The sequence below is a fragment of the Hyperoodon ampullatus genome, assembly GCF_949752795.1.
Source record: "Hyperoodon ampullatus genome assembly, chromosome: 18".
Lineage (NCBI taxonomy): Eukaryota > Metazoa > Chordata > Mammalia > Artiodactyla > Ziphiidae > Hyperoodon > Hyperoodon ampullatus.
The window spans coordinates 59583232-59721872 of NC_136931.1; the positions used below are offsets into that span (position 1 = coordinate 59583232).

General features: G+C 55.4%; 9 protein-coding genes across 14 annotated transcripts; 3 read left to right on the forward strand and 6 right to left on the reverse strand.

The window, feature by feature from the left end:
• Positions 1–7244: 7244 nt before the first annotated feature.
• On the reverse strand, positions 7245–12079 carry UBE2S (ubiquitin conjugating enzyme E2 S). Its single transcript, XM_079723225.1, has 4 exons — positions 11890–12079; positions 11133–11280; positions 9588–9778; positions 7245–7711 (listed from the first exon to the last, which is right to left on the reverse strand). The coding sequence occupies exons 1-4, from the start codon at positions 11890–11892 to the stop codon at positions 7382–7384; spliced, it is 672 nt and encodes a 223-aa protein (XP_079579351.1). The 5' UTR covers positions 11893–12079; the 3' UTR covers positions 7245–7381.
• Positions 12080–25994: 13915 nt separating this feature from the next.
• Positions 25995–39328, reverse strand: SHISA7 (shisa family member 7; the record flags this gene model as incomplete). 2 transcript variants are annotated; one of them, XM_079723473.1, is made up of 6 exons in its annotated part: positions 25995–26641; positions 28544–28693; positions 29133–29198; positions 30676–30830; positions 32364–33072; positions 38993–39328. In XM_079723473.1, 5 exons carry the CDS (start codon positions 33041–33043, stop codon positions 25995–25997), a joined length of 1698 nt encoding a protein of 565 aa, XP_079579599.1. The 2 variants fall into 2 exon arrangements, with proteins under 2 accessions (XP_079579599.1, XP_079579598.1); XM_079723472.1 differs by lacking the exons at positions 29133–29198; positions 38993–39328 and having other exon boundaries at positions 32364–33043.
• A 5-nt stretch (positions 39329–39333) lies between these two features.
• ISOC2 (isochorismatase domain containing 2) lies at positions 39334–46111 on the reverse strand. Of its 5 annotated transcripts, none has more exons than XM_079723474.1 (7): positions 46069–46111; positions 42772–42815; positions 42322–42459; positions 42029–42238; positions 41643–41713; positions 41368–41481; positions 39334–39738 (listed from the first exon to the last, which is right to left on the reverse strand). In XM_079723474.1, the coding sequence occupies exons 3-7, from the start codon at positions 42454–42456 to the stop codon at positions 39639–39641; spliced, it is 630 nt and encodes a 209-aa protein (XP_079579600.1). In that variant the 5' UTR covers positions 42457–42459; positions 42772–42815; positions 46069–46111; the 3' UTR covers positions 39334–39638. The 5 variants fall into 5 exon arrangements, with proteins under 5 accessions (XP_079579600.1, XP_079579603.1, XP_079579601.1 ...); XM_079723477.1 differs by having other exon boundaries at positions 41368–41485; XM_079723475.1 differs by having other exon boundaries at positions 42322–42477; positions 46069–46086.
• Positions 46112–47627: 1516 nt separating this feature from the next.
• On the reverse strand, positions 47628–53667 carry LOC307066407 (uncharacterized protein C19orf85; the record flags this gene model as incomplete). Its single annotated transcript, XM_079723557.1, has 2 exons — positions 47628–48012; positions 53495–53667. 2 exons carry the CDS (start codon positions 53665–53667, stop codon positions 47628–47630), a joined length of 558 nt encoding a protein of 185 aa, XP_079579683.1.
• Positions 53668–54247: 580 nt separating this feature from the next.
• ZNF628 (zinc finger protein 628) lies at positions 54248–71440 on the forward strand (the record flags this gene model as incomplete). Its single annotated transcript, XM_079724152.1, has 7 exons — positions 54248–54265; positions 55651–55795; positions 56672–56727; positions 57575–57695; positions 64060–64195; positions 64368–64441; positions 68301–71440. The coding sequence occupies 7 exons, from the start codon at positions 54248–54250 to the stop codon at positions 71438–71440; spliced, it is 3690 nt and encodes a 1229-aa protein (XP_079580278.1).
• Positions 71441–72322: 882 nt separating this feature from the next.
• Positions 72323–74236, forward strand: NAT14 (N-acetyltransferase 14 (putative); the record flags this gene model as incomplete). Its single annotated transcript, XM_079723863.1, has 3 exons — positions 72323–72392; positions 72793–72908; positions 73688–74236. The coding sequence occupies exons 2-3, from the start codon at positions 72837–72839 to the stop codon at positions 74234–74236; spliced, it is 621 nt and encodes a 206-aa protein (XP_079579989.1). The 5' UTR covers positions 72323–72392; positions 72793–72836.
• Positions 74237–75841: 1605 nt separating this feature from the next.
• Positions 75842–99862, forward strand: SSC5D (scavenger receptor cysteine rich family member with 5 domains; the record flags this gene model as incomplete). The annotated part of the gene is made up of 14 exons (XM_079724260.1): positions 75842–75866; positions 76307–76333; positions 76656–76964; positions 77684–77803; positions 77992–78105; positions 78441–78749; positions 80415–80732; positions 80966–81142; positions 83963–84280; positions 86275–86847; positions 86930–87244; positions 87403–87570; positions 94727–94891; positions 97982–99862. The coding sequence occupies 14 exons, from the start codon at positions 75842–75844 to the stop codon at positions 99778–99780; spliced, it is 4737 nt and encodes a 1578-aa protein (XP_079580386.1). The 3' UTR covers positions 99781–99862.
• Positions 99863–108779: 8917 nt separating this feature from the next.
• On the reverse strand, positions 108780–112311 carry SBK2 (SH3 domain binding kinase family member 2; the record flags this gene model as incomplete). Its single annotated transcript, XM_079724153.1, has 3 exons — positions 108780–109370; positions 109791–109993; positions 112059–112311. The coding sequence occupies 3 exons, from the start codon at positions 112309–112311 to the stop codon at positions 108780–108782; spliced, it is 1047 nt and encodes a 348-aa protein (XP_079580279.1).
• Positions 112312–115563: 3252 nt separating this feature from the next.
• On the reverse strand, positions 115564–118969 carry SBK3 (SH3 domain binding kinase family member 3; the record flags this gene model as incomplete). Its single annotated transcript, XM_079724458.1, has 4 exons — positions 115564–116253; positions 117511–117713; positions 118245–118395; positions 118925–118969. The coding sequence occupies 4 exons, from the start codon at positions 118967–118969 to the stop codon at positions 115564–115566; spliced, it is 1089 nt and encodes a 362-aa protein (XP_079580584.1).
• Positions 118970–138641: the final 19672 nt, after the last annotated feature.

Consider the following 138641-nt stretch of genomic DNA (forward strand, 5'->3'; position numbering starts at 1 on the left):
GTCTGGGCCCAGAACTGCACTCACGGGCACCAGTGCAGCTCCTGAGTCCAGAAGCCTGTGGGACTCCCCACACCTCGGAGACGGGGACAGAAGCTGCACCCGCCTCCCAGGAGGAAGTTGGCAGCCTCAGGCTTCCTGCCGGCAGGCATGTCCTTAAACTGCCTTTTCTTGGCGAGGAGCCCACCTGGCCAAGTGTTTCTGCCTCCTGCTGCACTGGGGGTGAGCCCAGCGTCCCTGCAGCACCGCCCCTCACCTGCCTCCTGCTCTGAGCAGGTGGCGGCCCTCCCCACCGCCTTCAGCTGCTCCTGACTGCCCTCCAGTCAGCCTTCTCTTCAGCCCTCCCCCAGGCTGCACAGCTCTGTCTCCTCAGAGGTCTTTGCTGACCCCTGGGTCTAACGTAGGTTCTCCTAGTTGCTTCCTTGTGTTTATTACAACCATGACGTGCTCGTAGGCACTGCCACTGGGCACCTGCCTGGGTCCTGCCAGCTCAGCTGCTAGCTGTGTGGCCTTGGGCAAGTAACTGGAACTCTGTCTCTAGTCAAAATTAAGTGGGCTAAAGCAGCGGTCCCAAACCTTTTTGGCACCAGGGACTGGTTTTGTGGAAGTCCATTTTTCCAGGGACTGGGGGAGGGGGCTATGGTTCAGGCAGCGATGCGAGCGATGGGGAGCCGCACATGAAGCTTTGCTTGCCTGCCGCTCATCTGTGCAGCCCAGTTCTAACAGGCTGGGGGTCAGTATTAGTCCACAGCCCGGGGTTTGAGGACCCCTGGGTTAAAGAATGCAGGTAAGTGTGGTAATTAGTTGTTGGTGTAGTGTTTCAAGCCTATGGCAAGCTGGATGGCGTCTCTATTCAGATGGGCCTGTGGCATGCGTGTGTACACATATATGTACATACACATACACTTGAGCAGTGGCTGTTTTCTCTACCCCAGATGTCTCATGAAGCAGGTGTCATCCCCGCCTTACAGATGTAGAAACCGAGGCTCAGATGGGTAAAGGTCACCCACATCATTGCTCCTGGTGTGTTTCCTGTGCACCTATTATGTGCCAGCCACTATGCCATGGGCCAAGGATTCAGGTCTCTGCCATCCTGAGGACCCTGTGCAGAGACAACCCTGCCCCCACTTCACAGCTCTGCTGGGGCCCGGGAGCTCCACACACCCAGACAGTTCCTGACCCCCCTCCCACCCTGCTGCCCCCTCCAGCCTTCCTCAGTGGGCGTGAACCTGATCCCTTCCTGCCAAGCCCTCTTCCTCCCCTGGACCATCCACCCTCAGCCCACTGCGCTCTGTTCTCAACCCAGGTGGAGTGGCATCCCTAGTTCCAGGTGGAACTTAGGCGACTTAACACATGCTCAAAACCCTCCCACGATTCCCATCCCACTTCGAGTGAAAGGCAGCCCCCTAGCCTTGGCTGGTCGGGCCCATCTCCACTCGGATGCCCAGCCCCTTGCTGTCCACCCACAGCACGCGGTTCTGCCTGGGAGCATCTGCACTAGCTGTTCCTCTGTCTGGAAGGTGCTTCCCCACAGGGAGCCAGGGCCTCTTACTCTTACAAGTTGCCGAGTAGTGAGGTCTCTCTTGACCACTTTTCTTCCTCTTTGGCCAGCATCAGGGTTCTTAGTTCCCTGACCAGGGAGCGACGCCGCGCCCCCTGCAGTGGAAGCGCCAAGTCTTAAACTTTGGATTGCCAGGGAACCCTCTTCTGGCCACTCTTAAACATCAAAACCCACCCCCACCCCGGCTTCCTTTTTCTCCACTGCCCTGAAGTCCACCTAGCGTGTGTGTCCTGTGAGCCAGTATGTAGCCCGGCACCCCAGCATGCCGGATGCACGCAGCACTGAGCGTCTGCTCGCCCACGTGGTGGCCGGCCGTCAGGTGGGGTCCGTCTCCTTGTCTGCCCCAGAGACCTGCTCCTCTAGGCCCTTAGCCCACGTGGAGTCCGGCTGGTCACCTGACCCCCCAAGATACCTCCCTCCCTCTGTGGCCTCAGTTTCCTCCTCATAACACAGCCTCCCTCAGTGTGGACTTCTAGCCCTGCGGGTGGCCAGGCCATCAGGGGTGGCTGGGCTGGGGATGCCACGCCAGGTGTCTGGATGGCACTTCGGTGAGGGGGAACCAGGAGACGGCTGGTGGGAGGGAACAGGTCTCAGTCTCGAGGCTCTGCTGCTGGATCCCCAGTGGTGCAGGCACTCCAGGCCTCAGCTTCCCATCTCCCTCCTGGGGAAGGAGAGAGTTTGGCGGCAGGTGTGGTTTGTATGGGGGGCCATCTATGCAAACTTTGTTTTCTCACAAGTGATGTATGTTGGCATGGAAATTGGAAAAGCAAATAAAGAATACAAGATTTAAAAAATCATAAATACCCAGACACATCATAGTAGAAACGCTGAATGCCAAAGACAGGGAAAATCTGGAAAGCATCATGAGAAGAGCAACTCACATGCAAGAAAACTGCAGTAAGACTAACTGCTGGCTTCTCAGCAGGAACAGTGGGGCCAGGAGGCAGTGAGATTACAGGCAAGTGCCCAGAGAGATGCCCGCACCCTTCCCGTCCCCCACCACCCACAGCATCCCCCTCCAGTTCCACATTTGCCAGTTGCTACGCTTGGGTGAGTCACTAGTCTTTCTGCGCCTCAGTTTCCCTACAGATGAAACAATAAGGTTGTTTCAAGCGTCTGATTCCTCAGGGCTCCGCAATGCAGAGATCTTGGTTTTGTTTGCTGCTGCTGTCTCCAGTGCTAATCCGGGGAATGTGTGCAGAGTGAGTGTAGGGCGCATCTTTGGCAGCTGCCCCGCACAAGGTCACTCAGAGCAGTGGAAACTCAGGGCTGAGACACGCTCTGTTCATGGGAGGGACTGGCCTTGATTATAGTTCCATCTTCACGGATACCTCAGATACATCAGGGCTCCATCACTCCTCAACCTCTGTGCCTGTGACACGTGCATATGAATGGACCTTACTTCCTAAGGCTCTTGAAGTTAAATGTGCAGAAAGCTTGTAACATGGCCGGCTAGGACAAGCCCACAAATCTTCTTTGCATGAATGAACAATTATCTTGAGCAGATGGACTCAAAACAATCACAAATGTCTTCCCATGTCTGTAACTATTTGCACACAAAACGATGCTCGTGTTTTTCCGAGCACTTTGAGGACAAATCCACACGCGCTAGTGCCTGTGGCTCCCAGTCTGCATGAGTTCTGTGAATACACCGCTGTGTCCTCTGCTGCATTCCCTCCAGGCTGTTTCTTCCCAGTCCAGGAATTTAAAAAATCTCTTTGTTTCTCTTGTAGTCATTTGCTGTAATAAAATCTATTCTTTAAAGTCTCTCATTATGAAAATGACATGAGCACGTGGTTTGGAGACATGCAAGGAGCCCAGGATCCCAGCCCCGGCTCCGACCATGCCGCCTGGCATGTGGGATCTTAGTTCCCTGCCCAGATATTGAACCCGTGCCCCCTGCAGTGGAAGTGCAGAGTCCTCACCACTGGACCGCCAGGGAAGTCCCTTGTGTTTCATCTTGAAAACTGTTCACAATCATCCACCTGTGGGCCTTGAGCACCCCAGGCCTGCTGGGTTCGCCCTGACTGTGTGTTACCCCCATGGCCCTTGGCCAGGTTCTCACAGCAAAACCAGCACATTTGTTTCAGTACCTTCGCTTAGCATATTATTTATGGAGGAGATGCACCCAAGGGCGGGGACACTATTGTCTTCACGATTTCTGTGTAACTCCAAAACTGTTGTAAAAAAAAGTCTTTTAAAGATAGACTAAGATAGTGTTCACCTCTCAGGTTGAGAAACACCCAAAAGTTGGGTAAAAATCGAAGTGCACTTAGGCCATTGTGGGGGGGATGCGCACACTTAGGTCACTGACAGCATCAATTGGTACAAACCCACGGGGAACAGTTTGGCCATGTCTGTACAGAATTATAAATGAATGTGCCCTCTGACACAGGGATGTCACTTGAAAAGGTTGACTCTGTTCCTTTTGTGCCACGGGATCCATGCACAAAGGTCATTCCTTCCAGCTCAGTGTGACATACATTAGGGCACAGCTGAGGGCAGGGAAGGGCTGTGAGTGCTGCAGGACAGATGGCCAAGATGTGCTAAGTCAAAAAGCCCAGGTGCGACGTGCTGTGTTATACACAGATGAAACGCTGGATGTAAAAGAATATATGTTTATGGTTTATGGGAATTCCCTGCCGGTCCAGCAGTTAGGACTCCACGCTTTCACTGCCGAGGGAGCGGGTTCTATCCCTGGTCGTGGAACTAAGATCCCACAAGCAGCATGGTGTGGCCAAAAAATTAAAATAAAAAGAACATATGTTTAAATTTGCTTACGTTTGCATAGCATTTCCCCAGAAAAATACACAAGAACCTGCTGACACTGGTTGTCCCTGATTAAGGGAATTGGGTGTGGGGAGATGGGAATGAGAGAGAGCCGTTTCATTGAAGAAGCTCTTGCTATCTTTAAAAAGAAGTCAAGTCTTTGCTTGCTTTTTTTTTTCCTTAAGTCTTTTTGAATGGGTAACATGCACATGGTATTCCAAGCTCTCCTTTCTTGGGACAGTATTTGCAGGTGCTAATGTAACCTTCTGGAGGCATTCGATGAATATGCAAGCAAATACACATCCTATTTATTTATTTATTTTTGGCTGCGTTGGGGCTTCGTTGTGGTGCACAGGCTTCTCATTGTGGTGGCTTCTCTTGTGGAGCACAGGCTCTAGGCGGGAGGGCTTCAGTAGTTGTGGCATGTGGGCTCAGTAGTGTAGTTGTGGCTTGCGGGCTCTAGAGCACAGGCTCAGTAGTTGTGGCACACGGGCTTAGTTGCTCCGCGGCATGTGGGATCTTCCCGGACCAGGGCTCGAACACATGTCCCCTGCATTGGCAGGCAGATTCTTAACCACTGCGCCACCAGGGAAGTCCCACATCCTATTTAAAACAAAATTAAAACAAACAAAAAAGAACAGAAATGGTAGCATATCTTGTACAGCATTTGCATGTTGCTCTTTCTCACATATTTTGGAGACTGGTCCATATCTCAATGAGCTTCTTCATGTTGTTAAAATTCTGAACTATAGCAGACACAGAGAAAAGCACACAAAACATATTTATACACTTCCCTCCTGGGCTCCCTACTGGCTAGAGGTAACCAGTATCCTGAGCTTTAGGGAAACAATCTTCTTGCTTTTACAGCTTTACCACCAAGGTATGTGTGTTTAGCAGCACAGCTTGGTTTTGACGGTTTTGGAATTGTGTGCGAAGGCATTCAGACTGTGGGTCTCCTGTGACTTGCTTGTTTGGCTGATGTTGAGTTTTCCATGCTGCTGGAAGTAGTGATGGTCCACTACTTCTGTGTTGTATAGTATTGCTCCTTGAATATACAAGCATGTTTATACTGCTTGCAATTAGGACAAATGTGGTTTTGCAGCCCATGGTACATGTGCAAGAAGGCTGAGTAATGATACTACTGCGTCCCCACGTGACTTTTACCATTTCACGCTCCTGCCAGGGTCGCCCTGTAGACCAGGAGAGTATCCGTGGCTCTGCACGTGGCGTTGTCAGATCTTATCACTGTGGCAAGTTCCACGGGAGCATAGTGGTCGCAACTTGGGTTTACACTGCACTTTCCCCATCACTAGTGATGACAGGAATCTTTGCATGTGCTTGGTAGTCGTTGGGATTTCCCCTTCTGTGAAGCATTTGTGCAAATGCTTTTGCCAACTTTTGTGTTGTTTCTTACTGATTTGTAGGAGCTCTTTATACATTTGTTTGGATTTGTCCTTTTCGATTGTATGTCTTGCATACAACCCCACTGACTTGTCCCATTGACTTGTCTTTCATTCTACTTTAGGTAAACAGAAGTCCTTGATTTAAAAAGTTAAATCAACTTCTCTTAGATGTACTTTACACAAAGTAAAATACACCTATTTTAAGTATATACTTTATATAAGTTTTGACATAATTATGCACCCATGTGACCCCCACCATAATGGGGACCTGGAATGTGCTCATCACACCCAAGGCCTTCCCAACCCCTGTACACTTTATCCTCCCTGATCTCAGCCAGCCAGTGATCTGCTTTTGGCCATTAGTGACTAACTTTGCCTGTTCTAGAATTTTATATAAATGGAATCAAGCTATTTTGTACTCTTCCATATACGGCTTCACTCAGCGTGGTATTTTGTGTATCAGTGTTTAGCTAAGTAGTATTCCACTGTGTGAATTCACAATTCCTTTACTCATTCATCCACTGGTGAACACGTGGGTTATATTTCCAGGCTTTGCTGATTACAAAGGAAGCAACTGTGAAAGCTAGCGTACCAGGCTTTCCTTTCTCTTTGTATTTTATGATCATTTTTGACACTGTGTCCTAAGGCCCGGCGCAGAGCCTGACAGAGGGCAACAAAATCTTTGGCCTCCCCATCTGTGCCTTCGTTGGTTTCTGCCAAGACCGACCACTCCCTACTCTCCCACCAGCCGAGAACCCCGACACTTGTCCGGGTCTGCGGCCCTTACCTGACCCTCCGTAACAGTCCAAGAGGTACAGTGACCAGCAGTCTGCCGCCCTGCAGATGAAGGGACAGGGCAGGCGGAAGGGCCGCGCCGCGGGGCCCCCGCTGCGTGCAGGAAGCCGACGTGCGCCGGAGCGAGGGCAGAACCTGTGACCACGCGGGGACGTGCTCCCGCAGTCAGGTTACCAGCTGGGGCGCATCAGCTTCATCTCATCAACTGGGTCCCACAAAAGGGGGCTGTGGGGTGAGAACCCTGGCAGCTTCTAGGAGCTGGGGAGCCCCCGGCCCTACAACCCCGAGAAACGAACGTGCCCAGTGGATCCTCAACTTCACTTCTGAAACCCGAGCAGTGACCAGCCCATCACACCAACTTCCGACCAACACAAATCGTAAGACAGGTGTCTCCTTAGGCCTGGGATTTGTGACATGTGATACAGAAATCCACAGGAACATGTTCTGTTGGCTAGAGCGGGATCAAGTGCCCCAGCGCACGGCAGACAGACGGGACTCCCACACCCACTGCCCGGCCACTATGCCCATTTCAGGAGAACAAGGGCAGGAGAGCTCGGCAGCAGGCCCGTGCCTGGCACTGCACCCCTCAGACAGAGGGCGCCTCTGACCCCAACAGGAGGCCCGCTGAGCTGAGAGACCTGTGCTCAGGCCGCGTGAAGACTCGGGCTGGGGCGCCCACTGCTCAAAGCCAGGGTGGTGGAGGCAACAGCAGCTGCTTTTCCAACTTTATTTAGAAAAACAAATCCAGGTCCGAGTGCCCCCGTGCCCTCCCCCACCCCAGCCATAACTTAAATAACTTAGAGACAGAGTCGGGGGCAGGTGGGTGGCGGGTGGGAGAGGGAGGGAGGAGAGCCCACTACAGCCGCCGCAGTGCCCGCTTCTTGTCCGTCTTTTTCTTGGCTGCCAGCTTCTTATCACGCTCACCCGCGTGCTTCTTGGCCATGGGCCCCTCGGCCCCTCCTGGGCCCCCAGGGGCCATGGGGTCAGCGGTGGAAGCCACAGCCCCGCTGGCTAGGGACCGGCTGGCCTCGGCCCTGCCGCCGCTGGGCCCGCCTGCGCCCCCGTGGATCTCTGTAAGCAGGCGAGCGCGGGCGGCGTACTCCTCGTAGTTCTCCAAGAGCAGGCGGCCCGCCTCCTCGTTGAGGGCAGACTCGGGGTTAGGGTGGATCAGCAGGCACTTGATGGTCTGTGGGGAGAGCGCCAGGGTCAGGGGGGGCCGGCCCCCCAAGCCTCACACGTCCGGCCTTGTGGCCTCCACTCCCAACACCGCTCCCCAAGATGGCACACGCGTGCAGGCACTGCGACCAGTGACTCGCCCCAGGTCATTCAGGAAGTGAGGGGGGACTTCCCTGGTGGCATAGTCATTAAGAATACACCTGCCCATGCAGGGGACATGGGTTCGAGCCCTGGTCCGGGAAGATCCCACATGCCGCGGAGCAACTAAGCCCGTGCACCACAACTACTGAGCCTGCGCTGCGCCACAACTACTGAGCCTGTGCTCTAGGGCCCGCGAGCCGTAACTACGGAGCCTGCGCTCTAGAGCCCATGCTCCGCAACAAGAGAAGCCACTGCAATGAGAAGCCTGCGCACCGCAACGAAGAGTAGCCCCTGCTGGCTGCAACTAGACAAAAGCCCGTGCGCAGCCACGAAGACGCAATGCTCTACGTTACACTACAGGAAGATGCTTAAAGCTAGAGCTATCGCTGGCTTTAACAGGAATCTCGAGGGCAGAGGCACAAATCCTGGCTGGGCAAGCTGTTAATATCCAAGAGAAAGGCACCAGGGCATAAACAGACACTGATGCCCGAGGACAGTCGAGAGTGGTCCAGGAAGGAAGTGAGTCTTCAATATTCCTTAATCCGCCCATTTTAACTGCAGAGTAAATCGAGGCTGAAAGGTGTGACCAGCCAGCCCCCAATGGACCCTTCTAAGAGGAGTCTACACAGACAGCTGTGGCCCCTAAGCTATGTTTGTTTTACCTCCACTTTCATTCTAAAAGGGAACACAGAGCCCCCCAGGAACCCAGAACTTGTCTGGCCTTGAGCAGGTGAAATGCTCTCACCTGTAAATGGGGGCACTACCAAGTACTCCCCAAAGCACCTGGCCCAACACACATCACTGATAATCATGAGGGACCAGGATCAGACCCTAATTCTGACAACTGCACCCCACAACCAGAGGCCTGACTGCCCGCCTTTCCCACAGCTGCCCTCCCATGGCTGAGCCTGGCCTGTGCCCCACACTGCAGGCCCTAGGGATCGTTGGGGACACTTGGGAGTTATTCTGAGAGCTCATCTCTGGTGTTGCTGGCAGCCACCACTGACACTCCAGGGAGAGGAGGGAAAGGTCTGGGGTCTGTTTACCTTGGTGCTCAATCCTCCCCCGTGCCCTGCAGGAAACCCCAATTCCCCATCCTCCCTACCAACTGCCCCAGGGGCTCATTAGAAATTCAGTGTTTGTTTTTTTAAATTTCACCTTGTGAGAGGGGTGGAGAGGCATCAGGTGACCTACATGCTTCAAGTGGCCTATGGGGACCCTGGAGCACCAGAGTAGTTTGGCTGTCTCCACCTCAGCTTGGCTGAGGTGGGCCTGGATGGTTCTCCGCGGGGTGGTCCCTGCTGCACGATGTGCAGCAGCTTCCCTGTCTCCACCCACTAGGTGCTGGTAGCACCCCCAGCTGTGACAATTAAAAATGTCCCCAATGGAGCAAAACCACCCCTGGTTGAGAAACAATGGAATGACTATGGAGATGGTTGTACAAGCTGTGACTAATGAAACACCAATGAACTGTATGCTGTAGGATATTGGAAAGTCTATCTTCGCCCTAACCAGACGCTTGACTTGTACCTGTCAGAACACCGTCCTGCTACACAAACCCATCACTTGTTCCACAGCAAAGGTAGCTGGGCACTGCCAACCCTTCCAGAAAAGCTGGAAATCTGGATTCTTATGTAGAAGCCCCAACCACTTCAGCGTTGACTTTAGAAGAGAAACAAGGCTCCGAGGCTTGGACATCACTGGGATGCGTCCAGGAGGGAGGCCCAGGCCCAGGCAGAACTCACCAGCAGCACGTGCCGGATGCCCAGCTCAGCTGTCCAGTCCCTCTTGAGCACGTTGACGCAGATCTCACCGTTGGCGCCCACATTTGGGTGGAAGATCTTGGTCAGGAAGTAGCCCTTGGGTGGGGAGGCAGGAAAGTCCTTCCCCAGCAGGAGTTTCATGCGGAAGAGGCCTCCGGCGTATGGGGTCCCCTCTGGAATGCAGGGAGGGGGACAGTGTCAGGAGGCGCAGGCCTTCCAGGCACCCCCAAAACCCAGTCTCCATAGTCTGGCTGCGAGGCAAGTGCCCCACCGCCGCCTCCACCAGACCAGGGGGTTCTCGAGAGGAAGACAGGCCCAGGTTCCCAGGGGGCCACAGGCACCGCCCCCATCTCAGAGTTAACCCCCTGACTGGTGGTCCCCATGCACGGATCCCTCTTCACTCCCAAGTGAAGGCACAGCACCCCCTTCCCAAGAGGCACAGACACGCATGCCCACTCGGCTCCTCGGAAAAACATCTATTTGGAGCCTCTCAGGCAGATGTCAGGACAGATCTGACCACTCCGTGGTCCTCCCGCCGCAGCAAACACTGGGCGCTGTTCCAGACCCATGGCTGTTCCTCATGCCCCAGCCCCCACGCCCAACCCATCATAGCCTGGGCAGCTGACCTCCAGGTCCACTCCCGAATCTGAGCCCCCCTCCAAGTCCAGCGGAACCTCTTCTCTCACCTGATGGATGCCCGTGGTCAGTGGCTTCCTGACCAGCCTCCAGATTCTATCCCCACCCTCACTGAAGTCAAAGTGAAGTCTGAAGCGACCCACTGGCCCGGCTTTAAACCCTCCAAAGGCTTCCTTTCCAAACTCCTTTGAAAAGATGCCTACAAGCCCTAAAAGATCTGTTCCCTATAAGCTTCACAAGGTCTTTTTCCTTCTGTTCCTCAGGAAGTCTTCCCTGACCCCCTCCCCACAAGTTCAACTCCAGACTAGGTCCTTCACCACATACTCTTCACTTATAAAAATTCAACTAATAACTTAAATGTAGTGCACGTGAAGCGACCTGCTAAACCACTCTGCAAGATCAAACGATCGCCTGTAGTCATTTGGTTATTACTGTTATCTCCCTGAAAGCCTGCATTTGGCTTGTTCTCTGCTTGGTCCCCAGAGAACCTAACACTGGCGGCAGGAAGCAGTTTGAGATGATCCAGCCTCCCCTCCAGGCCTTTGCTGACACTTCTCCTCACCTGGCATCCTCTTCCCAAATCCCACTTAATTCCTACCCATACTTCAGGATGGAGGAAACACCCAAATCCAGGTAAGGCCCCATTATATGCTCTCCTGGCCCCCAGAATTTTTCTCACAACACTTATGGGGAAAGTATACACAATTACTTGTCATTTCTAGTGTCCTGCCCTGCATACTGCGAGCACCATGTGTAACAGGTGTGCCTGTCATATCCACCCTTGCGTCCTCAGGGCCTGGCAGTCCACCTTACAGTGGGAGCCTCCTATCCTTGCTGTAAGATTGACGAAGATCTAGGAAGTGCACCCCTCCCTCTCCTTCCCACACTCACCAGGGCCCTCGATGGTGACCTGCAGGTCAGTGAGGTCCTCCTCATTGGGAAAGACCTTGATACCATCAGGTGGGTCAGCTGTCAGTGTCGTCACCTCCTTGTACACCAGGCGGATGATATGGGGGGGCAGGTTCTCCACGTTGGAGTTCTAGGTATGGAGACAAGGGGGTGAGCCACGGGCAGAGCCAGGGCCTGGTGCCTCCTGCAGGATCTAGGATGCAGTGGCACCCTAGTCTTACTCCTGCAGTCCCAGGCTGTCGATCACCCCGAGCTCCCAGAACCCCCAACCCAGGGTGCTTCAGACGACCGCCCCAAGCTGATCTCCCACTAGAAATAGGGCGGATTGCCGAGGGCTTGCGGATGACTCCACCTTCCCCAGAAGACCCCAAAGCCCGCTGTAGCTCCGCAAGGCCCCCGAATGATTCCGGGCAGGCCCGAGGCCTATGCCGGTCCCCCTTCCCCACCTAACCTTGGTAAGACCACCCTGGAAACCCCAACTCGGGCCTGGAGACGGCGGCGGAGCGTCGTTGTTCCCGAAACACCCACGGGCGGGCCAAAAAGCCCGGAGCTCGGCCGGGCCCTCCCATCCCATCCCGCCCCGCCCCGCCTACAGGAAGGCCCCTCGGCCCATCTCAGGCCCGGGATACCCAGGTGGGCCCTCCAATCCCCCAAGCCGCCCGCGAGAGGCTCCTGAGACCCCGCCTCCTCCTCTGGTGGGGGCCCAACCACCCCTCCCGGGCCTGGACGCCTCGCTCACCATGACTGCTGCCGGCCGGGGGCGGGTCCCCCCGGCCCCCTTCCTGCGCTCTCCGGCCGCCGGCCGGGGCGGGGGGCCCAACTGCTGCCGCTGCGGCCCTAGCGAGGCCCCGGCGGCCCCGCTCTGCTCCCCGCTGCCTCCGACGCCCGCCGCGAACCGCGCCCGCAGCTCCGCCCACTCCCGGTGCCCGGCCGCACTAAGCCGGCCGCGCGCGCGCACCAACGCCCTTTTATATACGCCCACAGGCCGCGCCCCCTCGCGGCCCCCTCTCGCCGTGCCTCGACCCGTGACGTCAGCGCGCACGGCCCTCGGCGTTCGACGAGCTCGCTCCCTTCCAGCAAGCTGCAGGCCAAAGTTGGGGAGGGGGCGCTCGGCGGGCCGGCCAATGGGGGTGCGCGGTGGTCGGGGAGGGAATCCGGGACGATGGAGTGGCGGAGAAGGGGAAGTAGAGTGGGAGAGGACGTGAAGGGCGACGCGACCGCTGATTGGCCCGTTTGAATGAGACGCTGGCGCACGCGCGCGCCCCGACGCCCAGGAGATCACTCACGCGACTAACGGTCGGCCGTGGAGCCTGGGCAGGGCGAAGGGAGGTGGGACTCTGGCGGTTTAAAAGGATGATAGAAGGCGCGCCGGCCAATAGGGACGCGCAGTCGTGGAGTGGCGTCACGAGACGCGCGCGGGCCAATCCTTGACGGAGAAGGCAGTACGGGGGTGGGGGGGGCGAGAGAAGTGGAGAGCGACCAATGGGAGCCTTGCCTAGCGCGGACCCAGGCGCTCGCAGCCAATGAAGTTCGTTGGTTTTTGTGTATGCAAATGTGTGTGCGCGTATGCCCGCGCCCCTTCCTCAGCCGGGAGTGGGGTGGGCGCGGAGAATCGTTGTACGTTTTTCTCCGAGGCGCCATTTTGTGCTGAGAATGACCTGTGACCTGCGTGGTGTGTCGCGGAGGTTCCAAGACCAGTCAGCCCGGCCCTGAAGGCTTAGACGCCTGGCCGTCCAGTGTGTGACCTCTGGCCCCAGCCAGGCCTCAGTCTCCTCCTGTGAGGACTGTGCCCGAGAAAGAAGGAAGAGCCCTCAGGCCTTGTTGAGGGCCTGGCCCTGCCTGTGACTGATAGCGGCCTCCCGCCAGCCAGGCCTCGCCGGGACTCCCTTTCCCTGTCTGGGGAACCGGCGCAGAGCGCCCCGGGCGACCCAGTGTCGGCGCCCTGAGAGCGGGAGGCCCGGGAGCTGACCCGCCTCCTCGGCTCCTGTGCGGCCGCGGCGCCCCCGTCAGGTCCTCTCTTCCCTGTAAGAGAGGGTCCCGAAAAGACCCCTCAGGAGGCCCCAGCCTCTGGAACAGGGGCCAGGAACGTGCAGAGACGCTCACCGCCGTAGCCATGACTAGTTTGTGGCAGATTGGCCGCACGCGGGCATCCCACGCGCCTCGCCTTGGGTCTTATCCCTCCGGGTGCAGTGCAGTCCGGCCCAGTTAACACCCAAGAACCCTGAAGGAAGAGAGGGGTCAAGTGACTTGCCCAGCCCCCCCCCCCCCACTTGGGACATGGCGGAGGTGGTGGTCAGACTGAGCTGTATCTCAGAAGTCCACCCAGCAGACGTAACTGATGATGGTCATGAGAATGGTGGTGATCGATCCGGTGCTTGCTGGGCAGGGCACTGTTCTAGTTTCTCTGCCTGCTTCATCTCATTGAATCCTTGCAACAGCCCTGTCGGGTGGATGTTATGATTCCCCTCTGGACACCCTCAGTCGTTCAGTACGCTTTTATTTTTGAGCACCTATCATGTGGCAGGCAGGATGCTCTGGGGATATGGCTGAGCGTAAAAGGGACAAAATCCCTGCGCACTCAGGGAGCTGACATCTTCGTGGGGAAGCCAGACAGTAAACAAGTAAGTATATCCTATCATGTCAGCGAGTGATAAAGACGTGGAGGAACAATCAGGGCCAAGGGCACAGAAAGGGAGGGGTGGGGGCTGCTCTTTGACCGGTCTGAGGAAGGATCACTTGGGCTCCATACGGGACGGTCTAGGGGAAAAGCATTCCAGGAAAGGAAACAGCCCGTGCAGAGACGAGGCGAGGCGAGGGGATCGCGCTTGGTGTGTTTGGGGCGCCACCAGGAAGCCAGTGCGGGTAGGTCGGACGGAGGTGCTTAAGTCCGAGAGGTGAGGGGGGGCAGCGGTTGCGTCTCTCGCCTCTGCCGAGGTGGGCGGTGTGTTGTCTTCAAGCCCTGGGGAGCCTTTGGAGGCTTTGACAGGGCGGTGGGCGGTAACAGAGAGGGAGGCGAGCGGGATGGTGGCAGTGGGGATGGGAGACGTGATGGGGATCGGTGACGTCGACAGGACCTGAGGGAGAAGGAAGGAATCGCTTGCATCTTAACATTGGGGTCAGCAAACCTCAGTGAAGGTTTTTGATTTTGCGGGCCATCAGTCCCTGTCCCAGCGTACCCAGTTCTGCTGCCATAGCCCCGGAGTAGCCAAGCCCATGTGCAGATGTAGGGGCTGGCTGTGTTCCCATCAGCCTTTGTTTACAGAAACAGGCAGTGGCAGGGGTTGGCCCTCAGGGAGGCTGCTTTTTATTGACCCCTGAAATCCCAACAGGCCCCACCCCTGCTAAGAACTTTTCAAGAGCCCCCAACACACTGCGTTTCGAATAAATCCCAAACTCCCGTGAGATCCATAAGTACACTCTCCCTGAGGCCCCCTTGGCCTCTTTCTGTCTGTCTCCCTGCTATAAGCCAAGCTCTGCCTGACCTGAAGACGTTTACACGGGAGTCCCCTGTGCCAGGAGAGCTTTCCTCCTCCTCCTCTGTCCTCCTCATGGCCTAGGCTCACCTTAAAATGTCACCTCTCATGGGACTTTCCTGGCGGTCCAGTGGTTAGGACTCCTCGCTCTCACTGCCAAGGAACTGAGTTCAGTCCCTGGTCGGGGAACTAAGATCCCACAACCTGTGCAGCGCGGCTGGAAAAAAAAAAAAAAAAAATTCACCTCTCAGAGCAGCTTCCTCACCTCCACTCCCTGCTCTGTGTACTTCACCCTCTTCCATCTTCCTGGTCCATAAGAATTTATTATTGTTTGCTTACGTGTTTGTCCCCCGATGAGTACAGCCCCAGGAGCACAGGGACCCTGTTCTTAGACTCTGGCAGAGTGCCTGACAGATCAAGGTGTTCGTTCAACAAGTATTTATTGAGCACCTACTGTGTGCCAGGCACCGTTCTGGGTGATTGGGATATGTAGACACACAAAGATCTTTGCCCTTGTGGGGCTTACTGTGGTGAGAGAAGACAGACACAAGTGAAATGTAATAAATACATGGTATGTTAGAAGGGAGCAAGTGCTGTGGAAAAAGAGAAACGTAGAGCCAGGGAGGGGCTCAGGGTGTGCCAGGTTGTGAATTTTAAGCCAGGAGGCCAGGGAGGCCTTACCAAGCAGGTGTCATGTGAACACACGTTGGAAGGAAGGGAGGAGGTGAGCTATGTGCTTACCAGGGAGGAGCGCTGCAGGCAGTGGGAACAGCGGGGACCTGCAAGGAGGCTGGTTGGGTTGGAACAGAGCGGGCAAGGGGGAGGGGGGGGAGCTGAGGTTAGAGATGTATGTGTGGGCGGAGCTGGGGAGCCGGTATCCTTCGGGGCCTTGAAGGCCGTGGCTAGGACTGTGGTCTTGTCTCTGGGGGAACAGGGAGCCACGGCAGGGTTTTGAGCAGCGGAATGCTGGGGTCTCCCTCTGACTGCTGGGTGGAGAAGAGAATGCAGGGGGATGAGGGCGGAAGCAGGGAGGCCAGGGAGGAGGCTCTTGCAATAACCCTGAGAAGAGATGGTGCTGGTGGTCCAGGAAGATATATAAATGGCCAATAAGCACATGACAAGATGCTCAGCATCATCAGCCATCAGGGAAATGCACATCAAAACCACAGTGAGCTACCACGTTACACCACCAGGGTGGCTCTAATCAAAAAGTGAGATAAGTGTTGGGGAGGATGTGGAAAATTGGAAGCCTCACACAGCTGGTGGGAATGAAAAATGGCGCAGCTGATTCGGAAAACAGTCTGGCAGTTCCTCAGATGATTAAATCTAGAGTTACCATACGACCCAGCAACTCCACTGCTAGGTATATACCAGAGAAATGGAAACATGTCCACGTGAAAAGTCATACGCAGATATTCATAGCAGCATTATTTATAATAGCCAAAAGTGGGAACAACCCACATGTTAAGCAACTGGTGAATGGATAAACTAACTGGTATTTACTTAGAGTGAAATATTATACAACCATAGAAAGGAGTGAAGTACTGTTATCTGCTACAAAATGGATGAACCTCCAAAGTGCTATGCTAAGGGAAAGAAGCCAGTCACAAAGGACTACATGTTGCATGATTCCATTTATATGAAATGTCAAGAACAGTCAAATGCATGCAGACAGAAAGTGGATTAGTGATTGCCTAGGGCTGAGGGATGGAGAGTTGATAGCTAATGGGTAGATTTTCTTCTTGGGGCGATGAAAATATTCTAAAATTGTGATGGTATAGATGCACAGCTCTATGAATATACCAGAACACTTTAAATTGGTGAGTTTTATGTATGGCATGTGAGTTATATGTCAGGAAAGATGTTATTTTTCTAAAAAGAATTAAAATACTGAGGTGGGAGGAACTGAAAGAAGGCCAGAGAGGGGTGGAGAAAGAGGGAGAGAGAGTTCTGAGGGAAGAATGTTCTGAGCCGGTAGAGGTAGGCATGGTAGAGCCCTAGGGAGCCAATGAGGAATTCTCACCGGGATGTGTGAGTGGATTTCGTACTGATGTTGAGATTCTGGCTCAGGGCTGCTGGGTAGAGACTAGATTGGAGGACCCAGAGTGGAAGCAGGAACTCCAGCAGGGAGTTGGTCGTGGGTTGGGCTAGTGTGGTGGCTATGGCTGGGAAGTGGGCGGATCTGAGAATGACTCAGGAGGTGGCCTAGTGATGGGCCTTTTGTGTTAGTGTGGGAGACTGGAATCTGCAGGGGATGGGCTGGGGGAGGGCTGTCCTTACTTTCCTAAATATTGGAGACCTGGAAACTTACTTTTGCTCAGTGAAACACAAATTGTCCCTTCGGCTTGAATTCTAGCTTCAGAAATTAGTCTTCATTTCTCTGTTCATCTGTATTAAATCACTAAAGAAATACATGCTTGGAGGGAAATTCACACAGTTACTGCAGTGCAAGAAGTAAAAGTAGGAGGTGCAGCTCTAGCTCTCTTTCCACTCCCACATTCGCAGTCCCACCCCCTCAGGTACCCGCTGTTAATATCTGGGTGTCTTCTTCCCCACACTGTTTGGACGTTGACATTCCCACACATCGTCCCTCGGCAGCATGCACCCCGGTCCTTGATAAGAACACGGAAGTTTCTAGCATTCTCCAACTAAGAGGTGTTTACGCTGGTCCAGTCTGTGGCTAGAAGCTGCAGTGAGCATCCTCGAACGTTTATCTTTGGGCAAAGGTGCGAGCTTTCCTGAAGGAGAAATTCCTAGAAGTGGAATCTCAGGATCAAAAGAGCATGAGTGTTTGCAGTTCTGCCAAGTAGCCCTTGGCAGGGTTCTACTTACTTAGATCCTCACCATTAGGCTCTGATCCATTCATTCAAGAATTCATTTAGAACCAACTGTTTACCAGGCCCTGTTTCTGTGTGCTTGGGATACATCAGTGACCAAGACAGGAAGCAAGACACCACCTTCCTGGGGCTTCCATTCTGGTGGGGAGACAGATAAACAGGAAGCACTAAACCCAGGGTGGCCAACTGTACGGGGTTGCCCAAGATGCTGGACTTTCAGTGAGTGCCAGCACTGGGAAAGTCCTGGGTTAGTGGGTAAGAAAAGTTGGTAGTATAAAAAGATATTACTATAAAAATTAGAGCAGTTAAGGTAAGGAGGTTTGGGAACACTGGGGGGAGGGGGGGAGAATTTTAGATGCGGGGAGTCAGGGTAGATCTTCATTGAGAAGGAAACAAATATTTAAAGGAAGCGAGGGAGCAAGGTTTGTGCTTATCCAGAGGAGAAAGACTGTTCCAGGCAGAGGAAGCAGCCGATGTCAATGTTTTGATGCAGAAATGAGCCCGAGTATTAGCAGTCTTCAAAATATGTGCCAGTCATGGGCAAAGGTGCCTCATCTTTCATCGGCATTTCCTTTCTTCCCAGTGAGGCTGAGCATCGTTTCATGAGTAAATGCCTCCATCTTTATTTCTGAGTTCACAGTCTGTGGTTGCTGATGTGTTCTCTGCGCCTTAGTGGCCTTAATATTTTTAAGCAAGTTGACTGTAAGGCTGTGGTAGGTAATTAGCAAGAACCACTTTCCTCTGTGCCGCGGAACAGAGGTTAGAGCTCTCCGCCAGTGGGAGGGGCCTGCATTAATTGCTAAATGTGCCTGCAGTGGATCCGGTGCTCCCTCTAGTGACAGACAACAGCAATGAAACGCGTTGCTCTTATCCCGCTCCAAAACCCTAGACCGCAGAGCAGAGACTTTCGTGTTGGACAAAAACGAACTTTAGGGGCTTCCCTGGTGGCGCAGTGGTTGGGAGTCCGCCTGCCGATGCAGGGCACACGGGTTCGTGCCCCGGTCCGGGAGGGTCCCACATGCCGCGGAGCGGCTGGGCCCGTGGGTCCGTGGGCCATGGCCGCTGAGCCTGCGCGTCCGGAGCCTGTGCTCCGCAACGGGAGAGGCCACAACAGTGAGAGGCCCGCCTACCGCAAAAACAACAACAACAACAAACTTTAGTAACTAGGGGCTTCCTATAACGGCCGTAAAACAGACACCTCTGATGCACATCAAGATTAAACAGAATAATGCCTGATGCCGGCGAGGGTGGGAGCAAATGGACGTTCTCACATACATGGACTTGGCAAGGCTCTCGGAACTGCATCTTGGCGTTGTGTAGCAAAAGTCTTAAAAACGCACCTCCCTCCAACCCAGAAGTTCACCCTCCTGGGAGGTCATCCCAGGGAAAAGTAAGTGAATGCTCCCCATGGTGTGCAAAAAGATATTCTTCAAAGTATTGTTCATAGTATTGAGAAGTGGGAAAACCCTAAACGTCTGGTGGTAGGGACTGGAATAAAAATTATGCTGCTGCCTGGACTCCAGAAACGTGTGTCATGAAAGAGACTGAGGAACTGTTCAAGTCCAAGGAGCCTCGAGAGACACAATAACCAGATGCGACACCTAATCCCAGAGTACCAGGGACTGAAAAGAGAATTGCTCCAAAGGACAATACTGGGACAGTTGGTGAAACTTGAACGTGGACTTCATCAGTGTTTAGTCCTTGATTTTGATAACTATACTGTGGCTGTGTAAGAGAATGTCCTGGTCTTTCAGAAATGTCCCTTAGGGGGCAACTTACTCTCAAGTGTCTCTGAAAAAAAAATATTTATATGGGAGGAAAACCATAAAGCAGTGTGATGAAATGTTAGCAATTAGTGAATTGATAAAAGCTGTACATGAGTTCTTGGACTTGTAACTTCTGCACGTTTGAAACTGTTTCAAAATATAAAGTTGAAAAATGAAAAGAAAAAAGGTACATGCACACAACATCTGGTATAGATTTCAGAAGTTTGCAAGCCCGCCCCCTCAAACGCCTGTTAAGAAGAGCTGCTCAGAGGCTGTATTTATCAACACAGTGGAGTTGTAAATTGAGCAAATGTTAGGTTACAAAGGCAAAAATGCTTATGCCAGATCTTATCCTTGACTTGCTCAACTAAAGCACGGTACGTGTGGATCAGATTGCTTTTTTCTTGGCTGAACAGAAATGAAGTAGTTGACAGGCACATAGAGGCCATGTTGAATGAAACATACGTTTAAGCCTTGGCATTACAACTCAGAGTGGAAGCTAATCACTTGCATGGGAGGGGAATGAGACTCTTGTCTCCTGTGTCAAGCTCGCCCCTGGGCATCTGCTCAGTGAGGGGAATGGCAGTCAAAGCCGGCATCATTGACGTTTACATTTAGACTTTATTTTGTTTAAAGTAGGTAACGCACGTACAAAAAATTCAGAAGTGCAAGAGTGTACAGCAGAAAAGCCACCTAGTTCCCCTCTCCACAGGCAAGGCACGTTGGCCAGAGTAGGCTGCACTGTCCTGCAGTAACAAGCAGCCCCAAAGCCCCAGTTGTTAAAGCAATAAGGGTTTGTATCTGGCACATCTAACATCTGGGAGGCAGGGAAGTACGGTCCTAGTCTGCGCCCAGGAGGAGACTCTCTGAGCGCTCAGTGATCCCGTACTTAGACACACTGCGTCACCACCCTCCCTCCCCACCCACCCCCAGTTTTCTATAGACAAATCGCCAGCACAAAGAGGCGATTTCTAAGAATGGGCGAACAACCCTTGCACGCACCATGTGGGGCATTTCACCAGTGATCCAACACCAGTACTTGAAGGCACCACCCCCCTCCCACCCCACTAACCTACGGTCAAACAGATGGACCTCAGCGGGTGAAATCTAGCCGGTGGTGAACACTTAACTGCACCGAAGGGGGGCAGGCTTTCTCAACCACAGATCACACTCCTTCCAGCAAGCACTTCCCTGCGAGGATGGTTAGGTTTCATGTGTCCACTTGGTCGGCTACAGTGCCCAGCTATTGGTTCAAACGCAGCCCAGGTGTTGCTGTGATGGTATTTTGTAGACAAGATGAACACCTACAGTCAGTTGACTTGGAGTAAAGGAGATTACCCTAGATCATATGGTGGGCTACGTTCAATCAGTCGAAGGCCTTAGAGCGGAAACTGAGGTTTCCTGGAAAAGAACGAATCCTGCCTCAAGACTGCAGCCTCGAAAGCCTGCCCGAGTTTCTGGGCTGCCTTACAGACTTTGGATTTGCCAACCCCCACAGTCACATGAGCCAGTTCCTTAACAGGAATACACACACACACACACATTGGTTCTGTTTCTCTGGAGAACCCTGACTGATACGGAATAAAGTCTAATATCTGAGAAGCAGACACTTTAATACACTAGAGAGGAAGGGGTTTTCTTAATGATAAAGTCAATGCTGAAATACCCTGCACACACAACCCAGAGGTACGAGCAAACTAATGCTTTGTTGTAATATGAGTCTGATATTCGTAAACAAACACTTAGATGCTCCTAGAGGTGAGCTGTCCTAAAGTTCGTAAAACCAAGCCTTAGAGGCACTTCCTGAGACAGAAGGAGGGGCCAATTCTAGTCATCACTGTGGAAATATTTTAATGCACTGGGTGGGAGGAGAGAGGTGTGGAAAGTGATTCCCAGTTATCATAAAAACTGACATTTAGACTATTCTGTCATAGCCCGTTATGGGTTGAAATTTGCTCCCCGCCCACAAAGATGTTGAAGTCCTAACCTCCAGGACTTGTGAATGTGACCTTGTTTGGAAACGGGGTCTTTGCAGATGAAATCATTGGGGTGGGCCCTAATCCATCATGACTGGTGTCCTTATAAAATGAGACATTTTGCCAAGGAGACACGCATACAGAGGGAAGATGATGTGTCGAGGAATGCCAGCATTGCCAGCAAGCCACCAGAAGCTAGGAGGGAGGCACAGACGGATTCTCCCACACAGCCTCAGCAGGACTCAGCCTTGCCGACACCTCCCTCTCAGACTCTCAGCCTCCAGCACTGGGAGAGAATACATTTCTGTTTAAGCTGCCAGTTGTATGGTACTTTGTTGCTGCAGCCCTAGGAAACTAATGCAGATGCACCCCCACCACACACACTTCAGTGATGTTCAGGCAAAGAATTCAAATATAAGGAGGCGCAAACAAATCGAATCTACAAACAAATCGAATCTACAAACAAATGCTTACCTGCTCAGAGAGAAGAAGCTTTCTTAGGAAGAAACTAAGGATTTGAAGACACCTTACAGTCTCTGACTCCTCCCTTGGTGACAGCTGGAGCAGCCCTGACCACCTACCTGTAAAGACACTTAGATGCCTGCCTTCCTTGGCCACAAAGGGGACTCCCCAGTGACCTGCAAATGCGGAGATGGAAACCCATCCTTTCCCGACAGTATACTTGAGACCGGGGGTCAGGAAAACATCTGTTTATTCAAAAAAATACCAAGTTGCAGCTCGGCTGGCTGTCCTCACCAAGGAACTGGGGCAAGAGTCCGGTGTTAGGGGGAGGAATAGGGTGGGTAGGGATAAGGAAGCAGGCAGAGCTTTGGAAGTTCTTTTGGTCCAGAATTGATCTTCTTTCTGTACTGCCCTCCACTGCCCCCTCACTGGAATGGGAGTGTGTGTGTGTGTGTGTGTGTGTGTGTGTATGCACAAGCCTGTGTATGCATTTATGAGGTGGTGGGGGCTGGTGGGGGAAGACTCAGATGGCGAGGTCCCAGCTCTGGAAGCATCAAGGGGATCTGGCAGGACATGCCCACTTCCTCACCCACCTCGAGACCTCTCCCTACTATGGCTTATTTGAGATAAGAGGTCAAGGCCCCAGGGTCAGGCAGCCTGTGTCAAGTGAGTGGGGGGAGGGGGCAAGATACCTGGAATCCAGGCCAGGAAAGAGCAAGTTGAGGGGGGCATACAAAAGCTGAAAGGCCCCGAATCCCCCAATTCTGGGGGCTGGAGAAAGCTGAGGGCTCCTTGAGGGTGGTGAGCAGAGGGGAGGGGTCTGGGAGGGGCAGGCGCCCAAGCTGGCTCCTTTTGGGGGAAGTCACAGTCTGCTATAGGGACACGGGGCATGGCGAGGCCCTCGGGGATTGGGGGCACCCACAGGAGCAGCTGTAAGCGTGAGAAACTGGCAAACTGGCACGGGGGCCCTGGTAGCTTGGGGGTAACCCCTCAGTTTCCTCAGTGTGGTGGGAGCTGAGGGTCAGTTATCTGCCCCAGGCTCCTGATGAGAAGGGATGAGCTGGGGTGCCAGGATTTGTGGGGAGAGAGGAAAGGGAGGGGGACGGCCCAGGGGAGGGAGAAGAGGCCCCCTCACCTCGCCCTGGGGGCTGGGAGAGGGGGCATGTAGCCCTTTAAGAGTGGGGGAGTGGCCGCCCCAGAACATGGCTATATACAGAGAGAATTGGGGGCAAATTGTGCGTTGGGTGTTGGGGAATCCCCGAAACCCCAGAGGCTCCCCAGGGTGTGAGGGGAGATGAAGGAGAGAATGCTGCTTCCCTGCCGTCTTGGGATGATGCGGAGCACCCCCCCACCCCCACAGGTGGCACTGGCCGTGGCCGTGGCTCTCCAGATGTGGCTGCCCCACGACCAGGGCAGCAGAGAAGACCATTGAAGGCCTCAGGGAGGTCGGCAGCTGTTGGCCCAGCCCAGGGGGGTCTCTAGGGAGAGTGTGGCCCAAGCCAATGGAGTGCAGCTCTGGGTGGGGATCCAGGTAGCAGGGGTTGGGCAAGGGGCAGTGACATCACCTGAGGGCTGGAAAGCCCCCCCGCCCGGTGATGATAAGAGGTCTCTTCGTTGACCCTGTCACCGATCAGATGGTTGGGTGAAGGGCGGTTATCAGGAGGGACCTGGATGCCCTCACCAGGGGGAGATGGAGGACTGGCCAAGGCCAAGTCTGGGGTGCGGCTGATGCAGGCAGGCGTCAGCCTAAGTCAGGAGCACGGCAGTGACATCATCAGGAAGGGCCAGAGTAGGATGATGTCATCAGAGGGGGCCCCATCCCACTCCATTTTTGAGGGAATGGGAAAATGATGTGTATTGTGCTGGTTCATCTTAAGGGAACAACTGTAGGTGACCCCAGAAGACAACTGAAATACAGCTGTCATAGTACTTGGCTCCCAAGATGATGGATCCTGGAAGGTGATGATACATGGTTGAAGTGGATCCTGCTAAATGACACCATTGGGTGTCCTGGATCCTGGGAGATGGTGATGCCATGGTTATGGTGGATTCCAGTAGATGGTGATACCATGGTTGAAATGGATCCTGGGACATAATGACACTAAGTGGGTGTCATGGGTTCTGGGACACCATTGACTCTCATGGATGCTGGGAGGTGGTGACATCACTGCTGAGTTGAATCCTGGGAGGTGATGACACCAAGTCTGTGCTGGATCCTGGGGCATGAAGACATCATGGTTGAAGTAGATCCTGGGAGGCTGATGATACCGTGATTAAAGTGGATCTTGGGAGGTGATGACACCATGGCTGTGGTGGACCCTGGCACATGCAGACATCATGGTTGAAGTGGGTCCTGTGAGATGATGACACCACAACTATGGGGGACTGTGGGAGGTTGTGGCATCATCAGTCTTAGTGGATCCTGGTAGAAGATGTTACCATCAGCTACAGTGGATTCTGGAAGGTAATGACACCATTGGTCATGGCGGATTCTGGGAGATGATGACATCATCAGCTATGGTGACTCCTGGGAGATGATGATACAATGGTTGTGATGAATCCTGGGAGATGATGACACCATGGTTGTGGAGAATCATGGAAGATGATGACACCATTGGCTAGAGGGAACCTTGGGAGAAGGTGACACTATAGTTATGGTAAATCCTGGAAGAGAATGATACCCTAGTTATGGTGGATCCTGGGAGGTGAATACACCTTAGGTCAAAGGGAATCCTGGGAAATGATGTCATCATCAGGCATGATTAACACTGGACCCCAGGTGCAACTTACCACCAGGAGTGGTGGAAGTCTTGTGGTGCTGATGATGTCATCAGCTAGATCAATAGCAGGCATACCCCCACCTCCCCCCACCCCCCAACAGGAGGCCAGGACTTTGTTTACAGAGGTGATGATGTCTGTAGTTACGGCAGAGAGAAGTAGCGCCACCTATGAGTCCCAGGACTCCAGGAGCCTGGTGGGCCAGAGTGGCCTCCGTGGTAGCAGAAGCCAGTCTGGGAGTGCTGTCCTCCAGGAGCCACACAGGACCCGTGGCCCAACCACCCTTTAGGTGAGGTTCTGGTGGAAATCCCACAGGGCATGTCTCTAGGGTCAGGGGAAGGAGTGACCAAGCCAAGTCATGGTGGGACAAGGCAGAAACTCTGGTGATACCATTACACGTAATGGCCTTCCAGAGCAGGCAGTGTCTCTGGTGATGACGTCACAGCACTGGGGCAGGGCCACTGCCAACAATCCACAGATGGACTGTCATCTGTGGCAGAGACCTCTCTGCCAGGGCAGCCTCCCCAGTGAGGACACCCCTAGATGACACCTCAGGACAGGGCACTTTCTCTGGTGACCCTCCCAGGATAGTCACGGACTCTGGGTGTGCCCTGCCGTTCCGGGACTTGGCAGCAGCAGTGGAGGTGTCTCACGCCGTATGTAATCTCGGAGCAGGCAGAGTCTGGTGGTGACATTGCAGAAGGGGCCTCGTCTTGGAGATGTCCCCAGAGTGGGCTGCCATCTCTGCTGATGACATCACGGAAAAGGCACAGTCCCTCTGATGACATCATAGGGCAAGGCACCTTCTCTGGCGATGGCATCACAGGAAAGAAGCAGAGTCCCTGTGATGATGTTGTAGAAAGGAGGCCTTATGTCTAGTGAGGACACAGTTGGTGAGGCTCTTTCCCCTGTGACGTGTCCCAGGAAGATGGCTTTGTCTGTAGTGGTGACTCCAAAGACAAAGGCATCTTCTTTGGAAGAAAATATTTTCCTGGTGACGATGATGTCAAAAGAGGCCTTTTGGTGCCAGAGATGACATCATAAGGATGAGATTTATCTATGCAGTGACATCATAGGAAGGACTCTTTGTCTCTAGGGATGGTGTCATAGGACAAGGCATTGTTCCTCTTATGACATCACAGGAGGGAAGTCTTTGTGATGACACCATGGAGCATAGACGCCTCTAGTGATGACCTTAAGGGTGGGCCTTTTCCTCTGTGATGACCTCATGGGAAGGAGGTTTTGTCCCTGTGATGAACAAAGACATTTTCGCTAGTGATGACCTCACATACAGGCCTCTTCCTCTGTGATGACGTCATGGGAAGGAGGTCCTGCCTCAAACTGTGACATAGGAGGAGGGGTCTCATCTGCCGTGACATCGCAGAAGGAAGCTTTGTGTCAGGTGATGATTTCATCCAAAACAGTGTCCTTGGAGGCAGCCCTCCCGGCCACCGCAGATCTGGTCCCAGGCCCCTGGAGTGTGTTGGGGGATGCAGCCTGGGATGGGGGCCCCAGGCTGCAGCCCCCAAGCCCCTGGCCCGACCTCAGACACTCAGACAGTCACCTCATTCTTGCTGGCAGTGCGGAGGTGTTGGGGCAGGTGATGGCCGGGGATGAACTGTAGCTGCTCCAGTGTGCCCTGGCGCTGGAAGGGCGGCCTGCGGGCCAGCGTGCCCCCACCTCCGCCGGTGTCTGACATCCAGGCGGGCTGCGGCGAGCCGTGCAGGCCGTGGTGGTGGTGGTGCGCGTGCAGGCCGGGCGGCGGGGGCAGCCCATGCAGCGGTGTGGGGGGCCCCCCGGGCCCCAGCAGCAGGTTGGAGTGGGAGGCAGCCAGGCTGGCGCGGGCGGCAGGCTCGGGGGGCAGCACGGGGCTGCGCGGGGGTGACAGCAAGTGCTCGCGGCTCTGGCGCAGGGCCTCGGGGGACGACAGGAGCAGGTGCTCCTGTGACACGAGGCGCGCGCGTGGCAGTGTGAACTCATAGCGTGCCCGGCCCCCGTCGTCCAGCAGGTGCTCCTGGGACATGACGCGCCGTGGGTTGGGCGCGGGCGCCAGGCCCAGCTCCTCGGGGCCACCCCAGCCTTCCATGCGATAGCCGCCCCCTGTGCCAGGTCGCCGCAGCGCATGCAGGGGCAGCGTCCCGCGGGGCATCTCCGCCAGGTGCCGGCGCTTCAGGTAGGCCTCGTCCAGATCCTTCTCGGCTGGGGGAGAAGGGAAGAAACCACAGAGGTGGGTCCTCAGCCAGCCCAGAATGTGCTCCCTTCCCTGGGGCACCCCCCACCCCGGGAAGACCCCAGACATTACCTGGAACTTCCTGGTCATTAGCCTGGGCAGGGGCACAATTTTAACCAGTCAGGACAGTCAAGCTAGCAGAATGCAGATTCCCAGGCCCAGCTTGCAATGCTGCGGTCGTAGATGAGGGGGGACCTTTCTTTTTTTTTGTAATTGCCTGGGTACATCCCTTCTTTGGGGAGTAGAACCCAACTCTTGCTTTTTCTTTCTTTTCTTTTTTCTTTTTTTTTTTTTTTTTTTGCGGTACGCGGGCCTCTCACTGTAGTGGCCTCTCCCGTTGCGGAGCACAGGCTCCGGACGCGCAGGCTCAGCGGCTATGGCTCACGGGCCCAGCCGCTCCGTGGCATGTGGGATCCTCCCAGACCGGGGCACGAACCCGTGCTCCCTGCATCGGCAGGCGGACTCTCAACCATTGCGCCACCAGGGAAGCCCCCCAACTCTTGCTTTTGAGGAACCACTTTCCCTTCCCTTTCATCCTGTAGCACGTATTTTTCAAACTTGGAGATTCGACCCATTCATGGGTTGTAAAGTCAATTTTGTGGGTAGGGACCAGCATTTGGCAAAATGAAATAGAATAGAAAATTATCAGAAAGTGTCCCATAATAAGAGTATAAGGGTGAAAACCATTCACAAAATTTTTATTTCAGTTGTGTGTGTGTTACTGATATATTAATGGATGAAGTGACATGATATCTGGGATTTGTTTTGAAATAATCCACCAAAGGATGGGGTGGAGGGAGGAGAGATTAACAAAACGTTGCCCATTGTTAAAGCTGGGTGACAGGAACATGGGGCTCGGTTTACAATTCCTCTGCTCTCTCGAGTGTGTTTGAAAATGTCCATAATAACAAGTTTCAAAACTTTACTGTAATTAGAAAATGTGCCAGTCGGGCTTCCCTGGTGGCGCAGTGGTTGCGAGTCCGCCTGCCGATGCGGGGGACACGGGTTCGTGCCCCGGTCCGGGAAGATCCCACATGCCGCGGAGCGGCTGGGCCCATGAGCCATGGCCGCTAAGCCTGCGCGTCTGGAGCCTGTGCTCCGCAACGGGAGAGGCCACAGCACTGAGAGGCCCGCGTACCGCAAAAAAAAAAAAAAAAAAAAGTGCCAGTGTATGTGGGTCTCATGGGACACAATATAAAAATCCTTTCTTACTGTGGATCTCCGTTTAAAATGTTTGAAGGCTACTCCATTACCAGGGATCGGCCACTGACCCAGAAATGTCCAATCAGAGTCACAGTGATTGGTTCTGGGACAAGTATGTGACCCTTTTTTGGCCAGTGAGATCCAGGCTTGGGATTTTTGCTGGAATCATTGGGAGAGACTCTTCTGGTAGAATTGTCCTGAAAATTCTCAGGACAATCTTTGCCATCACAAGGGGAGATCCTATCTGAAAATGAAGCCAGCCCACTATTCAGCAGAGCTGAGAGATGTAGAATCCTGGAGACAGCTTTTGAGCACCTGGGTTCAGCCACACCTGAAGCTTGTGGCACATAGACTTTCTGTTATCAAGCCAGCATAGTCACCTTTTTTTTTTTCTTTTTAAGTTGTATTTCTGTTCATTGCAAATACAAGTCCTGATGAATGCAGTAGATCTTGGGGGGAGGACCATGGGTTTGCATTTTTAAAAAGCACCCCAAGTAATTGTGATACAAAATTACCTCAGGTAATTCTGGAACAAACTTGGAGAAAAATCTAAGGTGGGGGGCGGGGAATCTAAAGCTTTAGAAGGCTATCGGGTCACTGTCCATTGTCCTGAACCCAGGCCCTGACCCCGCCCCATCGCCCAGGTAGCTCCCCTTCCCGAGACTCACCCAGCCTCTTGAGGGAGGAGTAGCGGTTGAGTTCAGATTTCACAGCGGCCTCGTAGGACGGGGGCAGGTGCGAGAGGTTGTGGAAGGACCGCGAGCAGGACAGCGTGGAGTAGTGCAGGGAGGGGCTGGGCGGCGGAATGGCCCGCCAGTCTGGGGCAGAGGGGCACGGCCGGGGTCAGTCCAGGCCCTCCTCCCTCAGACCCAGCAGTTCTGGCCCCCAGCCCGCTCAGAGCATTAGAAATCTGGAGTCCCAGCCCCTCAGAGCTGCAGCAGTCCAAGCTCCCTGTGCTCCCCCCAACCCTCGGGTGCTCTTTGCTGGGGAAGGAGGAGCTGGAGGGGCAGCTGGCGTTTGCTCAGCACTCGTGTGCCCCACCCCAGGCTAGAAGGGACGCACTCCATGCAGCTTCCCGCAGACCACTTCTGGCATAGACATGAGGCAACTGAGCCTCACTGGGTTACCTGGCTGGACTGTGAGGACAGGCTCCCAGGGTCTCACACCTGCCCTATGCTGGGCACCTGGCTCCGGCTCAGTACAAGGGTGGGAAGGGAAGGAGCCCTGCCCTCCCCGCAGCCCCGCCCTGGTCCATACCCAGAGTGGCAGCGTGGTGTTTGGGGCTGTTGACGTTGAGGTGCAGGTAGTTGTGGTGCAGATTATCTGTGGGGACCAAGAGGGGAGGTGGCATCACTGCCATTGCCTGCTCCCAGCTGGCACCGCTGTCCTGGTCTTGTGGAAGGATCCCCACTCATGTCCACTTGGTCCCCAGCTCTGGTCCCTCCTGCCTACTGAATCTTTGCCCTGACTTGCTTCTCCCTCCTGGATCATCAAACCAGCCTTCTGGCCAAATGGCCAGCCCATCTCCAAGATCAGCCCCACTGCAGTATTTCTGACATGTACACCTGCCCCTGGCCCTCTGCTGCTCGAAACTCTTCCCATGTCTCACCATCACCCATGGGACACAGTCTAAGCTGGGGATGGCATTTGAGGCCTGTGTGACTTGTCCCCAACAGACATCTGCAGCCTCATCTCCCATCCCTCCCCTCAAGCCGTACTTCTCTCTGATGCCCAAATGGTCCAGCTCAGTTCTGCCACAGGGCCTTTGCACATGCTGTCATGCTGTTCTCTCGGCCTTGAATCCCTTCCTCTCCTTCTTTGCCTGAAGACCGCCTACTCACCCCTCAAGATCCAGGTCAAAGCCTTGTCCCTTACTGCCTGGATCATCGTGCAGGCCTCCTCTGGAGTCTTCTTCCTCTCATCTGTCTTCCTTCATATGGGTTCCAGAGACATAGTTCTTCCACCCACTTCTGACTTGGCTGCTCCCTTGCTCTAAACTCCTCCATGGCTCCCCATTGCCCTCAGGACAAAGAGCCGCTCAGCTCAGCCTGGTGCTCAAGGCCCTTCCTGAGGTATCTGCCCGCCCTCTCCTCAGCCTCAGCTCTGGCCACCTCACAAGCTCTGCTCCGGCCACTCGGAGATCCCCTGCCCAAGAAGCTTCCCTCACCCTCCTGGCCACTGCTCAAACACCACGTCCTGAGGGAACCTCCTCCCCCTCACGCCAAAGGAGACCCTTTTCAAACTCTCTTCCAGCTACCTGGACTTCTCCACTGATGCACTCGTCATAAACTATAAGAATAACAATAATATGAAGTGAGTACTGTTATGATTCCCATTTTATGGATGAGGAGACTGAGGCCCAGAGAAGCGAAGGCACTTGCCCTCGGTCACAGTGGCAGAGCCAGGATTTGAATCCGCGCGTCTGGCTCCCGACAAATTCTAATTCAGGTACTAAGTGCGTCCTTGTGTGTCACTGGCTGTTGGGTGGTCTGACATGAGTTTCTCAAGTGCAGGGGCTGAGGGTGTCTAAATCTAAATCATCCGTCATAGCACCCAGGGTTCCCACCCAGGGTGCCCACAGGAGGTCAGGGAGGAGGTCTGGCTCACTGCAAAGTCCAGTGCATTGCCCAAAACAGGTCTCGGCCATAACGGTTCAGGGAAGGCAGAGACAGCAGGCTGTGGCTAGGGGCATGGCCTGGGCAATGGGAGGTGGAGCCATCCGTGGAGGGCGGAGCTACAGGGATGAGGGGTGGGGGCAGAGGCAGCAGAGGCGGCACCCGTAGCCCCACTTCTCACTCACCGAGATTGGAGGGCTTCACGGTGTTGTAGAGGTTCTTGGGCGTCCTCGGGGGCATGCTGTCGGGACCCCCGACCCCCGAGGTTAGGGAGCTGCTTCGTGCCCGGTCCGGGCGGGTCCCAGGCCCTGCCTGATGCCTCAGAATGTCCACCAGAGCCCTAGAAGTGGCAGAGAGATGGTCAGTGGCCTGGGGACTGGGGGTGGGGGTGGGGAGAGGGAGGGCGCAGGCCTCTTTCCCCTCCCCGTTCTCACCTTTGGGTGTATCCGTTAGCTCAGCTCGGCTTCTCGCCTTTGGCCACGCCCCTTGCTAATACCAATCTGAGCACCGCCTGCCCCAAGGTCCCTCGGACCCCACTTCCCGCTTGAAGCGCCCCCTCCCCTGTTTATGTGGACCCTACCCCTTCCACGGTCCCTCCCACATCGTCCTCTCTGTGGCCCTGGCCCACCCTGAACCTGGGACCTCACTCCTGTTCCTTTTGCTGCCTTCCCCATGGCAATAAAGGGTGCTATGTGGACCCCAAACCTTAGAATCACCCTTGACCCTTCTTTTTCTTTCCTGCACGGCCCTTAGCAATCCTGTGGATTCGCCCTCCAAAATGTATCCTGACTCAGAGCACTTGTCACCACCTGTGCTGCTGCGAGCCCCATCTCTCACCATTATTGCCACAGTCTCCAACTGGGCTCCGCATTTCTGCCCTTAACCCTTGCAGTCTAGTTTCACACGCACAGCCCAGGGGTCAGATGGTGACATACGGAGCTCAGGACACTCTAGTGTCTCCCCCGTCACACTTAGGGTAAAGCTGGCCTCTGCCTACTTCTGTCCACCTCCTCCTCCTCACCCACTGCACTCCAGCCGCATGGGCTGCTTCGCTGTCCTGCAAACACTCCACCTCAGGGCCATTGCACTTATGGCTTCCTCTCTGCCTGGAATGCCCTTCCCACGGATATCTGCTTGGTTCTCTCTTTTCCTTCAAGTCTCTGCTCAGAGAGGCCTTTCCTGACCACTTCGTGTCAAACAACACTGCCCCTCCCATTCACAACTCGTTACGCCTACTTTATTTTCTTCACAGCAGTTATCAGTATCTAAAAGTATATTGCACATGTGTTTCCTTGCTTACTGTCTTAATGATAACGGTAGCCAGCATTTACTGAGGCCTTACCATGTACCAGGACTCAACATGAATTAACCCAGGTAATCTTCATTACAGTCTGAATAGGTGGGGAACAATTATTAGGCTCATTGTACAGACAAGGAAACTGAGGCATAGAGAGGTTTAAGCAAATTTCCCAGGGTCACACAGCCCACAGGCAGCTGACCTGGGATTGGAAACCAGGTTTACTCATCAGTGCAGGGACTTTGTTTTGTTCACTGCTGTGTTCCCAGCTCCTGGCTCACAGAAAGCGCTCAAGAAATATTTGTTGAATGAATGAAGGCCTGAGCCTACCCGGTCACTCCATAGACTGCCACTTAAGTCACACATGTTCTCATGTCCCGCCCATCTCTCCAAGGCATTGGCTTCTGCGCTCCTGGTGGCTGCCTCAGTCTCTGGCCGTACTCCCTGCACCCTGACCGGCCCCGCCCCACCCACCCCCTCCGCCCCGCCACCGGCCCCACTCCCTGATGGCTCCACCTCCCGTGGCCCCGCCCCCGCCCCCAGGTTTCCCACCCTCCGGCCCCAGAGAACACACACCTGGGTACGTTGATCTCCCGGTGCGCCCTGGGCGCACGGGAGGCCTTGCTGAAGGCCACTTTGGCGCCGACGCCCACGGCCAGGGCGAAGCTGATGACCCCGCACACCACGTAGGCCGTGCTGCCCCCTGGGCCCTCGCCCCCACGCCCCCCGACGCCACCCGCCCGGCCCCCTTCCAGCCACCCGGCCTGGCCGGGCCCGGGTCCCCCGCCCGCACCCCCGGCTCCCCCGGCGCCCCCGGCCAGTGGCGGCGGCGTGGTGGCCCAGCGCGGCGTGTCGTAGTTGGAGCAGGAGGCCTGCGCCAGGCGCATGTGGCGGTGCTCGCAGCAGAAGCGGTAGTGGCAGGTGCCGCAGCAGAAGCGGTAGGAGCCAGTGCTGCAGTTGAAGGTGGCGTCGTACTGGCCCATGACATCGTAGTAGCCGTGGCAGAGCTCGGCAGGAGGGGGCGCCCGTGCCGCCGCGCCGGCCGAGCTCGGGGTGCTGGTCCTGGTGACGTTGGTCCCCGGGCCCGCCGCGCCCCCGCCGCCGGTCAGCGCCCCGGTCAGGCGCCGCAGGTGCGCCAGCAGGGCGGGCAGCGGGCCCGGGGGTTCGGTGCTTGTGGCGTTGGACGGGCGCGCCCCAGCCTGGCCGGTAGTCGAGGCCAGGAGCAGGAGGGTTCCGAGGAGCAGGAGGGCCGGCATGGGGCAGCCAGGCTGGGGGAGAACCGCGGCTGCAACGGTGGGCGGGAGGAGGATGGCCAGAGGCGGAGAGATGTGGAGACGGGGGCCGGAGATGAGGAGGAAGGCAGGCCGAGGGAGAGGCACAAACCAGGAAACAGAAAAGGTGGAGGGACATGCACGGGCCCAAAGTTGGCAGTCCCGCGGGACAGTGCACGGTGATGGGGGAGCAACAGGAGGATGTCCAGACACCGCGGAAGGAGAACGGAAATGATCATGGCAGAGAAAAGGCCAAAGTGAGTGATGAGTGGTGGAGGAAAGAATGGGAAAGTTGACAGTGACATCAGGGGTGCGAAGAAACGAGAGAGGTGGACAGAAACCAGAGGACAGACGTGACGGAGGGAGAAGAAACCATGGAGGCAGGTGAGGGAGAGAGGGCGGAGGGGAAAGCCAGAGGTGAGATGCAGGCGAGGGACGGCAGAGGTGGGCAGAGTGGGGAGGAGGTTGGGGTGGTCAGTGGGGGACCAGGGGAGGCAATGAAGGGGGACGCGTGGTGGGGTGGGTGAAATGGGAGGAGTCGGGGAGATGGGGAAGGAGAGAGAGAGAAGAGCAGATGGGGGGAGAGAAGGAGAGAGAGAGCGCCGAGTTGAGAACCTGAGTTTATAGACCGGGAGGTGGAAAGAGGGAGTGCAGGGTTTCTCACCCTGGGCGCTACTGCCATCTGGGCACAGAATGTACTTGCTTGTGGGGGCCCGTCCTGTGCATTGTGGGGTGTCCAGCAGCATCTGCTGGGTGCCAGGAGCATTCACATTCCCCCATGTCGTGTTAGCGTAAGATGCCTCCAGGCACTAACAAATATCCCCCCCGGGGGCACGTTTGCCCCCAGGTAGAACTGCTGCCTTAGACCCACGTGGCCCTCAGTTCCCCCAGTGCTTACTTCTCTCCTGTATTTACGTCTGATAATCAAGGGATCTTGAGCCTCAGTCTCTCTCTCTGTCTCTCTCTGTGGTCTCTCTCTCTCTCTCACGCACACACACACCCACGCTCACAGTTTCAGGTCTGACGTGTCTCCTTGCACAGCTGGAGAGTCAGGGTAGTAGTGGTTCATCCCCCAACTCCACCACGTGCCAGGTGCCTGATATTGGATACACCTAAGTCCCCATGTGCCTCGGTTTCCCCATCTGTAAACCAGGGGTAAGGATGGCTGTCACTGGGTGGTTGGAAAGACGAACCGATATCATATGTGTAGAGAGTTTAGGGCAGTGCCTGGCCTAGTGCAGGTGCTATACTTACAGGAGGGTGAACAGGATGGGAGGGGCCCGGTGGGACAGGCCCGCCCAGCTGTCTTGTAGGGCAGCAGGCTGGCAGGAGGGGTTCCTTCAGCAGTGTTTACTGAGGCTGGGGATGCAGCAGTAGATGAACCACAGGGTTCCTCCTCTGTCTTTACGGGCTTTGCCTTCTGGTGAGGGGAGAGGGCCAGTACGCAGACACAAATTAATGGGACGCACGTTGAAAACTGTTATGAAGAAACACTAAGCAATTATGGAAGCCATGAAGGAATAAAAGCAGTGCAAGGAGGTGGGAGAGAGGGTGGGTGGGTGGGACTAGTTTAATAAGTGTCGTTTGGTATTGTTTTTATCCTTTGCTCCTTCCCATTGAGTGCACGTGCATCTAGGGGCCACGCCATTATCAAAAACTGCTGGGGCCTGCGGTGGGGAGAGGGCTGTGGGAGGCTGCACTTGGGGCCTCAACGCTCCCTTTTAAATCTGCTCCGGCCCCGCCCCTGAACTCGCCGCCAGACTGCCTGCTGGATGCCTCCACTCGGTGTTTAACGGGCATCTTAGAAGTGCCTTGGCCCACACTCTGGAAAGCAGTTTGGCAGTTCCTTAAAAGTTAAACATAGGGTTACCACATGACCCAGCAGTTCCACTCCTAGGCATATGCCCCAAAGAATTGAAAAACATGTTAACACAAAAACACGAATGTCCTTAGCAGCATGATTTACAACAGCCCCAGACTGGAGACCACCCAGATGTCCATCGGTTGATGAATGGGTGAACAAAACGTGGTCTATCCATTCAATGGAATACTATTCAGCCATAAAAAGGGATGAAGCACCAATACATTCTACATCATGAAGAACCTCAAAAACATTAAGAGAGAAAAGCCAGACACAGAAAGTCACATATTGTATGATTCCATTTATATGAAATGTCTGCAATAGTCAAATCCACGTAGACAAAAGCCGATAAATGGTTGCCTGGAGCTGGGGGCAGGAGGGAATGGGGAGTGACTGCTTAATGGGGGCAGGGCTTCCTTTCAGGGTGAAGAAGATATTCTGGAACTAAATAGTGGTAGTAGTCACACAACATTGTGAATATATTAAATGCCATTGAACTGTACACTTAAAATGGTTAAAATGGTAAATTTTATGTTATGCGTATTTTACCACAGTTAAGAAACAAAAACCAACCAACAAAGGTCAGATGATGTCGCAGTGCCCAAGCAATGGTGCTAGGCTTTGAACTCGGCACCACCACCCACAGAACATGGATGCTTTATCCCACACAGAGAAACATAGGTTGTCATGCACACAGACACACCACTTCTGAGAGTGACACGTGTGTGGTGATGTGGATTCCTTCATTCATACGAGGGCTGCCACATATGGTTGGGCAGGTTGTGTACTGCATAAGAGAGTCTGGCTGAGAGGCTGGAATCCAGCCGGGCTCTCCTTCCTAAGAATGCAGCTGGTGGGGTTGCATCCATCTGTGGGAAGGGGCACCTTTTCAAACACATGCAAGGGTACCATCTGTCTGCTAAATCATAGATGCTAGAGAGCTGCATTGGGCTGGGGCCACCTTTGTCTCATCTGCCCCGCAGGGGTAGCAGTTTGCCCTCTCAGTCCCTGTGCTGTGCCAAGCCTCTGGCTGGGCTCCGTGGACAGAATTTCTCCCTCTGCTAACAGACTCCCATTGTCCCTTCCAACTTCACACACATGCATGAAACTCTTGGCCATTGACAACTCTGGGGAGTGGGGCAGGAGGAGCAGTGGCCTACGTCCCCTCAGACCCAGCAACACACACACACACACACACACACACACACACACACAGCCCCTCGACCAGTGGAGGTCCCATAGCCTCCAGTCCCTGCCTCACACCTCCTGATGCAGGGCAGCGCCTCCAGGTGGGGAGGAGACACACTGCAGACACAGCAGCTGGTCCAGACACAAGGATACAGGGGACCAGTTCTTCCTCTACCTCACACAAAACTATACACAGACACACAACAGAGCTTATATACGCACAATGACACAGAGCACAGGACACCCACACAGTGTCCAGACACAACACGCAAGGACACCCAATGTCATCCTGGTGGCACACCTGAGCCTCCCTCCTCCCCAAACACACACAATACAGCTCCATGTGGACACACAACCATGCATTTCTGGGCATTCCCACCCACAGCACACAAGAGTCAGACACAATCTCAGACACCTTGACACACCGGGACCACACACAGCTCCAGAACATGGCCAGGGACCTGCCCCAGCGAGCCGCACGTGGGCACGCAGTGGCACACATCACAGCCCACAGTCACGCAACCTCGTAGGCACACACACCAGTGAGAACCCAGTGGTGGAGAGTCTGGAAGCAGGCATGTGGCCCTCCACCAGACACACCCAGACAGCCCCCCACACACACACACCGGAAGGCACACTCCTCCTCCACAGCTGGAGAAGAATGCCCCCCAAACCCGGATCTCCCTCCCCACACCACACACACCTAGCAGCTCGGGGCCAGAACCCAGCACCCCAGCCCAGGACCAGAGAGATGGAGATGTGAGGACAGAGATCAGGAGAGCCAGTGTGAGGAGGGGTCCCAGAGCAGGCCCCACTCGGTCCCTGGGCTCCCGGAGGAGCCCCTCCTCCACCTGCTCCCCTGCAAGCGCTGTGCCTCACGGTCCACCCCACCCCCACCCCTCTCCTGACCCTGCCAGCTGGGCTCTGGGGGCAAGGACTGCCTTCTGAGATGCCTGGCAGCAGAGAATGAGAGCTAGAACAGGGCGCGGGGGGCAGGGGGAGAGAGCCCTCGGGGTGGGGGTAGAGGCCCAGAGAGAAGGATAGAGACCCAGGGAGAGGGGAACAGAGACTCGGGGAGAGGGAGACAGAGACCCAGAGAAAAAGGGGGACAGAGGCCCAGAGAGAGAGGAACGGAGATGAAGAGAAGCGAGTACAGATACCCAAGGAAAAGAGGACCGAGCCCTGGGAGGGCGGAGACCCAGAGGGCGAGCAGAGACGGGGCGGGGGCGGGGGGCAAAGACCCAGAGGACTGGGGATCAGACAGAGAGCTCGAAAGAGAGAACCAGAGGAGGATAGAGACCCGCAGAGGGGAGGAGACCCGGAAGAAGCCAGAAGCCCTGACCTCAAGCGACTGGGTGCTGGAGAGGGGTCCGCAGGTGGCAGCGGGGTGGGGGCTGAGGATGGGCGGTGTCCGAGTGCAAAGGGACGGCCTCCTAGGAATATCTGGGGTTGAGGGTGGGTTTGGGTTAGGCATGTGGAAGAAGGCGGCATCTGGGTTCCAGAGGAGGCAGACCCGGCGGACCCGGCCAGAGGGGGAAAGCGGAGGGAGAAGGGGAGGGTTCTGGATGCGCGGGCGGGGATCCCAGTTCCGGGCGGGGGAGGCAGGGTGGAGGGATCCAGCGCCGCCTCCGGCTCGCCACCCGGGAGGTGGGAGGTGGGAGGTGGGATTGGGGGAGAGATGCGGACCCTCCCCACGCACTCCCAGCGGCCCGCCCAGGTCCCTAGGCCTTCCTGTCTCTTATGTCTCTGTCTCTGGGAGTCTCTGCGTCTCCGTGTCCTTACCTCCTCCCGGACGTTGCCTCCCACCGCCTCTCCCTCAGCCTGCCGGCGGGTCTCTCATCTCTATCGGGAGGTGCCCTGGGTCGCGGCCTCTCTGAGCCTGTCTCTCTCTACGTGTCTCATCGCATCTCTGCATCTTTCAGTCTCTGTCCCAAGTCTCCTCTGTGCGCCAACATTTTCTCCTTCCCTCTGCCCAGTCAGTCTCTGTCTGTCTACATCCTGTGTCTTCCCCGTTGCCACATCCCCATCTCTCGCTACCTCTTTGACTCCGTGTCTCTGTCTCTGTGTGTCTCTTTCCTAGGTTTGCTGTCTACAGATCTCTGTCCCTCTGAGTGTCTCTGTGTCTCCCCCTGACTCCGGACCACCAGTCTCCCTTCCCGGGCCCCCCACTCTCGCTCAGGCTCAGGTTGGAGGGGCGGGGTGGGGGGGGCGCTGCGGCGGGAGCTGTGTGTTCCCAGCGCAAAATAGACTCCTGTTGCCGTGGAGACGCGAGCGCGGCCTCCGAGACGCGAAGCTTCAGGCTGGGGGGTGAGGAGGGGGGGGACACCTGGACCGAAAGGCGGGGGCCGGGGGCGCCGGCACCCGGTCCCAGGGGCTCCTGGAGGAGGGGGGAGGCAGGGACTCCTAGATCCCTGCGGAGAGGGGGGGTGCTGGGCGCTCTGACCGCGGGGTCCGGTGACCGGGCCTTCTGGGAGGGGTCTGGGATCCAGGGGCGGGGGGGGGGCTCTGTTTCCCCAGTGGGGGGCGGTCTGGCTGAGAGCTCTGATGCCTGGGTCCCTGGGGGACTCGGATTGCCTTCTTGGGTACCCAAGGATGCGGTGGGGGCGGGGGGAGGACTAAGACTCTGAAGGGGCTGAGGGGCCCTGACTGGGGGGTCCGTAGAGTCCCAACTCCCAGATTTCCAAGGGGGCTGCAGAATTCTGGGAGCCCCTATGTGGATCCCCGGGCTCCTGCGTCTTAGGGGAGCAGGGACCACTCAGATGAAGCTGTCTGTCCTTCCCATCCATTCATCCATTCATCCGCATGCCTGTCTCTTCCTTCCTCCCCGTCCCCATGTCCCTCGTGCCTCAGTTTCCCCCTCCGCACCGGGGTGCGGTCACGCTCACCTCACTTTCCGGATGCGGGACCCTGGGGGAGTCGGGGGTGGTGGCGACGTGGGGGGCCGGCCAGGGGAGGCAGAGCCAGCGCGTGTCTGCGAGCCAACCCGGCTGGGCGTGCGCGCGCTGATAGGGGGGGCGACCGGCAGCGAGTTGGGCGACCCCGGGCCGGCAGTTCTTTTCCGTGCAGATGTGACAGTGGCCAGCCCTCGCCTTTGCCTCGCGCCGGCTTGGAGTTAAGAAGAGGCACCTCCCCCTCCCCACCTGCTGGGGACCCCTCTTCCCCCACCGCCCGCAGCCCCCAGTCGCCCCCGGGATACCCCCCAAACCCAAGAATGGTTCAGTCCACAGTCACATCAATGTTTATTCTCTGAGACCGGGTCCCACACAGCCTGTGACACTCCCTCCCCCTCCCACTGCCGCCCCTTGAAGTGGCCCGGGGCTGAGCCCCACCTCCAGCTCGGCTCAGCCAACCCCCGCCCAGCTTCCAGGAGTCTCATTTGCATTTCCGGGAGCTGCCATCCAATGGAAAAGCGGCACCCACATCCCCTCCTGAGGGGGCGGTACCCCCGGTGGACTGCACCACTCTTGGGATCCAAGAATGGGGGGGAAAGCACTTCTGCCAAGGTCCCAGGGACGAGAAGGTGGTCTCCCCTCAAGGCAGGGTAGGGAGTTCAGCGGAAGAGGGGGTTCTGACCATGGAAGAGGCCCAGCAGCCCGCTGTCTGGGGCGGGCTCCTTGATGATCTTCTGGATCTGTAGGGTAGGGGTAGGGAGTCAGGAAGCTCAAGGGTTCTCATCCCCATGACAGATCCAAGGGATACTTCTCCATTTTCATCTCCCTTGCCCCCTTAGTAGCAACTGGCCAAACCAACCATTGCCTCTTCTCAGAACTTTTCTTAGGGCCTCCCTTTCATCATAGCCACCAGGGTTAGCACCTGATCATCTGCCATCTTGGTACACCTTGCTGACTTGGACCACTAAGAGTGACCGACTCTGTCCTGGGGCTTCTTGTCTACACATGCTTCTTCTTAAGTAATCTCACCTCTCCTATCCCTCAACTCTCAAATCCAGCCCGCGCCTTGCCCCTCAACTCTGGACTCACTTATCCAGCTGCCTCTTAGATGTTGGTGGTCACTTGACCTCTCAACCTCATTGCCGCCACTGCCACCCCCATCAGTAGAGAGCTTGAGCAACTGCGCTCAAGCCGGATCCTCTCTCTGTGCTGCCTTTTCACACCTTGCACCCATCAGCAATCCCTGTCATGCTAACCTGCAGAGATTAAAAAATGAAACTAAGCAAAGCCTGTATCCCCGCCGCTGCCTCCACCCTGGTTTCCCCCCTTCCTACCACATGTCCATTAGCCACCTGGCACTCCACACAGATCTGACAGTGTCCAGCCCCCCTGTGCAAACCCCCATGGCTGCCCCTCCCCACCCCCACCAAACTCTTTGGGAAGCCTCGGCTCTGGCTCCTCCCTGCCCCCTCTCCTCCCACACTCACCCTGCACTCACCGTGCCCTGCTACCGTTCCTTGAGTAAGTCAAGTTCAGTCCCACGTCCAGGCCTTTGCCCTAGCTGTCCCCTCTGCCAGGACCACTTTTTGGACGACTGGCTGCTCCTGCACTTTCAGGTCTCCACTTCAAGGCCACCCCCCAGGAGGGGCCTCCCAGCTGCCAGCCCCCATCTTATTTCTCACACATTCTACATGTTCCCTCCCCAGCTCCAGGCCACAATGCGAGACTGAATACAGACTGTCTTTTGCTATTGCCCCTGGACCTGCCACAGTGGTTGGCACACAGCAGGTGCTCAATAAATGCTCAACAGAACTGAACTAAGAGGAGGGGAAAGGCTGGGAATCTCGAGTTCGGGCAAGTCCCGTTATCCTAAGGGCCAAGCAGTGGCCCTCAGTGGTGTGAAGCAGTGGGGACTACCTGGGCAGACCTGGGTACTAGGAAGGCCACTCGGGTGGTGGGTGTGGAGGCTGGACCTGAGTGCCACAGAATGGAGGAGGGGGTGGCGGGAAAGGGTCACGGGGCTCCCGTCTACGGGCCCCCTACTGGACTGTTCCCTCCCGTCTGCCTGGCTCCCTCCCATCTCTACCTCACTCTAAAATCACCTTCTTCCGGGAGGCCTCTGGACCACCTTAGGCAACCCCTCCCCCGCTTTATCTCTCTCTACAGTCCTCGTGGCCAGACAGCTTCTCCTTTCATTGATTTATGGTGTTGACCCGCAGTCTCCCCCCACTAGAACTTAGCGCCCCTGGAGGCGGCGGCCTTCTGTGTTCCTGGGTGTATTCTGTGAATATGTGGTGGATGCTGAAAAGATATTTGCCGTTTGCATGGGAGATAGGGGAGGTCAGAGTGTGGGGCGTGGGGGTCAGTACCTCCTTGAACCGGGGGTGGGCGGCATCACCCACGAGCTGCAGGATGAGCCCTTCGCTGGTGGAGAGGAAGGCGCCGCTCTGGCGCATCCGGGACAGCGCCACCAGCCGGTCCACCTGGCTGGGGGGCGCGGGGGTGGTGGTGTGTGTGCGGTGTCAGCGCCTTGGTCTGGACACCCAGACACCTGGCAAACTCGGCAGGGATCCCACCCCCTGGTTCTTCCTGGGTGCTCCAAACCCATCCCACACGCACCCCACCCCTGAGGGGACCCTCTCACCTGCGGGAGGTGCAGGCGTCCACCACCACGTGGACCTGCAGCCCTTGGTCCAGGAGGTCCAGGGCTGTGTGCTAGGGGCAGAAAGAGGTCAGGGCTACCCCCAGACAAGAACAGGGATCCTGGGTGAGTGATTGGGGAACCAGGATGGGGATGAGGGAGGCTCGGATCAGGGCAGGAGGTCCCCAGATTACAACGGGATCCTAGGCAGAATGGGAGCCCCAGGTAAAGAGAGGGGTCCTTAGTGAAGGCGAAAGTCCCAGGTCAGGAGGGGAGTCATGGGTCAGGAAGGGGAGGATAGAGAGTTCTGGGTCAGGAAAGACACCCTTTTTAGGTTGGGGCGGTCCCAGGTGTGAATGGAGGTCCCCAAGGTTCAGCTGCGGTCTCACCAAGATGCAGGCTTGTGTCTCCACGCCACAGAGGAGCACAGAGCGCAGCTGGGGCCGCGCGTCCAGCTCCTGCTGCACCACGGGCACCATGCTGAAGCAGGTCTTGGGCCGTGGCTGCAGACCCTCAGCCCCCAGCTCGGGCACCGTGGGGCCCAGGCCTTGTGGGTACTGCTCAGTCAGCACCACTGGCACATCCAGGAGCTGGGCCACCTGGGTTGGGGTGAGGAGCAAAGGTCTGTGGGACGAGGGGCCGGGGCCCTGGACTGGGGGGTCTGCGGGACGAGGGACCGTACCTTGAGCATGCGGGCAGCCACAGACACGATCTGGGGGAAGAACAAGACATGGCGGAACTTCTCCTGCATGTCGCACAGGAAGAGGATGGATGATCCAGGGATGATGCGTCCCAGGCCGGGCCTCACAGCTGCCATGTCCTGGGGTGGGCAGAGGGGCTAAGGGAGTGGGATCAGGCAGGGAGAGGGCTTCTCTGCACGTCCAGGGTCCACACGCTTACACCCCAGGCTCCAACTGTGATCCTCCCCCGACCCCCAGGGGGAAACCGAGGTCTAAGTAGTGAAGTGTCCTGACTGAGGGCCCACGGCCCATAGCAGAGGGAGCAGGACTTGAGCCCCGAGGCAAAAAGAGCTGCATTCTCCCAGCTGCACCACCTCCCTCCTTCATGGTCTGGGGTCCCTCAAGTCTGACTGCCTCCTCTGAAATGCAGTTTACCCGTGTGGAAAACTCACCAGCTGAACCCCCCTCCAGGTCTTAGAAAGAAAGGCTGGGGTACCTGTGGAGTGGAATATTACCCAGCTATAAAAAGGCATGAAGCAACGACACAGGCCACAGCGCGGAGGCCCCTCACCGCGATGCTCAGTGAGAGAGGCCAGTCACAGAAGACCACGTGCAGGAGTCCATTTACATGGAATGCCCCAAACCCAAACCGGCTGCGTCCACAGAGACAGGGAGCGGGTTGATGGTGCTTCCACCTCAGGGCATTGGGGGGGCGGTGCGGGGGTGTGAGGAGTGACTGAAAAGGGGTACAGAGTTTCCCTTTGGGGAGATGGAAATGTTCTGGAACTAGATAGTAGTGATGGTTGCCCAATGTCATGAACATACTAAATGCCTCTTAATTGTACACTTTGAAATGGTCGAGATGGTAAAGTTTAGGTTAATACACAATTTTAAGAAAAAGAAAAAAAGGGACTTCCCTGGCAGTCCAGTGGTTAAGAATCTGTGCTTCCCCTGCAGGGGGCACGGGTTCAATCCCCGGTTGGGGAACTAAGATCCCACATGCTGTGAGGTGTGGCCAAAAAAAAAAGAGAGATATAAAAATTAAGGTGGGGGGACTGGTAGAGCCACCTGGCCAGCAGCCCTTTTAAAGGGGAGGACACTGAAGCCCATGGGAGTCCATGAAGGCCAAGGTCCTGTGGGGACTAGAGGGGTGACTGTCCCTCCCCACCCCCGTCAGAGTGAGCATCTGGGCCCTGGACACCCCAAGTCTCACATGTCCCAGCCCATGTACCCAGAGGCTTGTGTCCCTGGGTGCCTGAGTTGCTGCACAAATGGGAGTCCTGGCTTTTGTCTGCAGCTCCCTCCCTTTCTGCATGTTACTCACTTATTTGTTAATTTATTTAGGAAACGGAGACCCTGTGGACCCAGTGGACCCAGTGGAGGGCAAGCCGGCTGACACTCACTCGGGGGAAGTTTCAGTGCTGGCTGGTGAGTCCCCACAGGTGTCTGTGATTATTCTTTAAACTGAACACATCTACCATTGAAAATGTTTTCTATGTGTGACATATCTAAAGTTCAAGAACTAGTGGATAGCTAAAATGGTGAATTTTATGCTGTGTGAATTTTGTCTCAAAAAACAAATGGAATGGAAACTCCCTCAAAAACAAAACCACACTGAATGAATTAATTAATTGCATAATTACAACTGTGACCAGTGCTAGGATTGCTAGGGAACCTAATCCATCTTGGCAGAGTTCTCCCTGAGGAAGTGAAGAGAGAGGGAAAGAAAACAAGCTTTTTGAAAACACAGAGCTGACCCTATTTCTCAGCTCTCCCCGAGGCCCCATGGCTTCTCTCTGTCCTCAGGACTACGATGTACCCTCCTCCCACAAGGCGCTGGACCGGGACCTTCCAGCCTCGGTGGCCAAGTCCCACCTCAGGGCCTTTGCCCAGGCAGCTCCCTCACCTGGAGCGCTCTCCTCACTCCCATTCAAGGCGTTAGCTCTCCAGGGGACAGGAGGGACAGGGTCAGGTGGGGGCGGGGGCGCTGGAATGTGCGGAAGCCTGTGACAGTGACAGGAGTCTAGAGTGAGGAGGAGCTTCCCTTTGGGCTGTAGGAGTGGGGATTGCAAGAACCCCTAGGGAGAACCATGTGCCCACATTTCTCAGAATTACAGATGCACAAACCCTGTGACCCAGAGAACTCACTCCTAACTATCCTAAGTATTTATCCTGCAGACATACCTGTGAAATGACACAAAGTTATTCATTATGGGACAAGGTTATTCATTACAGGACAAGGTTATTCATGATGGGCGTCTTCCCAGAGCAAAAGAATAGAAATAAATCCAACATCCACGGTTAGGGTACTGGTTACATAAGTTATGGTATATCCATACTATGGAATTCTTTGCAGCCAGGAAGAATCACAAGGGAGATCTTTAAGTAACAACGTGGAAAAGTGTCCAAGAGATGTTAACAGTGAAGAAAAAAAAAAAGCATAATAGTGTATATAACACTGCTCCCATTTGTGCCAAAATGCAAGAAGAAGAAGAAGTGTAGGTACTGTTCCAATCTATATCTGCTCTCTGTGGAAGGCACATAAGGAACAGGCTCTTTCTGCGGGGACAGGCCTCTGAGGGGCCGTGTGAAGGACGTTTGATTTTCACTGTGTACTAGTCTGTTCCTTTTGAATTTTGGACAATGTGTGTAACAGGTTGTCTAGTGAGGAATAAATACAATACAGTAAAGGATTTACATAAGGCAAGAACCCAGCAAAATCCACCTGTGGCATTAAAGTTATGATAACAGTTATCCTTGGGCGGCAGTGTTGAAGGAGGGGGTGCAAGGGGGGTTTCTGGGGTGGGGGGGACGTTCGGCTTCTGGATTTGGATGCTGTTGACACCAGAGCGTTCTCTTTGTGAAGTTATGTGAGCTGTATATCTGTGATTTCTGTTTTCCTACATATGTGATATACTTCCATAAAAAGTTTTCCAAATATACAATAAAATAGGGAGGCCTCGCTGGCCGCGGTGGGGCTGGACTGGAGGTGGAGGCCAGGGTGAACGAGGGGACTGGGGTCCAGGTGGCCAAGGGTGAGGCCTGGGCTCCAGTGCAGGCAGCGGGGACAGAGCGGGGAGGGGGCAGCTGGGCCTGGTTGGGGTCGGAGGGGGAGAAGGAAGAGCCTCAGGTTGCCAGTGGTCCGAGGGAGGCAGGTTCCAGGGACTAACTGGGGACCTGGAGAGGGGAACTGATCTGGGGGAGAAGATGAAAATGTGTGTGTGTGGGGGGGGTGAATGTGGAGAGGAGGTCTCGGCTGGAGACAGACTTGGCAGTACTCTGGGGAAGTGATGAAAATTCAGAACTTAGCTCCGGGTGGAGGGAGCCCGAGGCCGGAGGAGGAGGAGCGGCCCGAGGTGGGCGGCAACCTGAGGAGCGAATGGGGCTGTTCAGATCCCCACGTGGCCTGGGGAACCCGGTTCTGCAGCCGAGACTAGCTGGCGGTGTGACCTTAGGCAAGTTTCAGCTCTGTCTGAGCCTCAGTTTCCTTCTTGAGGAAATGGGAGCCAAACCCACCCACCACGCAGGGGTGACGCGGAAACTTGGCAGAGAGGGCGGAAGCGGCCCGTGGAGAATTCGAGCCCCTGGCTAGCCAATTCTGAAGGGCCGAGGCAGGAGTCCTCCCCCTCCTGTCCTCCACCAGCAAGGCGGGGAGGTTGGTCCCCCCGCAGCGCCAGAGGGGCCTTATCAGGAAGGCGCCGGGACGCGGCCCGGCCCGTCCGCCGCAGGTAAGGCCTGCAGTCACTTACCTCCCGCAGCCGGACTTCCGCCGCTCAGACCCACCCGCGGGGTTCGCAGGCCTGGTAGATGTTTTCCAAAGCCCGGACACTTGGCCCGCCCCCGGCTCCGTCCGCGTCCCGCCCACCCTGGCTGAGCCGCCCAATAGGCACTCGTCTAGCTCTGCTCAGCCCCACCCCCCGCTCCCAGCCAATCCGCAAGCGCCGCTGCTTCTCCCTGGGGGGGGGGGCTGCGTGTGGGCCAGACTGTCCTTCCTGAGAGCGTGATTGGCTCGTCAGGGGGCGGGAAAGCAGCCAGTCTGACCAATGGGGAGTCGTGACAGATGTGAGTGGCGGGCCTAAGGCGGAGCGGCGCGGTGGGTACCGAGAACGCTGTAAAGTTCAGACCGCGGGGGCCGAGAGGGAGAGAGGGAGGGGCTGTGCCCAGGGCAGGGGAAGGCCGGGGGTTCGAACCCTTGCCCTTCTGTTTAGAGACAGAAACTTAGCAAAGAGACCCAAGCATTTTCCTGGAAAGGGTTAAAGGCGCGAAGAAGCCAAGAAGTCCCTCCCTGTCCCCGCACGTTCGTTCTCTGTGCCTCAGTTTCCCCATCTCACAGCACCTGCCTCCTACGGTGGTGTTCGTAATATTTAGACTGTGCTTGGAAATGGGGTTGAAAGAGATGGAGAGTGAACTTGTCATCAGTCTTGGAATAAAATCTAAACTCCCAATTCATGGTGTGCCTTTGTCAGTCTCTCAACCTCACCTCTTACCACTCTCCCTCGTCTCACTCCACTCCAGCCATGCTGGCCTCCTTTACTGTTCCCCCAACGTCCCACCTCAGGGCCTTTGCACGAGCTGGTTCCTCTGCCTGGAATCCCAGACTTTCGCAGTACCAGCTCCTTCTTGTCATTCAAGGTCCTCCCTGACCACCCTACATCAAGTAGTCACCTGATCAGGTCGCTGTTCTGTTTTCTTCACAGCACTAATGCCAATCTGAAATTGGAAATTTATCTTGTGTTTAAAAAAATGTATGGATGTACTCATTTATTTTCAGTACCCCCGACTTTACCCCCCCACCATGTGAACTCCGCGAGGGCAGAGATGTTATCTGTTTTATTCACTGCTGAATCCTCAGCACCCAAACCTGGGCCTGGCACATAGTAGGCACTCAACAAATCTTTGGGAATAAATAAGACGACACCAGACACTAGGCAGAGGTGAACCAGGGTAAGAGGGAGCTGAAGGGACAGTTGCCAAGGAGGTGGGGCTGGGAAGAAAGAAGGGAGAAGGTGGGGGAGGGAGAGTGTGAACCCCCCAAAGGGGCTGTGGTGGGGGCACTGGACCTGGGAGAAGCCCCATGAGGCCGTGGTCAGAGGTGGGAGTCTGGGCTTGGTTCATATTTCCAGAGGCTGCCAGGAGGGTAGTGGATGGGACAGGGGGCTCCTGGGGGGGCGGTGGCTGAAGGGCTGTCACGGAGGGAGGGGCAGTCTGGTTTGTCTGGGAGCCTGGGCTGGGTTGTGATTGGGTGTCATGGGGAGCGGGTCCCCCAGCCTTCAGGGATCCTCTGAGAATGGCAGGCACAAGACACCTCTCACCTGCCCACCCAACCCCCCTCAGGGGCTGAGGGCTCATTCCCTCCCCCCAGGGCATGCAGGGTAGGGAGCAGGGGGTCATAGAAGTGTGGGTCCTGCCTCAGGTCCGCCTGGCCCAGCACACAATGGGACAGGTCAGATGGCACTGAGGGACACTCTTGGGGGACCACAGTGTCCTCAAAGAGGTCGTGGGTGGAGGCGTCCAGGGCAGCAAGACTCAGGCTGGGGCCAGCATGGGGTGCCTCAGTGGGGGCCACAGCACAGGCCACCCCCAGGAAGGGGGATGGAGGTGGCCTTTGGGGTGGCGGTCTCTGGGGAGGTGCCTCCTGGGACAGGATGGATATGACCAGGTGCTGGGTGGCAGCTTCGATCTTGGCAAACTGCCTGCAGAGAGAGCCAGGCATTAGCTGGGTGACCACGAAGGATTCCCCTCCTATCTGCCATCCCAGAGTGATTTGTCCCTTCTATCCCTCCACATTTTTCTTCTCTGTGCTAATGTCTCTGCCCCTGGGTCCATTTTCATGAGTCTGACAATGTAATCTTTTCAACCCCATTCATAGGGAAGCTCTGAACAGCTGTGGGGTTTGTGCACTGCACAAGGCAGCACATCTCGTTCAACACTACGCACATTTTTAACATTTAGATGTAATATGACTATATTCCAACATGTAAAAGTAAAAAATGTCTTAAGGAAGGGGTGCCTTTAAAAAAATTTTCACACAAAGGCGCACTGTGGGCTGGCAATGTGACTATAACATGATGCCCTGTGGATTCTACTGCCTAAATAGTTATGAATCTGCATCTCCACTAACCCTCTCAGTATCTCCACTAACTCCTGGTTGGAGTCCCCAGCTTTCCCCACGTGGATGACTGTAATAGCCATTGCATGGGTCCCCCCCTGTATTCCTAACCCCTCAGTAACAATGCAGACAGATCTCACAAACTGTTAGGGGCTGAACTGTGTCCCCCTAAAATTCATATGTTGAAGTTTTAACCCCCAGGACCTCAGAATGTGACTGTATTTGGAGACAGGGTCTTTAGAGAGGTGATTACATTAAAATGACATCATCAGTATGGTCCCTAATCCAGCAAGAGGAGATTAGGACACACAGAGGGATGACCACGTGTGAAGCCAAGGAGAGAGGCCTCTCCCTGCCGACACCTTGGTCTTGGACTTCAGCCTCCAGAATCATGAGAAAGTATCAATACATTTCTGTTGCACCAGTCTGTAGTGTTTGATTATGGAAGTTCTAGCAGGTTAATGCAAAAACATAATGTTGAACAAAAGCGGTGAGACTTAGAGTAACTGGATACGTGACGCCATTTAAATAAAGTTCAAAAACAGGCTAACTCAATCGACAGTGAGAGGAATCAGGATGTGTGGCTCATGGGAAGGAGGTACTACCAGAGTCTCTGGGACAAGGAATGCCCTGTTCCTGAATCTGAGTGTTGGTTACGTTAGTGGGGCCTCTTCGGGAAAATTCATTAAGCTCCGCAGGGATGATGTGTTCATTTTTTTGTACTATGTTAAACTTCCAGGAAAAGGTTTATTTAAAAATGTATCTGATATTGTATGACTCTGTTTATGTGAAATGTCCAGAATAGACAAATCCCTGGAAACATAGAGCAGATTGGTGGTTACCAGGTGCTGGCGGGGAGGGGAGGGTGGGGAGGGAATACAAATGGGTACCGGTTCTCCTTTGGGGTTGATGAAAATGTTCCAGAACTGGGTGGAGGTGATGGTTGCAAAACATTATGAATATACAAAATGCCTCTGAATTGTACACTTTAAAATGTTCAAAATGATTAATTTTATGTTATATATATTTATTTATTTATTTATTTTTGGCTGCATTGGGTCTTCGTTGCTGCACGTGGACTTTCTCCAGTTGCGGCGAGCGAGGGCTACTCTTCCTTGCGATGCACGTGCTTCTCATTGTGGTGGCTTCTCTTGTTGCAGAGCACGGGGATATAGGCGCGCGGGCTTCAGTAGTTGTGGCGCATGGGCTCAGTAGTTGTGGCTCGCGGGCTCTAGAGCACAGGCTCAGTAGTTGTGGTGCACGGGCTTAGTTGCTCCGCGGCATGTGGGATCTTCCCGGACCAGGGCTCGAACCCGTGTCCCCCGCCTTGGCAGGTGGATTCTTAACCCCTGCATCACCAGGGAAGCCCAATGTTATATATATTTTATTATATTCAGTGAGAGCCGCCACTGTGACACTGTCTTTGATGCCAAGGAGGTTAGTTATGCTCTGAGTGCCCCAGGGAAAGTTTTCAGTAATGGGAGGTCAGGTTAAATGACAGAGAGGGTGCGGGGGTGGGGGCGGGGGACTGATTTAAGATTCATGACAACTACATGCCATGTATGGTCCCTGACCTGAACAAAGTAAGGATAAATGGTGTTTGGGGCCGAAGAGTCGTGACATTTGTGATTTACTTCTAAACTATTTAAAAACATATAGATGAAGGAAATAGGCTAAGATGTTATGGACAGTAAAATCTAAGTGAGGTTCCACGAGGGATCAATAGGCCAATGGCTCTTGAACTTCAGTGCACAACAGGAAGGACACCTGGAGGGCTTGTGGGAATGCTGGTTCCCGGGCCCCTGAGTTTCTGGGCTGGGGTCCGAGAATTTGCATTGCTAACACGCTCCCAAGTGATGCTGAGGTGCTAGTGCTGCTGCTCTGGGGACCACCTTTTTAGAACTGCTGCATCAGACAACTGTCTTGACTTTTACTGTGGGTTTGAAAAATGTTCACAAAAAGTTAAACTTTCATAGCGTGGGTGGGAGGGGTTCCTGAGGGAACAGGGCCTGAGGGGACCTGGAGGGAGGAGGAGGGGCGTGGGTGGGAAGATGCTGAGGAGAGCTTGTCTCTGACCTGGATCTTCCTAGACTGAGCTTGGGTGCTGAGGGGAACGTGCTTCAGAGCTACCTGCGCTGCCCTCAAGGCCACTGGTGGGCAGCCTGTGTCTCTGGGGAGCACATGGCAGAACCGGGCATGGGGGTGGGGAGGTTTGGGATGCTCTAGCAGAGAAGCTGGCCCTGGGGGGCAGGGAGGACCGACAGGCAGCCTGGGAGGCCGGAGGCTGGCATTATCACAGGGCCCAGGTTTGGGGGAGGGCTGAAGATGGGGAGGTGTCCTTGAGCAGTTGATGAGGAGGCTGAAGAGGAGTTAGGAGGCCAGCTCTGGAACACAGGGCTGGACCCTGTTTGGGAACATGAGTGTTTTCCTCTTCAGTGGTGTATGTGCGGGGTGAGCGTTCTGGGTGTGGCTGCAGCTGGCATCCTGGTGGAAGGTGGCTTGCAGTATGGGGGCAGTGGTTAGGCTGAACCGGGCTCCCATTTACTCAAATTTGGTTCCACGACCTCCTGAGGCAAGGTCCTGGGCTGGCTGGGAGGAGCCACCTACTTACAGAAAAGCACGTCCTTTGACAAGTCACTTTACCTCTCTGTGCCTCAGTTTCCTCATCTGAAAAAGGAGGATTATAAGAGCACCTACCTCCTGGGGTTACTGTCAGGGATTAATGAGTTCATACTCACTGTAAGTGAGTATGGGGAGTTAAAACTGAAGTACTTAGAACAGTGCTCGGCACATATTAAGTATCAGATAAATTTTAGCTACCATCATCGCCATCACCATCATCCTCACCATCACCATCACTATCATCATCACCATTATCACCACCATCACCATCATCGCCATCACCATCATCGTCACCATCACCATCATCACCATCACCATCATCACCATCACCCTCATCCTCATCCTCATCACCATCACCACTATCACCATCATCCTTATCATCATCATCACCATCACCATTACTATCATCATTACCATCATCACCATCATCACCACTATCACCATCACTATCATCATCATCACCATCACTGTCATCATTACCATCACTGTCCTTACTATCACCATCACCATCATCCTCATCACCATCATCCTCCTCATCATCACCATCATCATCGAGTCCCTGAGATGCTATATCCAGTCAGGATTATAAAGTGGTCCAGAGCATGGGCTCTGGATTCAGACTGCCTAGGGTTGTATCAACTGTCTAGCTGTGTAGCCTTGGACAAGTCATTGAACCTCTCTGAGCTTCTTTGGCTGTAACATAGCGGAAAGACAGAACCTACAGTGTGAGTTTGTTGGGAGCATTAAGTGACGTAGTGTATGGCAAGGCCTTAGTACACTGTACCTGGCACACAGCAACCTCAAAAAACGGTTACTGTCAGAGGGTGAGGGGAGAGCACAGGGCAAGGTGGGATGGTGCTGGGTGGGTGTGGGGCGGGGACAGGCTGAGCAGAGACCTGAAGGAACAGAGGTCTCCACCCACATTCCTGGAGACAGGGAAAGGCATTGCACCACAAAGGGAAGAGCATGTGCAAAGGCCCAGAGGCTGAATGGTGAAGTGCTAGATGGGGAGCTGAGGCTGGCAAGGGGAACAGGGGCTAATAGGGCAGAGCCTTTGTCCTGAGGGTGACGGGGAGCCATGGGAGAGGGGCCAAGTGTGGTGTGGGGGTTAGAAAGGTGCTACCTTCAAAAAGCCCCGGAGTCGGACCCCATCCTCACACCCCAGTCCCCCACCCATCATCTGAGCCAGCATCATCCCTCGCCTGGATCACTGCAGTAGCCTCCTACACAATCTGATCTCAGCTCAACAGCCAGAGGGATCCTTTCAGATTGTACCACATCCCAGCCCAGAGCCCAAGTCCCTCCAGAGGCCCATGAGGTCTCCATGATCAGGCCCCTGTTTCTTTCTTTCTTTTTTTTTTTTTTTTTTGTGGTACTCAGGCCTCTCACTGTTGTGGCCTCTCCCGTTGCGGAGCACAGGCTTCGGACGCTCAGGCTCAGCGGCCATGGCTCACGGGCCCAGCCGCTCCGTGACATGTGGGATCTTCCTGGACCGGGGCACAAACCCGTGTCCCCTGCATCGGCAGGCGGACTCTCAACCACTGGGCCACCAGGGAAGCCCCCCTATTTCTTTTGAACCTAATTCCGTTCCCCTTTCACTCTGTTCCAGCCACCCCAGCCTTCTTACTTGCCCTGGAACACGCCAGGGATGTTCCTGCCTCAGGGCCTTCGCACGTGCTGTCCCCTTCCTGGTATGCTCTCCCTCAGACATCCACAGGGCTCCTTCCCTCACCTCTCTCAGGTCTCTGCTCAAATGTCACCTCCTCAGTGAGACCTTCCCTGACACCTTACCTAAAATACCAACCCTCCCCCGACATGCCCTCCGCAGCACTTACCACCTTCGAACACACCATATTGTTTGTAAATATCGAGGTAAAATTCATATCACTTAAAATGAACCATTTTAAAGTGTGCAATTCACTGGCATTCAGTACATTCATGATGTCATGCAACCACCACCTCTAATTAGTTCCAGAACTTTTCATCACCCTGGAAGGAAACCCGGTACCTATCAGCAGTCTCTCCCCGTCACCCCCCACCGGCCCCTGGCACCCACCAATCTGCTTTCTGGCTCTGTGCATTTGCCCGTTCTGGATATTTCACAGAAATGGAATGATACAATAGGTTGCCTTTTGTGTCTGGCTCCTTTCACTCAGCACTGTGTCTTCAAGGCTCCTCCGCTTTGTGGCATCAAACCGTATCATTCGTCTCTTTATTTTGACTGTCCCTTATCAGCTGCCTGCCCACTGGAACACGAGCTCCATGAAGACAGAGAATTTGGTCTGCTTTGTACTGATGGGTCTCTGGGGCCTGGCGCACAGTCAGCACGCAGTAAATGCATACTGGTGTTGCTTGCATCCAGCTCCGGGGTCCACTTCTCTCTGTTTGGTCTGGGCCTGGTCTCCCCAACACCAAGGGCTCCCCTCCGACCCCGCCCCCCTCACCTGCAGATCTGGTTGTGCAGGAACCTCCTATGGTTGGGCCTCCTTTTGGGGGGCCGGGTCCTCCGGGGGTGCAGGGTGCGCAGCACATAGGCGGCTGCCGCAGTCACGAAGGCACACAGCTCCCCGGGGCCGGGCTCGGGGATTCCAGGGGCTGCCGGAGCCCCGGGGTGCATGGCCAGGGTGATCTGGAGTAGCTCCCCACAATGCTGATCATAAAGCAGCCCCCCAAATCTGTGAGGGGCAAGGAGCAGCCAGGGCTGGGGGTTCAGGGCTAGGGGGTGGGGGGACAGGAAGAGAGATGGGTTTGGGGAGGGTGGGTGGGCTCTGCAGGGAAAGGCCCTCCCCGGGCTGGCAGAGGCAGGGCCTGGGCAATTAGAACAGGTCCTTCCTCCTGTGCCCTCGCCTCATCCCTGGGGTTTGAGGCACCTGTAGGTGGGGGTCTGATATAGGAAGGCAAGGAGGCAGGGAGGGGAGGGGTCTTTCTGTGTGCCCCCCAAGGGCCCAATTAGCACATAGTTGGACCTGCGATCTGGGACAGTGCAGTGTAGGTGGGGGGCCAGAGAAAAACGCCTGGAGCTGGCCAGTTAAGGGGACGAAGCCCTCATTAGGGAAGCGAGGCCAGGAGCAGAGTCAGCCGCAGCTCTAGCAGCGATTAGCGTGGAGGAGCCATGATTGCAGGCTAGCGGCGGGGCGGCGGGGCGGTGGGAGGCTTGGGTGCCGGCTGGGAAGGCGGGGAGGCGGCCCCCGGGGGGCATGCCGGGAGCCTCCGCTGTGGGCAGACATCCCACATCCACCTGCCCGCCTCCAGACCCACTTGCCCGTGCCTCCTTGCCTCCCTCTGCTCCAGGCCCAGCGCCCCGGGGAAGCAGCCTCAGAGAGCAGCTTGCCGGGGCCCAAGGTCTTCCAACCTGCAGGAGGGGTTGGCTTCGTGGGGGAGGGTTGACCCCCAAACCCTGCGTTTCATTTCATACCCGAGCTTCTGAGTGAGGGGAAGGGGGGACACCTGTGGTATGGGCCTCGCTGCTCAGGTGGGTGACATGGGTGACAGCCAGGCTGTGGCAGGAGGGGAAGAGAAAACATGGGCATGGTTCCCCCCAAGGCATTTCACTGGGGGACTGGGGGGCCCTGGTGTTTCCGGGGGGCTGGGGCGTGGCAGGGAGGAGGGGCTGGCTCCTGGGGCTGGGAGTGGGGTCCTCTTGCCTCTGGGAGGGTGTTGGCCAGAGTAGGGGAACCTGGTCTCTGCCGGTGCGGGAGGGAGCGTCTCAGTGTTTGCTCTGAGAAGACTGCATTGGGGGTTTGTGTCGGGAGGTGTATGAGCGTCCTGCGGATGCCCTAACACAGTATCGCAAACCTAGTGGCTTAAAACCATGCACAGGGGCTTCCCTGGTGGCACAGTGGTTAAGAATCCACCTGCCAGTGCAGGGGAAACGGGTTCGAGCCCTGGTCCGGGAAGATCCCACATGCCGCGGAGCCACTTAAGCCCGTGCGCCACAACTACTGAGCCTGTGCTCTAGAGCCCACGAGCCACAACTACTGAAGCCCGCACGCCTAGAGCCCGTGCTCTGCAACGAGAAGCCACCGCAGTGAGAAGCCCACGCACCACAAGGAAGTGTAGCCCCTGCTCGCCGTAACTAGAGAAAACCTGCGCACGGCAACAAAGACCCAGCGCGGCCATAAATAAATAAATAAATTTATTTATTTATTTGAAAAAACCCCAAAAACCATGCACAGGGATTCTCTCGCAGTTCTGGGGGTCAGAAGTCCAAGATGGGTCCCACGGGCTCAAGTCAAGGTGCTGCTTCTGGAAGCTCTAGAGGGAATCTGATCCCATGCCTTTTCTGGCTTCTAGAGGTCTCCCAAATTCCCTGCCTTGTGGCCCCTTCCTCCGTCTTTAAAGTGCATCGCTCTGCCCTCTGCCTCTGTTGCCCCTTCTCCTTCTGACCCCGACCCTCCTGTCTCCCTCTTATAAGGACTCACTTCGTAATCCAGGATCATCTCCCCCTCTGAAGATCCTTAACTCCACCACACCTACAAAGTCCCTTTTGCCCCAAGTCGCACAGTTGCACGTTCTGCAGGTTAGGACGTCCGCGTCTTTGAGGCGGGCACAGAGGGAGAGGCTTGGCCCCAGTGATGGCTCCTCCCGGGCTCCCCTCAAGGCCACGTTAACTGGGCCAGTGGTTGCAGCCACTGAGGCTGAGCCTGGGGCTGCCTCCGGCGCCCCCAGCACGCAGGCAGGGAGAGAGACACAGAACAGCGTGGGCTTCCCCCGGGGCTCCCCAGTGCCTGACACGCTGCACCTCGGTGAGGCCCCCTGCCCCTGGGCACTCACAGGAAGGCATCAGTGTCCCTATTTCCCGAAGGAGAAACTGAGGTCCGGGCACACAGTCACCCAAAGTCACAGGCAGCTGAGCTGGGGAATTTAACCCACATGGGGAAAACAACCCTTAGGAGGGAAACTAAGAACTTTCTAAAAGCTCTCATAGTTGTTAAATACTAAAGTATATTATTTCTAAGATCTATTATAAATATCCTTTTTGTCCTCCAAATGATACCTTGATAAAATTATCAGCAGCAAATTATAAAAGACTCTGGCTCAAGAAGAGAATATACATAGGAGTCCTTCCTCCCACCCCCGGCCAGGCGGCTTGTGGGACCTTAGTTCCCTGACCAGGGATTGAACCTGCACCCTCAGCAGTGAAAGCGCGAAGTCCTAACCACTGGACCGCCAGGGAATTCCCAACATAGGAGTCCTTTTGTTTATATATATTTATATATATATATATATTTGTTTATTTATTTGGCTGCACCAGGTCTTAGTTGCGGCATGCAGCATCTAGGTCCTTGACCAGGAATCGAACCCGGGCCCCCTTCATTGGGAGTGCAGAGACTTAGCCACTTCCACCAGGGAAGTCCCAAGGAGTCCTTTTGAAATGAGAGCTACCAAATGTGATATAGTGTAATGTTAGGGAATAATTAAAAAAAAAACAAAACAAAACTCAGTGCCCCCACTTGGGAGATCCTGTGTCCTGATTCCAGCTTCCATTACCTCACTGGTAAAACTGGGATAAGAAGGTAGCACAGAGGGGAGATTCTCCAAGCTCACACAGCGAGTAAGTGGCAAGGCTGGGGTCTGAACTTGAGATAGCATAGGCCCGAGACCAGGCCTTTGCTTCCCAGGCCCCCTCACCATCCAGCAGTGCCAAAGGCAGCATCGGCACAGCGGTGGCATCCCGGTGGGCCGTGGCGGTGGCAGAGGCCCAGCCAGGTGCAGGGCTCAGGGTGGGGACCACCAGGCAGAGGTAGCCAGAGGTCCAGTCCCTTGGGAGTGTATTGTGAGTTGCAATCAGTGAGGCCAGCAGCAGCGGGTGGACCGGACGCCAAGTACCACCCGTGCGCCTCACCACAGCCCAGGACAGGGCAGCGTGGACACAGGTGTGGGGACGTGACGGGCCCCCTGTGCTCCACCCCCGGCCCCCGTGACTCTCCGTCTGTCTGTGCCTCTCGCCAGCTCTGGTGTTGTCTCTCCATCCCCCTTGCTGTCTCCTCCTCTGCCCCATGGCGCTCCTGCCCCTCGCTGGGTTGTCTGCAGCCCTCTCCTCTTCACTGTGTCTCTGATGACGCCTCCCTCCACTCGTGTGCTTCTGGCTTCTCTCACCGTCTCTGTCCCTTTCACCACCTCTTGAGTGTCTCTCAGACTTTGACTGCCTCTCTGTCTTGGTCTGGGCAGACACGTGTGTGTGTGTGTGTGTGTGTGTGTGTGTGTGTGTGTGTGTGTGTGTGTGTGTGTGTGTGTCCTGGACATACGTGTGGTGGTGTGGGTTGGCATGGAAGGTTTCCTGTCCTGTTGCTCTCAGGCCCAGAGGGGAGGGCCCAGGGTCCCTTGGCAAGAGGCTAGGAGGGGAGTAGACCCCCAGGTCTCTGGAGGATTGGAGGTCAGAGCTCAGGCCCCAGGACAGGCCAGGGGCCACCCCTGCATGGCTGGGGCATGACCTTTGCTAACCCAGCTCCAGGAGTGGGCTCACATCCAAGCCATCAGGAGCCAAGGGCAACATCTGCTGGCCAGCTCTGGCCCACCGCCAGATCAGCCTGGAGTACACTGGGGGCCCCCGGCCGGCCGGCAAGGTCTGGCCTGGGGATGTTCCACCAGGGGGCGCCAACGTCCCAGGCTGGCGCTGGGACTCCCCGCTGGAGTGTCCTCAAGGTGTGGCCCCCACTTTTTGAGCCCTTCTCCCCCTCTTTTCGATCTTGATAAGAGTTGCTCACACAGCTGGGGGCTGGCTTCATCTGATGTTTGTTGAGGACCTGCACCTGCAGGTATGAGAAGGTATTCACAGGCTCCTTTCTCCTATCCCGGCCCTTGGAATTGGGGGTGGGTGGGGCGCATGTAATCATTCAACAAACATTTATGGGGACTTCCCTGGTGGTCCAGCGGTTAAAACTCTGCGCTCCCAATGCAGGGGGTCGGGGTTAGATCCCTGGTCAGGGAACTAGATCCCACATGCTGCAACTTAGAGCCCGAGTGCTGCAACTAAAAGATGCCGCATGCCGCAACTAAAAAAAAAAAATAAGAGGGCTTCCCTGGTGGCGCAGTGGTTGAGAGTCCGCCTGCTGATGCAGGGGACACGGGTTCGTGCCCCGGTCCGGGAAGATCCCACATGCCAGGGATCGGCTAGGCCCGTGAGCCATGGCCGCTGAGCCTGCGCGTCCGGAGCCTGTGCTCCACAACGAAGGCCTCAACAGTGAGAGGCCCGCGTACCGCAAAAAAAAAAAAAGAGATCCTACCTGCCGCAACGAAAGATCCTGCTCGCTCAAGGAAGACCTTGCGTGCTGCAACTAAGGCCCAGTGCAGCCAAATGAATAATTTTTTTTAAAAAAAGCATTTATGGAGCACCTACTGTGTGCAGAAGCTGCGGATGCAGTGGTGAGCAAGACAAGCACCGTCTGTCCCTGTAGAAGTCTGGGAGGGAGACGTCTGTAAACAAGAAATTATGGTTCCGGATGTGCTGTGAGGATACTGAGACTGGACAGTAAGTTGGAGGCCGGATGGGGCAGGGGTGCTACTTCAGTTGGAGAGGCCCTCTTTGAGAAGGTTATAATTGTCTTGCAACCTTAATGGAAGAGGTAGCAGCCAGGAGCTTCCCAGGCAGAGGGCACAGCAGGTGCAAAGGCCCTGAGGCAGGAGCAAGCTTGAAGGGAGTGAGAGAGGGAGAGTGATGGGAGGAGGTGAAGTCAGAGAAGTGGATGGGGGCCAGACCCGCGGGGCTTTGTAGACTAGGCAGGAGTTGTGTTATGAGGGCAAGAGTGATTGGGAGCCATGGCGGGTTTGGGACAGAGGTAGTTCCCGGAGCTCAGGGCCCTGCCCCAAACCTCCGTTGCAGGCCTCGCTGACCCTGCCCCTACATCCCTCTCCAGTGTGGGGAGGGGGAAACTGAGGTGACAGGGCCAGGCTGGGAGCCCAAACAAGGCTTGTCCCTCCTTGCCTCCACCCTGCTCCTATGCTGCCTCTCTTCACCCGGTCCAAGAGGGACTTTGTTCCCCATAAACGTTGTTGTAAAAATGTACAGGTGGCAGGTTCCTGGTGTCCCCAGCCCATAACTCAGAGGGGCCAACACTGTCTTATTTGTTTTACATCTTTTCTTCTGAGAAGAGCGATGGGCTGAATCGTGTCTTCCCAAACTCATGTGTTGAAGTCCTAACCACCATACCTCAGAATGTGACTGTATTCACAGATAAGGTCTTTAAAGAGGTAATTGAATTAAAATGAGGTCAGTAGAGTGGGCCCTACCCCTATATGACTAGTGCCCCTAAAAGAAGAGGAAATTTGGACACAGACAGGTGCAGAGGGGAGACCCTGTGAGGACACAGGGAGAAGGTGGCCGTCTGCACGCCGAGGAGAGAGGCCTCAGGAGAAACCAACCCTGCTGACATCTTGATTTCAGACTTCCAGCCTCCAGAATAGTGAGAAAATAACTTTCTGTTGTTTAAGCTACCCAGCCTGTGGCACTTTGTTATGGCAGCCCGAGCAAACCAACACAAGAAGTGTATTTGTTATCTGTGCTGCATAACAAATTACCACAAACACAGTGGTGTAAAACAACATGCATTAATTTTCTCACAGTCCCCGTGGGTCAGGAGTCCAGGCACCACAGTTGAGCTGGGTCCTTAGCTCAGGGTTTCACAAGGCTGCAATCAAGGTGCAGGCTGAGGTCGGGGTCCTCTTCCAAGCTCGCATGGCAGAATTCATTTCCTTGCATCTGTAGAACCCTTGGAGGCTGGTGTCTTCAAGGCCAGCAGGAGAATCACTGATATTCCACTGCTCTGACCTCTAGACCCAGTTTTAAAGATCTCACCTGATGAGATCAGGCCCACCCAGGAAAATCTTCTTGTATTAGTCAGGGTTCTCCAGAGAAACAGAACCAATAGGCTCTATCTTTATCTATCTATCTATTTATCTATCTGTCTATCTAGAGAGATTATATATATTACATATAGAAAGACATCTAGGAAATTCCCTGGTGGTCCAGTGGTTAGGACTCCACACTTTCACTGCTGAGGGCCTGGGTTCCATTCCTGGTTGGGGAATTAAGATCCCGCCTGCCACGCAGCCAAAAAAACAAAAAACAAACAGAGGGGTCTGTTTTCCCCACACAGATGGGACCCTGTGAACTGTCCTCCTCCAGGGAGTCTGCCCTAGTTTCCCCCCAGGCTGGGTGAGGGGTCTCCTCTGGCTCCCATGCCCTGGGCAGCCTCCATGGGCTTCTGACACGTACGTGAGACCCGCTAGATAGGCCTTGGATGGAGCTGGACCCTGGGGCTGGAGACACTCCCAGTTACGTCCCTCCCTGGTTGCAGGAATCACTTCCAGCTCTGTGCCTGGCCAAGAACCTTCAGAGAGCCTTTATTTACTGCCCTGCCAGCCCCAGTGAACTGAGGATGATGCCCCTTCCACGTGGAGAGGCCGGGCAGGGCAGGCTGGGGCACCCCGTGAGAGCCCCTAGGGATGCTGGAAAGGAGCATCCTCAGTCTGTGGGAGGCACAGGCTGGCCCCTTGGTTCCTTCTTCCTGGGACAGCTGACAGCTGTGACTTGGGGACTTCTCTTGCCTGCCCCCTACCCTCCCCCCCACTTAAAGTGTGTCTCTGCTCTTTTTAGTCCACTTATGTGAAAAAGGATATTTTATTTTATTATTATCATTTTTTTTTATTGGAGTATAGTTGCTTTACACTGCTGTGTCAGTTGCTGCTGTACAGCAAAGTGTATCAGCCATACGTATACATATATCCCCTGTTTTCTGGATTTCCTTCCCATTTAGGTCACCACAGAGCACTGAGTAGAGTTCCCTGTGCTCTACAGTAGGTTCTCATTAGTTCTCTATTTTATACATAGTACTGTGTATATGTCAGTCCCAATCTCCCAGTTCATCCCACCACCACACCCCACCTTCCCCCTTGGTATCCATACGTTTGTTCTCTACGTCTGTAGGATATTTTATTTTTAGTCTCTGGCCTTGGGAGTCCTGTCTTTGCCCCAGACACCTCCTCTGGGGGGTTGGGTGAGGGCTGCTCCAGGGAGAGGTGTCCCCAACCCCAATCCTATCTTCTCCAGTGAGTGCAGGATGTGCTGTCACCAAGGTGTTGGACTGAGTGGCCAAAACCAGAATCGAATGTCCACAAAGCAGGACACCCCCCACTTCCAGAGGGAAGGGAGGCCGGCTGAAGGGCTCAGGTGTCTGGGGTCCGGGAGCACTGGTGGGGGCACGCTGAGTGGGACCTCAGCCCCCTCCACGCTCTGTAATCAAAGTGGGCAGGGCCCAGACTCTGGTCCTGGATGAGCCACCTTGGAGCTGGACTGCCCCAGAAGCCTGGCACACATCCCCCACTACCTGGAGTGTGGCTGGTAGGGATGGGTGAGGGGGAGCTGGGAAGAGGGAAGGGCCAGGCTCCCCAGTTCCTACCAGGGTTCTCCTCTCCTTCGACTACTTCCTTGGGATGGGGGTGCAGACCTTGCCAATCCTTTTGGCTGGGACGGGGTTAAATGCAGAGACACCCCCACGTGCACACAGGGCTTGTGGGACGTGAGTGACAACCTTGGGCCCAGGGAAGTGTTGGGTGGGTAGTCTTGGCCACCTTCAAAGACTGCAGTCCCCACTCCCATCCCTGTCCCCCATGGGAAGAATGGTTCACCTGGCTGGCAAGGCAGGGGGCTCAGAGGGATTGGGGCTGGATGGGATGCCTGATCTAGTGGGAGGGGTTGCGAAAAGTACCTGGGGCGGGGTGTTGTTGGCCAGGAATAAGAATGTCTGGGGGGGGCCTCCCTGGTGGCGCAGTGGTTGAGAGTCCGCCTGCCGATGCAGGGGATACGGGTTCGTGCCCCGGTCCGGGAGGATCCCATATGCCGCGGAGCGGCTGGGCCCGTGAGCCATGGCCGCTGAGCCTGCGCGTCCGGAGCCTGTGCTCCGCAACGGGAGAGGCCACAACAGTGAGAGGCCCGCGTACCGCAAAAAAAAAAAAAAAAAAAAAAAGAATGTCTGGGGGGACTTCCCTGCCAGTCCAGTGGTTAAGACTCTGCACTTCCACTGCTGGGGGCGTGGGTTCAATCCCTGGTGTTTGATCCCCAATCAGGGAACTAAACCCGCGTGCTGCGTGGCGCGGCCAAAAAAAAAAAAAAAAAAGAATGCCTGGGGACTGGACAGGCATATGTCCAGATGTTTGCTTAGTCCCACATCAAGCCTTCACCCACTGCCCCAGCCCTGGACATGCCCCCACGCCCATCTCTCCTGCTGTGTTTTCTCTCTGAGACGCTTAGTGGCACATAGCATGGGATAAGTGCTATTTATTATGTCTTGTTTATTGCCACCCTTTACCCCCTGTAGATTTTGTAAACTCACTGGGACCGAACTTTTGTTGCCCCCTCCCAAGCCCCCGTTGCTATGTCCCAGCTTCTAGGGCAAGATCTGGGGAGGGTCCTGGGTAAGGACTGAGAGTCTGGACACTACAGAATCTGGACTGGGTGCCTCTGATAACTTTCTATGATATGTGTTAGCTGCAGAGGACTCCACATACAAGGCTCCATGAGAGGTCCAGCTCAGGGATGGATGGGGGGACAACCCCTCTTCCCGTCCGTGTCCCCGGAGAGCCAGGCCCGATGTTAGCGTCCCATCACTCACCCCACAGGGCTGTTACTGCTGTCTTGAAAATGAGCCTGTCAAATCTGCACAACTTTTTTTTTTTTCCTCCCCAAAGAAGCACCAGGCCCCGAGAGTGGGAGCCAGTTGCTCATAGGGGATCCTCCCTCCATCCCCAAGCCTCTGTTAGCGGCCAGAGCCTGATGTGTTGAGGAGCCTTGGATACAGACCCCAGGGGGCAGGGCCTGCAGGTCTCTCCTCTTCCTAGCTTTCCCCTCTTTACTCCTTAACAGCTCAGAACTCTCCTCAGGTGTCCCTCCCCCACCCCACCCCCGCCCCGCCGCCCCCAGTGCCTCTGGCAGCTTCGTTTCTGGCAGGGGAGGTGAAAGCTGAAGTGAGAGGAACGTTTGGGCTGAGCTGGAAGCCAAGGGTTTTATATGCATGAATTCACTGGAGATTTCATAAAGACCCTGCCGGGCAGGGACAGGTCCATCAGCTCAGATCACGCCTGAGTCCCAGCCTGCCTGGGGGCCTTGGGAAACTGTATGGGAGGCTGTAAAAATTCCCTCATTCAACAGAGTGCCGTCTGCTTCTGATTAAGCCCCTTGTTGGTTGTTGGGGACGCCTGGGTGGCAAAGTCAGACCCCATCCGTCTGTCCTAGAACAGAGATGAGTGCCGCTGAGCATGTAATGGGACCCCACCTAGCACAGGGGCTTTCCGGTAGTTGAGAAGGGACGCGGTAAGGGTAGCCGTCAGGCTGAAGAGGATTGCCTTGGAACAGTGGTTCTCAACCAGGGGACCTGCAGCCAGGTCTGGAGACGGCTGTCATAACGTGTGGTGGAGGGGAGCCGGGTGGCGAGGAGGGCTGTTGGCCTCTAGTGGGTTAGGGTTAGGCCACTATGCTGCTAGCCACCCTGCAAGGCACAAGACAGCCCCCACAGTAAAGACAGACCCGCCCAAATGTCACCAGTGCCATGGTTGAGAAACTAGTTGGATGACCCGCAGAAAAGTCAGTTTGACTTAGAGGCCGAGGCTGGTGAGAGCTGAACATGGGAAGGAGGGAGAGGGGATTCCGGACAGCCCCGTTTTCCCGTAAGCCCCCAGGCTGCGAAAGAGGCAGGGGTCCCTGGTGCCCTGGGCAGCCCCCTGCATAGCAGGGCCCAGGTTCCCCAGCAGCCGAACTAGCGAGAATGCAACAGACGCCCGGGAACCGCAAGCACGTGGTACCTTTGCGGGGCAGGAAGCACTGCGGGCCTCAGTTTCCCCAACGGGGGAAAAAATGGGAGCCCCGAGGGCCTGGGCGTGGGGCCAGGCCAGGAGTGACCACATCCCTGGTGGGCGACGCCTGCTCGGGCACCGCGCTGCGGGGGAGGATTCTATCACAGACGAGAGGGAGTCGATGCTAATAAAGGGGAACGTGCGACCCTGCGTCCCGACCCAGCTTCCCCCGGCCTTGGGCCAACCCCCGCGACCGCTGCAAGGACCGAGTGGTCGGGGTCCCTAGAGTACTACAACTCCCAAGACGCCTCGCGCCGCCTGCGCCAGGAAGGGCTGCCACAGCCGGCGGCCAATGGGGGGTACGGAGGCGGGGCCTCTGCGCACGTGGCGTCCTGACGCACTGACGGCGACGTCGGGGTTTGTGTGCGCGAGAGGCCGCCGATAAAGGTTGGGTGCCTCGCGCCGGGGGCCGTTGGGAGGGAGCGTGCCCCCGCCCCCTCCCCGGCCCCCACTCCTACACCGCCGCTGCAGGGGCCCCGCCTTCCCATCGATCCCCGCGGGAAGGCCCTGGGTCTCCCCAGCTCATTCCCCGGTCGGGGCCGCAGGTGAGAGACCGGAGGGGCGGGTGTGGGGGAGGGACCGGAGGGCGGAGACGCTGGGGAAACGGCGAACGTGAAACCGGAAGGGATGCCTTAAAGGGAAGGGCGCTACTTCACCGCCGACTTTTGTCCGCCGGGCCGGCTCCGACCCTTTAAAGGGCAAGGGGCTGCTTTTTAAAGGGGCGGGGCAGGTTGTGCAGTTTATAAAGAGCTTCCCGCTTCCATCACCCCCCGCCTCCCACCCCCCACCCCGAGAATAAATTGTCTCTTTAAAGGCCGGTGACAGTGTCCCAGATACTGAAAGAAAAGCTTCTGAATCCTAGTGGCTTCAAAGCAGTCCCTAGTTTAGCTCAGAAAAGGTGGAGATGGTTGTGCAGGAGCAAGATCCTCTTAAAGGGGAAGTCGGGCCTGATGGAAGGGTGTGGCCCGGCCTTTTGAAGAGGGTGCTCTTTACCAGATAAGATGGGTCCCGGCTCTTTCAGAGCACGGATGTCTCCTGTTTAAGGCATGCCGGCCTTCTGAAAGACACGTGCAGCTTCCTGGGATAGCCTCTTAAAAGGACTTGCTTACATTTTAAAGGGGACGTTCATCTTTTTAAAGGGAATCTTTATGGCTTGTGCAAAGGGATGCCCAGCTTTCTTTCATTCAAGATATGTTCACTGAGTACTCACTCTGTGCCAGATATTATTCTAGGCGCTGGGATGCAACAGTGAACAAGATGCCACTAGCATCTAGTGGACCGAGGCCGGGGATACTGCTAACCAACTTGCAATGCAGGAAACAGCCCCCTGTCCAGCTCCAACCTCAACAGTGCCGATGCTGGGAAACTCTGATTATAAAGTAGGTTAGAAGGTGATAAGCCCTATGGAGGGAAAAAAAATAAGTCAGGGAAAGAGAATGCGGCATGCTGGGAGGGGTTGCAGAGTTAGGTAGGGTGGTCAGGGAATAATTCCCCAAGATGACATTTCAGCAAAGACTTGGAGGTGAGGGAGGGAGCTTACTGGATATTGGAGGGAAGGGGGTACTAGGCAGGGGCCTGTGTGGGGCCCCAGGTGGGAGTGGGCATGCCTGACCCGGCCCTGTGACCAGAGTGCTCTGAGAGTTGGAGAGGCTAGCAGGACAGTCAGGGAGGGAAGGAAGCCATAGACCGTGGGAAGTCTGTAGGTTCTTGTAAGGAATTCGTTTTCTGCTCTCAAATGGGAGCAGTGGAAGGCTTTAGCACAGAGGAACGAAATGGTCTGTCTGTGTTGGCAGTTTCCATTCAGCCTCTGTGTTGGGAACAGACTGGGGGTAGGAAGAGTAAGGGTGGAAACTAGGAGAGCTGTCAGAAGGCTGTTGCAGTTGCCCAGGAGGGAGATGTTGGTGCCCTAGAAAAAGGTGGTAATGGGGGACTTGGTGGGAAGTGGCCAGATTCCAAGAATGCTCCTGCTGGAATAGGGGAATCGGCGGACAGACTGGTCATAGAGAGTGAGCGAAAAAGAGGAGGTGTGGATGCCCTGGGACTTTTGGCCTGAGCAAAAATAAAGGTGTTTTTGGAGATGGAGCAGACTGGGAGTGAAAGAGATATTTGCGGGGGACAGAGAGGGGAGAGAGCAGGAGCAAAAACTGGAATTAGGTTTTGGGCATGTTAAGTTTGAGGTGTCTATTAGGCATCCAAATGGCATAGTCTAGCAGGGGTGTAGGTTTCAAAGGACAGGTATCAAGTGGAGATCAATTTTGGAATTGTCCAATTTATAGATTGTGAAGTCCCAGGAGTGGGTGAGGACTTCCAGGGAGAGTGTGGATACAGAATAGGAGGGTTGACAGAGCCCTGGGCTCTCCTACATTCACAAGTAGGACTCGCACCCGAAACTGAGAAGGGTGGCAGGTGAGGGGCGCGGTATCCCAGAAGCCAAGGAGACTGGTTTAAGGAGAGAGAGAATAAGGCGTCCGTTGACCACTGAGCAGAGACCACTGGATTCAGCAACTAGGAGGCCATGAGTGGAGGGGGTGGGGGGGGTATCTGATTGACAGGGTTTGAGATGGGAAAGAGCATGTATTGATGGTACTTTTAAGTTGCTTTGCTGCAAGGAGACAGAGGGAAATGAGGCCATAGCTGGAGGAGGAAGTGGGGTGAAGGGTTTTTTGTTTTTTTAAAGATGGGAGGGCTTCCCTGGTGGCGCAGTGGTTAAGAATCCGCCTGCCAATGCAGGGGACACGGGTTCGAGCCCTGGTCCAGGAAGATCCCATATGCCGTGCAGCAGCTAAGCCCGGGTACTACAACTACTGAGCCTGTGCTCTAGGGCCTGCGAGCCACAACTACTGAGCCCACGTGCCACAACTACTGAAGCCCACACGCCTAGAGCCAGTGCTCCACAAGAGAAGGCACCGCAATGAGAGGCCTGCACACTGCAACGAAGAGTAGCCCCTGCTCGCCACAACTAGAGAAAGCCCATGTGCAGCAATGAAGACCCAACACAGCCAAAAAAAAATTTTTTTTTTTAAGTTTTAAAGATGGGAGACCTGGCTTGTGGGTACACAGATGGGAACGGTCCAGGAGATGCGGAGAATCGCTGTAGGTGGGAAGTCAGAGACTTTAGGCCCAGAAGTAGGCAGGTGGGAAGGGATAGTGCAGGGTTTCTCAACCTCAGCACCACTGGCATTTTGAACTGATTGTTCTTTGCTGTTTGGGGGTTGGGGGTGGTGCTGTAGTGTGCATTGTAGGACGTTGAGCAGCATCCCTGGCCTCTGCCCACTAGATGCCAGTGGCACCTGCTCCTCCAGTCGACAGCCAGATAACCAGAACAGTCTCCAGGCATTGCCACATGTCTGCTGGGGTGGAGGGCCTGGTGGTAGTGGTGGTGGTCGAGGGAGCATCCATTGCCCCATTGAGAACCACCAGTGTAGTTGTTGGAAGATGGGAATGTTCTCTTCTGGTTGCTTTTATTTTCTCAGCGACAAGATCAGTGGCAGGGTCACCTGCTAAGAGCAAGAGGGGATAGGAGAGAGATTTGAGGGGAAAAGAAACATGGCAAGTATCACCTGGTGGGGTGGGTGAACGGACCAGAGAAATGCAGCATGAGCAGTGCAGGGTGTCGGGGAGGGAGCTTTGAGATCCTTGGGCATGAATGCAAAAGGAAGCTGAGGCCAGGCAGTTTCCAGTCACCAGCAGCATCCGTGCTGGATAAGGGGGGCAGTGAGGGTGTGGATGAGGGGGCGGAGGATGCAGCGCCCTCAGGGTCAGTGGGTGGTAGACATGGTGGAGCCGAGGGGTTCTGGGTTAGGGTCCCAAGAGGGAGTGGTGGAGCAGGATGGGTGGTAGACATGGTGGAGCCGAGGGGTTCTGGGTTAGGGTCCCAAGAGGGAGTGGTGGAGCAGGATGGGTGGCGGTGGAGAGCGGATGCTCACAGAGGCTTTGTCTGTAGTGAAAGGTTTGGGGGATGGCAGTGGAAGCGGGTATTGAGGCAGGATGCGGATGAGGTCTTTAGAGGGACCAGAGGATCCAAAGCGCGGTGCTAGAGACCCCAGCCTTCTTCAAAGACACTGCCTGTCTTTAGAGGGACTGAGCATAGCCGGAAAGGCAGTACCTGGCCTCATAAAGGCCACGTCCAGTGGTCCAGCCTCCCGGAGGAGATGGCCGGCAGGTGGGGGCAGTAACCAGCTCCTCCCAATTTGACATAAGTTTCCCTTTTAGCACCCAAAGCCTTCCATCGTGGGCAGCCTCTCCGGCCAGTGCTGACCTGGACTATAGGAAGCCGTAATCCTAAAGGATGTGTCCCGTGCCTCTTACAGGGCCAGCCCATGGGTTTGGGGTTGAGATAACCCGGTGTGTGGGCGGAGGTGGGGGGGACCACCCGCTCTCGCCTGACCCGGAATCCCTCCTCAGGTGTGATGGTCGGCTCCCACGCGGACATGGCACCGGCCTCTACCGCAGAGGGGGCCGGGGAAAAGCCAGGCCCCGCGGCTCCTGCCCCCACGGCCCAGTATGAGTGTGGGGAGTGCGGCAAGTCCTTCCGCTGGTCGTCCCGGCTCCTGCACCACCAGCGCACGCACACGGGCGAGCGTCCCTACAAGTGCCCCGACTGCCCCAAGGCCTTCAAGGGCTCCTCGGCCTTGCTTTACCACCAGCGGGGCCACACGGGCGAGCGGCCCTACCAGTGCCCCGACTGCCCCAAGGCCTTCAAGCGCTCGTCGCTGTTGCAGATCCACCGCAGTGTGCACACTGGCCTGCGGGCCTTCACCTGCGGCCAGTGCGGCCTGGCCTTCAAGTGGTCGTCCCACTACCAGTACCACCTGCGCCAGCACACGGGCGAGCGGCCCTACCCCTGCCCGGACTGCCCCAAGGCCTTCAAGAACTCGTCCAGCCTGCGGCGCCACCGGCACGTGCACACGGGCGAGCGGCCCTACACCTGCGGCGTGTGCGGCAAGAGCTTCACGCAGAGCACCAACCTGCGGCAGCACCAGCGCGTGCACACGGGCGAGCGGCCCTTCCGCTGCCCGCTCTGCCCCAAGACCTTCACGCACTCGTCCAACCTGCTGCTGCACCAACGCACCCACGGCAGCGCCGCCGCCCCCGCCGCGGGCGCCGCCCCCGCCCCTCCGCCGCGGGAGCCCGGCGGCAAGGTCTTGGTCTCCGAGGCCTACCTACAGCGGCCCCTCCAACCCCCCAGCCCGCCGGCGCCCCCGCCGCCCGCGCCCCCGCCTGTGGTGCCCGAGCTCTTTCTGGCCGCGGCCGAGACCACGGTGGAGCTGGTGTACCGCTGCGACGGCTGCGAGCTGGGTTTCGGCAGCGAGGAGCTGCTCTTGGAGCACCAGCCCTGCCCCGGGCCGGAGGCGCCGCCCCCGCCCGCGGACGCGCCCTCGGAGCCGCGGAAGGCCGACCCTCCCCCGCCGCCGTCACTGTCCCCGCCGTCCCCCCTGCCGCAGCCCCCTCCCGCCGCCGCTGCCCCTGGCTTCGCCTGCCTCCCCTGCGGGAAGTCCTTCCGGACGGTGGCCGGCCTCTCCCGCCACCAGCACAGCCACGGGGCGGCCGGCGGGCAGGCGTTCCGCTGCGGCAGCTGTGACGGCGCCTTCCCGCAGCTGGCCAGCCTCCTGGCGCACCAGCAGTGCCACGTGGAGGAGGCGGCGGCCGGGCGCCCGCCCCCCCAGGCCGAGGCTGCCGAAGTCACCTGTCCCCAGGAGCCGCTCGCCCCCGTCCCCGCCCCGCCCGCTCCCGCGCCCGCCCCGGCTTCCGCAGAGCGACCCTACAAATGCGGCGAGTGCGGCAAGGCCTTCAAGGGCTCATCGGGGCTGCGCTACCACCTGCGGGACCACACGGGCGAGCGGCCCTACCAGTGTGGCGAGTGTGGCAAGGCCTTCAAGCGCTCGTCGCTGCTGGCCATCCACCAGCGCGTGCACACCGGCCTACGGGCCTTCACCTGCGGCCAGTGCGGCCTTACCTTCAAGTGGTCGTCGCACTACCAGTACCACCTGCGGCTGCACTCGGGCGAGCGGCCCTACGCTTGCGGGGAGTGCGGCAAAGCCTTCCGCAACACGTCGTGCCTGCGGCGCCACCGGCACGTGCACACGGGCGAGCGGCCCCACTCCTGCGGCGTGTGCGGCAAGAGTTTCGCCCAGACCTCCAACCTGCGGCAGCACCAGCGCGTGCACACGGGCGAGCGGCCCTTCCGCTGCCCGCTCTGCCCCAAGACCTTCACACACTCGTCCAACCTGCTGCTGCACCAGCGCACCCACTCGGCCGAGCGCCCCTTCGCCTGCCCCATCTGCGGCCGCAGCTTTGTCATGGCCGCCTACCTGCAGCGGCACCTGAGGACGCATGCCCCGGCCAACGCCGCTTCTGGCCCCGCAAACCCCGGCGCCGGCCCCCAGCCCCCTGCCCCACTGGCTGCCGCCCCAGCCCCGTCCGCCACCCAAGATGTCCACGTCCTACCCCACCTCCAGGCCACGCTCTCCCTAGAGGTGGCAGGAGTCACGGCCCAGGCCCCGCCCCCCGGCCCAGCAGCCCCCAACTCCCAGACGTTTCTCCTGGTGCAAACTGCTCAGGGCCTCCAGCTGATCCCCAGCAGCGTCCAGCCCCCCACACCCCCGCCTCCCCCCGCCCCCCCCAAGCTCCTCTTGCTGCCCTCCTCCAGTACTGGTGGTGGGGGCAGCGGTGCAAGGCAGGGCCCACGGGCAGTGGGGAAAGCTGGGCAGGGGGCTGGAGTAGTCTGGCTGCCAGGCCCTGGGGGGCTAGGGGTGCAGGGAGGGAGCAACACCGGGGCCAGCGTGGGGGCACAGAGCCTCATAGTTCTGCAGAGTGTGGGGGCTGGGGAGGCAGGGCCGCAGGAAGTGAGCGGGGTCCAGCTCCAACCCCTTCGGCCAGCCCCGGAACTGACCACGGTCCAGCTCCAGCCGACCCCGGAGGTGACCACGGTCCAGCTCCAGCCGACCCAGGAGGTGACCACGGTCCAGCTCCAGCCTGTAACGGGTCAGCTGTCCAATCCCAGTGGGGGAGCCACTGAGGCGCCTAATCTGCTGGTGGTTCAGAGTGGGGCAGCGGAGGAGTTGCTGGCGGACCCCGGCCCGGGGGAGCCCGGTGACGGTGAGGCCAGCACTGGTGTGGTCCAGGATGTGCTCTTTGAGACGCTGCAGACCGAGGAGGGGCTGCAGAGTGTCCTGGTGCTGAGCGGGGCTGATGGGGAGCAGACACAGCTGTGTGTGCAGGAGGTAGAGACCTTACCCTCGGGGCTGGCTGAGCCGCCAACCCCTGGCCCGCCGGGACAGAAACTGCTCATTATCCGCAGTGCCCCGGCCACCGAGCTGCTGGAGAATGGCAGCGTTGGGGGAGGCGCCGCTGCGCTGCAGCTGCTGGCCCCCCCACCACCTGGCCCAGGCTCTGCTCCCGCGGGCGGCCCTGCGGCTCCTGCCTCCCAGATGGTACAAGTGGTCCCTGCAGGAGCTGCACCTGGGGGCATGACCCCACAGGGCCTACCCTCCATCCAGTTTGTCCAGACTCTGCCCGCAGTCCAGCTGGTGCACACGTTTTGAGTAGAACCACTGCTACCCCTTCCCGCCCCACACAGAGACCCAGACTCACTGTCCGCCTGGGCTGGGCTGAGCTGGGGGGAGGGGAACTGCAGGCTGGGCTTGCTAATAAAGACCAGAATCTCCTCTCCTGTGCTTTTGTTTTATTTGTGGTTTGGGAGGTCACTGTCATGGCCATAGCCACCACTTGGGAACTTGGAGTCTCATCTCTTGCTTCCTGGTTCGCAGGTGACTTGCTTTGCGTCTTGGGGCCAGCCACTTCTCCTATGTGGGCTCTGTTTATCCTTTAAAAAAAAGGGATGCAACGGTCACTATATGGGGGAGGCGTTGGAATCTAGAATCCTGGTTCTGCCACTTGTTCTCTGTAAGTCACCCCACCCCTCCTCTCACGGAAAAATGGGTGGGTGGGAATGCCCATGCCGAATGTCACTGAGAGCCGGGGTGGGTTGGTTTGGGGTGGGGCAGTTTGGGAGCCAGTGGGCTCAAGATGCTGACGCGGCCCCTCCCGCGAAGGCCCTGGAACCAAAGGGAATAGACCCACTGAGTTCGCCGCCCCACCCCCACCCCCACCCCCTGCACTCAGGTTGCTTAGGAACCAGGGGACGTCGGGAAGCAAGCGTGCGTTCAGCGCGCGCCCGGTAAGTACCGCTCCCCGCCCCCACCCCGCCGGGTCCCCCGCTCCCATCCCCAGCCCCTTCCCCCGCCAGCGTCCTACAGGCCCCCTTTCTCTGTTGCTCCTCCCCTTGCAGGGTTGCCGCTCCCCGCCCTAGTCCGTTCCCACCCCACGCCCAGACTCTCCCCCCACCCCCTGCCAGAAGGTTGGCAACAGTTGCTAAGGCCGAGAGCAGGCACCGCCCCGCCCCCCAGTGCGCTAGTCTGACGTCACTTCCGCCGACGACCCCCTTCTCAACCCTGCTCCCCCCGCACTTTGTCAAAAGCGAAGCGACCCACGGAGGTGCTTGCAAGTCCTTGTTCCTGCGACAGACGCCGTTTGGGGGCGATTGGGGCAGAGAGGCTCTGGGCACTGGGGGGTGGGGAGCGCGGTCCATTCCCTGCCTTTGGGGGTAGTTTCGCTCACCCCCAGGGCCGCCCCGGCCGCCCCGGAACCTGGAAGGGAGCCCGGTGTTGGCAGGTGTCGGCGTGCACCGGGCATTTAGGCGTAGATCGCTGGACACCACTGGGGGCCGGGGGGGGCACCCCACCCCGAGAGACTTTAGAAAGGTCGATGGGTTGACGGGGAAGCCTGTCCTGTCTCGGACCTCTCTTGGGACCTGACCTGGGACATACTGTTGCTTGATCCGCAGCTCTGGGGCCGAGAGGTGCCCTCCTGACGCTGACCGGCTTGTTTTCGCCAGGTGCACGCCTGCTCCCTTGGGGGCGCAGGAGCCTGGGGGCTGCCATGGCCCCCAGCCACCTGTCGGTGCGGGAGATGAGGGAAGATGAGAAACCCTTAGTGCTGGAGATGCTGAAGGTGAGAGCGGGCAGGGGCGTCAGTGAGCCTGGGAGGGTGGGGTGGAGGGTACCAGTGGGGGGGGGGCCGGGACACCAGTGAACTTGGGAGGGGACGGGGACACCAGTGAGCCTGGGAGGGGTCGGGGACAGAGGGCACCAATGAACCTGGGGGTGGGGCGGGGACACACCACGGAGCCTGGGAGGGGGCAGGGGCGGCATTTTGAGTGGCTTCAGTCACCTTCCTGAGCCAGCCGTGACCCCCCGGCGAGCAGTCTTTTGCTGCTCCTAAGAGGGCCCTTGGACCCTCCTCTCTCTAGTTCTTTCTCCCTACCCTGGGGATCAAAAAGGGTTTTCACCTCTGTAGCGCTGTGGAGCTGACCACACACCAACTCCTTCCCTATCCTCCCCACTTCCAGTCTTCCCTACGCCCCAGCCTCCTGCTTTTCAAAGTAGAGCCCTTGGGCCTCAGCCTGGCACTCGAGGACCCCCCAGGCGCCCCTGCAGCTTTCTCTCTTGCTTGGGTCAGCTCCTCCATCCAGCCTTCCCTGGTGCCTGGTGCCTGCCTCTCCACTGAAGTGGGAGCCCTCACACTTCCTAATTCACCAGCTCACTCATTCAGAGCCCAGTGTGCCAGCCGTGTGGTCCTGGACCCTCCGCCACAGGCCTCAGCTCACTGCCTGCCTTTCTCCTCCGGCAACCCCGGCCCCGGATCCCTCCCGGGCAGGGCCTGCCTCCTCCCCGCCCCGTTCCTGCTGCCCGCGGGAGCTCCCCCGCTCTGACTGCTCCTCCTGCCTGCAGGCTGGCGTGAAGGACACAGAGAATCGCGTGGCCCTCCACGCCCTGACGCGGCCGCCGGCCCTCCTCCTCCTGGCGGCAGCCAGCAGCGGCCTGCGCTTCGTCCTGGCCTCTTTCGCCCTCGCCCTCCTCCTGCCCGTGTTCCTGGCCGTGGCGGCCATGAAGCTGGGCCTGCGGGCCCGGTGGGGCTCGCTGCCCCCGCCGGGCGGGTTGGGGGGGCCCTGGGTGGCCGTGCGGGGCTCAGGGGACGTGTGCGGGGTCCTGGCCCTGGCCCCAGGCTCCAGCGCTGGAGACGGGGCCCGGGTCACCCGCCTCTCTGTGTCTCGCTGGCACCGCCGCCGAGGCGTGGGCAGGCGGCTGCTGGCCTTTGCCGAATCCCGGGCTCGAGCCTGGGCGGGCGGTATGGGGGAGCCCCGGGCCCGGCTAGTGGTCCCGGTGGCCGTGGCGGCGTGGGGCGTGGCTGGGATGCTGGAGGGCTGTGGCTACCAGGCCGAGGGGAGCTGGGGCTGCATGGGCTACACGCTGGTGAGGGAGTTCAGCAAGGAACTATGACGCCAGACCCTGGAGGGAGAAAAACCAGCGCTTAGTGAGGACCTACTGTGTGCAGGCACTTCCACACCGTCCTTCCGTGAATCCCCAGCCCACCCAGGGCCCAGAAACTGAGGCCTGCAGAGGGCAAGAGACCCCACCGCAGCCTGACGTCTGTCTGTAGTGTTTGAACTTCTCAGAGAGGTCGGCCCATCTAACCCCTGCCTCAGATTCTGTCTGCACTGAGAAGTCTCCCCGTTTGTCTGTCTGTCAAGCCTGTGCTGTTTGTGCTACGAGCCTGGGAGAGACGTGGGGCAGGAGGAGAGGAGGCCGAGCAAGCCTGCCCCCCACCCCGACCAGGGTTAGGAGTTAGGCAGGGGCACCCCAAACCGGGACAAGGCCCCCCAGGGAATGGGGTGGGGCTTGATGCTGTGCTTGGAGTGGGTGAGCCTGCAGAGGCAGAGAGAGGGTGAGGGGCGCCTCTGCAGGGGAGGGTCGTCTGCCTCGAGAGCCCCAGGGGAGGGAGAGGGGTGGTGGGCACAGTGCTGCCCTCCCGGCCAGCCCCTCCCCGGGAAGGTGAGAGCCCAGAGGAGCAGACAGACCCATCTGGTTTTTAACACCCGTTTGTTAATAAAGCCTGAAACTGCTGTGCGCCTGTCTCCCTCTCTCTGATGCCTTTTCCAGTCTGTCTCCGAAGCCCCCCTTCCGTCTGGCTCGTCCTTCCCCGAGGCTGACATTAATTATTGGCAGCGGGGGTGCCGGACTGGGGGCAGGGGAGGCAGTGAGCTCGAGGCAGGCCTGCTCCCTGCCAGCCCTCTGACTCAGGCTCCCCATTACCGAAGTTTTTCCGCCTCACAGCTGCTTAGTGCAGAGAGAGAGAGAGAGAGAGAGAGAGTGTGTGTGTGTGTGTGTGTGTGTGTGTAGTCGCCCTCCCCCACCCAAGCCTTGACCCTTGGTCCCCCAACCCCTGACCCCAATTGCCTCGGGAGACACGCACGTTCAACCACGGCTCCCTCAGACAGGAGGTTGGGGGCTTTTGCGCGCAGATCCACGGGGTGGGGGATGGAGAGAGGAGTTTCTCTGTCTCTTTTCCCAATCCAGGAAGTTCTTCCTGGTGTCTGGCTGCAAGCCCTCTTGCTGCACCGGGAGCCCTAGTTGTGCCAGGTCCCCAACCCTGGCATCTGATGTGAATCCGCCCTTGATGCCCTCTGGTCCCAGCACGCTTCCCTGGCTGGACAAGAGAGGAGGCAGATGGGTGGGCACCCCACCCGTGCACCCCTGTCCCCCAACGTACGCCCCTGCCTGGATGCTTCCCTGCAGCCTGCCGCCCCCAGGCCGGCTCCCAAGTGGGTGTTTGCAGTTGGACACCCTCCCTCCTGCCTGCCACCGCCCTTCTCCCCAGGCCTCAGCCGCCGGCCAGCCCCCTCCCCACCCCCCCTCCTATCCCCTGCTGCCTCCTCGGCAGCCTCTCTTCCTCCTGGCAGAGCGTCCAGCCCCTGCCTGCTCCTCCCCGGGTCCCGGGCGCCTCTGGCAGGAGCCTCCCTCCCTCCCTCCCTCCTGTGGCCGCTAGCTCCTCCCCTCTCCTGCTTCTCTCCCCGTTCACCCCATCCCTGCCCCGACTCTGCAAACATGAGGGTCTTGGCCTGCCTCCTCGGTGAGTGACCCTTCTCCTCGGGGACTCAGGGGTCTGGGCCCCACCCTCTGACTCCTGAGCTCACCCACTGGAGAGCCTCAGACTTCCGGGGCCTCATCCCTGTTGCTTGGGAGATACAGGACATCTGGCCCTCCCTTGCCTGATCCCCCAGGGAGCCAGCCTATGGCACCCCCGTCCTACCCTCTTAGGAGCCCCAGAGACCTACCTCCTACCCCCCCTGCCCGCCCCACCAGCCCTGATCCTGTGGGGGGTCACCCATCATTTGACCTTTAGTCAGGCCCCTGGGCGCCTGCCCTGACCTGAGGCATCTGGGGCCCCGCCCACCTCAAGGACCTGAACCTCGCCAGGCCCTCGACGCAGAGTCCTGCCTCCCAGCGGCGGGGTTTCTGGTTCAGAGGCATGGGGCCTCACTCTGTACACCCCTCCCACCTCCCTTCCAGTGGCTCTGCTGGGGATCCAGGCTGTTGGTAAGTGGCCCCAAACACTTCTTCCATCTGGCCTCGCTCAGCTGCAGGCCCACCCCGTGCCCGGCCTCACATTCCAAAGGGACCCTGGTCGCCCCCATCCGCCTATGACCTCGGGCACCACTTCCCCCAGGACCACCTGGGTGACGGCCTCCTGCTTCCTACGGGGCACCACTGCTCCCCTGGGTACCCAGGAGTTGGGCTCCCCGTTAGCAGCCAGGACACTGGCCTTCCAGTGATGCCCTGCAGGACAGCCCCCAGCCCATACCCTCCCCCTGGCCCCAGGGTCTCCAGGACATCACAGCCTTTCCTCTGTCCTCCGCAGAGCGGCTGCGTCTGGCCGATGGCCCCCACGGGTGCGCGGGCCGCCTGGAGGTGTGGCACGGCGGGCGCTGGGGCACCGTGTGCGACGATGGCTGGGACCTGAGGGACGCCGCCGTGGCCTGCCGTGAGCTGGGCTGCGGGGGTGCGCTGGCCGCCCCTGGAGGCGCCTTCTTCGGGGAGGGCGCGGGGCCCGTGTGGCTGAGCGAGCTGGCCTGCCGGGGCGGTGAGCAGCAACTGGGCCTCTGCCCCCACCGCGGCTGGAAGGCCCACATCTGCTCCCACGAGGAGGACGCAGGCGTCGTCTGTGCAGGTAAGGGGCCCTCGACCCTCTCCAAGGGACATTGCTTCAGAGACAACCCAGGGACCCAAGTCCTCAGCCCAGTAACTCTGAGAATCCAGAAGTCCAGACACCCCACCCCTGACACCCCCTGCAAAGCCAGGACTTACCACTACCTTGGAGGGCCCATCCCTGCCTCACTCAGGGCCTGCCCTCTTTATAGCATCTGGGGATTGCATGGCAGGGATATTGAATAGTATCTTCCAAACTGAGAGGGAACTTTGAGACCAATCAACAAAGCAGTAAAGTACAACTATGAAGTTTACTGTGGGGAGCTCATACAGGCAGGATGGATCTGGTGGGCAGTGATCCATTAATTTGCAGCTGTGCTTTACACCACCGCAAAGGGTGCAGGAAGATCTAAAGGGGCCAACGCTAGAGACAGAATCTGAGTGAATCTGAATCTGAATTCTATCTAGAATCTAGATAGAATATGACCATTATTCCTCATGGACCATTAATCCTCTATGTCAGCAAAAGGCATCCTTCCTGTTTTCGTATCAAGACGAAGGCAAGTTGATAGGGAACCAAAAAAAAAAAAGTTGATAGGGAACCTTTCTGGCTTGGGCGTGTTCCTCGTGAGTGGGCTAAAGCTCAGCCATGCAAACAGGGGAGGGGGTAGGGCTGCGGGCCTGAGATGGGGCTGACAAAACAGAGCCAGTGCGGTCCAGCCACACGCTGCTCTCCCGAAGGTCAGCGTGTGTCGGACTCCAGGGATTGGGACGACTCACCTTCAGTCCTGGATGGGGACCCCTGGCCGGGGCTGTCTGGGGAGCTGAGCCCCGGCTCTGAGGAGGCCCCGGTGATGCCTGGTGAGCGCCCCCACACGTGCCCTGTTTCCAGCTTCAGCTGTGAGGGAGAACGGACGGAGGCCCGTCTCCTCCACAGTCCCGAGGGCCCCCGCCAAGGCCCCCTTCAGACCCCTGGGGACTCTCGGGACTGACCTGCAGCCTCGGGAGGGGCAGCTGCCGATCTCCCTCCCCGCTGTCTTCTCACCCAGCCCCCCGACCAGCTGGGACCCCCCAGAGCGGCTCCCGGAAGAAGAGCCCCCGGCCGCCCAAGCCCGCCAAGACCACTAGGGCCCCTTTGCTGACTGCGGGAGCCCCCCGCCAGGGTAAGTCCACGCAGGCCTCCCCTCTGCAACAAATCTGGACGGGGTGAGGCGCTAGGCCCCGCTGGACCAAACTGGGACCCCCCCCAGGTATGGGGGGGCACTGCATCCCCCGGGATTCACAGTCAGGCCCAGGCTCCCCACCCGGTCCGGAGACCCGGGTGTCCACTCCCGGGACCCAGGCCCTTGGCCTGCTCAGATCCTGGCTCTCCCCTTAACAGCCGGCTGGCAGGCCCATCTCAGGCCACTGACACCCCCCACCCCGCGGCTTGAATCCGCGTATCCCCAGCCGCCTCGCTCGAGGCCCCTGACTGCCCCTCTCCCCGCCCACCCGCCAGAGCGGCTGCGCCTGGTCTCCGGCCCCCACGGGTGCGCGGGCCGCCTGGAGGTGTGGCACGGCGGGCGCTGGGGCACCGTGTGCGACGACGGCTGGGACCTGCGGGACGCCACCGTGGCCTGCCGCGAGCTAGGCTGCGGGGGCGCGCTGGCCGCCCCCGGCGGGGCCCGGTTCGGCCCGGGCGCAGGGCCCGTGTGGATGGACGACGTGGGGTGCGGAGGCGGGGAGCAGGCCCTGCGGGACTGTCCCCGAAGCCCCTGGGGCCGGAGCAACTGTGACCACAGCGAGGACGCAGGACTGGTCTGCACCGGTACGTGCCCGCCTCCCCAGACCCCTCCCCCAGGGCCACGCCCCCTCCCCGCTCGCTGAGGTCACAAGTTTAAGGAGCTCTCCAATCCCCCTCCCTCCCTCCCTCCCTCCCTCCCTCCCTCCTTTCCTTCTCTCTCTCTCTCCTTCCTTCTTACTCATTAAGCGCCATCCACAACGGGCACAGATCCAGCTCTTGCTCTCCTGACTTTTAGGACGCAGCGGGCACAGGGCGGGGGTGGCCCACAGGTGCGGGATGGGAGAGTTCACGGGCTGCAACCACTAGAGGAGCCTCTGCCCGCCTGCCCGCCTGCCCGCCTGCCCGCCTGCCCGCACAGGGGGCGGGAAATGTTTCAGTCGGTGGATGGGAAAGGGGAGAGGGAGCTACAGAGGAAGCTGGGAGCCGGCTCTGGGCCTCCCCCCCCACCTGCCTGGCCTCCTGGGTGGATGTCCTCGCGCCACCCTTCATGGATGCAGGACAGAGGCTCAGAGATGTAAAGCAGATGACCCGGAACTTAACTTGACCGTTGCACAGATGGATCTGGGTATCTAGCGTGTAGGGTGTGGTGGGGATGGAGCCCAAGGGGACACAGGTCAGGGCACAGATTGGTGGACCAGAGGCAGTGACGGTGGCGCCTCCGTGGGAAGCACGTGGGGGCAGAAATGGGGCCTCTGAAGCCCAGTTCCCAGGAGCTGAGTTGAGTCTCCAGCGGGAGAAGAAGTTGTTGGGGAGAAGAAGTGAACCCCCCATTGAGGGGCCCGGGGGCTTGGTGTCTTACCAACATCTCTGCTCCTCAGGGAAGCCCCGTGAGGGAGCGCGTCACTCACAGCTGGGTGATGCAGGCAGGAGTATCTCACCCTCTCTGGCCTGTCCTTTTCTCTAGACACCGACTGCAGGCTAGAGAGATGGACTCCACACTCCCCAGAGGTGACCCAACTCTCACCCCACAAAGACCCAATAGAAATGTACCCCCAAACCAACAAGAGGTTAACATCTAGACTAGTGGTTCTCAACCCCACTCCCTGGATGACATGGAGACATTTCTGGTTGTCATGACTGTGGGGCACTGGGGGTGCTGCCGGCATCTGGGGGGTGGAGCCCAGGGATGCTGCTGGACATCCTACTGTGCACAGGACTGCCCCTCACAGCAGAGAATGACCTGACCCCCGTGTCAGGGGCGCTAAGGCTGAGAAACCTTGCTTTACAGGCTGGAGAAGGCAGCTGGGGAGTGGGGACCTGCTTGGGGAGGTGGGTGGAGGGCATCAGGGCCGGCATCCCCAGGGCTCGTCCCTGGGGAGGCAGGAACATGGGGGGCAGTGGATAGACCACAGTTGGACTCTTGGAGAGCGATTTCCCAGCTCAGAGTCTTTTCCTCACTTGCAAACTGAAGATGGAATGGCTGCTTTCCAGCCCCATCTTGGGCGTGAAGCGGAACACCACACATAGCCTGTACTTGCTCACCCATTCTGGTGACCTGAGCAGGTGGCTTATACCTGCTCACCCATCCTAGTCACCTGAGCATGAGGCTTGTATCCGCTCACCCATCCTAGTCACCTGAGCACGTGGCCTGTACCTGCACATCCATCCTGGTCACCTGCATGCGTACCTCAGTACCTGCTCATCCATCACAGTTTCCCGTCTCTCTGTTCTCCCTCTCCCCACGTCCAGGCCCGGCCCCCAGGCTGCGTCTGGCAGACGGCCCCCACGGGTGCGCGGGCCGCCTGGAGGTGTGGCACAGCGGGCGCTGGGGGTCCGTGTGTGACGATGCCTGGGACCTACGGGACGCCGCTGTGGCCTGCCGCGAGCTGGGCTGCGGGGGCGCGCTGGCTGCCCCTGGAGGCGCCTTCTTCGGGGAGGGGGCTGGACCCATCCTCCTGGACGATCTTCGCTGTCGGGGAAACGAGACGGCCTTGCGCTTCTGCCCGGCGCGGCCCTGGGGCCAGCATGACTGTCATCACCGGGAGGACGCTGGGGCCGTGTGTGACGGTGAGGGGGCCCTGGGGGAGAGGCCAGGGAGGGGGGAGAACTGGGGGGTCTTGTGTGTTTTCCTGAGGTGTACCCCAGGGCCCCGCACTCCCTCCGTCCAGACTGCCCACCTGCTCCATGGCTTGCTTATTGTGAAACCTCATTCTCCATCAGGGGTCCTGGGATGGCAGGTGTGGGGAACTGCCTGTAGCACAGCAGTGGCGGGTGCTCACCTCTTCCCTCTCACGCCCCAGGTATGCCTCTGGGATATGTCCCTCCCACGGCCCCCGCGGTGGGCAGCAACAGCTCCAGGCCCAGGGAGGCTGCATCCAGGCCCCCGGCCCCCACGGTGAGCCAGGCCCCGCGGATAGCAGGCATTTCACCTCCACCCGCTTCCCCTGCCGCCCCTCAGGAGCCTGGGCCAGAAGCCGGTGAGTCCCTCCTGCTTCCCCACCCCAAATGTGGGGCTTAGCTGCTGCTGCTGCTTTTTTTTAAGATTCTTTTCCCAGGTAGGCCGTTGCAGAGTATTGAGTAGAGTTGCCTGTGCTAGACAGTAGGTCCTTATTACCTCTTTTATACACAGTCGTGTGTATGTGTCCATCCCAATCTCCCAATTTATCCCTCCCCTCCTTATCCCCTGGTAACCGTACGTTTGTTTTCTATATCCGTGACTCTACTTCTGTTTTGTAAATAAGTTCATTTATACCCCCTTTTTTTAGATTCCACATATAAGTGATATCATCTGATATTTGTCTTTCTGTGTCTGACTTATTTCACTCAGTATGACAATCTCTAGGTCCATCCATGTTGCTGCAAACAGCATTATTTTGTTCTTTTTTGTCTCTGAGTAGGGGTTTAGCTTCTGTTTCCAGCCCCTCCGCCACTCCCCACAGCCCCCAGGTGCCCTCCTTCACTGCTCAGACTGTCTCGGGGACAGGGAAGGGTGGAGGGGAGGGGACGGAGCGCACGCTCAGAGGCCCCTGCTTGGCTTAATGCTCTGCTCGGGCTGTCTTGAAACTCACAAGGCCGCCTCCTTCTCACAAATATCGAAAAAACTAGTCAGTGATGTTGTTTTAAAATACAGGCTATGGGGGCTTCCCTGGTGGCGCAGTGGTTGAGAGTCCGCCTGCCGATGCAGGGGACACGGGTTCGTGCCCCGGTCCGGGAAGATCCCACGTGCCGCGGAGCGGCTGGGCCCGTGAGCCATGGCCGCTGAGCCTGCGCGTCCGGAGCCTGTGCTCCGCGACGGGAGAGGCCACAACAGTGAGAGGCCCACGTACTGCAAAAAAATAAAATAAAATATAATATAAAATAAAATAAAATACAGGCTTTAGGGACTTCCCTGGCGGTCCAGTGGTTAAGACTGTGCTTCCACTGCAGGGGGCACAGGTTGATCCCTGGTTGGGGAACTATGGTCCCACATGCTGTGTGGTGCTGCCAACAGGTGAGACCACTGTCACTGCAGAGATAGTTGGTTTCTCACAATTCCCAAGAGGAGGGGGCACAGCCCGCACACGACGCAGGGCCACGTGGGAAGCACCAGGGTCCAGCAGGAGGCAGAGGGAGCGAGGGGCGACGGTGGGCAAAGCCTGGAGTGTGGCTTCATGGGGAGGAATGGACAAGGCAGGGTGAGATGACTCCGGATGGGCTGGTTTGCATCATTTCTGCGGGTTCTGGAGCGTAGGGGCTGCCCCTTGTCGGGTACATGCCCTGGGGAGATGGGGCAGGTGGATGGTGGCCGGGGAGTGTGAGCCTGACACGAGGTGGGGGGTGAGGGCTCTGGGTGGGTTGGTTTCATGTGAAGGGCACGCTCCAGTGGTTTCCTGTCTCTGGGAATCAGCAATCCCCCCAGTGTCAGCAAGCCCCCAAGATGTCAAAGCATCAGGTACCGCAAATAAAAAGCCATGATTAATACAGCCACCTCCTCAAGGTTGCCAAAGGCTGAAAAAGTGGGAAGTTGATCACTGTTAGCGGAGGCCTGCTTCCCCTTTTTCTGAATAATGATAATAATAATGATAACAACTGCCATAGACTCAGCTCTCACTGGCTTACACGACCAGTGCTGTTCCGAGCCCCTTCATCAGGTAAAACTACCCGCCACTGGCAGGGTAGGTACCGTCTGGTTTCCACGTTACAAATGAGGCCGTGCAGCTAAAAAGTTGGAAAGCCAGGACTCAAATGAAGGCAGTTTGTTCCACAGCCCACTTTCTTTATTTTTTAAAAATTATGGTAAAATATACACAACATAAAATTGACCATTTTAACAACTTTTTGTTTTTCTGGCTGTGCCACACGGCATGCGGATCTTACTTCCCCGACCAGGGATCAAATCTGCGCCCCCTGCAGTGGAAGCGCAGAGTCCTAACTATTGGACTGCCAGGGAAGTCCCATTTTAACCATTTTAAAGCATATAGTTTAGTCGTAAAAAATACACTCATAATGTTGTGCAGCCATCACCACCACCATCTCCAGAATGTTTTCACCATCCCAATCAGATACCCCAGACCCATTAAACACTCACTACCCTCCCCGCCATCTCCCCAGCCCCTGGCACACACCATTTGATTTTCTGTCTCTGTGAACTTGCCAACCAGGCACTGTGTGTAGCTGGAATCGTATAGTATTTGACCTTTTGTGTCTGGCTTATTTCACAGAGCGTAATGTTCTCCCAGTTCATCCACATTGTGGTGTGTGTCAGAATTTCTTTCTTTGTAATGGCTGAATAGTGTTCCATCGTACGGATGGACAACGTTTTGTTTATCCATTCGTCCATTGAGGGACACTCGGGTTGTTCCCACATTATTGCTATTGTGAATAATGCTGCTGTGAATGTTTGCATACAGGTATCTGACTGAATGCCCATTTTCACCTTATTTTGGGTATATCCCTAGGAGTGGGATTTCTGGATCATATGGCAATTCTGAGTTGAGCTTTCCAAGGAACCACGCTTTATCCCTGACTTTTTTTTTTTTTTTTTTTTTTTTGGCGTGCCGCGAGGCTTGTGGGTTCTTAGTTCCCCAACCAGGGATTGAACCCGGGCCTCAGCAGTGAAAGCACAGAGTTCTAACCACTGGACCGCCAGGGAATTCCCTATCCCTGACTCATTATTCCTGTGCCTGATGCAGACGATGGCACAGCACAGGCCTGGATAAACACTTGCTGCTGGGAAGGAAGGGTGGATGAATGGAAGAAAGATGGAGCGAAGGTGGAGGAAGGTCTGACTCTAATTCTTTGCGTCTCTCCCACCCCAGGGTCCCCCCAGCTGCGTCTGGTGGCCGGACCCAGCAGGTGCTCAGGCCGGCTGGAGGTGTGGCACGGTGGGCGCTGGGGGACCGTGTGTGACGACAGCTGGGACCTGCGGGACTCGGCTGTGGTCTGCCGGGAGCTGGGCTGCGGTGGACCTCGGCAGCCAGACCCTGCTGCCGGCCGCTTCGGCTGGGGCGCGGGCCCCATCTGGCTGGACGACGTGAGGTGTGTGGGGACCGAGGCTTCCCTCGCTGACTGCCCTGCTGCTCCCTGGGGGAAGCACAACTGTGCTCACAACGAGGACATTGGAGTTACCTGCACTGGTAAGGAGGCCCTGGCCATTCGCTGGCTCCGGGAGGGCTTCCTGGAGGAGGGAACGGGAACTAACATTGGCACTAACATCGACTGAGCGCCCACCTCCTAAGCCCCCGCCCATGACCATATTCACACGTCACGATACGTCCAAATTGGTGGATGTTATGCCCATTTTACTGATGAAGACGCTGAGGCACAGAGAGGTTACACAGCAACTAAGCGGCACAGTTGGGATTCTTCCTCCTCTTCCTCCCGCCAAGAATCAAGGAAGTCTCCCACCTAGAGGGAAGCTGAAAAGGAAGAGGAAAGGAAGCAGGCATGGGGCACCGGGAGACGGCAAGAAGCCCGTGTGACGGGAGGGCCAGTTGAAGTAGACTCAGGCTTGGCCCGTGTTCATTCACTGGCTGTTATTTATCCAGCGCCAGATGCTGAGCTAGGTATTGGGTCCTCAGAATGCAACGAACGCGACCCTGGCCTTTGAGAGGCTTACAGTTCACTGTGAGAAAGAGACACCCTGACAAATCGCTGCAAACCCGTGTGACACATTGTCATTTGGGAGGTCCCCAAGACCACCCTCGGGTTCCGTAGTTTTCTAGAAGGATTCACAACAATCAGAAAAGCTGTCTCGCAGTCCAGTGGTTAAGACTTCGCCTTCCAACGCAGAGGGTGCAGGTTCAATCCCTGGTTGTGGAGCTAAGATCCCACATGCCTCGCAGCCAAAAAACCAAAACATAAAACAGAAGCAATGTTGTAACATTCAATAAAGACTTTTTAAATGGCCCATATTAGGACTTACCTGGTGGCACAGTGGTTAGGAATCCGCCTGCCAATGCAGGGGACACGGGTTCAATCCCTGGTCCGGGAAGATCCCACATGCTGTGGAGCAGCTAAGCCCGTGCTCCACAACTACTGAGCCCACGAGACACAACTACTGAAGCCCTGACGCCTACAGCCCGTGCTCCGCCAGAAGAGAAGCCACCGCGATAAGAAGCCCGCGCACTGCAACGAAGAGTAGCCCCTGTTCGCTGCAACTAGAGGAAGCCCAAGCACAGCAACGAAGACCCAACGCAGCCAAAAATTTAAAAAGTCAGTTGAGGGAAGAGGCACGTGGGGCTGGGTCCAGGAGAGACCCTTGTGGAGCTTCCTCACTTAATTCTCCCAGCAACGACGCATGACAACGCACGTGAAGTATTGCCAACCAGGGACGATCTCCCAGCCTTGGCATCAAAGTGTTTATAGGAGCTCAGTCATGAGATGTGGCTGGTGGCCCACTGGTGGCCCATAAGTCACAGTGTTAGCAGAGATGATCTGGGTGGCTCTGGCCCCACAGGGAAACAACACACTCTTACCAGGCAGGACGTTGAAAGGGCTTGGAGCTTCCCCCCCGGCAGCCAGGGGCAAAGGGCCGAACCTTTCTTTGGACAAGATTAACCCTTGTCCTGCATCAGTAACCCTTGGCATCGCCCATGCTGTCTGCCGCCTTCCCTGTGCTGATCAGAAAGATGTAAGGTGAGCTGTGGCAGCTGGGAGGATGGAGTCAACCATTCTGCCTGAAGCTAAGGCACTTTCCCCTTTCCCTCCCCTCCTGAGGGCCACGGGAGCCACAGAAGGGTTTTGAGCTGGGCAGTGGCCGGGTACCACCCTGGTGGGGCGGTGAGAGCTGGGCACGGGGTGTGGGGGAAGACCAGTCAGAGGGTACAGGAAGCCAGGCAGTGGCTGGGCAGATGGAGAGGATGGGTCAGTGTGAGGGGGTGAAGGGGGGTAGTCACATCATGATTGTAAGTGCCCAGAGGTGGGATGGTGCCGGCTGAGGCTGGCCACCGTATGCCCCAGGTCTGGCACAGGGCCTGGCTCGGAGGAGATGCTTTGCAAACATCTATGATGTGAATGAATGCATGGGAACTTGGTGGTTGTCTGTAGGGGGAGATGAGAGAGAAGGAGGGGCCTGGTCGGACAGTCACGGTGTCTGCTGTCTCCCCTGTCCTCCCCTCCTGTCTGCCAGGGCCCCCCGGCCTGGACTCCATCTCAGACCCCTTCAGTTGGAGCTGGATCCCTGGCCTGGGTAGAGACCCGGATGCCTGGCTCCCGGGGGAGCTGGCCACCAAGCCCTCTGCAAGGCGGACCCCTGGCGTTCCTGAGAAAACCACCACCAAGGCCCCAGGGAAGATACCCAAAAGCACGAAGAAGTGGGTGACCAAAATCGCAAAGAGACCGACCACTCAGCCCCCCGTGATACCAACCACTAAGCACTCCAGGGCCACGGGCACCCAGAGTCCCCCAGAACTGACCTCACTGACCACCACCACTCCAACCACTGAGGCCTCCCGAGGACCGACCTCTGAGTTTACCACCAGGCTGACCACGGAGGCCCCTCACAGGCTGACCTCACACACCACCGAAAGGCGGACTCCCCGGGCCCCCCGGGAACGGACCTCTAAGACCCTGGCAACACCGACCACCCAGGGCCCCCGAGAACTGACCTCTGAGGCCACCATGGAGCCATCGGCCGAGATCCCAGGAGTAGGTACTCCAGAGTCCTCCAAAGACCCAGCCCCCTCCCCCACTGGGGCATCAGGTGAGAGGAAGGAACGTGGAGGGTGAGGCTGACCCCTCCTAACCCCTGCTGACCCCTCCTGATCTGGGCTGTCTACCAGCAGGCCTGTTCCGGGTTCGTCTGGCTGATGGGCCCAACCGGTGTGCCGGGCGGCTGGAGGTGTGGCACGCTGGACGCTGGGGGACAGTGTGTGATGACAGCTGGGACCTGCGGGATGGCATGGTGGCCTGCTGGGAGCTGGGCTGCGGAAGGGTTCGGCCCCGAGTGGGCAAAACCCACTATGGCCCTGGCACCGGGCCCATCTGGCTGGATGACGTGGGCTGCAAGGGAAGTGAGGCATCGCTGAGCGACTGCCCCACTAGGGCGTGGGGACAGCACAACTGCGACCACGAGGAGGACGTGGGGCTCACCTGCACTGGTACGGTGGGGGGGCGGGGGGTCAGTGGCCAAGGAGTCAGGGTGGCATGGGGGTGGGGACCCAGAGTCACTCCAGGAGATTCGGGAAGGGGACTTCGGAGCAACAGCAAGGACCTCTGAGACGGGTCGGGGCTGTCCCCTTCCCCAATTTCTCCCAAGGCTATGCAGATGAGGAAGACTATCCCCCCTGGACCTGGGACCCCACCTCAGGAGAGGACCTGGCCAAGGGGACCACCGCTCCAGCGGTGCCTGCACACACTCTCTCCTGGGGCACCGCTGGGAGCCCAGGGGCCCCCTCCCCAGCGACGAGGCGCCTTCCAAGCACAGGTGAGGGGCATGGCCGGGGTGGGGAGGGGCCCTCCATACACCTCTGTGCATTTCCCTGCCGAGCTTCCAGAAAGATCCTCCTAAATGAGCTGGCCTGGGTCTCAGAGACCCCAGACAGGTTTTCCTCGGCTCCAGAGACCCTAAGAACATTCCCTTCTTGGACTCGGCAGTAGCACTGTCCTCCAGAGCCTAAAGGAGACCCCATCCCCACCCACTGCGGTGTGATTCGCGGAGAATCCTACCAGGCTCAGCAAAGCCCCGGCCCGCAGTCCTCCTGCAAAGCAACCGGGGCCTTGGGAGCCCGTGCGATCCAGAGCCTCGATGGAACTCCCCCCAGACCTCACAGCCCAGGCCCACCCTGTCACCACGTTGTCTCCCCACCCCAGCCCCTCAAACCTGTTCTCCCAGCTCACGCTCTGGTCAGGGTCGGGCTGTGGCTCAGAGGTGGGGTGGGGACATCCAGGCCGAGGGCTCTGTGCTCAGCCTGACCCCCTTCCTCTGGCCAGTGGGAGCAGCCTCCAGCCCCTCAGCTCTGTCCCCCTCTGTCTTGCTGTCGCCTGCTTCCCTCCTTCCATCTCTGCTGCCAGGGGCCTTGACCCGCCTCAGATGTTGCCCATTTCTCTATCTTCCTCTGTGTGTGTGTGTGTGTGTGTGTGTGTGTGTGTGAGTGTGTGTGTGTGTGTGTGTGTGAGTGTGTGTGTGTGTGTGTGTGTGTGTGTGTGTGTGAGAGAGAGAGAGAGAGAGAGAGAGAGAGAGATCTCTGTCCTATCCGTGCTCAGGGTCTCTTGATCACGCTCTGCTCCTCTTACTCTCTCTCTCTCTGGCCTCGCCCGGGTGCCACACGCAATCTCACTTCCCTGACTAGGGATGAACCCGCGCCCCCTGCAGTGGAAGCGCAGAGTCTTAACCACCAGACCCACCAGGGAAGTCCCAAAGGAATTTATTTTATTTTTTTATTTTATTTTAAAACTTTTATTTATTTATTTTTCCCTCTCTTCCCTTTCAATTTCTCATCCTCCTCATCTCACTTTTTTTCCCACCGCCCATTTCTTTCTCATCACCTTTCTAATGTTTTTTCTTTCCTTATCAAGTTCATACTCCCATCATTTCTATTTCTCTCTTTATTTCCCCACAGTCAACTTCTCTTTATCTTTTCCCCTCTGCGTCTGGCTCTTTTTTCTCTCATTTTCCATTTCTCACTCCCCCACCCCCACCCCGTATCTACGTCTCACTGTGCTTCATGGCCACTTTCTCTTCATCTCTTCTCCTGTGTCCTCCTCCTTTTATGTACATTTTCAGTTTCTCACGCTCGTCGTCTCTGTTTCTCGCTATTTTTCACGGTCGGTTTATCTTTTCAGCTCCGTGTCTCTTTTTTCTTTCTCTTTCTCTGCCCCTCCTCGTCTCTATGCCTCATCAGCCTCTCTCACCATCTTTCTAATTTTTTCTCCAAGTCCACACCCCGTCACCCCTGTTTCTCCCTGTTTTTCACGGCCAGTTTCTCTTTCTTTCCCCTCTGAGTCTTCCTTTTTCTTTCACTCTCAATGCCGCGCCCTCCGCTCCGTTTCCCACTCAACCTCCCCCCAGCCCAGGGTCGGTTCTCCCCTCAGCTTTTTCTCCGTCTCCTCATCCTTCTCGCTGACTCTCCATCCTACCATTTCCCGCGTGGCGTCTTCTTCCCCCAGCTCTCCCGACCCCGTCCCCCCGCGACGGCCGCTCGCCCCCCCCAGGTGTCCCCGCTTCTGCTCCCTCTCCGCAGGACCCCGCCCCTCGCGCCTTTTCCCGCCTTTTTCACAAGCTCAACACGCATGCGCACTCCGAGGGCCCCGTTGTGAGAGGGGCGGGGCCTCGGATGGAGGGGCGGGCAGGGCAGACTTCAATCGCCCCGTGCCGTGTGACGTCACAGGCGCGGTGCGCCTTCTGATTGGCCGGCTGGCCCACGCCGCGGCAATAAAAGCGGGTGAAGAGAGCGGTGATTCCATAGCGTGGCGTACGCCTCGGTCTGGTCTCGTGCCGGCGGAGAGGGGAGGGGGGCGCGGAGCAGGCATTGGAGGTACGGGGATTTGGGGTGGGGGGCACCCGAGCTGTGAGTTAGGGCTCAGTTTCCAGAGGTGATGCTCCTCGGTGCAGTGTGGCCAGGATTTCTGAGCCTTTGTTCTCTGCAGCCCGGCGCCCCCTCCCTTATCCCATAGCGCCCCCTCGTGGCGGAGAAGTCATGCTGGGTGCGAGGCACAAATAAATACAGAACTAGGAATTACGTGATGGAAATCTCAGGAGTCACGTGTACAGCCTTAGTAATGGGAAGACTTGGAGGGAGGTGCGGGGTGGCGTGGGGAGAAGGGAAACCACAGACAGGAATTCCTATCCTCGTTAGCAAGATGGCCTTGAGAAAAATGACTGCTTCTTTGAACCTCAAGTTTCTTCCTCCGGAAAAAACGAAAACCGGAGCTCCAAGGTCCCTGGAAAGAGTCAAGGAGAACTCACTGTGCCAGGCACGCATGATTCCAGCTGGGTGACATAGGTCCTGGTGTTGCCCCTGTGTTTCAGGCGGGGGAAAAATGAGGCTCAGAGAAATTAAACTTTAACTCAGGAGCCATTATTGGGATCCATTTTAAACGATTTCGCGCACAGTTTGCTCGCTGGATTGGAAAAGATTCTGGAATAACAAGTCATTTCAAGAGTGAATTCTGTAGTACAGCTCGCTGGGTTCCAGCTGTACCTGCGCTGGGATTAGAACAATGAGCTGGGTGACCTCAGGTCCCAATCCAATGAGCAAAATGTGTGTGAAATCATTTAAAACCGCAAAACATTGGTTGTTAAAAGTTATTTACCGTAAATGAGCAACAGCTGCAGGATCCCAGGGACGGAGTGATTATTTCTAGTAGAGCAATTGGGAAAGACCTCGCAGAAGAGATGGTGTCATTTTCCCCAGCAGACACCAGGAGGAAGGGGATTCACACAGGAGCAGAGGCTGGAGTTGAGAGATGGCATTGCTTGTTGAGAGCACGTCGTCTCTGCTAGACTTCTAGCTGTCTTGTGTTTGGCTATGTCAGTTTCTGTTGTTGCCATAACACCACCACATGTTAGGGGCTTAGACAACACAAGTTTATTATTTTGCAGGTCTGGAGGTCAGAAGTCCCACATGGGTATCACTGGCTAGAATCCAAGTGTCAGCAGGGCTGTGTTCCTTCGGAGGCTCTGGGGAGGATCGTTCCCGTGCCTTTTCTAGCTTCTAGAGGCCCCTCCGTTCCTTAGCGCATGGCCCCTTCCTCCATCTTCAAAGCCAGCAATGCTGCATCTATCTCTCTGATCCTTCTTTTGTCTTTACATCTTTTTTTTTTTTTTTTGTAGTACGCGGGCCTCTCACCATTGTGGCCTCTCCCATTGCGGAGCACAGGCTCCAGACGCGCAGGCTCAGCGGCCACGGCTCACGGGCCCAGCCGCTCCGCGGCATGTGGGATCTTCCCGGACCGGGGCACGATCCCGTGTCCCCTGCATCGGCAGGCGGACTCTCAACCACTGCGCCACCAGGGAAGCCCTGTCTTTACATCTTTGTCACTACAGCCGGGATAGATTCTCTCATTTTAAGGATTTGTGTGATTAGATTGGGTCCGCTAGGATTAACATAGGATAATCTCTTCATTTCCAGTTCTGGACCCATAATCATATCTGCAGAGTCCCTTTTGCTAGGAAAGGTAACATATTCACAGGTTCTGGGGATTAGGGCTTGGACATCTTTGGGGAGCGTTATTCTGTCTACCACGGGATCTGTGTTGTAGAGACTTAGTAGAGACTTTTTACATACTTGTTGAATGAATGAACCAGTGAGAGACCACTGTGTAAGTCTAGAGAGAGTGTACAGGAGATGAAGCTGGAAGCTTATGAAGGTTGAATTCTCACTGTCTATTTCACAGAAGCAAAATTTCTTGAGGCTTCCTGGATGATAGAATTTGGAGATGCAGACATTAATTCATGTCTGAAATGTTTGCTATGTGGCAGGCATGAGTACTAACCCCTGGGAACATAGCAGTGATGATCACAGCAAGGGAGGGGGAAGGGAGGGCTAAGTGTTGTAATTTAAAATAGGATGATCAAGAGATGACTTACTAAGAAAGTGCCATTTAAGTGACAGCCTCAAGAAGGAGGGGGGGAAGCCATGCAAATATCTGGTTGGAGAGTGTTCTGTAGAGAGCGGACAGCACGTGCAAAGCCCCTGAGGTGGGGGTGTGCTTAGCTGGTTCAAGAAACAGCAGCAAGGTCAATGGGGCGGAAGTGAAGTGGTTGATGGGGATGATGGCAGGAGGTGAGGTCTGTGGTCCATTGTAAAGACGTCTGCTGTGATGGGGAGCCTGGAGGGAGCTAAAGGAGCCTTCCAGACAGAGGGAGCAGCATGTGCAAAGGCCCTGTGGTGGGACCTTGGGAGACCAGCAAGAATGCTGGCCTGGCGGGAATGGAGTGAGCCAGGCAGAGGGAGAGTGATCGGGGATGAGGCCAGTGTCTGGGTTTTATTCTATGTGCAGAAACCCTTGGCGTTTTAAGCACTTTAAGTTATGGAGGACGTGATCACATGTATTTTCTTTCTTTTTTGGGGGGTTGGTGGGGCGCGCCTTGCGGCATGTGGGATCTTTGTTCTCCGACCAGGGATCAAACCCGTGCCCCCTGCAGTGGAAGTGCAAAGTCCTAACCACTGGACCGCCAGGGAAGTCCCCCACGTGTATTTTCAAAGCAGTCGCTCAGGATGCCGCAGGGGGCTGGATGTAGGTGTAAGAGTGCATGCAGGGAGACCAGAAGGTCCATGCAGACATGACGGTGGCCTCAACCAGGGTGGCAGTGGAGACTGAGAGAAGTGCAGGTGTTCAAGCTACATTCCGGGGGTTGAGCTGGTGGGTTCGAGTGATGCGTTGGGTGCGAGGGTTGAGGAGAGAGAGGGAGGTAGGGAATGGGGACCCGCCTTTTACTGGACCAGGGAACTCTGCGGGGTGGGCGCACAGGATCCAGAGTGGGAATATTAAGAGCTCCATTAGTGATGCGTTTGACACACCCAAGTGGAGACACGAGATATGCAATCCTGGAGCTCCAAGGAGCGCCTGGGAGGAGGGAATTTGCAGCTGCGGGAATGGATGAGGCTGTGCAGATGGACAGCCATGTCTAATGGAGTTTCCACACCCAGTGGGGAGGTGGCATGACTCGTGGACTCGGGATATCGCTGTATGTCATGGCTGCGCAGAGGGGAGGGCATCCAAGATTAAATGCCAGATTACATTTAGAGGTTGCGTGGTAATAGAGCATCAATAATAGCTAATGTTCATTGAATAATCTCCGTGTGCCAGGCACCATCTAAGTGCATCCCATGGTTGTTTGTCTTTTTTGGCCGCATCGTGTGGCATGTGGGATCTTAGTTCCCCGACCAGGGATCGGACCCGGGCCCCCAGCAATGAAAGTGTGGAGTCCTAACCACTGGACCACCAGTGCAAAGTGGTTCCCCAAAGTGCATACCATGGTTTAACTCACCTCCTCCAGTGGAACATTATGAGATGAGTACTATCCTTATCCCCATTTTATAGGTAGGGAAACTGAGGTCCAGAGAGGTCAGGACAGCAAAGGGCAGAGCTTGGATTCAAACTGCAGAATTCACACTCATAACCCCTCCAGCCACGGAGACTGGGAAGAAGCCTATGATGGAATTAGCTCTGAAGAACCCAGGAAGCATAGAACAGGGTGTAACCTCCTCAAGGGGAAGTAGGGAGTGGCCTTGGAATCAAATTCTAAATAAAAGCTCACCAGGGAAGGAGTGAGGTGAGACCCAGGAGGTCTACCCCCAGAGGGAAGAGGTCCTCATTCAGAAGCAGATAGACCTGCTGGGTCTGAAACCCAGTGCTGCTCCTTAGTTGTGAGACCTTAGGAAAATTCCTTGCCCTCTCTGGGCTTCAGTTTGGTCATCTGTAGCGAAACTGCAGCTTCTTTGCCCACCAGCTCCCCATGAGATTGCCAAAAATGTAAAATGTCTCTCAGCGGCAAGGATGAGGGATAAAGGCGGGCAGTCTGACAACATCTAGAGAGATGCCTTCCGCACGGCAGTCCCACAATTAGGCGTTGAGCAATTCTCACTCCTGAAGAATCCACTGCAGCAAAACATTGGCCACAACCGAACCGCCCGTCCAGATGGGCATAGATAAATCGGCAGTTGTGTGTTCATACGATAGAATATTACAGGGTTAAAAAAAAGAAGGAACTAGAGTTATATGCATTTAACTGAAAGGACAGCTTATCACTTGCCAGCCCTGCGACCCCATGGAGTAGGTGCCATCACGATACCCATCGTACAGGTGAGGAAACAGAGTCGTGGAGAAGTGAAGTGACTTGCTCAGCCAGCTAGGAAGGAACGCAGCCAAAAAGCAGGCTGTCAGAAGGTGTTTGCTGTATATATGTATACGTGCAGTCTTTCTAGTTGTAGGAAGCTAACACATGTGGAAACAATATAGCATTAGGGAGTCCCACCTGTATAGCTAAGGTGTAAAGGCATGCTTGGGAACTGTTAACTAAAGGCTTCTCTGACAAAGGGAAGGGATGTGATTGGGCCTCGCAAGGGCTGTAACTCTGCAATGCTGCTTCCTTTTTTTCGATGTATATTTTAATTAAAAAATCGAATCGATCACACACTAATGGACCATGAATGAGAATGTGGCCATATCTTAGAGCACATTTTGAGTACACACGGACCCAGGGAGTATTCCTGCACTTGGTGGGCTGACATTTTTTTTTTTTTTTTGCTGTGTTGGGTCTTCTTTTCTGTGCGAGGGCTTTCTCTAGTTGTGGCAAGCGGGGGCCACTCTTCATTGCGGTACGCAGGCCTCTCACTATCGCGGCCTCTCTTGTTGCGGAGCACAGGCTCCAGACGCGCAGGCTCAGTAGTTGTGGCTCACGGGCCTAGTTGCTCCGCGGCATGTGGGATCCTCCCAGGCCAGTGCTCGAACCTGTGTCCCCTGCATTAGCAGGTAGATTCTCAACCACTGCGCCACCAGGGAAGCCCCAAGGGCTGACATTTTAACAGGAAGACAGCTTCAATTTGTGTTCTTGATGGAGTCCTCCTAAAACCCAGCATCTTGGAAAGAAATCTTCACAACACTGTTATTACTCAGTTCTCCCCATATCTCTCAAGGTGGCGAGGATGGTTATGAGCCTTCTTGGACGTGGGCCACACCTTCAGGAGAGGTCCCAGCCAAGGGGACCCCCACCGCAGGCATACCTGGACCCCCTGGCACCACTGGCACCATCAGGAGCCCAGGCCATCCCTCTCTAGCTCCGAGGGTCCGTGGAGATACAGGTGAGACGTGTGGCTGGGGCGGGGGGGCCAGGATGTTTGTGTGGTGGGATGAGAGGTGGACTCCAGATTTCCCCATGGTGACCCAACTCTCACCCTAGAAAGACCAGGCAGAAATATATCCTGAGACAAGGGGTTATTATCTATACCAGTGGTCTTCAACTGGGGGCAACTGGCAACATCCGAAGACATTTTGGGTTGTCATGACTGGGAGCAGGGAGGCTACTGGTACCTGGTGGGTAGAGGCCAGGGATGTTGTTACACATCCTCCGGTGCGCAAGGTATCCCCCACAGCAAAGAATCATCCAGCCCCAGATGTCAACAGTGCCAAGGGTGAGAAACCCTAACCTATACCATGTAAGTCACTCTGACAAATAAGAAAATGATAGGAAATCCTATAAGAGAATGGGCAAAAGACACAAACAGGTGATTTGCAGAAGAGGAAGCCCAAATGCCCAACGAGTATATCTAGAAGTGCTCACATTCGTCATGAATCAGAAAATTCAAATTAAAACAAAAAAAATAAAATAAAATAAAATAAAACAATGACGAGCCTGGAAAAAAGTTTGAAAGGTAGATAATACCAAGTGTAGGTGAGGGTGTGGGGAGACAGGCATCCCCACTGGCTGTAGCAATTCGATAAACACAACCTAGTGGTGTTTCGTGAAATTAAATATGATTATACGTTATCACCCAGCAATCCTGCTCCTAGATCTATATTCCAGAGAAATTCTTGCACAGGCTTATAAGGGAATATGTGTGAGGATGTATTAGGGAATTGGAGGCAAGTTAAGTGTCCAACAGTAGGGTAACAAGAGAAATGCAATGGTTACACATGATGGAATTCTATGCAATAGCAATGACGGGCTATATCCACAGCAACATGGATAGGTATGAAAAACATAATACTGAGGGGAAGGTCAAACAGAATGAGATTTCCAGCAGAATATTATTTGCAGAAACTAAAAGCACAAACACAAAAATACACATACACTTATATATTAACATAAACACATCTATGCATTCTGTATTGTTTAAGATCACACATATGTTTAAGGCCATACGTGAAACACATTAGAGTGGAGGTACCTATGGGAGAGGATGAGGGGATGGAGATTGGGGTTAAAGAGGAGAAAAAGTAAGATAAAACAAGAGAAGGCATTGCAGGGACTATTAATGACAACATACAGTGGGGTATGAGTAGCTTAGCTTTCTGCACCTTGGGTCTGAAAAATTAGAAATCAATACCACTCTAGGTTACTGAGTCCCAGTGCTATCGAACTAAGCTGAGATTCTTGAAATAATAACTAGGAACAGTTAACATTCATCAAGCAATATACCATGTGTCAGGCACTATTTTATGCACTTTATATGTATTACTCTTTAACATATTTATATGTGTTAATCCTCGTAGCAGCCACATGAGCCCTACGTGAATGATGTAAGTGCTATAATTGTTCCCATTTCACAGATAAGAGAAGTTGAGGCACATACATCAATGACTATGGCAGTATAAACAGTCATAAGAATGCTTATGTGCTAGGCATTGTGTAAGTGCTCTGCCCACACACGATCTCTCTGAATCCTCATGATTACTCTACAAGGGAGGTATGTGAACCATCCATGGTTTACAAATGGGGAGGAAACTGAGATTCAAGGCAGTTAAGTAACTTGCCCATGATTACCCAGCTAGGAAGTAATGGAGCCGGGGTTTAAATCCAGGCAGCCTGGCTGGAGGCCAAGCCCTTTACTTAACTGCTCCTTTGACCCTGCAGGGGGACACGATGCACCTCAAAGATGCTGCATAAAAGTGGAATTCTGTTGAGCTGTGCTGTTCAATATGGTAGCTACTGACACAGGTGGCTATTTAAATTTAAGTGACTCAAAAATGTGAAAAAGGAAGGACCTACTGTATAGCACATGGAAGTATACTCAATATTTTGTAATAATCTCTAAGGGAAAAGAGTCTGAAACAGAATATATATATATGTGTGTGTACATATATATATATCTGAATCACTCTGCTGTACACCTGAAACTAACACAACATTGTAGGTCAACTATACTTCAATTTAAAAAATTAAAAAAAAGAAATCCATTCAAAGGTAAAAAAAAAAAAAATTGAAAAAGGAAACATTCATTCCTTAGTTGAACTAGCTACATTTCAAGTGCTCAGAAGCCACAGGTGACCAGTGGCTACCATACTGGACAGCACAGAACATTTCCATGACTGAGAAAGTGATACTTAATGGCCTAGACTCTGTATGTAAAGGACTTGGGTTCAGATCTTGTCCCTGCAACTTTCAAACTGTCTGTGACCTCCGGCAAGTTACTCCTCTTGGCCTTATTTCTCTCATCTGTAAAAAGAGCTTAAAATTCACATTTACCTGGAAGCAGGGCCTGGAAGAGGGCAAGCGTTCTCATTTTACTCGGGCCTAAAATTTGGGGCATTCCAAACACTTAGTAATGAAGATAAATAAGATCTTAATACCATAGGTTAAAAAACAAATGAATGCAAAAACAATCCACGATGAGCTAAATAAAATTTTAACTAAAGTCAGGATCTGACCTACCTCACCAGGATCTGACAGAGCCAATTTTAGGGGGGATTCCAGTGAGGTAGGTTGGATTCTGTCTTGGATTAAAATTTTGACTTTTTGTTCATTGTAGATCTTTTGCATTAACTTTGCTTGTTTAAAAATATGGAGTAAAGAGATTTGTCTTGATTACTGAGATTACCCTTCCGATTCCCCCTCATGCTATGCACCGTCTCCCACTGCCCTCCCCCTCTTTATCTCCCTTCATCCCATCTCGGCCCTTCCGCCCCCTCTTGCATCCCAGGTACCCCTCCACATCCCCCCTCCCCACTGCCCGCCCATCTCCGCATCTCCCAGAGGGGAGGACGCCAGGTGGCGCCTGGAGACATCCGAGGAGGCCTGGAGGTGGGGCACTAGGGCGGATGAAGTCTGCCGGCGACCCATAACGTCACTTAGCTTTCTGCCTTCCCATTGGTCGGCCCACCCCTAGAAGGCGGACCATGCCGCGGGGTGGGCGGAGCAGACTGACCTCCGCCGGCCGTCTTTCCTCCAACAGGTTCACTGAGGAAACCGTGGCCCGAGCGACGTCTGCGGCCCACAGCGGCCAGGACTAAGCCTCCCACCACTTCCCCAGCTCCCTCCGCCTCGTCAGGGCCCCCGGGCCCTGTCCTGACCTCTGACTCAGCGCCGCAGCTCATCCCCACAGCAGCTTCAACACCGGAGGTGACCTCTGACCCTCCCGCCACTTTGCCGCCCAGCCCAGACCCGGCCTCCTGGATGAACTCTCACCATACCTTGACAACCCCTGGGCTTACTTTGTCCACCCCTGGTGCCACCGTGTTTCCAGCGCTGACCCCTGGGCTTTCACCCACTCCACCACCCACCATGCCCAAAGAACTGACCTCTGACCCCTCTGCACCGGCGGTGGTGACCCGCCTTTCCCCTACCTCAGAGCTGACACCAGAGTCTGACACAACCTCAGTCTGGGACACATCTCCATACCCCAGCACAACTCCAGAACCTTCTAGTTTCCCAGACCCTTCCACAAGTCCTCACCCCACTACCATCTCTCACTCCACCATGACCTCTCACCCTACCACGACCTCTCACCCCACTACCACCCTTTACCCCACCACGACCCCTCACTCCAAGACCTCTCACCCCACCATGACCTCTCACCCCACTGCCACCCCTTACCCCACCCCCACCCCTCACTCTACCTCCACCCCTCACCCCACCACGACCCCTCCTCCCATCACCACTGCTCAACCCGTCACAACCACTTACCCAACCACAGCCCCTCAACCCACCACGACCCCTCAACCCACCACAACCCCTCAACCCACCATGACCTCTCAGCCCACCACAGCCCCTTATCCCACCATGACCTCTCAGCCCACTGCCACCCCTTACCCCACCCCTCACTCTACCTCCACCCCTCACCCCACCACAGCCCCTCCTCCCATCACCAGTGCTCAACCCATCACGACCCCTTACCCAACCACAACCCCTCACCCCACCACGACCCCACGACCCACCACAGCCCCTCCTCCCATCACCAGTGCTCAAACCATCACGACCCCTCACCTCACCACCACTGCTTACCCCACCATGACTCCTCACCCCACCTCAACCCCTATGGTCACTGCCAAGTCCCTTCTAACTTCCTTGGGAACAGAACTTCCCTTTCCCTCTTCAGCACCAACAGTCAAGCCCAGCCCACACCCCCAGTTGACCTTCACGGGGGCCCCACACCCCTCCACATCCCAGATGTGGAGCCTAGAGCCCTCTCCAGCAACAGAGTCCAGCCCCTGCAGGCCCTCTCCAGCCCCCAGCATAGACACACTGTCCACTGAGAACTTCAAACCACCCACAAGCCAGAGCCCCAAAGTAACCTCTCCACCTACCCAGACTCCACACTCAGCCTCTGACCCCACTGTGGCCCCTGACCTCCACCTGTCCCCTATGGCCCCCCCCTTGGATCAACCTCCCCCTGACCGCCTCACCCTAGGGCCAACTCCTGGTCAGAGCCCAGGCCCCCTTGGCCCATGTGAAGCCCCAGTGCCACCTGTAAGGGTCATGGCTTGTGATCCGCCTGCCCTGGTAGAGCTGGTGGCTGCTGTGAGGGATGTGGGTAGCCAGCTACAGAGGCTGACACAGGCCCTGGAGCGGGACCAGCAGGAGCGCCAAGCCCTGGGACTGGGGTTGACCCAGCTGGTGGAGGCTGCCCAGGGTCTCGGGCAGCTGGGTGAGGTTGTAAAGAGACTGGCAGAGGTGGCCTGGCCCCCCAGCACACCTGCACCAACCACTACTACCCCAGAGGAGGAAGAGAGGCCTCTGCGGGGAGATGTGTGACCTTATGTGTGGTCTGAGGGACTTAAGACACTCCCAAACCACAATAGGAAAACCAAAGTATCTAATTAAAAACAAAATGTGAATGATGTTTCTGGGGGACTAGAGGAGGTGGAATCACAAGATTGATCTGTTTGTGAATACAACAGGCACCATGTGAGGTGGTGAGGATGGTGAGGACGATGGTGATAGTGGTGATGAGTATGATGGCGATTATGATGGTGAAGATGAGAATGGCAATAGTGATAGTGAGGATGAAAGTGATGATTGTGATGATAATGGTGGTGATGATGAAGGTGACCATGATGGTGATGATGGTCATGAAGATCATGGTGATGCCTATCCTGATGGTAATGTGATGATAATGATGAAAGTGATGATAATGATTGTGATGGTGATGATAATGGTGGTGATGATGGTGATCATCATGCTAATGATGGTACCAGTGATGGAGATGATGTGATGATGGTGATGATGGTGATGATGATGGTCATGAAGATCATGGTGATGACTATTGTAATGATGGTGATGATGATAATGGTGATGATGGATATGATAATGGAGATGATGGTGATGAAGATGATCAGGGTGATGATGGCAGTGATGATCATGATGGTGATAATCATGATGGCAGTGATAATGGCCATGATGAAGCCCCACAAGGGCAGAAATCTTTGTCTTGTTCACAGATGTATGCCCAGCTCCTAGAACAGAGCCTGACACTGAGTGCACCCTCTGTTAATATTTTTTGAATGACGAGTGCATGATAATAATAACTAGTGTTCACTGGGCACCTCCTATGGGTCAGGCTCTGTTTTGAGGGCATTGCGTGCATGATGTCATTTTACCTTCATGAACACGCACTGAAGAGGGTACCTTACCACAGCTCAGCAGGGGGAGGGTGAACTTTGGAGCCTAAATGCCTGAGTTTGAGCCCTTGAGGGCATGACCCTGAGCCAGTTACTTATCTTCTTGGTCTGAGTTTCCCCATCTCTAAAAGGTAAAATAGTAATAGTATGCACCTCAGGGGCCACTGTGAAGATTAACTGATAGATTAATACCTACGTGAGAGTGCTTAGCACAGGGCCTGGCTCTTGATAAGTGCTCAATATGTGATAGGTATTATTGTATTTATCCCCATTTTACAGATCAGGGCAGTGAGGCACAGAGACATTTGTTTGTGTACCCCAGGTCACTCAGGGAGCATGTAGTAGAGTCATGATTGGTACCCAGGCCTGTCTGACCCAGGGCCCTTGCTCAGAAGATATTACGTGCCCAAATCAGATTAGCCTGGATTCAAGGCTGCGTCCTGGCTCTGGGACTCTAGCAGTTAATTTCCTTTCTCCAGCCTCAGTTTTTCCACCTGTACAATGGGGATAGTGGTCGTGCCTGCCTCCTGGGGTGGTTGTGAGGATTAGGTGAACTAGTGCAGGTGAGGACAGAGCTTAGCACACGTGCTCAGTTAACAAGAGTGACCATGACGGCTCCTAACCGTGCTTCTCTGTGCCCGACACAATGTGGACTCTTAATACACTACATCCCACCCTCACTATAGCCCTTGGAGGGAGGAACTTGGCCCCTGTTTCAGAAAGGGCATTGAGGCTCAGAGAGGGCAACCCCTTGCCTCAGTCCACAGAGGGGAGCTGCGGGGACTCAGAATAACACAATGCAAATTCCTCGGTGTCAGACTTGGCCTGGGGTTCCAGGTTAGGCTTCCACGATGGCCCCCCGCTGAGTGTCCTTAGGTGGGCCCCCTCCTCTCTCAGCCTCAGCTTGTAAAGTGGGGGCTGTCTTGGAAGACCCCCCAACTTGTATTCTGGCTCCTGCAGCCTCAGGCAGAGAACCATTCCCTCCTTCCCACCTCTCCCCAGACTGGAGCCTGGCTCAGAGGTCCTGGAAGGTCATGGAGCTGCTGCCCCCGCAGTCCTGCAAAGGCCAGCAGGGTCCAGTTACCTGCTGGGGGCGGGGAAGGATATTGTCCGAGGGTCTTGATAGACGAACTGTCTGCCCCTGCCAACAGATGAAGGAGCACACTGCGAATCCTGTTCCCCGGGTCTCATTAAGCCCTAAGACTTAAATAACTGCTGACTAGTAACCTGGGGAGGGCCTCTGCATACATTCCTCTTGCTGTCCCAGCTAGTCGGGGCTTCAAGGATGGCACCCCAACTTGGAAGCAAGAGGTCCCCTTTTTCGTTCCCAGGTGGGAGCAAGTGCACCCCTACTCCAGGTCACCCCAGAGGGCCCCACTGGGGGTTCAGGCTCCTGGCGCCCCTCTGCAAGCCAGGGTTGGGGGAGCTACTGGGCACTCGGGCCCGAGGTCCCTCCACCCTCTGCCACCTCCTGCCAGCCCTAAAGAAGCGGGTGCTTAATTATCCGGTCACTCTATCCCTGCTTGGCCGGGCAGCTAAGCCGAAACATCTGGCCTCAGGGCCCATGGCCAGGATAGGAGGCCAACCCCCACCTACTGCTGGCCCTAACCCTGGACACCTCCCACAGGACATCTGAGCCTGATCCTGTGCCTGCCAGCTTGCAACAAGCCCAAAACAGTAGCCGCAGAGGCCTAGCAAGCTTGATGCAGAGAAAACATTTGACAAAATTAACACCCATTCATGGTTTACAAACAGGCACACACACACACTCTTCGCAAAGTAGGAGCAGAGGGAACATCCTTAATCAGACAAAGGGTGGAGAGGGAGGCACAGATCTGTCATTTCCCACAGGCGATGTGACTGACCACATAGAAAACCGCAAAGAATCAAGCAGACAAATGTTTAGCATTAATGAGAGTTTAGCTGGAATGTGGGATCAATACTCTAAACTCGTGTTCTCACAATTCCTTGCACTTCAAAGTGTGACCCATGGACCAGAAGCGTCGGCCGCCCCCGGGAGCTGGTTAGAAAAGCAGAATTTCGGGTGCCACCCAGACCCACCGGATCAGAATCTGCGTTTTAACAAGGTGAGGGGTTAGGGGTGCAGGGTGGGGTGGTGGTGATGCGTGGGTGCTGCCCAAGTCATTTGCATGTCTGTACTTGAGCAGAACTAAAAATGAACTAATGCAGAGAACAGTGTCTCTGAGGCCCTACAAGGCTGGCGCCCTTCTGGGTCCCAGGTGAACGCTTTCCTGCAAGGAGGGTGTGGGTTGGTTGCAGCCCCACAGCCTTAACATTCTGCGGCCGTTAGTCGATCTGACGCGCGTTGTGATTTTTTCATTTTCTTGGGTTTTTTAGGCCACACTGTGTGGCATGTGGGGCCTAGTACCCTAACCAGGGATCAAACCCGGGCCCCCTGCATTGGAACCACTGGACCACCAGGGAAGTCCTGTGCATCATGATTTTTGATTTTGTGTTTGCAATGGATGATTCTGTGTTTTGAAGTCGATGGGACAAGGAAGCATTCTCTGGGCACTGGGAGCGGGGGCTCATGCAAAGCCCCACGTCCCCTATAGGTTCTGGTGGCCAGACCCCTGGCTGTCCAGCCTCAGGCAGGCTCCACGACCCCCTACCCCTTGAGGGTCTACCAGTGATTATCCTGGTGCCCAGGGAGCATGACATTCAGTAGCAAAGGTGGGGGTGGGCATGGAGGGAAAAAGCTTTTTTATTTATTTATATTTTTGCGGTACGCGGGCCTCTCACTGCTGTGGCCTCTCCCGTTGCGGAGCACAGGCTCCGGACGCGCAGGCCCAGCGGCCATGGGTCACGGGCCCAGCCGCTCCGCGGGATGTGAGATCCTCCCAGACCAGGGCACAAACCCATATCCCCTGCATCGGCAGGCGGACTCTCAACCACTGCGCCACCAGGGAAGCCCAAAAGTTTTTTTTTTTTTTCTTCCCGTACGCGGGCCTCTCACTGTTGTGGCCTCTCCCGTTGCGGAGCACAGGCTCTGGACGCGCAGGCCCAGTGGCCATGGCTCACGGGCCGAGCCACTCCGCGGCATGTGGGATCTTCCCAGACCGGGGCATGAACCCGTGTCCCCTGCATCGGCAGGCAGACTCTCAACCACTGCGCCACCAGAGAAGCCCAGAAGTTTTTCTTTTTAAAACAAGAAACCCCACGTTTTCTTTTTTAAAATATTTGTTTATTTATTTGGCTGTGCCGGGTCTTAGTCACAGCACGCGGTATCTTCATTGCAGCATGTGGACTCTTGGTTGCGGCACGCGGGATCTAGTTCCCTGACCAGGGATCCAACCCAGGCCCCCTGCATTGGGAGCACGGAGTCTTAGCCACTGAACCACCAGGGAAGTCCCACGTTTTCATTTCGTACTGGACACCTACAAATTTTGTAACTGGTCCTGCTTGTATACTTGGGGTTCCCCAGCTGAGGTGTAGCCAGAACTTCTTTGGTGATCACGGGCCCAGGTACACTTTGTGGGGTGGGGGGTGAGTGGGGAGTCAAGACCAAAGGCTTTGGAATCAGATTCTGCCACCGTTTGACTTTAGGGTCTTTGGAAAGTAGGGACCTCGAAAATCTCGTCTGTAAAATGGAGAGAGACGTGAACGGGTCCTGTGTGATGAGTGGGTCCTGAATTCAGCACTATTAGAAAAAGGGCAGGATTTTTCCTTTTTCATTTTCTTTTTAATGTGAACTCAGAGGCTCAGAGAAGGAAAGGAATTTAATCAAGGTCACAGCATGAGAACCGTGGAAATGCCTGTTTTGGTTTTTTTCTTTTAAGCAGCCTCATTGAGATGAAATTTACATGCCAATTTCACCGTTCTAAAAATTTTATTGAACTATGGTTGATTTACAGTGTGTTAATTTCAGGTGTACAGCAAAGTGATTCCGTTACACATATATCTATTCTTTCTTAGAATATATATATATATATATATTCTTTTTTAGATACTTTTCCATTATAGGTTGTTACAAGATACTGAGTATAGTTCCCTGTGCTGTACAGTAGGACCTTGTTGGTTATCTATTTTATATATAGTGGTGTGTATTTTTTTTTTTTTTTTTTTTTTGTGGTACGCGGGCCTCTCACTGTTGTGGCCTCTCCCGTTGCGGAGCACAGGCTCCGGATGCGCAGGCTCAGCAGCCATGGCTCACGGGCCCAGCCGCTCCGCGGCATATGGGATCCTCCCAGACCGGGGCACGAACCCGTATCCCCTGCATCGGCAGGCGGACTCTCAACCACTGCGCCACCAGGGAGGCCCTGGTGTGTATATTATAACCCCAAACTCCTAATTTATCCCTCCCTCTCCCTTTCCCCTTTGGTAATCATAAGTTTGTTTTCTGAGTCTGAGTGTATTTCTGTTTCATAAATAAGTTCATTTTATCATTTTTTTAGATTCCACGTATGTGATATCATATGATATTTGTTTTTCTCTGACTTCACTTAGTATGATAATCTCTAGGTCCGTCCAAAATTCACCCTTTTTACATGTACAATTCAATGACTTTTAATATATTCAGAGAATTGTGCAACATTTAGCACAATCTAATTTTAGAGCTTTTCCACCACTATCGCCACCCCTAAAAAGCAAGCCTGGGGCTTCCCTGGTGGCGCAGTGGTTGAGAGTCCGCCTGCCGATGCAGGGGACACGGGTTCGTGCCCCGGTCTGGGAAGATCCCACATGCCGCGGAGCGGCTGGGCCCGTGAGCCATGGCCGCTGGGCCTGTGCGTCCGGAGCCTGTGCTCCGCAACGGGAGAGGCCACAACAGTGAGAGGCCCACATAACGCAAAAAAAAAAAAAAAAAAAAAAAAAAAAAAAAAAAAAGCAAGCCTGTACCCATGAGCAGTCAGTCACTCCCCATTTCCCCTGGCAATCACTAATCTTTCTTCCTCTGTGGGTACACAGAATCCTACAGTAGGTCATCTTCTGTGACTGGCTCTGTGTTTTTGAGGTTCGTCCATGATGTATCACGTGTCAGTGCTTCCTTCCTTTTTATGGCTGAGTAATACTCCACTGGATGGATAGACCACATTTCTTTCTTTTTTTTTCTGCACCATGTGGCTTATGAAATCTTAGTTCCCCAACCAGGGACTGAACCTGGGCCCTCAGCAGTGAAAGCGTGGAGTCCTAACCACTGGACCACCGGGGAATTCCCTAGACCACATTTCTTTTATCCCTTTGTTAGTGGCTTGACATTTGGGTTGTTTCCACTCTCGCTATTGTGAGCAATGTTGCCGTGAACATTTGTGTGGAGGCATGTTTTTATTTCTCATGGGCATTTACCTAGGAGCAGAATTGCTGGGCCATATCGTAGCTCCATAGTTAATTAACATTTTGAGGAACTGCCAGGCGGTCTTCCAAAGCAACTGCCCCATCTTTTACATTCCACCAGCCCCATAGGAGGGCTCCAACTTCTCCACCTCCTCATCAGCACATGTTACTGTCTGTCTTTCCACTACGGCCCTTGCCTGGGTCTGAAAGCTTTTCGACCTTCCTTTCCATGTAGGTGTCCCAACTCGCATCTCCTCCAAGGGAGGGGCGGCCACCTCAGCAACACACACCCACATACTCACACTCATCCTTACTCTGTCACACTCACATCCATGCTCACACACGTGTGCTCAGGCCCCCAGTCCCATCAAGACCCCTCCCCCAGGTCCTGACGGCCACAGGACTCTCCTACAGTTTAAGAGCATGGACCTTGGGACTTCCCTGGCGGTTCAGCAGTTAAGACTCTGCACTTCCAATGCAGGGGGCGTAGGTTCGATCCCTGGTCGGGGAACGAAGATCCCACATGCCGTACAGCGCGGCCAAGAAATAAATAAGTAAGTAAGTAAGAAAGAGCATGGACCTTGGACAGTTGAAGAGCTGGCCTGGCTTTGAATCCTCCCTCTGCCCAACCTTCTGTGTGACCTCAGGCAGGTACCTCGGCTGCTCTGGACCACCTGTGTCCACCCTGAAGTGGGGAGGATCTAAGGGACCCCTTCCAGCGTTCAGGACGTGCCACCTGCTGGGAGCTGCTTGAGGGGTAAGCGGCTTCATTCGAGTAAAGTATTAGATTAGTATTATGTGTCCTGTAATTAAGTTAACGCTAAGTTAGCACCATCCCATCCACTCCTGTCTCTTCCTCCAGCCCTCCTGCGGGGGCCCATCGCTGGGTCATTATCACCTCCCAGTTAATCCCCAGCTGATGCCACCAATTAGCACCCTCTGTGCCCCCCACCCAGACCCTGCTCCTCTCCACTTCCCCGCCCCTCAGCCCCACCCCACCCCCCAGCCACCTCCAGCTTTTTGGGGACTCATTCTTGGCCTAATTGCTTGCGTTATTTCAGATTCACGGGTGAGGTGGCAGGAGGTCCTGCTCATGCTCCCCCTTCTGCACCCACCATCTTATTCTCCCCTTACTCCAGGAAGCTCACCTGGATTGCCCGGGACAGGGGTCCATGTCCCCAGGTCTCTGGACTGAACTTAGATTGAAAGGATCCTTGGGGTCACTCCACACAGGCTGCCTCCACCACACCCCTCCCCTCCAGGCAACACCTTGGTGGCCACAGCAGGGGCCCTGGGGGGTGCAGGGCCAGGGAGAGGGTGACACATGATCTAGCCCTGAGTTGTAGCCATTCTCTAGGCGGGCGGCCAAGGAGGGCACAGAGAGGAAGAGAGAGTGTTTGTAAACAGGGTGGCTGCCAAGAAGGGGCCAGGGAGACGGGTGGCGGGGGTGGGTGGGTGTGAAGGAGAGGAGGGCCCAGCTGGTGACTGGCAGCCGCGCCTGTGACTCGTCTTCCCCCTGCTACACACACACACACCACATACCACATACAGGCGCAAGGTCTCACAGACACGCAGACATCTCACTGCACACTGAGATGCACGCAGACTTCCATTCTCTTCCCTCATGAGCACACGGGGGCTCAGATGCTTGTAGACACACAAAACCCACGCACTCATGTCATCTGCATAGGGTGAGACACATTCAAACCCTCATGTCTCTCTCTCACACACACAAACACACACCATTATTTACACACACACGTGGGCTCAGACACTCATGGACACACAAATACCCAGAAATACACACTCAAGTTCCTCCCCACCTGAGAACAGCTGAACACTTTCCAGCTCTGATGGCTAATCCCTCTCCTCACACATATGTGTGCAGAGTAGGTGCAAACAGTGCTGACACACTTACTCCCAGGCACACCACAAACTCACACGCGGAGCCAGCACCTCGCAGGAGCCCCCGGTGGGACCGCTGTCTGCCATTCCTTCTGCCTCTGTCTGTCTCTCCCTTTCTCCCTGTCTCTGTCTCTCCTCCACACAGGCACGCACACGCTGGCCTTTCCCACACTGCCAGACCGACAGCGTCACGGGGACCTACGTGCCAGATGGACTTTATTTGCAGAGAGCGGTTGGGGTGACAGAGAAGACAAAGCACATTATCAAGAGGGTGTGGGCCCAGCAGGACAGAACAGACAAGGGCAGGAAGACAGGCATACACGGAGGGAGGCCGTGCAGAACCAGGGGGCCCGTTCACTGAATAAGCATCTGTGGACCACCTACACGGGGCAGGATCACCCCTTCTACGTGGCATCCATCAGAGAGCAGGACAGGCTGAGATCCTGGGCCCCCGGGAGCCCACGTTCCAGCCGGACACACAGAATAAGCACTACGACGGCTGGAAGGGAGTGAGTGTCACAGAGGAAGGGGGAGCGGAGCGAGAGCAGGGGGCTGGGAGTGCAGGCTGGGGGGCGGCTGTAGCGTCCCACCGGTGGTGAGGGGCGGCCTGGCTGAGACAGCTCGGCAGGAGGTGCGGGAAAGCACCAAGAGCACCGCAGGCAAAGGGAGCAGCGGGCGCCAAGGCCCGGGGAAGACGGGGCAGGTGTGGACAGACGCGGGGTGCTCTCGGAGACCCCCTTTCCCCGGACCAAGGCAGCAGACAGACGCCCCGCCTGGGAAGTAAGGACAGAAAGGGGAAAATCATGAGACAGAGACCAACAGACAGCAGAGCAGCCAGCCGCCCCCATGAATGCGGAGGAGACCTCAGGATGGGGGCTGGGGTTGCCTTCCGGAGCCTCCCCAGGCCGGGCTGGGCCCGGGCTGCCCCCGCGCTTCTCACTCTGGGTCCCCCTTGTCCCCCTGGGGCACCTCCTCAGCCTCCCCCTCCCGCTGCCTCCAGGGCCGCCCCAGGTAGTCCCGGATGGAGCTCACAGGGCTCCTCCTTCGGGGGTGAGGGTCCAGCAGCCCCCACAGGAGAGCGTCCGCCACGGGCGTCAGGCCAAGCCAGGGCTGAGGACGGGCCTGGGGCTGGCCTGAGGCCTGCCAGATGACGTAGTCCTCGTAGAAGGGGTCGGCCTCCACCAGGGGCTGGTCCCAGGGGAAGTAGCCAGTGAGAAGGCAGAAGAGCAGGACGCCCAGTGCCCAAGCGTCCAGGGCGGGCTGGATGGGCAGGCCCTCGGGGAGGGGCGGGGGGCCGCAGAGCTCCGGGGCCGTGTAGGGTATGGGCGGCCCCGCCAGGCGCAGCAGGGTCCCGCGGGGCCGCGTGTGGCCGAAGTCGGTCAGCTTGACCCACCGGCAGGCTGGGTCACACACCAGCACGTTCTCCGGCTTGAGGTCCCGGTACACCAGGCCGCGGGAGTGAATGTGCTCCAGGGCTGAGGCCAGCTGGGCCGCACAGCGCTGGGCTGCTGGCTGCAGGAGGCCCACCTGTGGGTGACAGGTGTCAGGGTCCACCACCCTGCCCGCCAGCCAGAAGGGAACGGTGCTGTAGCCCTTGTCCTTGGCCCCGGGGAGCAGGCCCAGGGGATGGAGGGCCCCAAAGAGGGTGGCTCCGGTGAGGCCTGGTGTGAGCCCCGTTGGCCCTGGTGTGAGCCCCATGGGCCCTGGTGTGAGCCCCATGAGGCCTGGTGTGAGCCCCATGGGCCATGGTGAACCTCAGTAGGGTGCAGTGTTGATTCTGTGGCGGCCGTGAACTCCTTAGAGGCCTCACAATTCCACAAGACCTGCGGGCCCAGTGGGGCCTCTGCAGGGCTACCTGAGTCACGGTGCAGTGAGTGTGATTCCTGGGGCCCAGGTTGGGTAGGGCTGTCCACGTGGGACCCCCTGAGCCATGGGAGGCTGACCCACCTTGGGCTGGATGAAGGCGATGAGGTCCCCATGCAGGACAGGCTCGGTCAGGAAGCTGTAGGAGTCGACTGACTCCACGCCAATGCCGTAGGCCGCCACGATGGCCGAGTGCGATCCCAGGGAGAGGCCCACACAGAACTCATACAGGAAGCCTCGGAGGGTGGTGGAGGCCTTTGGGAGCTGCTTCAGGGCCAAGGTTGTGCCTGATGGAGCAGGGACAGGGGTGAGAGGGGCACGAGCCTAGGGCCAGCCCTCCTGCCCCTCAGCCTGGACTCTCTCCCGTATGCCGCCCTCACCCCCTCCACCGCCTGCCCCCTGCCAAGCCTGCCCTAAAATAGCGTGGCCACGGAAACAACACCAGTGGTAATGATAATGATAATGATAATGGTATTTAGTGAGTTCCTACTCTGCTGTCTTGGAGCAGGTAGAATGGTACCATGAAAACCGAACTCAGAACCTCCAGTAATTTTATTGGGCCCCTCGTTCCAGCAAACCCATGCCAAAAAGCCATGTTTGAGGCAGCTGGGGAAAAGATACCCTGAACTGGGTATTAGAGCCCACTAAGGAATTCCTGTGAGTTTTGCCACACGTGGAAACAACTTCCTAGAATGTAAACTCCCGGAAGGCAGAAACTCTGGTTTCTTCAATTTTTGTTTTTTTCTTTTCCGTTACGGTCCTTAAAAAACTGAAAACAGAGTTATCATATGATCCTGCAATCCTACTCCTGGGCATATATCTGGAAAAGACTCCATTCAGACACATGCACCCCAATGTTCATAGTGAACTATTTACAATAGCCAAGACATGGAAGCAACCTAAATGCCCATAGACAGATGAATGGCTAAACACAGAATGGAGTATTCCTCAAGCCATAAAAAAGAATGAAATCGTGCTATGTGCAGCAACATGGATGGACCTAGAGATTGTCATACTGAGTGAGGTAAGTCAGAGAAAGACAAATAGCATATGGTTTCTTCAATTTTTGAGTCACCAGCTGCCAGGGCCCAACCTTGCCCAAGAGGCTGTGTGTGATGGGGGAGGGTCACGTCCTTACCTAAAATGCTAACCATTCCCCTCCCCCTCCCCAGCTGGGTGCAGCAGTGCCTCTTCTGTTTATCGACAATGCCCTGAATTCCCACCATCAAGCACAAGCTGCCTTTGATTCTGAGGACCTGGATGAGGCCCCCTTACAAACCCTCTGTTCCCCATTATGGCCTCCAAGTTCTGTGATGACCCAGGTCTGCACCTTTTTGCATCTTTCTCTGTTATGGGCTGACTTGTGTCCCTCCCCACCGACTCCCCACTGCGAAATTCATATGTTAAAGTTCTCACCCTGCAGTATCACAGAATATGCCTGTATTTGGCTGCGCCCCACGGCTTGCGGGATCTTAGTTCCCCATCCAGGGACTGAACCCAGGCCCGCGGCAGTGAAAGCGCAGAATCCTAACCACTGGACCGCCAGGGAATTCCGTGGAGAGAGGGTCTTGAAAGAGGTAAAATGAGATCATTGGGGTGGTCCTTAGTCCAGTATGACTGGTGTCCTTATAAGAAGAGGAGATTTGGACACAGACATGCACACAGGGGAGACGGTGTGAGGACACAGGGAGAAGGTGGCCATCTGCACGGCCGAGGAGAGAGGCCTCAGGAGAAACCAACCGTGCCGGCACCTTGATCTCAGACTCCCGCCTCCAGAACTGTGAGCCCCCGCTAGTCTGTGGTACTTTGTTATGACAATCACAGGAAACTAACACACCCTCTCCCCATTCGTGCTGGGAGCTCCCTGAGGGCCGGGCTGGCTCAGACTCCTCCTTGGGGGCCCAGCAGCCCCCTGGACAGGGCTGAGCCCTCCAGTCTCCTTGGAAGGTGACGACCAGATTGGGGTTGGGGAGCACTTATTGCACAACCACCGTGTGCTGGCCTTCTAAGTGCCTGGCAGACAGCATGGCTCTGCGTCACTCCCACAATGACCACCAAGCCGGCCACATGTGAGGGCCATGAGAGGGGGCTCTGTCTTCCTCCCCACTGTCCCCAGCAACTAGAGCTACTGACATGTCCTCAGGGAATCACGGTTCTTTCAGAGAAGGAATCGTCAGCCATGTTTTCAAAGGCGGAGGCTGAGGTTCGGAGAGGGTGGGGGAGTTACTGAGAACACACAGCCTGGAGGGGCAGAGGCCGGACTTGAGTGAGGTCCACAGGCTCCCCAGCCTTGGCTAGCTTCTGCCTGGGCCCACACCACTGCCCCCCGCCTCTGTCCCTAGGCCTTTGTACCTTTCTGACGGTGGGTGACCAGCAGGACCCGGCCAAAGCGGCCCTGGCCCAGGGGACGCACATGCTGGTAGAGCTCGTCCACCTCGGCCCGGACCAGGGTCTGGGCGCTCAGCGCCATCATGTCCTCCAGTGCCAGGGCCGCTTCCTGGCCCTGCCGTAGCTCCTCTGCCGTGAGGCCCCCCAGGTCCTCCCCAGCACCGTTCTCCACAGCCCCCATCTCCACCTGTTTCTCCTCTGATGGCTTCCCAGGCATCTCTGCAAGGGCAGAAGAGAGGGTGACCAGGACTTAGGTCCTGCCAGACCAGGGGCCAAGGGAGGAGGGTGTGGGGACCTGGACTCCTGGATCTGAGGAGGAGGGTGGAAGCTGATTGACTCAGGCCATCGTGACTCGTTTTCCCTTCTTATTAGAGGCGTCTTGGGAGTGGGGAGACCAGTTGCGGGTTGGGGTGAGGTCAAGCCTGAGGCCACAGATGTCCCTCACCCCACCCCCACATCCCTGCGCCACCTGATGGCCTGAGGATGAAAGATGAACCAGATAACTCGAGACACCCCCCCACCTGTTTCCAAAGCAAACAGACTTGGGCCCTGGGGGTGGGTGAGCAGCCTCAGCCTCCTAAGAGCAAACAGGTGCTCTCTGCCCCCAGGGCCTGTGGAGGGCGGGTGGCTCACACCAGGGCCTGGGGGACGCCTGCGTCTTGGGTGGGAGCAAGCACTCGGGAATGATCACCAAGCCCTTAAGTGGTCTGGGGTCCAACTCAATAGCCCCAGCCCCTCCTCCCTCACACCCAGGGGTCCAGGCCCCCAGGTCCTCCTTCCTCAGACCCAGGGGTCCAGACACCCAGCTGACCCCTCTGCCAGGACCTTATATAACTCACACATCTTGGGACGCCCCCAAGATTCTGTGTCCCTGACACTCAACCACTCTGCAGTCTCAAGGTCTGTAATTAGCCCCTGATCCCCCAAAGAACCCACGACTCTGACCACCTGCACAGCTTCACCCGCAGGCCCACCTCAGGCGGTCTGACCCTTGCCTCCTCCTGACCCGGGCTCCAACCTCCGGACCTCACCTTCTCCAAGGCTTGCCTGACCCTTCGGCTGCCCGCTGTGGTCAGTGCCCAGCCCTCAGAGCCCAGGCCAGCAGAGGCCTGCCCTGCAGCAAGACCCCGCCCCCACCTAGGGGGTCGTAGCCCCGCCCCAGGCCTCGCCCCTTCAACCTCAAGGGGAGAGCGACATCGTGCGTTGTCTCCCAGAACTGGCTCTGGCCAGACAGATGTCCCAGGCCAGGAAGTCACTTCAGACCAGACCCCATCCCCTCCCCGCTCAGACCCAGGGGTCCAGGGCCCCCAGCCCCTCCTCCCTCAGACCCAGGGGTCCGGGCCCCCATCCCCTCCCCGCTCAGACCCAGGGGTCCAGGGCCCCCAGCCCCTCCTCCCTCAGACCCAGGGGTCCGGGCCCCCAGCCCCTCCCCCCTCAGACCCAGGGGTCCGGGCCCCCAGCCCCTCCCCGCTCAGACCCAGGGGTCCAGGCCCCCAGCCCCTCCCCCCTCAGACCCAGGGGTCCAGGCCCCCAGCCCCTCCCCCCTCAGACCCAGGGGTCCGGGCCCCCAGCCCCTCCCCCCTCAGACCCAGGGGTCCGGGCCCCCAGCCCCTCCCCCCTCAGACCCAGGGGTCCGGACCCCCAGCCCCTCCCCCTCAGACCCAGGATTCCTGGTCCCCTGTAGAGGATGAATCATTTCTTCAGCTTGCCCCTGCCTTGACTCCAGCCAGCTGCCCCATCAGTGCCCCACTGACAGGTCCGACACAAGTGTTTGGTAAGGGGCGTCCGGGGGAGGAGACATGGGGTCCTGTGTGGGGAAAGGATGAGACAACAAGATTCCAGAACGATGCAGTGAGAAATGACCTCAGACACAGAGCAGAGGGGGAGCAGGTGGTGCAGCAACTGGGAAGTGAAGGCCCTGAGGGGAGGGAGGAAGGGAGGGGCGTCCCAGTTATGAGTCTGCAGACTTCAAAGGGGCGGGGCGGGGGCGGGGAGCAGGCAGGGACTCCCAGGGCTGGAGGAGGAGGCAGGGGCGGGGTCCTGGAGGGTCGCACCCACCCCCTCAGGTTTAGATCGAGATGATCAATGTGAACTCACTTGATTCCTTTTAAATTTACTTTTTATTTCAGAATCATTTTTAGATGTACAGGACAGCTGCTTTGAGCTCCCATGTCGCCTCGCCTAGCTCCCTGCCAGGTGAATCCCTCACCCAGCCATCGGTGCATTTGTCCAAATGAAGACAGTAACCATCAGTCAAATGCTAGACGCTTCCCATGTCCACCAACAACCTTTACCTGCCCCAGGGTCCTATCCAGGACACCCCGTTGTATGGCGTGAACTCACGTTTTTAAATCTAGAAAGCACGTAGGACAGATTCCCCAGAAAGAAGCAGGTCCCCATGACCGTGCTGGGTGCGGGGTATGCGGCATCGGATACTCGCAGCCCCTGCCCTGCAGGCGGGAAGCTTCACAAGTCAGGGGTCTGTGTGCTGGGATGGGGGTGGCATCAGGCCGGCCTGGGTGAACACAAGACCCCTGCAAACCAGCCGTGGCCCTCAGCGTGGATGGGACCAGCACACGCCAGGGACCAGCACACGCCACAGTGCTTGTGCTCTCAGGGAGCTGGCGCAGGAGGCTCGCCAGGTGAGAGCAGAGCCCGAGAGGATGTACAGGTGAACAAGACCAAGTCCATCCTGGGCAGCCTGCGAGGGGAGATGGAAAAGGTGGAGGCGCAGATCGCTGGGCTACAAATTTCGGAGGAGCCGGAGAGGCCCCCGGGGCGGGGTCTACTTTCTGGAGGCCTGGAGTTGGGAAGAAGGCATTCTCGGGGGAGAACACAGGGTTTCCAAACGTCTGCAGGCAAGAGAGGGTGTGTGTGTGCCTGTCTGTGTGTCGATTTAGGTCCAGAAAGGATGAGTGCCTCCCTTAATGTCCCCCAGAGCCCAGGGAAGTGGGAGAGATGGAAGGCGAGGTTTCCATGGCGTTGGATGTGGAAAGCCCAGATTTGGTGCCAAGGCCAGCGGGAGTCACCTAAGGTCTTAACGGAGAGGAGTGACCACATCACAAGTCCATAAGCACCCAACATGTCCCCACCGTGCAGAAATGGATCTACAGGGGAAACAGCACTTTCCTTCAAGAAGACACGTTCAGGACAGAAGAGAGAGGAAGGGTCCTTGAGGGAGGAGCGGTCTGGACCCCTGAGTCTGAGGGAGGAGTGGTCTGGACCCCTGAGTCTGAGGGAGGAGGGGCCCTGGACTCCTGGGTCTGAGGGAGGAGTTACCGGGGGTTCCGGACTCCCGGGTCCTCAGTCGGGAGGGGAATTGTGATACAAGTCCAGCCTTCAGTTGGGAGAGATGCAGTGTGTTCCATCTCTGTCCTCCCGGGAGCAGCTGTCTCTCCATCCAGGTGGCCATGGGGGCTGGGGGAGGGGCCTTTGGCCCAAGCTCTGGGCACCTGTCCCAGTCACCGGGTCAGGGCTCTCCCCCATCTGTCCATGTCCTCCCACCATCTTTGTCGTCATTCTCCTCCTCCTCTGACCACTCTTCCAGGCTTGCTCCTCCCTCTTCCTCCCCCTCCCCATCGTCACTGGACATACTCCCCAAGCCCTCAGATCTCTCTTTGTTCTCCTTTAACCCCCAATCATCCCCCAGGAAGTCCAGGACAGCCAGTGGAGGGCTCCTAGTCTGGTGATCCAGGTCCAGAAGCCCCTGGAGCAGTGCCAGAGCCGGGGGCGCAAACTGGTCCCAAGGGGGCGGTGGTTGAAGTGGCTGGGGCCTGGTGGTCATCCAGCCAGCAAAGGCCTCGAACTCAGGGTCAGGGGCTAGCGCCACGCCCCAAGGGAAACAGGCAATGGCCGCACAGAAGAGAAGCACCCCCAGCCCCCAGGAGTCCACTGCTGGTCGCAGGGGCAGGGTGTCAGGGGGCAGCAGGAGGCAGAGCTCGGGTGGGGCGGAGGGCAGTGGCCCTGGCGGGGCAGAGGTTGGACTGCCCTCAGGCCGGGTCAGACCCAGGTCACCCAGGGCCACACGGCTGCAGACAGGGTCAAAGACCAGCACGTTGTCTGGCTTGACGTCCGCATGCACCAGCCCCCGGCCATGGAGGAAGTCCAGGGCTCCAGCTAGCTGGGCCATCACCCGCTTCACCTGCAGCTCTGGGAGGCCCTGGGGTCAAAGAGAGAGGATGAAGGTCAGGCTGCCTTGGTTCCTTCTTTATGTTGCTTCTTGGGGTTCAAGAATCCAAATCCCCAGACCAGTGGCTACCTCTAGTGTCCCCAAAACATCCCCCCAACAGCTTCTCCAGATCATCCTCAACCACAAACTGCCCCCACATCTGTACCCCTGTAGACCAACTCCCAGATGTTTTCCTCACTGGAACCCCAAATCTAACCAGAACTTCTTTAACTTCCATCCAACTTTGTCCTAACACTCAAACCCACTCCTTATATCTCTTAGCTCCTCTAAACTGACCACCAAGGTCTCCAATGAAAACCCAAATCCCACACTTAATCCTAATCTTAGTCCCGTACTAATTTAGGTCACATCTCTAACTCAGACCCAGTTCTGAAGTCCCACAGTTTATTTCATCAATCCATTGATAGATCGGTCCATCCAGCTAGCCAGGCGGCAAGACAGCAATCCATCCATCAAACCAGTCATCCATCCAACGGTCTATACAGCAGGGTTTCCACTCAATACCCATTCCACCAGCTAGTCAGCAATTCAATAATTTTTCCAGTTATTTAATAGCCAACATCCATCCATTCATCCCTGTGTCCTTCAATCCGTCCAAACGTCCATCCATTCATCCATCCATCCTACTCTTTCCCTCCTTCTCTTCCTCCCTTCCTTTTTTCCTTCTGTTTATCCCCAACCCTATTTCAAATCCAAAGTCTATTCCTAAAGATGGCCCCACCCTAACTTCAAACTCAAGTACCCCCAGAATATCATGGATTCAGTCCTGACCTGGTCTTTCTAGAGAGAACTTCATTACAGCCCTTCTCCAACTCAATCTACACACACATCGTCAACCATCTCTGCTTCACTCTGCAGCCCCATCCATGCTCTTCTTCACACCCGTGACCAATCTGTAATCAACCGTAAACTCAGCCCATCCAACTCCACCCACACCCATTCCCAATGGTGTGGCCAATGCCAATTAAAATCCCATCTCTGTCTGCATCCCTACCCCCTCATCCGACCCGATCCATCCTCAACCCCAATCCCAACTCCCTGCCCTGGATGGATTAGGGATGGGGTTAGTCATGGAACTGCACTGAGAATTAGAAATAAGGAGGTGGTTTGGGGGCTTAGGGCGGAGTTAAGATTTGGGGGTCAGGGTTGGAGACAGGGTTGGGGGAGGGACAAAGTCAGACCTGGGATAAGCAGTCCCAACCTCTGTCCCTTGCGTGCCTGCCTCACCCGTTCCTGCAGCATCCCGCTGAGATCCCCACAGGGTGCATACTCCTGGGCGAAGGCGAAGTGTCGGGGGGTCTCCAGGGGTCCTGCCAGGGTCTGGAGCAGGCCTGGATGTGATGAGACACAGCGGCCCACACAGAACTCTCTCAGGAAAGTGGTTCTCAGGACCGAGTCCCGAGGTAGGAGCTTCAGAGCCACAGCCGGACCTGCTGGGGAGGTGGGGGCAGGAGGGAACTCAGGGCGCTCTGATCTTGCTGTGGGGCCTTAGGCAAGCCACTCAACCTCTCTGAGCCTCAGACATCTTACGCATAAAACAAGAGGGGCAGGGCATGGTGTCTGACCTCTCTGCACCTCGAGTTTCCCCATCTGTGAAGTGGGGGTTGGAGGAGACCTTCCCTGAGGACTCTCTCTGCTCTGCGTCAGATTGCTGTGTGGTCTTGCACAACCGCCTGACCCTCTCTGGACCTCAGTGTCCTCTCGCATGAAGTAGGGGACGCGGCGACTTGAATTTCAGTCCAAGTTGTTGTGCTCCCGCCTTGCTGTGTGACCTCAGGCAAGTCCCTCACCCTCTCTGGGTGAGTTCCATTTTTTGGAAGACCACAGAGCTCTTAGCTTTCTGGAGCCCCATCAAGAAGGGTCCTCATCAGCTCCCCGTGAGGCTGCTCCCTGTCTCAGTGGTTTCAGAGGGGGGAACCTGGGGGACATCAAGAACTGTGCCCTTTGGTGGCCAAACTCACCCCCTCGGCGAGGCCGGGCAAGGAGCACGTGGCCGTAGGAGCCGGAGCCGAGCTTCCGGATGAGGTGATACTGGACACGCAGACTCCTCACTGGGGTCACCCTGGTGGCCGTCAGCTCCACGAGCCTCTGGAGGGCCGTGGCTGTGTCCTCCTGCAGGAGAGGGACAGAGGTGGGGAGGGGGTGAGTCTGGGGCCCACCTAGAGCAGCAGGGGGGCCTGGAGGCCCAGCCCAGGGCTGAGGTGGGGGGTCGGTCCCCAGAGAGGAGGGTGAGTCACAATGACTCACCCGCCCTCAGGCCACCTGTTTTTGTGTCCTGGCGGGGTTATGGGTGATTGTCTCAGCGACCCTGCCCACTGCCATCTGCAGTCTGTGGGAGCCCCCAGAAGCCCCGGCCTGCGCGGCCCGCACCGCTCCTGACGCTGCCGCTCTCCTCCTCCATCCTCCTCCCTTCCTGGGTTTCCTGTTCTTTGTTTCTGAGCACATTTCCCCCGGGGGTCTCAGCCCTGCTGTGTGTCCTCGGGTTTACGTTCTTCTGGGTCTTTGATGTTTCTCTGGTTCCCTGTCTCTTCCGTTTCTCTCTGTGTCTCTCTGTGTCTGCCCCCTGGCCCTCTCCATCTCCATCATCTCTCTTTCTCTCTCTCTGTCTCTGTTTCTCCCTCCCTCGTCTCCTGTCTCTCACCTCCGGGTCCCCATCCTCCTGGTTCTTGGGGTCCCTGAGCTCCATCTCAGGGTGACCTGGTGTCAGCTGGCCCTCGGGCAAGCACCCCTGGTCTGGGCTCCCCAAAAGCAGCACGCCCACTGAGCTCCACTACACCCCTGAGCAGGGCCAAGGCCTGGAGCTCATCTGAAGGGTCTGCGTCCGAGTCCAGAGACTTCCCTGCCTGTCTGGTTCCCTCTCTCCACACCTCCCTGTCTCTGTCTTGCCCTTTTCCTAGCTCCCGGGTCTCGGGGTGGGTCTCCCCGCCTGTCTGTTGGTCCCCGGCCCCTCGCTCCTGTCCCCACGCTCTTCCCACTGTGGCCGCTGTCTGTCTGTCTGTCTTTCAGGATGTCCGCACTCTGTCCCCCACTCTGGCCTGCTCTCCCCAGTGTCTCTCCGTCTCTCTCCCGTCTTTGTTTCTGACTCTATCCAAGCCTTTTGTCCCTCCCTTTTTCTGGGCCCGGGACAGGGGTGTGTGTGACAGCTCAGAGACATCCTGTCACCCCCCCACCCCTCCCTCCCCCTTCCAAACTTAGACCAGCTTGGACTCTGGGCTCTGGTCCCAGGACAGAGGGACAAAACATATTATGAACCCCCAGGGGCCAGGCCTGAGGGCAGCAGAGAAAGGGGAGCCCAGCCCCTTCATACACCTTACCTGGGATGGGAGACCCAGGGCTCTGTGCATCCACCTGCCTCCATGGACCTCTGGGGACCAGGGAGACCACTCCCAAAGCCCCCTAATACCAAGAGTCCCCACCCCCAGCCCTCCCCCGTCAGACCCGGGAGCTCTTAATAGCTGAGAGAGACTCTGGGGAAAAGTCTTCTTTCATGTACTCAGCAAGGCTCTGAGCCCAGCTCTGCGCTGGGGCCTTTATACTGCATCCTCCCAGCCACCCAAAAGGGTGGCGATTTATCCCCAGTTTACAGAAAAGGAAACTGAGGTTCTGAGTGGCAATCGGCTTACATGGGGTCAGAGGGGAGGAGGTGTGGGGTGACCCGGGACAGGCCTGTGTGACTCAGCCCGGACGCCTGCCCAATCAGGTTTCAACTACTACTACAACCTGCTATTAATAAAGACGCAGCTAGAAATGTCTCTGGGCCTCTGGAAGGATCCCCAGGAAACTGGCTTCTGTGTTGGCCCTGGGAACCTGGGCAGGGATGGGGGGGCGCCGTGCAGAGGCAGAACTTGCTTTGTTCTTTGACTTTTCGAGGTTTGTGGAAAGTTGCAAGCACAGAACAGTGGAAAAGGAAAGCCACTGGGAACACCCTCCACTCCACTGACCAGACTTCACAAACATTACTTTTTGCCATACTCTCTTTCTCTCTCTTTTCTTTTGTGGGGATGGAGTATTTTAAAGTAAATTGCAGCCTACGGAAATCATCTGGGGCAAAATGATACACTGCCTGGTGTTTGGTTTCAAATACTCCAGCAGACGAAAAACATGGCCCAAGTGAGGGTGGGGATCTTGAGTCAACAGCACGTGTGTTGCTGAGCACAGGAAAGTTCCTTTACTTTTTACTTTTGGTTCTGCTAGAAATTTTCCCTCATAAAAAGCTAAAAGTCACTAAATAAACTACAGACATCATGATAAATCCTGCCCCAATGCTCAGGTTTACGTTTCCACCAAAGGAAGGAAAATTTCCAGCTCAACTGCCAAACTTTTATCAATCACATCGAACAGCACTAACGGTAATTCCTTAAAATAAGCTAATACTCAGTCTGTATTCTTCGTCCCCCAATTTTCCCAATTTTCTATTGCTGCTTTAATTGAGTCAGTAATCAGTGTCAATATGTGACTTTGGAGGAACTTTTTTTTTTTTATTTTGAAGTATAGTTGACTTACAATATTGTGTTAGTTTTAGGTATACAGCATAGTAATTCTTTTTTAAAAAAATAAATTTATTTATTTATTTATTTTTAGCTGCATTGGGTCTTTGCTGCTGCACGCGGGCTTTCTCTAGTTGCAGCGAGCGGGGGCTACTCTTTGTTGCGGTGTGAGGGTTGCTCATTGCGGTGGCTTCCCTTGTTGTGGAGCTCGGGCTCTAGGTGCGCGGGCTTCAGTAGTTGTGGCACGTGGGCTCAGTAGTTGTGGCCTGCAGGCTCTAGAGCACCGGCTCAGTAGCTGTGGCACACGGGCTTAGTTGCTCTGCGGCATGTGGGATCTTCCCGGACCAGGGCTCAAACCCGTGTCCCCTGCATTGGCAGGTGGATTCTTAACCACTGTGCTACCAGGGAAGCCCCTGGAGGAACTTTTGATCACTCTGCCTTTCGTATTATTTGAATTTCCCCCACAGCATGTTACCTATTCAAAAACTAAAACTAAAATTAAATAATGCAATGATGACCCTTCATTCAATGCTTATAAGGTGTCAGGCCCTGGCTCTTTATTTCTTAACTTTTTAAAATTCATTCAAGACTTTGTGGAGTCCTCCCGACAAGGCTTGGACGAGTGGGATGATGGCTTCCAATCTACTGCTGGGGAAACTGAGCCCTGGAGAAACAGAGGCATTGGTCAGCAGCCAGAGGCAGAGCCAGGATTCGCGAGGGCCCGGGGACCCCAGGCTGCCCTCTACCACGCCCCCACCCCACTCAGGCTAGAGCTGAGCCCCTCCCCGGGGGGCTGCAGGGCCTGCAGGGCAGCTGCTGGGCTGGAGCCGAAGGGTCAGGCTGCAGAGCTGGCCACCTGGGTCCCCCAGCGGCAGGGTGAGAGGGGCCGCTGCAGGCCTCTGGCCCTCTCCAGCCCCACCAGAAGCTCACTGATGATCTGGGGAGCTTTACACCTCCCCATTTAGCCACACTGCCGCGTGGGGTCACCCAGAGTGACCGGGAGAGGCAGGTGTGATGGTGCGGGGGAGGCCCAGCCCAGGCCCCGGGGTGCACACACCCCTGTTAAAGCTGGGCTCTGGGCCTCCTGCCTCCCCACGCCCCTGTGTCTGCCCCTCTCCAGCTCCCAAGGACTCCTCCTGTGACCGTCTCCTGCCTCTGTCCCTCTGGCCAAGTGTCCACCTGCCTCCGTGCCTCAGTTTCCTCCTCATGAAATGGGAGCAATTGCTGGTCGTACTCAGAGCATTATTGTCAAAGTAACATTTAAAGTTTGTAACATATTATACACTGACAATACGTAATGATTGTACCTGATACAATCACAAATGCAATATACATGATCTTATATATAATTATATATACTATGGACTATCATATATATGATGCCTGGTATATATCTTATATATTATTTATATACTTTATATATTTTTCCAAATAAAATATTTACTGAAAGATCACATCAAGAATTAACTGCACTTCAAATGTGCAGTTGGGGAATTCCCTGGCGGTCCAGTGGTTAGGACTCGGCACTTTCACTGCCGAGAGCCCAGGGTTCAATCCCTGGTCGGAGAACTAGGATCCCACAGGCCACATGGCACGCCCCCCCCAAAAAAAATGTTGCGCAGTTGATTACTCACCTGCCCACCCCCATATCCGTGGGCCAAAAAAAGAGATAAAAAGGAAAAGAAAAAAAAAAAAACCTGTAACATTAAATTGATGTGTCTTGTCCGGAAAGAATAAGATTACAAACCAGTAGGGCATATCTTGGCCATTAGCAGTTATCGGGGTGCGTCATGAAGACTGGGATGCCCTCCCCACTATGTTCACGAGAATCATGCTGTTTTCTCTCTATTGCACCCGGGCAGGGGGCTTTGTTCCTACAGACACTGAATAAATACTGTTAAACAAAATAATGGATGAAAACACTAGACATGGCACCTAGAACAGAGCGATTGCTTAGTGGTATGATTCCTCTCAGCAAATACGCTGATGGCAGTTACAACAGGCCAGATGCTGTGCTGAGGGCTTTATTCACCCGTGCAGGAATCTCACGGAACCCTCACCATCTACCTGTCAGAGTGGCTCTAGTATTTTTCAAGGCACACGCAGGCCACATATGACCCCTCACTGTCTGTCTGACCAGGTCAACACAGCAGTACAAACCCTTGCTATGGTTCCTCGTGCAAAAGACTATTTCAGGCACACACACAAAAAATATCCCAGATAACCATAATAAGCACCTCCATGTCCACCCCTGTCCAGCTGAAGAAATATAATTTTTCAAATATAACTGGAACCCTCTGTGTACTTAGGCTTCTCCAAATCCTTCCCTTCCCTCCCAGAAGTAACCACCACCCTTAAGGAGGTGTTTGTCGTTTTTCATGTTTACAAAAAAATACTTTTGCTACACATGTGTGAATCCGTAACTGACACAGAGTATTGCCTTGCCTGTTTTTAAATGTTGTATAAATAGCTTCACCTCTCTGACCTTCCACAGCTTGCTTTTGTCCTCACCAGCTCACCCCTGTTTGTGCGTTTCATCCGTGTTCTTACACGGAGCTCAGGCTCTTTCTTTTGCAAAGATGTTGAATAGTCTAGTGTATGGACATATTGTATTTTATGGATGCATTCTTCCGAGCATGGACATTTTATTTTTCTCCACTATCGTGCTCTTACAAGCAGGGGTGCAAAGAATATTCTTATACGTGTTGCCTTGTGCTGAGTGGGACACTTCATGGGGCTCTGGCCTCAAAGTGGAATTCCGGGGTGGAAAGAAAAATGCGCAGCTGAATTCGTAGGTGTTGCCACATAGCTCTCCACGGTGGCTGTATCTGACATCGCCTTTTTATTTTTATTTTTGAGTCCACAGGTCTCTTGGAGAGTCTGAAGAAAGCTATAGAGACTTGCACTGTCTGATGTGAAAGCCACTAGCGGTGTGGGGCTCTTTGACGCTTGAAACTGAGATGTACTGTGAGTACAAGATAGATCCCGGATTTTCAAGACTTAGCAGGAAAAAGAGAATGTAAACTACCCGTTGATGATATTTATATTAATTACATGATGACATGATAATGTTTTGGATACAGTCGAGCTCATCATTGGCGGATTCCATATTTGCAAATTTGCCTACCCACTGAAAATGCTCCTGTGACCCCTGAATCTAGAGCACGGCGCTTTCGCGGGCATGCCCAGAGCAGCCAACAACGGGAGTCTCTGACACATGTTCCCAGCTAAGGTTGAACAAACTTGCATCCTGTAAACGAGTGGCCTTTTTGCAGTATTGCGCTATTTCTTGGTGATTTTACACTTTCAAACGCCTCCCCAGACCTAAAGCCCAAGTGCTGTCTAGTGTCCTAAGCGTAAAAGGGCTGGGATGGGGCTTATGGAGAAAATGCATTTTAGGTAAGCTTCCTTTGGGCATGAGTTACAACACTGTTGGCTGTGAGTTTAATGTCAGTGAGTCAACAGTATGCATTAGACAAGGTGCCTTTAAGCAGAAATACACATAAAACAAGGTTATGTATAAATCAATTAACAACAACAACAACAAAATTGTGACGGAAGTCTGGTAGGCAACTAACCCCGTATTTCCCCCGGGGCAGTGGCTCAGGATCAATTATTCAGTGTTCACTATGCCGTTATAGACCATCACTACCATGAATAAGGAGAATAAACTATATTGAGTGATGCCAATAAAAAGAATATACTGTATTGAGTGAACTAAAGCATATTAGTTACTTTCACCTTGTTTCTCTTTCAGTTTTGTAAAAATGGAAACAGGATTTAGCAGACGACATCCAGGTTTACAGCCCCTGCCAGATCTCTCTAGAAATCTAGAGACAGTGGGCTCAGAATCAGGGCATTCTCCATGTCCACTGGGCTGCAGGCCAAGGGCCTGGCTGCATCTTCTCCCATGTGGACCATCACCCCCGCGTCCTGCCCGACTCCAGTCTCTCCCCTAGAGTGAGCCCCCGTCAGCCCCCCTCCGAAGGCATCTTCCTAACACTCAGAGATCTCCTTTGTCCCTCAGCTTCTCGGTAGCATGCCCTGGCTCCTTGTTTGTTGCCTTTGGGAAGGAATCCAAGCTCCCCAGCCTGGCCTCTGAGCTCGCCCGCAGCTGGCACCGGCCCCATCTTATCTGCTGCTACACCCATCTCACCTAACACCCCAGTCACAAGGAAGGACTCACAGTTCCTGGGGGCACCCTGGATTCTCTCTCCCTCTCCTTGGGAAACGTGCATAGGGTGAGGAGGTTGATGGATGGCCGAGGGAAGGCCGTGTGTCATGACTTCATAAATCCCGTGTGCTTAGCGATAATTATAGCTGGTACTTACTGAATTCTGTGTATTACCAGCCCCTGTGCTAATCCTCGCTGCAGCGGGGAGAGGTAGGTCCTATTATTAGCTCCGTTTTATAGTTGAGGAAAGGGAGGCTTGCCGAGATTCAGTCTCTTGCCCAGTGTCCCGCTGGGGGTCAACGGCAGAGTCGGACTCACACGGGGACAGTTGGGCTCCACGCCTCACACTCTGGGCCTCTCTGCTGGGCTGTGTGTCTGCGGGCCAGGAGCTGGGGACGCGTGTGTGTCTAGGATGCTGACTGTTTTTGTTTCCATTCAAATGCAACACGCATTTCCTGGGGCCTGAGGTGAGGCCAAGAGGAGCAGGTAGATTCTGTCCTTGCCGGGAGGAGTCTGGGAGGAGTCTGGAGGGTGTCGAGGACAAGATGCAGGCAATTATGAAGCAGGGTGTTACCTGCTCTAACGGAGGTAACTCTGAAAGGTCCTGATGGGACAGTGGGTGGAGGAGAAAGAGGCTTCTGAGCAGAAGCCAGTTGTGACTGGGACCCAAACAAAAACAGATTAGTTAAGGGAATTCCCTGGCGGTCCAGTGGTTAAGACTCGTGCTTTCAACTGCCGTGGGCCCGGGGTTTGATCCTGGTCGGGGAACTAAGATCCCACAAGCCAGGCAGGGTGGCTAAAAAAAAAGAAAAAGAAAAAACAGATTAGTTAAATTTAACTATGGAGCACCTGCCCGCTAGGGTGTATCCAACAGGCTTGCAGGTTCTGAGGACACATCAGAGAGCAAAGGGAACAACTCCCACCCTCAGGGGCAAATCTCAGAGACGGGGAGGGGATGAGTGGTCGCCCCGGGGATGGGTCACTGGCGGGGGTGGGGGTGCGATGCCTAAGGGGTGTGGTGCTTCTTTTCGGGGTGATGGAAATGTTCTGAAAGTGATCGTGCTGATGGTCACACAACTCTGTGACGGCACCAAAAGCCCCCAAGTTGTACATTTTAAATGGGCATGTTGTGGAGCATGGGAATTATATCTCAATAAAGCTATAAAAAAAAATCCCTGTCCTGGCAGAGCACACATTCTAATCAGAGGCCCCAGCGACCTGACGTATTGGACACCCAGATCATTTTAACACCCTCCCCTCCTGTATGTAACAGAAAGATTTTCAGTCATTTTCATGGAAGAACCATCAGCATCCTTCCTGATTTGTGTTTTTTATTTCTTTTTTTAATTAATAAACTTATTTTTCAGAGCTTTTAGGCTGACAACAAAATTGAGTGGAAGGGGACTCCCCTGGTGGTCCAGTGGTAAAGAATCGCCTTCCAATGCAGGGGACGTGGGTTCGATTCCTGGTCAGGGAACTAAGATCCCACATGCCACAGGGCAACAAAGCCTGCACGCCACAACTACTGAGCTTGGGCGCCTCAACTAGAGAGCCCATGTGCTGCAAACTACAGAGCCCACCTTTTCTGGAACCCATGCACCACAACTACAGAGCCCACATGCCCTGGAGCCTGTGTGCCACAACTAGAGAAGAGAAAACCCGCACGCCACAACGAGAGAGAAGCTGGCGCATTGCCATGAAGACCCCACGAGCCTCAACGAAGTTCCTGCATGCTGCCACTAAGACCCGATGCAGCCAAAAATAAATTAATTAATTAATTAAATAAATAATAAATCTTAAAAAAAAAATTGAGTGGAAGATACAGAGATACACCCCCTGGCCCCGCCCATCACGGCCTCCCTGTTACCAGCATCCCCACCAGTGGTACCTTTGTTACAATTGATGAACCTATATTGACACCTCATTATTACCCAAAGCCCATAGTTGACATTAGGGCTCACTCCTGGTGTTGTCCATTCTATGGGTTTGGACAAACGTATCATGACATGTATCCACCACTACAGTATCATACAGAGTATTTTTGCTGCCCTAAAAATCCTCTGTGCTCCCTGCCATCTCCTGGCAACCCCTGATCTTTTTACAGCCTCCACAGTTTTGTGTTTTCCAGAGTGTCATATAGTTGGAATCATACAGCATGTAGCCTTTTTAGATTGGCTTCTTTCACTTAGTCGTGTGCATTCAAGGTTCCTCCATGTCTTTTCATGACTTGATAGCTCATTTATTTTTTTTTTTTTAATTAATTATTTATTTATTTTTTTGGGCTGCGTTGGGTCTTCATTGCTGCGCGCGGGCTTTCTCTAGTTGCGGTGAGCAGGGGCTGCTCTTCATTGAGGTGTGCGGGCTTCTCATTGAGGTGGCTTCTCTTGTTGCAGAGCATGGGCTTGTGGCATGTGGGCTCAGTAGTTGTGGCTCGCGGGCTCAGTAGTTGTGACTCATGAGCTCTAGAGTGCAGGCTCAGTAGTTGTGGTGCACGGGCTTAGTTGCTCCACAGCATGTGGGATCTTCCCGGACCAGGGCTCGAACCCGTGTCCCCTGCATTGGCAGGCGGATTCTTAACCACTGCGCCACCAGGGAAGCCCCCTCATTTCTTTTTATCACTGAGTAATCTTCCATTGTTTGGATGTAGCACAGTTTATTTATCCATTCATCTCCTAACAGACACCTTGGTTGCTTCCAACTTTGGGCAGTTATACATAAAGCTGCTATAAACATCCATGTGCCGGTTTTTGTGTATGTGAGTTTTTGACTTATTTGAGTGGATACCAAGGAGCACGATTGCTGGATCATATGGTAAGATGATGTTAAGTTTAGTAAGAAACTCTCCCATATATAACAAATAATTTATCATCTTTTTCTGGATTTGTTACATTTGAAATGTATATATATCTATATGTGTGTATTTAAATATATGTATGTATGTATGTATGTATGTATTTATTTTTGGCTGTGTTGGGTTTTCGTTGCTGTGTGTGGGCTTTCTCTAGTTGCACTGAGAGGGGGCTACTGTTTGTTGCGGTGCACGGGCTTCTCGTTGCTGTGGCTTCTCTTGTTGCGGAGAACGGGCTGTACGTGCGCCGGCTTCAGTAGTTGTAGCTCACGGGGTCTAGAGCTTAGGCTCAGTAGTTGTGGCACATGGGCTTCGTTGCTCCGCAGCATGTGGGATCTTCCCGAACCAGGGCTCGAACCGGCGTCCCCTGCATTGGCAGGCGGATTCCCAACCACTGCGCCACCAGGGAAGCCCTAAATATATGTATTTAAAACCTCATGGTAACATTTGCAGCAAATGCTCAGAACTTAGACCAACAAAAGATATTTTGCAGGGAAGCACTGACCTTGTTTGCAATCGCCTGTGTGTGGTAAAAGTGAAAAGCAGACCAAACCTTTAATGGGTTTTATTCGTGCTTTTGTACCTTCTGGGTGCAGTATTCCCTTCCTACCTGCATCTAGGGCAGAACACTTCCACCGTCCCCACCACGGAATGGCACTGAGGGGAGATTCCATTTGACACCAAGTGGATAGGCAGAAATTAGGAAGTGGGGAAGTGGGGACCCTTAGGCAGTGCTGGGGGTGCGTGTAGACTGGCATGTCCTTCTGGGGAGCGAGCTGGAAGACATTCCCAAGTGTGAGGACGCCCCTTCTGGGGAACGCCCTGTGCTGGTAACCTTCTGTTTGTCCATCTCGCTCCTCTCTGTCCGGGTCATCCCTGCTGACTGCGTTACCTGGGCTGCATCTGGCTTCTTCTTGGGTTCAGCCACTGGAAGGTGTCAGCAGGTTGGCGGCCAAGGTGGGAGGAGTGCAGGACATGTGTTAGGGCTCCCAGGCCCCTCCTGGCCAGGCTGCCAGCATGGCAGTGGCACTGACCTTGAGCAACTCGCTTCACCTTTCTGAGCCTCAGTTTCTCCCTCTGTCAAGTGGCGGTGAGGCCTGTTATAATCCTCCCCTCATTCATGTGTTGGACAATTATTTGCTGTGTATCTCTATCCCCACTTGAAAGACATGGAAGGAGGCTCAGAGAAAGAATTTGTCAGATGACTTAACAACAACAAACAGTTAAGCACCTACTGTGTGCTAGGCTGTGCTCTAGGCTCTAGGAACCCAGCGGGAAAAGCCAGCCACAGTTTGTACCCTGGAAGATGACACATGTAGGTAGGGATGGTTTATGGGTTGAAGCCCTAACCCCCAGCACCTCAGAACATGAACTTATTTGGAAACAGGGTCATTGCAAATGTGATTAGTTAAGAGGAGGTTGTACTGGAGAAGATGGGCCCTAATCCATTACTGCTGGTGTCCTTTCAGTAAGACGGCCAAGTGAAGACAGCGACACATGGAAGAACACAATGTGACGAGGAAGGTGGCGATCAAAGTGATGCCTCTACAAGCCAAGAAAAGGAAATCAAGGATCGTTGGTCAACCACCAGAAGCCAGAAGGAGGCAAGGAAGTTTCCTGTGCAGGTCTCCGAGGGAGCACGGCCCTGCCCACACATGATCTTGGACTTCCAGCCTCCAGAGCTGTGAGACAGTACATTTCTGTTGTTGTAAGCCACCTGGTTCCTGGTACTTTGTTATGGCAGCCCTAGCAAACCAAATACAGATGGGTAGACTTGAAGCAATTAAGTAATCAAAGAAACCAACTTACTTTGGCAGTGAGTGCCCTGAAGGAAACAAAACAGAGAGATTGCATTTGTTTTCTGTGCTGGTAACAAATTAGCACAAGTGTAGCAGCTTAAAACAGCACCCGCAGGACTTCCCTGGTGGTGCAGTGGTTAAGAATCCACCTGCCAATGCAGGGGACACGGGTTAGATCCCTGGTCCGGGAAGATCCCACATGTTGTGGAGCAACTAAGCCCGTGAGCCACCACTACAGAGCCCGCATGCTGCAACTACTGAAGCCCACGCACCTAGAGCCCGTGCTCTGCAACAAGAGAAGCCACCACAATGAGAAGCCCTCGCACTGCAACGAAGAGTAGCCCCCACTCGCCACAACTAGAGAGAGCCCGCGCGCAGCAACGACCAAGACCGAATGCAAACACAGCACCTGCTGTTAGCTCACAGTTGTGAGTCAGGAGCTTAGGCTGGCTTGACTGGGTTCTCTGCTTGGGGTAGACAAGGAGGTTCCCGCCTCCTTGCTGGCTGTGGGCAGAATCCGCTCTGTTTTCAGAGGCTGTCTGCATTCCTTGTCGTGGGATCCCCTCCACCTTCCAAGCCAGCAACGGAGAATCTCCCTCCTGTTGAACGCCCCTCATGCTTTGCGTCCCCATCTCTTCTGGAGGGTCACCTGATGAGCCAGGCCCACGGAAGACCCAGTTCCCATCTGAGATTTGGAACCTTAATTCCAGCTGCGCTGTCACTTCACAGCAGCACCTAAATCAGTGTCTGACTGAGTAATTGGGAAGAGGTGTGTATTCACCCAGGGAGCAGGGATCTTGGGGCCATCTTACCCGGGCCTATGACAGGGGATCTCTAGAGAAACATGGGATGTAGGGTGGGCCTCCTGGAGGAGGGTTGAGGGGGTCATCCCAGGCAAAGAGGCTCACGCGTCCCAGGCCACGAGGTGAGACAGCTGGTCTGTGCTAGGAACCAGCAGAGTTGCTGAGGAGATGAAACCAGGAGATGCGTGTGAAGTGCCTGACACCAGTGAATGGGCAAGATAAGAAATGGTAGCTACACTTATCCCATTATTAGAAGTCTGGAGGCCGCCCAGCTCTCTCTCTCTCTCTCTCTCTGGCCCTCCCTCTCCCGGTGACCTTGGGTGGGTCACGACCCTGATTCCACATCGGGGTCCACCAACACCCCTCTCCCTCCTCGAGATGAAAGAGCTGATTCGGGAGGAGGGCAGAGGAGGGCGGCTGGGGCTAGCGCAGCGGGTGAGTGGCGGCAAATATTTATAGAGTGCAGGTCGGTGCCAGGCACAGTGCCGGGCGTGGTGAGATAAGGGGCTGTGGAGGCGTGGGGACTTGGCCTCGGAGGCTGAATTCCAAACCACCCGCCCAGGGGGCCGGGAACTGGGGGTAGAAACTGCTGTGGGGCTGGTGCCTGGGAAAGGTGGGTGTAGCTCTGCCTGGCTGGATGTCCACGGGCAGGTGGCCGTCCCCTTGGAGCCTCAGAGACCCTCACGTGCTCAGGTCCCTAGCTCCTCTGGACCAAGTCTTCAGCTCCTCCTCCTCAAAAGCCCTCATTGGTCACCCAGCTGAAGTCACATGTCCCATCACACGCTGGCCAGAAGCTCCTGCTTGTTGCTCAGCACTGCTTCTCTCTCTCTCTCTATTTTTAGTTTTGATTTTATTTTTTTATTGACGTATAGTTGATTTACAATGCTGTGTTAGTTTCAGGTGTACAACAAAGTGCTTCAGTTACACACACACACACACACATATATATATCTATTCTTTTCCCTTATGGGTTATTACAAGATATTGAGCTCCCTGTGCTTGCTTCACTAGCTCTTGATGGCACCTGGCATCCAAACACAGGTGGGCTTCAATGAAATACATAATGTGACATTGGACTATAATATAAACTATTTATATGAGATAATGTTGGAGTTGACTATCACCCAAAGTATAAAAGAAACGTCTGTGAATCCATACGGATACAAATAAATGATTGGGAATTCCCTGGCGGTCCAGTGGTTAGGGCTCCGAGCTTCCACTGCAGGGGAGACAGGTTCCATCCCTGGTTGGGGAACTAAGGTCCCGCAAGATGCGTGCGTGGCCAAAACAAAACAAAACACACACAAAAAACAAACAAATGATTGAATAGATACATAAACAGGGTAAGGAGAAGGGACAGAATTTGCCCAAAGTGTGTCTGGAAACGTCCCCTCCCCTCCACGTGGGCTGCAGCTCAGCTTACAAGGAGTGGAGTCTGGAACGGGGAAGGGGCCACTGCACAGCGTGGAAACCACCAGGTGAGGCAGGTTAACATTTTCAGTGATAGTCACGTGGGTAAGACGCAGCCCGGGAGCGCTAGGCACGTGGGCGTGGCCTTTCTTCCGGGGATTCCTCAAAACGGCCAGGGTCATGAAAGACCAAGACAAGCCTGAAAGGTGACCACAGACCAGAGGAGATTCAGGAAGCAGGAAGTAAGGCCACGGTGGTGTCCTGGGTGGGATCCTGGGACAGAAAGCTATTAGGAACAATGGGTAAAATCTGAGGAAAGGGTTGCGTCTGCCAGTATTGGCTTCTTGGTTTGGGATGGTAGGGACACGATAACATTTGGGGAACCTGGGTCGGGGCACACAGGACGGCTCTGACCATCGTAGCAACTTCTCTGTAAATCTAAAAACGATTCTAAAAGAAAAAGGTGGTTTAAGGAGAAAGCCAGGCAGGCATAAGAGGACTGCTGCTCCCACTCCCCACCCGTCTGTCCTCCAAACAGAAGCCAGAGGGAATCTGTTAAATCAGGAGAGGAATTTGTGCTACTCAGGTGTTCTGTATCGCTCAGAATTCATCAGATGGTAAGGTAACAGGCATGCATTTCACGGAATTTAAATTTTATCAAGGACAAGAAGGTTCAATAAATATTTGATATCTTGTTATGCATGCTGAAGTATTTAGGGGTGATGTGGTCTAATGTTTGCAAATTGTTTTGAAATGAATTTTTAAAGGATAGATGGATAGGGACCATCTGTATTTCCACTCAGTTTTTCTGTGAACCTAAAATGGCTCTAGATAGTAAAATTTATTTATTTTTTAAAAGATGGAGGGGCTTCCCTGGTGGCGCAGTGGTTGGGAGTCCGCCTGCCGATGCAGAGGACACGGGTTTGTGCCCCGGTCCGGGAAGATCCCACATGTTGCAGAGCGGCTGGGCCCGTGAGCCATGGCCGCTGAGCCTGCGCGTCCGGAGCCTGTGCTCCGCAACGGGAGAGGCCACAACAGTGAGAGGCCCGCGTACCGAAAAAAAAAAAAAAAAAAAAAAAAAAGATGGAGGACTTCCCTTGTAGCACAGTGGTTGAGAATCCGTCTGCCAATGCAGGGAACACGGGTTAGATCCCTGGTCTGGGAAGATCCCACATGCCGCGGAGCAACTAAGCCTGTGCGCCACAACTACTGAGCCTGCGCTCTAGAGCCCATGAGCCACAACTACTGAAGCCCGCGCACCTAGAGCCCGTGCTCTGCAACGAGAGAAGCCACTGCAATGAGAAGCCCGCGCACTGCAACGGAGAGTAGCCCCCACTCGACGCAACTAAAGAAAGCCCACGCGCAGCAACTGAGACCCAACACAGCCAAAAATAAAAATTAAAAAACTTTTAAAAAGAGTTTGCATGCCACAACTAAGACCTGGCACAACCCAATAAATAAATAAATAACTATTTTTTTAAAAAAAAGGGAAAAGGGAAGTCAAATTATGCCAGCCTCTTGATGAATCCCTTTGGGGCTCTGTCTGCATTTCTTTCTTGTTTTTTTTTTTTTAAGATTTTTTTTGGTGTGGACAATTTTTTTTAAGTCTTTATTGAATCTGTTACAATATTGCTTCTGTTTTATGTTTTGGTTTATTTGGCCGTGTGACATGTGGGATCTTAGCTCCCCAACCAGGGATTGAACTTGCACCCCCTGCATTGGAAGGTGAAGTCTTAACCACTGGACCACCAGGGAAGTCCCTCTGTATGCATTGCATTTGGAGAAGAAACCAGAGTCTTTGGGAATTGCTACTGGATCTGGACCCCCATGCCCCCCTCCACTCAGGCTGGCCTCTCTGCCCCCTGAACACGCTGGTCACATTCCCACCTCAGGACCTGTGCATCCACTGTGCACCTCCCCTGGGACATGTACCCAGTTACCTGCGAGGCTCCCCGCTTTGGCTCCTGTTTGGACAGGCCTGCAGTTCCCACCCCACCCCCACCTTGTCCTGCATCACCCTGCTCCCTAGCATCATCCCCTCCTAAGATGCTTCATCACTTACTTGCTCACTGTGTTTTCATGTCTCTCTCCTCCCACCAGGATGGATGCCCCACGTGGGGAGGGATTTGTGTCTGTTTCATTAGCCGGTGGACGATCAACACCTAGGACGGTGCCCAGCCCAGAGTGGGAGTTCGGTAAGTATTTGTTGAATTGATGTCCTAAGTATATTTGTTTATCTGCATCCCCTACCAGAATGTAACCTTGTTTGCTTGTCCACTGATGTTTCTCCTACCTGTAAGCACATGTTGCTCAATGAATGAATGAATGATGAGTGAACAAGCTTAGGGTGAATCCTTGTATAAGGGGGTTAAGAGCACAGGCTCCGGCATGGGTCACAACCCAGACTTTGACTGGTGTCTGAAATTGGGGGGGGGAGTTGCTGTCTTGTGGGACTGACCCCCTTCATCTGTGGGATCTGACATCATCTGCAGGTAGACAGTGTCAGAACTGAACCGAACTGTAGACACCCAGCTTTGCTGCAGAATTGCTTGATGTGTGACCAAATGTCACACACACATTTGGTGACCGGCAGTGTCAGAGGTGAAGTATTCCACGAGTAGTGTTGTAGGAGGGTAGAGAAGAAAAACGGAAGAGTTTTTCTTTGCATACCTGGAGTAGTCATTTTTATAGGGACCGAAAGTAGGAGGGTGGTTGCCGGGGGCCGGATGGAGGGGGAACAGAGAGTTATTATTGTTTAATGGGGACAGAGTTTCAGTTGGGGACAATGAAAATGTTCTGGAGATGGAGGATGGTAATGGTTACAGGACAATAGGAGTGTCCTTAATGCCACTGAACTGTACACATAAATGGTTAAAAAAGGTAAATTTTATGTTATGTTTTACCTCAATAAAAAAAGAACTGGGGGCTTCCCTGGTGGCGCAGTGGTTGAGAATCTGCCTGCTAATGCAGGGGACACGGGTTCAAGCCCTGGTCTGGGAAGATCCCACATGCCGTGGAGCAACTAGGCCCATGTGCCACAACTACTGAGCTTGTGCGTCTGGAGCTTGTGCTCCGCAACAAGAGAGGCCGCGACAGTGAGAGGCCTGCACACCGCGATGAAGAGTGGCCCCTGCTCACCGCAACTAGAGAAAGCCCTCGCACAGAAACGAAGACCCAACACAGCCAAAAATAAATAAATGAATAAATAAATAATTAAAAAAAAAAAAAAAAAGAACTGGAAAATGAAAAAAAAAAAAAAATAAGAAGAGCACAGGCTTTGGGACCACAATGCCCAGGGTCATATCCAGATCCGCTACTTACTAGCTGTGTGACCTTGGGCAAGTCATTTCACATCTCTGTACTTGAGTTTCCTTCTCAGGAAAATGGAGCCCCCTTGGGAAGCCCTCATGCATTGCTGGTGGGATGGTAAGTGGAAAATAGTCTGGCAGTTTCTTAAAAAGTTCATCGTAAACTTCCCACACACTCTAGCAATTTCGCTCCTGGGAATCTGCCCAAGAGAAACAGAAGCATACGTCTATGGGAAGACTTGTACACACATGTTCATAGCAGCACTATTTATAACAGCCAAAGAGTAGATACAGCCCAAACCCCCATCAACGATGAACTGATAAAAAAAAATGTGGTCCGTCCATATAATGGAATATTATTCAGCCGTAAAAGTAATGACGTGCTGTTACAATTTACAACATGGATGGACCTTGAAGACATTAAGTGAAAGAGGCCAGATGCAAAAGGCCACATATTGTATGATCCATGTCTATGAAATGTCCAGAAAAGGCAAATCTGTAGAGACAGAAAGTACTTTAGTGACTGCCTGGAACTGCAGGTGGAAATGGGACGTGACGATTAATGAGCACAGGAGATCTTACTGGGGTGATGGAAATGTTCTAAAATTGGATTGTGGTGATAGCTGCACAGTCCTGTGAATTTACTAAAAATCATTGAATGGTACACTTAAAATGAGTGAATTCTGTGGAATGTAAATGATACCTCAACAAAGCTGCTTAAGAAGAAAAAAACAGAGCTCATAATAGTATCTATAATGATGCCGTTGTGAAGATTAAATGCTAATCCACGTAATCCCCTCAGAAAGAGATGTAGGGTAAATACTCAAGAAATGTGTTTTGTATTATTATTAACAAGTGTGTTGAGATGGTCCATGTAAGATGCTCACCACAGGGAAAGACAAGCAATAGGGTTAGACTCATGAACACCACTACTATTGCTTCATAATAATACAAATTACTTGGTTATTTTACCATTTCCTGTGTCTGTCCCACGTACGTGGGCCTCAGTTTTCTTATCTGCAAAATGGGAGAACTGGGTTCCATCTCTAAGTCCCTTTTCTTGCCATAAGTTCTGTATTTTTTTCTAGGAATGTTTCTCTTCGGATGTGGCATGTCAAGGTTGAGGAAGCGTATGGGGTGGGGGAAGGTGGTGGGCAAGCCTGTAGTGGCGGGGGGTGCCTTGGGGCTTAGAGACCAGGATGTGTGTGTGTGTGCAGGGGGAGCTGGAAAGGTGGGTTGTGTGGCTGGGAGCTGATTGTGAAGGTCATATGGGCCTGATGTAGGGTTCAGGGCATGGAGCTGGTCCAGCCTAGGTTCAAATCCTGTGTCCACCTGTTCCTAGCTATGGGATTTTGGACAAGAGACTTCCGCTCTGAGTGCTGTTTCCACCTCTGGAAAATGGTGAGGATGTTTCCCATCAAGAACTAGGATTCCCTGAGATCACATTTATAGCAACCTGGGAGAATAATAATAACAAAGCAACAACAGCAAAGACTTCCTCCCAGGCGCCAACCATTGTCTTCAGCTCTTTCCACAAAGTAACCTTTTTTTTTTTTTTGGCTGCGCTGCCCGGCTTGTGGGATCTTAGTTCCCCGACCAGAGATCAGAGATCAAACCTGGGACCTCTGCAGTGAGAGTGCGGAGTCCTAACCACTGGACCGCCAGGGAATTCCCCAAAGTAACCCTTTAATACGAAGGACTCAATTCATATTAGTGATCACAGAAGTAGGACAAGTGCCTTCTTAGCTTTAATCCTCAGTTTGCCCCTTCTATAAATGGGGCTGTATAAACGCCTCCCTCAATGAGTTTTGTCCGAGAGATTGTGCTGAAAAGTTTTCTGGCCCACATTGGGATGTGGTAATAGGGAACCACTGAAGGTTCCTGGGCTGGGGGGAGGCGGCTGGCCTGTGAGGAAAGCATAGCCCAGCCCCCCTTCTCCCCAACACCCAAGGTTAAGTTACAGATTCTTGTAGGATCTAGTGCATTGGAGCACTCGGCTCATTTGGAAACCCTAATTTATTTGTGCCGATATTTGATTCTTACTCGTCTTCCCCACGGGTCTGTAAGCTCCATGAGGGCAGGTGCTCAGCTGGCCTTTGCCCCCAGCGCCCAGCACTGGGTGGTAGTGAACCCAGGGCTGATCAAACAGGCAAGCACGTGTTGAGTACTTCCTACATGCCAGGCACCGTTCCTCGGGCTCGGCTAAGACGTGTCTTGTTCCCTCTTGGACAGAGGGAATTCTGCAAAGCTCTGGGTGGTCATCATCTCCCCCCACTGACTCTCAGCGGCCCTCTTTCCAGCTTCCCTCCCGCCCTCCCTCTGTCTGTGTTTCATCACACCAGGGAAGCAAACTTCCCTTCTGAGCCTCCAAGACTCGGTTTGTTGCCCTGGAGAACAAGCATGATGTCACCCCTCTCTGGCCTGGCCTTACAGGTGTCAAGATACCTAAGTAGTTAGTGTCATTATCTGCATAGAGCAAGGGAGAGCTGGGGAACGCAGGATGTCCACGGGAGGAAAGAGAAGTTTAAGGAGGATTGGCTTGGAGACATGCTTCCCCCCCACCCCACTACTAGGACCGAAACAATGGGTTAAACGCACACACACACACACACACACACACACACACACCCCGGAGGATATGTAGAAAACGACGCTCCCCAACCCACCACCGATTCCTTGCGGTTTCTCAAACATGTAGCACCCAACCACCTCCCACTCGGCCTTTGCCCCTGCTCTTCCTGCCCCTCTGCCTGGTTCTTTGTCAGGTCAAAGGTCAGATGTCATCTCCCCAGAGGCCCTGCCCTTCCCACGGGCTCCCTCTTCACAGTGCCCTGTAGTTTTCTTGGAAGCCCTTACCAATACCTGATGTTATGTTGCAGACTGGTTTATTACCTAGGGCAGCGAGGTCCAGTGGAACATTTTGCGATGTGGAATGTTCTAGATCTATGCTGTCCAACAACGTAGCCACCAGCCACAGGGGGATCTGTGCACTTGAAACAGTGTGATCGAGGAACTGAACTTTTCATCTTATTCCATTTTAATTATTTTATTGTAAATGTATGGCTATTATTCTCAAGTGGAAACAGCCGCCAGGGGCTAGTGGCTAAACCGTATCAGGCTGTGCAGAGCTACAATTCCAGCCCCTCACAGTGCGGCTTTCTGCGGGGCCTAGCACTGTGCCTGGTAAGTGATGAATGAACACAGGCAGGGATTCCACGTAGGGATCCCTGAAGATGCCCAGGGCAGGTGGCAGCTTGCCTTCTTCCACTCCTGTTTCTTGTGAGTTTCCTGCCTGGCTGAGAGCCCCATGGTCCCTGATGTGCTCACCGGCATCCTTCCCGCTCTGAACCCAAGCTCCGAGCCTCGTGGACGACACATCCCTGCTCACCCAGACGCCCTCAGCCAGCCCTCACTCCCACAGACAGCCCCACTCTCTCCAGTTCCACGAACTCACATTTATTCACAGACAGACAAAGGGACAGGGACAGACCTTTGCTCACTGGGGACCCCCCCCCCAGGGTCTGGCAGT

What these genes read in the sequence shown, in the direction of transcription:
- ISOC2 (XM_079723474.1), bottom strand. Translation starts at nt 42,456, where the DNA reads ATGGCAGCTGTGAGGCCCGGCCTGGGACGCATCATCCCTGGATCATCC. An exon ending in TGGCTGCCCGCATGCTCAAG is followed by an intron (nt 42,239 to 42,321) that starts GTACGGTCCCTC and finishes ACCCCAACCCAG; the next exon opens with GTGGCCCAGCTCCTGGATGT. An exon ending in AGACACAAGCCTGCATCTTG is followed by an intron (nt 41,714 to 42,028) that starts GTGAGACCGCAG and finishes TTCTGCCCCTAG; the next exon opens with CACACAGCCCTGGACCTCCT.
- UBE2S (XM_079723225.1), bottom strand. An exon ending in GGTCACCATCGAGGGCCCTG is followed by an intron (nt 9,779 to 11,132) that starts GTGAGTGTGGGA and finishes CCTGCATTCCAG; the next exon opens with AGGGGACCCCATACGCCGGA. An exon ending in GCATCCGGCACGTGCTGCTG is followed by an intron (nt 7,712 to 9,587) that starts GTGAGTTCTGCC and finishes CTCTCCCCACAG; the next exon opens with ACCATCAAGTGCCTGCTGAT.